Genomic DNA, 119,176 nt, shown 5'->3' with positions numbered 1-119,176 from the left:
TAAATAATTTTATATTTAATAAAAAATGTTAAGGGTCTCAAAGTAAGTAATTTATATTTTAAAAATTTAAATATAAAATGTTTCAGTTTAATGGGACTCATATTTTAAAAATATAAAGATTAAATTATTAATAAAAAAATTTTAGAGACTAATTTATTAAAAAAATAAGACATTAGAAATTAAATTGTTTTGAAATTAAAAATATAGATAAGGCATTTTAGTCATTTTGTTAAAATTAATAATAATTTAATGAAATTATTATGATATGGACTAAGTTATAAATTTTATTAAATTTTGAGATAAAATTACTTAATTTTGAGAAAATTATTAATTAATTTTTATATTTTAATAGAAATTAATTATTTAATTTTTTATTTTAAAAAAATATTATCTAATCTGCTTAATTTTAATATTGAGCTATTTAATTTCTCTCATTATCCACAATTTTCAACTCAACAACTCAATTTCTGCATTTTAAATAGGAAACTACTTCTCTTAATTAATTTAACTAACAAAAAAATTATTTTAAAATTTTACAAAATGAAAAAAATTAAACACTAAATATTATATTTTTTAAAATATAAGAATTAAGTAAGTAATTTCATTATAAAACAAAAATTAAATAGTAATTTTGCTTAAAATTTTTGATATTCAAAAACATATATATATTTCAAAATAGAGAAAAAAACATACAATCATTCTTTAAAACGAAATATAATTATATTTTTTATAAAAAAAAATATTTTGATATACATAAAAATAATATATTATATATTTACAAATATATTAAATAATGTATCTCAAAATAGAATGTATAAGAAATTATTAGTATTTATCCTTTTTAAAAGGATTAATTTGATTGTTGATAAGGTTTCAAAGCACTGAATACAAAATCTAAATAAAAATAAATAATTTTTAAAAATATATAATATTTAATTAAAAGTATATTGTCTCATTGTTTATACATCTAATTAATTTCAAACTCTAATCGCGTTTAACTCTTTATATAAGATTGGGACACTCGATGGGTTGAAAGAAAGAGACAAGTTATTAAAGGGCCAGATAAATAATTATATTTTACTATTAAGTCCTTAATTTCAAGTCAATTAGTCATACTTCGCAATATAGAGGGGAACTTAATTCAATTACGTATAAATTGAAGGTCCTTGCTGCAATAACTGGCAAAATTTTCAAACTTAATCTACTACGGTAATGCTTTTAAAGCCAGAAAAGTTACCACAAGATCGTACCGTAGACAACCACTCAAGGCCACGTGTACGGTGATTAGCACATATTCAACCCCGCATCTTTAAAATAAAAAAAATCAAAAACCGAGGATTAAAGATGAAAAATCAAACCCAAAGAGTCTCATTGGCTAAGCGACCTTTATATTCAAGTTTCGCGGCAACGCCCTTCTTTCTCTCTCTAAAGCCTCTCTCTCTAAAACTCGCTGCCTCCCAAACTTAAAAAGTAAATCATCTTTCTTTCTCCCTATGGTTTTTACCCTGGTCGCCTAGGCTCTAAATCGGTGAGTTTATGGTCGTGGATCTGTGAATTAGGGTTCTAAAGTGAAGTTTTTTTTATGCTTTTTTGCCTGGATTTTATAAAATACACTTGAACATTTTACTTAAAAATTGGCAGATTTTCTTTTCTTTGCTACTGTTTTGTTGTTTTCGGTGGGGTTTTTAAAGTGGGATTTTGAACTGGCGTTTGATTTATGGCTGTACCATTTTTTGTTTTTTTGTGGTGAAATTTGCAATTTGTTTGGGGGAGGGGTAATGTACGGTATTAAATTATGTTTTGAATTTTGCGTTTTTCTTAAAATTTTGAAGTTGTTTTTTATTGTTTTCGTCTCTTTTTTTTTTCACAGGTCTTTATAAAGCAGCTTTTGGAAGTTGTATTTTATTTAATTATTGGACTTGGGGGGTTTCTTGCTGGTGTCCTGGATTAAATTTCTTGTTGAAGATTTTGTTCTTTTCCCTCCTTGAAGTATTTGAGGTGTTTAACAGCAATGTTTTCAACTGGTTGCTTGTTTATAGCGCTTCATTTGGATTTATTGTACTAAATTTGAACGTGAGGCTTTGCATAATAAGATAATTTGGTTCACGTGGATAGGAAAGAATGCAATTGTGATAGTGCTTTATGCGCGTAGCATTAGTAAAATATTTTAAAAAATTCTTTTTTGGGTTTATTGCTCAGACGTACTTTTTAAGCACAGTTAAGGTGGGAAATATTTTCGATTGTTTGTATAATTTAGCAACGCTAAATTTGAGTTATGAAGGAAAAAAATTCAGAGAAATGCTAAACAAACTTATTGTTCTATTGTGAAAATAGGGTTTGGTAGGGGAGTTTCAGAGAAGTGCTTGTTCGGTGTGATGTGGATATTGGTACCTTTTTTTTTAAGAATTTCCATCTCTTCGTTACCATGATATGATGTGTCCTATGTAACAAATTTGGGGTAATTTATCTTGTTGTAATTTTGAGAATTTCAATCAATGTTAGAGACTATGAGCAATAGATTAAAAACCAAAAGCTGAACTTGTATAATCTAATAGTGTTTACATGGGTTAAATCTTGTGTATGGTGTTTCCTAAATTGTGTCCCCAATGTTGACATGAGTGTACTATAGTTTTCGCTTTGATGTTTGTCGATGTCAGTGTTAATTACTTTATGTGATTACTAACCCAATTATTGGATGTTTCAGAATAAGTCCTCAATGGCCCCAACAAGAAAAAAAAGTGTGAATAAGCGGTTTTTGAATGAAGTCTCACCTCATAAAGAAGTTAGGAATCCAAACAAAAATAAAGAAAGGGTGATAGGGGTGAGTCTTGAATTCATTTCCAAGAGCTTAATTTGCTGAGACTATGAGCTGTAGTTGTGTGTTTTAGGTTATCATTGATAATTTTTGTTCAATGTTGTGTTCATCAAATTTATTAATGGTTGACTAATTCTTCATGCTCTAGTTGTTGGCCCATCCATTTGTCTACGTAGTTACGTTAGACTTGGTTTCATCTTTTAACCTTACTGCTGTAGACGTGGTTTTGAAACAACTATTATAAATTTTAAACTTGACTTCTGATATATCTTTTGAAGGAAGACCAACTCATTGCCCCTTTTTTTGCACTATGCATATATTGGACATTTTAAATTTGTTTAAAAGTGATGTGGATTTATTAATGCAAATTTCCAGAAGAGGAGATTGTCTGATAAGTTAGGACCCCGATGGAGTGAGGAGGAGCTTCAGCAATTCTACAAAGCATATCGGGTCCATGGGGTGGAATGGAAGAAGGTATGCATTATTTGCCACTGTGAATTTGTGATTTAGTTTCCATTGTCTGACACTCTTAGTGCTGGTATATGTTAAACAAAATGAACTTATATAGCACTCCAATTTTGTTTTTGATTTTGATTTTAATTTTATTGTTTCTTGTTGATGTTCAGATTGCTGCTGAAGTCCCTAACAGATCTGTGGAAATGGTGAAGACCCTTTTTAAGATGAATAAGGTACCCTTTTTGCTTGGTGCTACCTTAGTTGGCAGCTAGAATTACAACTGATGCATCTTTATTTTCAGAACTATTTTTATGAACTTGATGATTGTGGGAGTGTTTAATTACCTTTATGAGCTGGATAACTGAAGCCACTTAACTTTAGTGGCCAACCCCCTTGTGGGATTTTGGTGTGGTTTTAGGTGTTATTGAAGTTCTCTACTAGTTGTAAAAATACTCCATTGGTTGTGTAGCAAGGGTTCAGTTGGCCTAGCACTAAGGCTGACATGAATTAAGCAGTTTCCAGAAAGTTGCACTGTGGTCTTAAAGCTCTCTCTCTCTTCTCTGCTACAAAATTGACAAGGAGAGAGAGAGAGAAGAGGTTGTGGGGGGGGGGGGGGGGGGGTGTGGTGGGGCGGGGAATGATAGCTTGCTCTAAAATTTGTCAGGGGAATTTCTGAATGCATGTCATTCAAAAATAGTAATGACTAATGAATAAAGGTAAAAAAATGGACATCCTGATAAAATCTGGGCTCTGCTTAAGTGGCAATGTGAGAGAAGTAATTTGGGATGACTTTGTCTCTGATACTGATTGGCCCCTGTTTGGTTCCATGTTATTGGTTTTGTAAACTGAAAAACATATGAATATGCTGGTTTTTTTGTAACTTGCTTGTATTTTGGTGTTAAGTATGGGTTATTGCATTGCTGATGAAATGTCAAGCTTTTTGTAAAGGTTGAGCTGTCTTTGTTTGACATTGTCAATTTTTGACATGGTTGTGATTTTCCAGGCATACTTATCCCTTCCTGAGGGAACAGCTTCTGTGGTTGGCCTTACAGCTATGATGACTGACCATTATTACTCCCATGTAAGATTGGATATAATTGCAATTTTCTGATTCTCTTTCTTTGGAGAGGGTGAAAGAGAGGAGGGAGAAGGGGGGTGGGTGGGGGGTGGTGTTGGGGTTTCTGGATGTGCCAAATACATGATTGTTATTCTAATACTGCCAAAAACTGGTTATCTTTCCCTAAAGTTATTTTATTCCTTTTCTTTCTTAAAGGAAAATTGAGCTTATTGTAGCCTTGCACGTTTGTAGACTGCAAATGGGTACTTAGAACAAAGCATCACAGCTTTGTTGTTAGTTTGCAGACTGCAGAGGGGGAGGGTGTCATAAATAGGGATTTAATCTCTTACTTGGTAGATTAGTTTGAACCATGAGTTTCTGCTTGTTATGTGCTAATGAGGATAATTTTACGGATCATTGAACCTATAGGAAGTGAGTGACAGCGAAGGAGAAAGCAATGATGTGCCAGGAATGTCTCGGAAACCTCAGAAAAGCAAGCAGGCAAAAATCCAACTTAGTGCATCAAAAGATCTCCAGCAGTCTCGCTCAATTGCATCAACTGATGGATACTTATCATTATTGAAGAAAGGACAATTTTATGGTAATAGGCGTGCTTACAGAGGACATTATTCTGGTTCTTTTCATTTTATGTTCCATATACTAATACGATGTTGGTTGTACTTGTGTTGTTTTCTCGATCCCTCTTGTGTTTGCTGTTCTAACACACACGTTTCCAGTGTTAGATGCCTATATCATTCCCATCTTCTTTCTCTCACTCTGTATACACACACACTCACCACCACTTTTCTTGAAATCAAATCTTCAAACAGTTTGATCTATTCATTGTCCAAATATTTTATCCTCGTTTGGAACTTATCCATGCATAAATGTAAATTTGGATAGGGCTATATTAGTAACTCATTAACTTTTTTAATAATAGGTTTGTGGGGAGAAATTTGTGAAGCACACGCATTGATTTGGGATGTTATCAAAGAGAAGTGAAAAAGTGTATAGAAGGCAATAAGATTTAACCAAAAGCTGAAAAAAAATGAAAGATATTGATTCCTGTGCTGGACTGGGGTCACACACAAGATTTATGACTTAGATGCTGTTCTGGGTCTAGAATTTCCTTTGTTTGGGAAAAAGATAGGTGGGGAAAGGAAATGGAGGGAGAGAAAGTGAGGGGAAAGAAATGGGAATTCTCTTCCCTTGTTTGGATGGATGAAAGAAGATAAGGAGGGAGAAAATATCGATAACATTTTTTTATTAATTTCAAATTACAATCATATCTATTACTGTTTAAAGTATAATATTTAAAATGGAGGATAATTAAGTAATTTTGATTACTCTCCCCATTTTCTCCCAAATTTTGTAGGTCCATCGTGATATATATATATATATATATTCCCCCTACACTCCTCTCTTCCAAACAAGAGAACATGGAAATTTTTTTCCCATTTTCTACTCCGCCTCTTTTCTCTGCTCCACTTTCACCCCTTTCCAAACATGGGGTAAAATTTACCATACAATTCAATGGTGCTTGTGCAAATTGACTTGCAAAGTTGATTCCTCATCCTTTTTTCCCCTTGTTGTAAGTTTCTCAGTCATGGACATTTGAATTGTATATAAAAAATTGCAGCTTGAATATTTCCTTAAATATATTAACTGAGTGAATAACAAATGCACTTTATAATCATTATAAAACCAAATAAAGTTTGAGTTTCAATGACAATGGTTCTCAACTTCATGTTAGGTGGCCAGCCTCGTGCAGTTGGGAAAAGGACACCTCGAATTGCTGTTTCATATCCGTATAAGAAAAATGACAGTGAAAATTATGTTTCACAGAAGAAGGGCCAGAAGTCAGAGAATGATGTTAATGATGATGGAGTACATGTTGCTGCACTGGCATTAGCCGAGGCATTACAAAAAGGAGGTTCTCCCCAAGTTTCTCCCACCCAATGTAGAAGGACAGAACATATTAAATCATCACCAGTTAGAAGCTGGGATATGATGGTATTTAAAATAAAATTTGTTTACTCTTCTATTTTTATCGTTGTTTCCTTTACTACCTTTTTGTAGCATCAGGCATGATAATTTACGTACATCTTATAGTTTCCACAGTCAAAGTCAAGTCATTCAAAACTTCAAGATGCTTTCATAGATGAAGAATTGATGGGAGATGGTATAAGCAGGGGAGCTGATAGTGGTGCTTATGCCAGGGATGCAAGCTCCTTGGTGGATATGGAAGGTGTAGGTACTGTAGAAGTTCATCCAAAGGGAAACAAGTTTTACAGAAAGAAAGTAAAAGTTGAAGAGAGAGGGAATTGTCAATCTGATGACGGTGGAGAAGCTTGTAGTGGTACTGAAGAAGGACCAAAAATAAATGCTCTAAAGGGGAAAACTGATATTGACGAGTCAAATGCAAAAACTGATGAGAGGTCTCCACAGGCCCGAAAGAAGATAAGTGGCAAACATTTCTCTGGAGGTAATTCTCTTTTGTCATTCTTGTTTGCAAGTTAAGCATAGATTTCCAAGGCATTCTTCTCTTCAGGTGCAAGGAGAAATTGTACCTGTCAATTATGTTGCATGGTCTCCCTCTAGATTACCCATTCATGCACTCAAATTCTTGATAATAGGATCATAAGTGTCATTTCCTTCTGAAATTGCAAACTCGAAATCTATTCTTTGTATTCTGAAGCAAAAATGGTGTTGTCTTTCCCTTTAAGAATTATAGTTTTTTAACTATAATTTTAAATTTATGCTTTATTAAATTTGTGAATCTGCAGTTTTCTAGTTATTATACCTTTCTGAGACTGAAGATTGGAAGGAGGGGTCTGATGCCGTGATTGAGCTAAATATACAAGGAATAACCTTATATTGAGAAAGAATTTTGGAAAATTGTTTTCTGTTTGCTGTGGTTTATTAATGCTTTATTGATAACAAGTGCTTAGAGACGTGAGGATGCTATTGTAAGTCTATCAATCAGAAGCTCCTTTTGGCTCTGTTTTTCCACTGTTTAGATTTTATTTTCTGTGAAACTGTATGAAAGTGAGTCCAGCCAAGATGGTTAAACTTTTTGTATTGTCAGCCTAGAAATTGAGATATTTGAGAGGTTCCAGATTTTGTGACTTAATATCTTATCAATATGGTAATGAATTGCTTTTCTTTTTCCTCTTATTTTTAGAGTGGACTTGATCAATTTCTCCTCTCCTCTTTGTGGCCACTCAATTGGATTTTATTACCAAACCATTAAAGCAAATGGTATCAACCAACTTAGCTAGTGAAATATTTCGGAGACCTTAGATTGAGTTCTGCTTCCACTGAGGTGAAGTGGTTATCTAGGGATAGTAGAGTACTAATTATCAATGTGTAGTCAGTAATTGGTCCAGAAATAGACAGCAAAAAAGTAACAGTTTTAACTAGTGAACTGACCAGCTCTATTATTATTATTATTATTATTATTATTATTATTATTATTATTATTATTATTATTATTATTATTATTATTATTATTATTATTATTATTATTATTATTATTATTATTATTATTATTATTATTATTATTATTATTATTATTATTATTATTATTATTATTATTATTATTATTATTATTATTATTATTATTATTATTATTATTATTATTATTATTATTATTATTATTATTATTATTATTATTATTATTATTATTATTATTATTATTATTATTATTATTATTATTATTATTATTATTATTATTATTATTATTATTATTATTATTATTATTATTATTATTATTATTATTATTATTATTATTATTATTATTATTATTATTATTATTATTATTATTATTATTATTATTATTATTATTATTATTATTATTATTATTATCTGGGTTCTTGTCCAGCTATTATAATTATTTTATCTTGCATATGTGTCAATTTTGTTATATTTATCTATTTTTTATAACACATTTCATTTGTTCACTCCACAGATGAATTCTCTGCTTTGGATGCTCTGCAAACTTTGGCTAACCTTTCTGTAATGGAATCTGGTGAGCTTAAATGCTTAGGCCCTAGGATTTTGTATGTATTCCTGTAAGAAGACAACAATTTTGGGGGTACAACGAAGTAATTGATTTGACATCACATCACTGCTCATAGACCATCTGGTTATTTACTTGATCATAATTCAATATTGGTTTGTGTGGAGTTGTTAATTTCTAAGAAAGCATAGTGGTGAAATAACATTTGCATCTGCCAGCAGTGATTTTTTTTCCCCCTAACATGGTAAAAATGCGTACTTTCCATGCATAGTGTCCATGTCCTGTTCATTAGCTTATTATCAATATTATTTTAGTTCATTCCCATGATTGAAGGAACTTTTGCTATGTCTCTTTCTTTTATGCACATGCAAGTGCTCATGGAACACATATGATGCTGTGGGTAATAAAGATAAAGAAGGGAAAAGAAATATTGAAAACCTGATTATATTCAGAAGCATCTGTTGCATACTATATATAGTTGAAATATTTTTTTGAAAAATATATGGATGAAATAGTGTTATTGCATGTTTGGTTAATGTTAATCATTTTCTGGCACTCTTTTTGGTCCCTTTTTTTTCAGTTTTTTTTTTCTTTTTGCACTTGTTTATTTTATTAGCCAATATTTTTTACAAGGATGGCTAGCAAAATTGGAGAAACTGAATATTGCTTGCCTTGCATAGAAGGCTGAAATCCAATTTGGCATCAACGTTTGCTTCATGCTGTAGAGTTTAGTTTGTTGTAGTTGTGGTTGTGGCAGTCTATCTGTGCTATACCTTTCCATGTGCTCTAATGATTTTTCTTCTTATCTTTCTCTCTTCTAATTTTTTTTTTTTTTTAATGTTTGGTCTAGAATCATCTGTCCAGTTGAATGAAGAAAGAATGGTACTTTCTGTGGATGACAAATTTAGCAAACCTGAAGCTATATCTACTAGCCACCATAGAGATAAACTCCTAGGGTACAGAGAAAAAGTGTTTCATCCAAGAAGTGAAGTTGAGGGTGCCTCAAGAAAATCCAAGCTGGGAAGAAACACAGCAACTAAGCCTGTCTCTAAACCAAAGCAAGGGCTTCAGTCCATCAACAACAATATTAATGCATTGAAAAGAAAACGCCATTCTTTGGTATCAAAGGTATTCACATGTCTCTCTCTTTTGTTAGTTTTTATCTTTATTGCTCAGTTAATTTTATGGAAAAGTGAGAATTTTTCATATTGCAGGTATCAAATGCTGAAGCACCCATAAACTTACATCTAAGTAAACCATTGGAGGCTGAGGTATGCCAATTGTTTATTGTTGTTATTACTTTTTTTAAGAAAACTTGCTACTTATCCCTTCAATGCCTCATTTTAGTAAATGCCTATGCTATTTAGTCCCCCTGAATAGATGTTACCATGGTATATTTTCTTTACAGATTGATAGAGTCTCGTTATTGTTTGCTCTCAGTTTGCAGGTGTATGTTCTTAAGTCTGCTATTGATCTATTCAGAAAAAGCTTAATCCTGATGGCTTTTAGTTTGATATTTGGTTTTCTTTGTCTGGCAACCAGAACCTAAACCCTTGTTGCATTTTCAGTACATGAATTAGCCAGTTCAAGTATTTAGCTTATATGACTAGCCTGGTTCAGTACTTGGCAAGACTTTCCACTTCCAATAAGGATTTTGGATTTGCTTTGTTGTTTAATCATGTGTGCTCAACACAGCTTATAGCCTGTCATGGTTTTGAAGAGAATTTAAATTTCTTGATTGAAAAATAAGAGTAGATCAAAGCTTTCTCATTTTCCACCATATCATCGTCCTATAAAAAATTAAATTCATTTGTGATTATTAGCATCTATCCTGTTTGGATTTGAAGCTAATTTCATATAAAAGCACTCTAGCTTCCTGAAGTAACAAATCAAACTGAAGCTTGTGAAATATGTTTGGTTTGTCTTGTGATCGCTAGTATGAATACTTGACTATTACTCCTATGCAAAGCAAAAGTTGCATCATCAATCTAGGAAACTCTCATTTACATGAATGCTTATTCAGCCAAAGTTGGTGCTTCTTTGTGTATGCTTTACATGCATGTGCATGAAGGGGTAAATATGTTTTTAGGTCTGAATGCATATATGAAATTGAACTGCTTTGTGATTAGATGGATGATTCTTTACTTTGGCAGTTGAATTGATGTTTTCTTTCCAATTTCCAATGCACTTTGTTTAGCCTGTGGATGAGGAGGAGATTATTTCTGCGCTTAAAGGAAAACGAACTTGTCTAGTTTCTGCTGTTTCAAAGCAATCGAAAGCAACTGGATTATCAGCGGGCTCTGTCAGCGGTGATCAGAAAAGCTCTGCTAGTGATGTGGCAATATCAACTGCTCAAGTTCCTGTGGCAAGTCAAGTTACCTTGCCAACCAGTAAAATAAGCAGGCGCAAGATGAGTCTAAAGCAATCATTTATCCATAAAGAGGGGCATTCTTCTGAGAACATCCTTAAAAATCAAGCAAATAGATATTCAATCTCCTTGCAAGATACAGCACCCTTTCTAAAGGTAAATCACTCTTGATATTCTGTTTTATTTCAGTTCTAATATGTGCATTTTCTGCTTCTTTTATTTTTTTTCTTTATTTATTTTAATTACAGGGAAAGTTTTCTTCTTGTCTCTCATCTCCGATGGTTCGTAGATGGTGTACATTTGAGTGGTTCTACAGTGCAATTGACTACCCTTGGTTTGCTAAAAGGGAGTTTGTGGAGTACTTAAATCATGTTGGACTTGGGCACATTCCAAGACTAACTCGTGTTGAATGGGGTGTCATAAGAAGGTATAAGAAATTTTCAGTTTATTTTAAGCATATTCATCAATGCATTTATGTTGTGGAGATTTTGGTAGGGGTGTGCAAACGGTCGGTTCGGTTCCGAACCGAACCGAACCGATAAAACCAAAAATCGAAAATCAAAAATTTTAAAAACCGAACCGAACCGATTGATAAGAGAAAACCGAACCGAATCAAACCGATAAATATCGGTTCGGTTCGGTTTTAAACCGATCAAACCGAAATTTATAAAATTTCATATTTTTAACATTAAATCTAAATAATAAAAACATAAAAACAAAAAAAATTAGAAATCAAAAATCAAAAATCTTAAGGTTCGGTTCGGTTTTCTTTGATTTCAGTTCGGTTCGATTTTTTTTATTTCCTATATATATTAATAATTTCGGTTCAGTTTTTTTGATTTTTTTATGAAAATAACCGAACCGAACCGATTAATCCGAAATTATCAAAATTATAAACAGAACCGAATCGATTAAATTTTAAAACCGAACCGATTGAACCGAATTAATCAGTTCGGTTCGGTTTTTCGGTTTAAACCGAAAACTGCACACCCCTAGATTTTGGAGATCATTCGTCAGGCAGCATCTTTGAATTGCATTTGCTTGTTAATGCAGTTCCCTGGGCAAACCTAGAAGATTCTCTGAACATTTTTTACATGAAGAAAGGGAGAAACTGAAGCAGTATAGGGATTCTGTGAGAAAACATTATACTGAACTTCGTACTGGTATCATGGATGGACTTCCAACTGATTTAGCAAGACCTTTATCAGTTGGACAGCGAGTAATTGCTGTGCATCCCAAAACAAGAGAACTTCACGATGGAAGTGTGCTCACAATTGATCATGACAGGTGCAGAGTTCAATTTGACTGTCCTGAGATGGGAGTGGAATTTGTCAAGGTAGTTGAATTCTTTACTATATGGTTATGCCAGCTTTTCTTTCTGATGCTTTTAGTGTCTATTTGGACAGTGCTTTCGGATTTTGCTATTTGTTATTTGCTTTGTTTTTTCTTTTCTGTTTGAACAATGTATAAGCAATTCATATTCCTTCAGTTCTTGTTGAAGTTACTTCTGCTATACTGGGTTATAAATTGGCCTCTTGCTCATAGTTAATTTTTTTTTTTTGTATGATTATAGAATATACATGCTTTGCTATTGCTTTGAATACTGAATATTAACTGTGCTTCGGCAACTAAGTCATCCTAGATTTTTAATAAGTGGATAACGACTGATTGCCAACTCCTTAAAAGAACGTGGGAGGTTAAATTAGCTTCTTTTTTTTTTGGTTTAAAATACTTGGGTTCTAGACTTTTTGCCAAATTAAGTCTTGTGGGCTGCAAAGACAGGTGGTTTAAGTCAATATCATGCAGTTGTTGTTTGTGGTCATTTTGGTCACGATTTCTGGTGTGGTGCCTTGCTACTTGCTGGGATCATTTCAAGTTTCATATATCTAAGTCAACTTAATATTTGGACCATATTTGAGTCAACTTAATATTTGGACCATAGTACATTGCTAGTTTACAATTTGGATGGAGCTACGTAATTGATCTGTAAAACTGTTTTCTTTTAGTTCCTATGATATGATATTAAACAATTAGCAAAATAAGGTTTTTCCTAGGATGATAATTAGCAGTGGATCTTTTATTGTAAGATTGCAATTTAAAGTTTCTCATTTAGAATATAATAATATTGTTTTTTGCTGAAATTACTTTGATGATTAAATTATTGGTTTGCTTATCATTGCTTTTCTAGATGATGGTTTTGTTTTTTCCTTGACCTTATTTTCTACTGGCGATCATATTCCCAATTATTCATGCAGATTGTAATTATGTTGCACTGCAGGCAAAATGGCTGTAGCCTTGGATTCAGAACACTTATTCTAGGATTAATCATCTCTTTCTTAATTTCTTTTTTTTTTCTTCCCGATTGTGACATTTGTGGTATGATTTGCAATCTCACCTTTGGAAATGACTTCAAATACTTCTTTACAGGATATAGACTGCATGCCTTTAAATCCATTCGATAACATGCCAGAAGCTCTTCGGAGAGGTCGATTCTCTGTTGCATCCAAGGAACTGCAAGTGAATGGGCATTCACATATTGGAGGGTTTACTTCACCAAGGCGTTTAGACAACTTACGGATTCCCATGAATACATTGGTAAAGCAGGTAAGAGTCAAAATAACTGAATCAAATGTTAGTTTGCTTTAATGTCTCCAAGTATGTAATCCTTTATGTGAGTTGAGCTACGTTTTATAACTTAAATACCCTTCTTCATGTTTTTATATCTCTTAATCATTCTGATTCCAAATTTCCATTACTTTTGCACAGGTGGATGCAAACCACCAACAATCAAAGGCAGCATCTATTGACATTGTTAGTGCACAACAAATAGCTAGTCAACCTTCTGTGGTGTCACAACTCGAAGTGAAGGAAGTTGATGTACAAGCTCTTTCTGAGTTGAATCATGCTCTTGATAAAAAGGTATTTGATGTAGTCTATACATAATCTGTCATGATTATAGTTAATACACCTTGATATATTCAGGTGGAACAATGCTAAGATTCAGATAATTGTAACATCAGTACTGGTATAATCTCATTTTCTAGAAGGGTTCTCTCAGACCATTTTGGTATGTGATTCCATTTTAACAATGCTTTCTAGTTTTGAGGCAATTTCCCCATCTCCAGACATTTTTCAGGTTGTCTCCATTATCATCTTTTGGTATTTGATAATTAACTACTTGTAAATTGATAGACTTTATTAGCCGTTTACTTGGAATTGGACATGGAAAATTTTTCACATTTGCTCTCTCTTGGTCACCTTATTGCCATGCTAGCATTTTTGACAAGTATTTGCCTTTTGTTGTCATGCTACATGATGAGCTTACGCACAAACAAAATCTTTCTCTGGAAAATGCATTTAGAGTTAGATTGTGACAATTTTCCCCTTAGGTAAGCTGGTTGATGGAGCTAAAAGATGCAAATACTTGCATCCTCGAAAACCAAATTAATGAAAAAACTCCTTTTGATCTTTTAAAATTCCAAGAAACACCTAGCTGCAGTACCTGTAGAGATAAAGGAATTTTGTGGCCAGGCATTTCTCTTCCATGAACTCGTACATGTGCTTTAATAATTGTGTTTTTGGCTCTTTCTTCAAATTTAGTTGTTTTGGCATTTGCCTCAACTGGGTTATTCTCTCTTGCAGGCCTCTTCTGCTTTAGTCAATTTGAGGCAACACAATACATGCCCAGGGAATACCCTGCCTCCTTGGCTGAAGCCCCCTGTCAATTCCAATTTCCTGGCTGGCCCGCCAAGTTCTCATGATATTTTTGTTTCTCAAGAATCTGGATCTAGTACCGTCATTGAAATCGTTGGAGGTTCCAGACACAAAGCACACACAATGATAGATGCTGCTGTTCAGGTAATTAGTTTCTATACACGTGTATGGCATTCCAAATGTCAGTGCACTAGCTGGGATCTTAAACGTGTTTTTCTCACATATATTTAATTCAATCAATGAACTGCCATTTGGCTAATGAGAACATACCATACCTGATCGGTGATTAGTAGCACGAGCGCCTGTGACAGTTCTTTCAGTGGCAATAGAGAATGCTTCCAGTTTTGCTTGTAGGATATTTCATTTCAAGTTTTTTAATGCTAGTTCAGTGTCCTGTATCTGCTGGTTGTTTTAATTGTTGTGGAAATTATTAATTTGCAGCCGCATTACATTGTTAACCGCAGCAACATACATCACTTGCTGATATAATGTCATTTCAGGCGATTTCATCAATGAAAGAAGGGGAAGATGCTTTCGTGAAGATTGGGGAGGCTTTAGATTCTATTGATAAAGGACAATTAGCATCAGAACCGAAGGCACAAGTAATCAGGTCTCCAGAGCATGTCAATGGCATTTTAAACGATCATGATCAGTTGATTTCCAGCACATTGGAGGCCCAAGTTAATGGTAATGCATCTGGGCCTAAATCCCAAAATAATGCTGACAAAATTGAAGCAGCAATCCCTGAAGAGCTTATAACATCATGTGTTGCTACTTTGCTCATGATACAGGTAACTCTGAGATTCTATATTTATCTTGTGTATTTCATATTCAAAAATTAGCCGTTAGCCCCACCTGCAAAAAAAAGAGAAAAAAAAAAAAGCTTCGAAGCTGAAGAAAAAATATTGGTTTGTGCTGAATATTATTTTCTCTTTATGTGCAGACATGTACCGAACGACAATATCCTCCAGCTGATGTGGCACAGATAATTGATTCTGCTGTCACTAGCTTGCATCCATACTGCCCTCAAAATCAGCCAATATATAGAGAGATACAAATGTGCATGGGAAGAATCAAGACCCAAATATTAGCTCTAATACCAACATAAAGCCAATGCCTTGTGCTTTCTCTATTATCAGCTTTTGTATATATGACATGATGGAGTCTTGGTTTCAGCTTTTGGTTCCCAGCTCCATACGCCTTCATCCTCTTCCTTCCTCCCTCTAATCCCTTAATTTTAGTTTTATTTTTCCTAATTGAAATGGGGAATCACCTAATTATGGTCCCTCATTGTAACTTTACCCCACCCTCTTCATCTTCAGTTGAATAAAATTTTGACATATTATGGCCACATTTTACTGTTTTATTAGCTTTTAATTTGATAAAATTGTTATTGAAGTTAATGCTCTAATGCTATTTTTTATATTTTAAGATGGATGTTTTTATTGTTATTTTATTAAAATCAAAGTAAATTTTAGTTTGATGATAGAAGTAATCATGGAATGCACTTTCCATGCAAGTTTCTTTTAATGAGAGGATTTTTAACTTCTTTCAAAATTATGAATAATAAAAATAAATAAATACTTTGATTAAATTCATCAAGAAATAAAAATTAATATAATGATCTTTATATGCTAAAGAATCCATTAAAACCTGCAACAGATATTTATATATTTTTAAATTCTCCCAAATTTTAAAAATTTTAGCGGCCCAGCACTTTGCTTAGGCTCGTGAACATGCCAACTCTCTTTTATTCTTTTTTACGAATATGAACAACTTTTTTAGGAATAGATTTATAGAAATTAATATAAAAGGGAAAACTTAATTTTAATTAACAAAAATTTTTAATATATATGACAAAGATGGTATTAATGAATGAGGCAATTCCTACATTTGTAATTTTAATTCTAACCCAAAAGATCAGGTTAGTTATCTATAAAAACTCCAAAGGCTGAGCACTGCATATACTGAAATTTTACTAAAATTTCAGTACATACCGTCGCAATTGCACAATGAAAGCAAATTCCACTGTACACAATTTGCAAAATCAGAGGAAGAGCGAAAATGAATCACAAATGAGCCATCTAAAGTGAGGCAAAACAATTACAAGAACAAATGCTGCAGCAGAAAAGATGGCAGAATCAGAAATAGAAAATGAACCATTTTAACGCATAGCCCACCAACAATAATGGAGTGCCACAGGCAGTTTACTGCACTTTTAAAGCCTCATTTTACAGCTGCTCCAGCAGGACAATTGAGCTAAAAATAAATGGGTTGTAAGGGGAAAATTTGAATACTCACAATTTACAAATTCTTTTTATGCTCTGAATATTCTAACCTAAAAAGTGGGCAGGGCTCAGACGCATGGGGTCCTTGCGATGGAAGAGACTTAACAAGAATAAAGTGAGCCTTCCTCAGTATGACCATAGCAGAAACTTCCATGCAGATCATGGCTAACATCCAAGCTAACCAAGCAGAAACCTGAACACGTCACTCAATGAGATGATCCCTTCTACTCGCTTGCTACCAGCCTCCACAATCAAAAGTCTCCTTACGCCTGAAAGCAACAAAGCAATTAATGAAAATTATACCTGAAAAGTAGTGCAACTCCATTAATTACAGTAAACAATACATAAAACAGTAAATCAGTATTAGAAGTACCAGGGTTTGCCAATCGCTCCATCACTTTGTGTAGAGGATCGGATCCTAAACACATCTGACATCTCTGTCCATTGTAGAATCCATATGGCGAATTTGCATCTTGTCCCAATTGCAATGCCTGGTAGTGTAGAATAGAGGAAGGCAGACCACTAGAGTGAGTTCTCTGCTATGCACACGTACTAAAAAAGAAATGCATTAATTCCTCATGTTACTTCCAATGTTATGAATATTCTCCTGACTTAATTCTACCTTCAGGCTCTGTGTAGATTGGTTGGAGCAACTACAAGAATGTCTACAATTGCATGATAATAAAGTCGTAAAAAAAAAAACAAAATTCAGAATATAACCTGATGAATACTGATTTCATCAAGATGAATTTGCGCGTAGGCTTTGTCTTTTGCCAAAGCAGTGATATCACTATCAAGAAAATAACATCAAGGTGTCACTAGCTTACTTGTACATCAATAAACATGTAGGAAAATAAAACAGAAACTTACCTTCGTGAGTAAATGTCCAGGAGTGAATCATTATCGTCCACAATTGGTATTGAACTGACTTCAGCTGCAATAAACCATATAATAGCATGATAAGCTAAAGAAAAATGTCTAAACACAGAAGCGAGCGAGCGAGAGAGAGAAGGAGAGAAAAGACTTCTCAAGTTCTGGTATTCTTTCTCGATTTGAATTACCCTGAACTAACAAAGATAAGGCATCACCAAGAGAAGCATTTGGTCGTAACATAGCAAATGGTGGTACATTTGATTCCCCAATTTTTGGAACCCAAGTACCTAAAGGAATTGTACAAATCGGTTGTTGAAGTACAGGCAAGGAACTAGCAGAGTGCCTAAAATGCCTGCATATACCTGGAATTTAGGTCCATATGTTAGTAAACATGTTATATACTCCCCAGCAGTAAACCAAGTAAGCTTACATTTTAGTATTCCTGACAGAGAAGCAAGATGTAGTAGCTGTGGAAATGAACCATCCCGTGAAGAAGAATGAATAATTGGAATTGTTGAAACTTTGTTTTGCAAAATTTTCAAAGCAACGTCTTTCAAAGAATCGTATGGACCAGCCTGCATATTATAAGAGTTGCTGATAATAATCTGGTCATATGACAACGCAAATACCAGGTAAGGACAAACTCCAAAAAAAGCCTGTCTCAAGCAATTCATTTGTCCCATTAGATCCACAAATACAATTACAAATGTATGCCAAAATGTCATACCCTACCATCTAAAATGAGCAGTTCAACACAAATGGCCAATAATTATCGAAACCAGCTATCTCATTTATGTCCTCAAAAACATACACTCTGAATGCTTATAAAGTTTTAAAATTCAGAACTAGGATAGAATTTTTAGAATTCTAGCAACCGCTTTTGCAAATATATTGGAAATAGTTATGTTGCAAAGATGATCACACGAATATGAGAACAATATACAGTCAAACTTCAAGCCTTTATCATGAGAGACGCAGAAAAAAAAATAAAGCACAGGTGACAGATTTGCTTCTTATCCAGATAATCTTGAAAAGGAATCTATGAAGCAACTTACATGGATGAGATGTCTAGAATATGCTCTCCTGTTGCCATCAATTCGCCTGTTAAGATGCAATTTTCCTTCTTTCCAAGCTGATATAGTATGTGTCTCCAATTCTTCCTCTGTCAAATTGGACCCATGATTTCCAAGCTGAAATTCATGGATTTTATAAATGTCAACGACCTCCAGAAACACAAACGGGGACATATACAATAAAACAGCTTGATATTCCTACATAATGCTAGCCACATATCATAGAAAGAGTCAAGGACATAAGTAGTGCAAGTTCAACAAGTGTATGCATGCAAACCTGGGGAGTAATTTATGTATAACCTTATGTAAGTAAATGCCATGTGGATGCCAGACGAGCTTTGGTAATCAAAGCATGAAAATAATGGAAAGAAAACTACTATTTGAACTTAAACCATTTTTACTTTCATCTTGAAAAACATAAACTGCATCATTTAAAAGTGTGGGGCTGTAAGACCACTGACCAAACCTTTAGAAGAATCTTTGCAAGTTTGGCCAGTATAAAGATGACTTTCTTCAGTGATTCTCCGTAGCAAATGAAAATATGGCATCTTATCCAAAAGAGAGATAAAACCAGAGAAGACAATAGGCCATATATGCATTGCAAACCTCAATAGAGTTGTAGTTTTGTCCTTTACTAACATATGCATCTCATAAATTTTCTTTCTTATATCAATAAATTCTTTTAAGAATATAATAAACTATAATTTTCCTTGAAAGTCATCATAGCATTTGTTAGCACTGCAAAGACTGGCAAAGTACACACCTCCCTCAGAATCAAGATAAAGTCCAACGCACTAAGAACTCCAACAAACTGGCCCTTTACAAAGTCCCAGAGAGGAGCTAGAGGGACACCCTGAAATTATTTTAAATCAGAAAATATGAAGATTTGAAGAGAGGATTAAACAAGGAAAGTCCAGTCTATATAAAATTCTGAGGCACTTAAGGCTGATTTCATGTGAACAAGAACATATGATTTTGCATCTTTTGAATTAATGTTCCATCTGCATAGAATGGGGATTAACCTGTTCATGAAGAATATGGAATGCTTGCTTGACTGGTAAATTAACATCCAAGGCAATAACCTATAACAATAACACAATGATAAAGATATGAGCACACCATAGCGAAGTACTTGAACCCAAATGTATGACTAGATAATTAGTTCAGAAGAAGGTAAAGCATTCAAACCTTGCCTGACTCGGGAAGCAGCTCATACACAGTATGCATGGACAAAAATGCAGAAATACGGTGACGAGAAACCTGTAAATCAGCCTCTGATATCCTTGAGATTGCTCCCTGATAAGCATCACCAGATATTTGACCAAATTTTATAGCAAAATAATATATAGAAAGAGGGAGAGACAGAGACAGATATATAGGGTGTTGGGTCGGTTTTTTTGGGGGCCTGTGGTGGGGAGAGAGAGAGAGAGAGAGAGAGAGACAATAATTATAATTGCAAAAGAACGCTTCACTCGTTTATCTCATAATTTTAAGATCCCAAAAGAACTCTGCAGCTTAATATCATTCCTTCCATAAAATTCACTGTTTTGACTTCCCCACTGTCCAGAGGTCAAGAATTTTTAATTAAAAATAAGTGTTCCTATGTCAATGCCTATCCCATCCCATTGCTCTTTTCCAAGAACTAAAAACTGACATCTTTAACCAACTGCTTTTGTCGCAATGGGATTTTGCGGTCGCCCGGACGATCACTCACCGAAGTGGGAAAGAGTGAGGAGTCGCCACCTTAATTTTGAGGGAAACTAAAGAAAACCATTTGAGAAGTTTAAATTAAAAATGAAACCACTTTAAAACAGAGATTCTAAGTTCGGGGTCCGTAAACGGGTGGGGAAGGTGTTAGGCACCCCACCTCGTCCCTTAATAAGGGTAAGTAGATTTAATTCTGCGTCCTTTACAAATTAGTTAGAAGGGCTTAGGCGGCAATGTTAATCCTTTTGGTAGAAGGAATGTTTGATTTTTCACTAAATTTGGATCACCCAGATACATAAGTAAATGAGACAACCTTAGTGAACGGGTGTGAGAATCGGATAAGAACTCTCCTCCGATCTTTTTTAAGTTGTTCATTAAAATTATGAGGGGAGACCGGATAAGAACCCTCCTCCGGTCTCTTTTAAGTTATTTATTTAAAGTTTTGAGGATGAGACCGGATAAGAACTCTCCTCCGATCTCTTTCAGATGTTTATTAAAATTTGAGGTGGAGACCGGATAAGAACTCTCCTCCGATCCTTATTTAATGTTTATTAAAATTTTGAAGGGAGACCGGATAAGAATCCTCCTCCGATCTCTTTTAAGTTATTTATTAAAATTTTGAGAGGAGACCGGATAAGAACCCTCCTCCGATCTCCTTTAGAGTTATTCGTTAATGTTTTGAGTTGAGACCGGATAAGAACTCTCTTCCGATCCCTACTTAATGTTTATCAAAATTTTGAAGGGAGACCGGATAAGAACCCTCCTCCGATCTCCTTTAAGAGTTGACTTAAAACTTTTAGGCAAGGATAGGATAAGGACTCTTCCGACCCCTTCTATTTTGATGAGACTCGGACAAAGACTTTTCCGACCTTTAAAAATTTAACCACAGCTACGGGTCTTAAGAACCTAAAACTAAGAATTCTGACCTTCAAAAATGCCGGGGATAAGGTTTATGGATATCCTGTGGCTGAACGGGGAACACTAGACTTGATTCACTGACCTTTTCATGTAGTCATTTTACCAATATCTATTAACATCCGATCTATTCTGTTATGTTTACTTTGGTTCTATTTATGACATCTTGCCGAATTGCTGTTTACGTCAGCCTAATAGTTCGGCTATCTTCCTGGCGTGTTATTCAGGTCCTCTTTTTAAAGGAGACCTCTAAGTTGCAGCTACCTACGTTTACCCAACCATTTACATACTACAAAGAGTTAGAAAACTGGTTTTCAGAAATGACGGAGATCAATAAAATGAACTGATCACTAAAAAAATGATTTGAGAGTGACTTTCTTTGGGATTGCTTGTGCAGAAATGGTCTAGACGTAAGAAGAACAAGGAAAATGCGGAAAATAAACGTAGACGCTTAATAAAACAGTAGCATGAACTCCTACAATAACACCTTTTGAGGTTCTCTAGTGCAAAATAATCCTTGAAGGAAGTTGCAGATGTATAAAGAACAAAGGAAGTGTGGAAAATAAACGTAAGCAACAGTATGAGCTCTTACCTGTGAGGAGCCAAATATATTGAAATAACTATGAGGTGGTAAATAGTGATGAAGATGGCGGATTGATCAGCCTGAGAGTTGATGTCTGTGAGGAGCCAAATGTGTTGAAATAACTATGAGATGGTAAATAGTGACGAAGATGGCGGATTGATCAGCCTGAGAGTTGATGTCAGATAATGAACAAACTGGAAATATGGAGTTCCAGTATTCAAAACCTTTTCCAAGAAAACACTCCTGAAAACTAGTTTCAAAAGTCTTTTAATCACTACAAAACAGCAGAGTAACAAACTGAATGAAGTTTCAGAGTTCCTCCACGATAATAGCAGCCTCTGGCTTATATTTTTTTGTCCCCCCCTTGAACAGTTTTTCATGCAGGTATTTATAGGAATCGGGTGCTCCCCATGAAGGGTCAAGATTCATTTTGAGGGAGATGGAGGGTCAGGATTTTGAAGTACATGATCGGATGTTCAGGAATTAAAGAGAATCAAAACGAATGGCTGAGATCACTTCTCAAAGTATTTGTCCTTTTCCTCTTTTAATCCGACGGTCTTGAATCCTCTTGTCCGGAACGATCTGAGGGCTGAGAGTGAAAAACGCTGGTATTGTCATCTTCTCTTTTGATCCAAGGGTTCCGGATTCATCCTTACAAGTGAGATCAACGGTGGAGATTGGGATGTACAGGACTGTCATGACACACCCTGGCACCTGTCAGCATTGCGGGCGATTCTTAGGCGTGCGGTGGAGATCTCGTCTGCCACGCTTTAACTACCTCGGCTCTGATTCTGACGACGGTTATTGGAATTTGTCTTATTCTTTTTGTCTTCCGATCCCTCCCCTAGCTCCTATTCCGATCTCTCATGCTGATCTCCTATCTCCCGATCCCTTTTATCCCTTGATCGATGCGGATTCGGTCCTATCATTAATTACATCTAGATTTTCAAGCGCCCGCCGCTTTTCCGCCGACATTAAATGCCCATTTTCCCCTATATATACCCCTGTTGATAGTGGCATTTCCTTCATTCGATTTTTCTCTCTTTCTCCTTGTTTCTTGGTTCTAGCTGTTCCGGGGAAAGTTCCGGCTACAACTGTGGTTTTGATCCTCTTCCGATGGAATTCCCTTTTCCTCGCCTGAAAATTTACGATCCCGGTGATTGGATGGTCCTAATTGACGATGGTGAGAGAACTGGATTTGACCGATCCGTATTGCGGGCTTCGGTTGTACCGATCTCGAGTTGCTCAACTGAGTTCATTCGGCTTCTCATCACATTGAGTGTTCCAACGATTCTCGATCCACATTGGGTGTTCGACAATGATGAAGCATCCGGTCGGCAATATCCTTGGGATCAGTTATAAACTGATCCTTGGAACACCTGGGAGTATCCTTGGAATTAGTTATAAACTGATCCATGGATCTCCTGGGAGTATCCTTGGGATCAGTTGTAAACCGATCCTTAGATCGCCAAAATGATGTAGTCTGTCAATGTAATCAGATCTCTAGAGATCACCCAAATGATGTAGTTAGTCCTTTATTGTAATCCGATCCCTAGAGATCGCCCAAATGATGTAATCCGATCTTTAATGTAATCCGATCCCTGGAGATTGCCCAAATGATGTAATCAGATCTTTTGGAAATAAAAATTTTATTTTGTCAATTATCATCTTATTATTATTGCATTGATTATTTTCCGATCTCTGAGGTGGTTATCCGATCTGGTTCTTTACTTGAATGACACTTGACTGATCCTTTATTCAAAATATTTAACTTATTATGCCGATCTCCAATTAACCGATCTTTGAACATTCGGACATTTGAGAGAAGTGTCAGAACAGCTGTCGAGTCTCACCAATCGATGCGCCGCCTAGAACCTCGCGAGCATTAAATGCTCGGACTAGTATAAATAGGGGAGGGTTAGCCAGTTGTTCTCTCATTTCATTTTCAGTCTCCTGCTCATAGCTTCGAAGTTCTCTCATTTTCTCCAGTTTCTCCGACGCCGATTAGACTCTGGTAAGGACTTTGATCTTCTTTTTTTGTTTAAGTTCTTTGTTTCTTTTGAAAATGAGCGGTGCCGAAGGTCAGAGAGCGGCGAGCCCTCCTTCCATTGAGTTCTCTTGGTCATCGTCTGATGAAGAAGAGGCAGTCGGGCCAAGCACGCAACCTGGACCCCTTAGGGTCTCTGCTCCAGGTCGGGGTCGGGTCGTACCATTAAGGCGTACGCGCCCTTCTTCAAGGAGAGAGACCCTTCCTATAGACGAGCTTCCATCGGTTCTTCGGGAATCCGACCGCAATCGCTTGTTCAAGAATACAACATTTGTCCCGATTCATATGAGCCGATCAAGTGCCATGGCGATCTTCGTGTCGATCATTCTTTTGAAGAGGATGACATGGTCATGGTGTACGAAGAAACGATTAAAGGCCGGTCTGAGGTTCCCTCTAGCCGATTTCTACAAGGAGGTCCTAAAATTTCACCGAATATCCATTGTTCAAATCCACCCCAACTCGTGGCGGATCTTGGTTGCTTTCCGAGATCTATGCCGAGCTAAGGGAATCGGACCTACACTAAAGTGTTCGCCAAGCCGCACTGGCTAACTCACCAAAGGACGATGACCATCGGTTCTTTCAGCGGCCTAATTGCGGGCTCTTTCCGACCGCCTCGTCTCTTAAGAACTGGAAGAATCGTTTCTTCATTGTGAGGAGCAAAGATCCGAGCCGCTTTGAGGATTTCCCACATTTGGTGATACAGGACCCTTGCTTCCAACCATATTACCCCGAGCGAAGAGGAAAGTTTGATAGTGATGGATCTCAAGAGTGAGGCTGCCACTAAAAGTATTCTTGTTTGGATTCGGATCGCCGAAGCCGCACCATTGGATCATTCAATCGCCATTGGCCAAGACCGCGAGCTCGCTCTCTAACCTCGGCATCGGTATTTTCTATACCTCGGATCTCGGGACCTTAGCGATCTCACTAACCTTTTCTTTGTGCGGTATGGCGGGTGGTGAGGGTTCAAGGAAGCGGAAGAAGGAGAGAGAGATCTCCGGAAGATAAAGGAGATAAAGCGTTGAACGACTCCAAACGCCGGCCACGAACACGGGAGATACAAAGTGATCCTCCCCAACCTTCGGTCCGCCGACCACCGGCTACCCGATCTCCTCCTAGATCGGAGGAGCAGCTCCGACTCTGCAGCTTGTTCCAAGCAGGAAGGGGGCCTTCTCAAGCTTCGGGAGGACCTCTTCTGGGCGCTCAATCGATCGATCGCTTGAGGAATAACCGATCTGTCAAGGAGAACTCGATTTCGCCAAAGTCACGGGTCTACCATCTTCTTTCAGAGGATCGGACAGCTATCCTGAATGGTCTCGACGACATATTGACTCGGACCATGAGCTTAAACGTGGAGTGTCTGGTGAACCAGACCCTGATCCGGGAGAGGAGTCAGCTCCTGGGTAAGGAGATCGGGAAGAAGAATCGGAGGTGGATTCCTCCGATCCCAACTCTCATCCGCCGGATTATATATCTCAAGTCGAGGGACGCAAAGCTCCATGAAGACCGGTTGGCGAGCAGAATCGTGCTTTGGATGAGAGGGACCGTGCTCTTAAGGAAGTCCAGGTGCTTCATGCCAACGAAGCCGCTCAGGTCGCTCAACTTATAGAGGAACTTGAGGCGAAGGATAAGGAGCTTAAGGAGAAAGATAAGGAGCTTAAGGAGAGGGATGAAGAGATGGTGACGGGAATAGCCGAGGCCTATGTGAAGGCTCACAAGGATCTCTTGGCCGCACTCCAGGAGCGTTACCCAGAAGAAGACTTTTCTTGGATGGCCGATGTGGCTCCTGAGGACAATGATGAAGACAGTGAGGATGAAGCCGAGGGTGAGAGGGAGAGAGGGAGTGATCCAAATGTAGATCAGGCTGGGGGTGATCCCCCAGCCGAATAACTTGTACAAATTATGACATGAAATGAAATGCCTTTTGTTCAATGAATGATTGTGATCGGAAAATTTTAAACCATTATTTGTCTGAGTATTTGATTGTATGAGCACAGCAAAACAAAAACTAAATGTGATTATTAATCTAAGTATGAGAGATCGGAAAGCACTTTGAACATGAGATCGGTAGGGAAGAAAAAAAAATCAGAACTTGACCGAAAATTTAACTCGAACACTTAAGATCGGAATCGAACCAAAACTTTAGCTCTTAAACTTTCGGAAAGGAGGTCGGCAATAAAACTGGTAGGAAAAGATCTAGTGCCCGTTCATTTTATTCATCAACAGAGATCAGGAATATACCCGACGAGTCCGGAAATTCGGCAACGGGTTTGAGGGATCGGTAAATGATTTGAGAGATCGGCTGAGTTTTAAGGGATGCTAGGACTTAGCATTGATTCAAATCTTTGTGAGGAGAGATCGGAAATGTGACCGCCTATCAAGGAGGGACCGGAAACGTGATTAGCTGTTCAAAGAAGAATTTTTATTGATTCTAGGGATCGACCAAAATATGGTGTCGACAGCTGCCCCTCTTTACATAATTTCAATTAAAGGAAAAATTTCCGTATAGGAATTATGTAAAGATTCCGACTCATATTTTGGACGATTACGTATTTAAAATTAGGGAACTAAAGCACACCTAAATTAATGACCTAGAGAATTAAAATCAACTTGGATCTAGAAACCAGAGGTTGATAACAGGAATGTAAATTGCATGACATTAAAATCAACTTGGATCAAGGAACCAGAGGTTGATAGCAGAAATGTAAATTGCATGAAATTAAAATCAACTTAGATCAAGGAACCAGAGGTTGATGGTGGAATTGCATGAAATTAAAATCAACTTGGATCAAGGAACCAGAGGTTGATGGTGGAATTGCATGAAATTAAAATCAACTTGGATCAAGGATCCAGAGGTCGATAACAGAAATGTAAATTGCATGAAATTAAAATCAACTTAGATCAAGGAACCAGAGGTTGATGGTGGAATTTAAATTGCAGGAAATTAAAATCAACTTGGATCAAGGAACCAGAGGTTGATAGCAGAAATTTAAATTGCAGGAAATTAAAATCAACTTGGATCAAGGATCCAGAGGTCGATGACAGAAATTTAAATTGCAGGAAATCAAAATCAACTTACAAGGCGAGTCTAACCCTGACACATGAAGTTCTTTCCCTGAAGAAGTGTACTTAACAAGATAACGAAGGCGGATGATTAATGGAGGAGGAGTTGCAAGACCTGACCTATGATCTCATTCTTTCGGATACCCCTTTTTCATTCCCGACTTTCTTCTTACTCTACGGAGAGCGCCCTTGCAGGTTTTCACTTTCTCTTCGTCCATTCGACCAGAAGCGCCCTTTCGGGTTTTCACCTCTAGAAGTTTTTTTTTTTTTTTTTTTTTTTTTGAAGGCTATTTCCTGCAAATCTCATAATAAAGTACGTGAGGTTATCAATTTTCAAATTCAAATCTTATGGCAAAAATTTTAACTAATTAATAGCGCATTAAACAAAGAGAAAGGATAGCATGGGGAAAATAACAACAGAAGGAGTGAAGTATAACTTTATTAGAAAGAATAGACTTTCAAAGGAGAGGAAAAGGTACAAAGATAGATCTCACATATTCCTTATGGTTAGTTTTGAAGTCTTTTAACTGCCATTATTTCAAGTTCTCTGAAGCTTCATGTCGCGACAGTTTCCTCTCCATCCGTGGTTTCATACCCTCTTCCTTATTTCTCCACTTTGGTTCTTGGGACGCCCTTTTGGGTTTTCACCCCAAGAAGTTTTTTTTTTTTTTTTTTTTTTTTTGGATGCCCTTTCGGGTTTTCACCCTTTCCCCTTTTTATGCATAGTATCTCTTGACAGTGTCGGCATTGACTGGTCTCGGGAATTCTTCACCGTCTATGTGGGTCAAGATCAAGGCTCCTCCGGAAAATGTCTTTTTAACCACATAGGGTCCCTCATAGGTTGGTGACCACTTGCCCCGGGTCGCTTTTTGGTTCAAAGACACTTTCTTGATACTAGGTCCCGGGTTGGAATTCACGTGTGCGTACATTTTTATCAAATGCCACGCCATTCTTCTCTCGTATAATTGTCCGTGACATGCTTTGTTAACCTTTTCTCATCCAAAGAAATTCAATGATCCAACCTTGATGGATCCATTCGACTCATCGATCCTCGATTCCTTCAAACTCCTTAGGGACGGGATTTCAACCTCAATAGGCAATACAGCTTCCATCCCGTAGACCAGTGAGTATGGAGTTGCCCCGGTCGAGGTTCTTACGGAAGTCCGGTATGCGTGAAGAGCGTAGGGAAGCATATCATGCCAATCCCTATATGTGACCGTCATTTTTCGGATTATTCTCTTGAGGTTTTTGTTTGCAGCTTCCACCGCTCCATTCATGCGGGACGGTATGGGGAGGAATTGAGGTGTCGATCTTGTATTGATCACATAATTCACGAATCTTGGACCATTCAAGTTCTTGGCATTATCGGTGACAATTTCATTCGAGACCATGCTTCAGATGATATTGCTTCGAAGAATTTGAGAAACGTGTTCTGCGTGATGTGAGCATAGGATGTCGCCGACCCACTTGGAGAAATAGTCGATGGCTACAAGGATGAATCTGCCCATTGGATGCCTTGGGATTGATGGGACCAATCACATCTATGCCCCACATTGCAAAAGGCCACGGTGAGACGAGATTGAGCGACTTGTGAGGTGGTACATTTATCGGATCTGCGTAATTCTGACACTTGTGGCACTTCCGGAAATACTCGATGCAATCCTTTTCCATTGTGATCCAAAAATACCCACGACGCATGATTTGCTTCGCCATCATGTGTCCATTGATGTGAGTGGCACAATTTCCCTCATGAGTTTCAAAAAGGATTTTCTTTGCTTCCTTTGCATCTACACATCTCAACAATTCTCCGTTGGGGCTCCTCTTGTATAGGGTTTCTCCTTTGGAAAGTACCCTAATGCTAACCTCCGAATCATCTTCTTTTCATTTTTGCTTGCCCCTGAAGGGAATTCTCTGGTTCTACAGTAGATCAGGATGTCATGATACCAAGGCTTTCCATCGGGCTCTTTTTCAATCATGAAGCAATAGGCTGGCTCATCCCTTACCTTAATCTTCAACGTCTGAAACGTCTGCCCTTCTTCGATTTGAGCCATAACAGCTAGAGTAGCTAAGGCATCAGCAAATTGATTCTTGTCTCTACTCAGGTGAGTGAAAGAGATTTCTTCGAATTTCTTGATCAACTCCAGTAAGTACTTCGGATATGGGATCTACTTGGGATCCTTAGTTTGCCATTCTCCCTTGACTTGATAGATTATCAGAGCCGAGTCTCCGTACACCTCCAACTTTCTGATTTTCATCTCTATAGCGGCATGTAGACCCATTACACAAGCTTCATACTCTGCGACATTGTTGGTACAGTCAAATCCCAACTTAGCAGCTATTGGGAAGTGCTTTCCTTCTGGGGATACTAGTACAGCTCCGATTCCATTTCCCGATAAATTGACTGCTCCATCAAAATACATCTCCCATACATCGGTTGGCTCATCTTCTTCGTGGTCTACTTCATTGATATGTTCATCAGGGAACTCAAAATCCAGAGCTTCATAATCCGGGATAGGGTTTTCTGCTAGAAGGTCAGCAATCACGCTACCTTTCACCGCTTTCCGGGTCATATAAACTATGTCATATTGGGAGAGTATAACCTGCCACTTGGCTATCCTCCACGCACGAACGGGCTTTCAAATACGTATTTGATAGGATCCATCACGGAGATAAGCCATGTCTTGTGATTCAACATGTAGTGCTTAAGGCGATTTGCCGTCAAGCTAACGCGACAAGTCTTTTCTAAGAAAGAATACCTCGACTCACAATCATTGAACTTCTTGCTCGTAATAAATGGCCCTCTCTTTTCGCCGGTATCATCATCTTTGTCCCAAAACACACCCCATAGAATTCGTTGGACCGCCAGTGCAGGATCAAAGGCACGCTGCCACAAAGGGACCAATCTCGTGGATTTGACAAATCGCTTGATTGTTTGAAAGCCTTTTGAATATCCGAACCCCATTGGGTAGGATTGTTCTTCCGAGTAATCAAAATAGGCTCACTTTGGCGGTGAGATTAGAAATAAACCTCGAAATGTAGTTGACTTTCCTAAAATGCGCACCTCTCTTCTGTTTTTGGGGACGGCATTTCTTGAATAGCTCGAACTTTGTGCAGGTCCACTTCTATTCCCTTCTCGCTTACTATGAATCCCAACAGTTTTCCCGATCTAGCTCCGAATATGCACTTAGCAGGGTTTAGCTTCAACTGGTATTTCCTGAGTCTTTCAAACACCCTCCTTATCACCTGAACGTGGCTCTCTTCTCCCCGGGATTTGATGATCATATCATCCACATATACCTCCACTTCTTTATGCATCATATCGTGGAATAATGTGACCATTGCGCGCTGGTAAGTAGCCCCGGCATTTTTCAACCCGAAAGGCATGACCCGATAGCAGAATACCCCCCATTGGGTGATAAAAGCAGTTTTATCCTTGTCTTCCTCGTCCATTGGGATCTGATTGTACCCTGATGCCCCATCAATACACGAACATCTGCCCAAACCCGCAGCATTGTCAACTAGCACATCAATATGGGGGAGAGGGAAGTCGTCTTTCAAGCTAACTTTATTAAGATCCCGGTAGTCAACGCACACCATGACTCTCCGTCTTTCTTCATCACCGGACGACGTTAGCCACCCATTGGGGATATTTGACCACTTCTAAGAACCCGGCGTCATACTGTTTCTTGACTTCGTCCCGAACCTTAAGCAGTGTGTCGGGATTCATTCTCCTTAGCTTTTGTTTTACCGGGATTGTCCCCGGGATCAAGGGAATTTTGTGCGTTGCTATCTGAGGGTCCAAACCCACCATATCATCATAGCTCCATGAGAATACGTCGAGAAATTCCTTAAGCAGATCGATCATATCTCCCAATTCGTCACTCTCCACTACCTTAAGTTCCCTTTTTACTTCTTCCGTGCCTAAGTTTATTGTGCGCGTTTCATCTTCACAAGGCACGAGGGAGGGTTCATCTTTTTCATTGCTTTCCTCTGTAAGGTCTTCCTCAGAATTACTTGAAGTAATGGCAGTTATGGGGATTTCAAAATTAACCAGAGGAATTTCTGAGTCTATTGGATTATTAGGTGTTAATTGATGAATGGTCCTGAATGAATAAAGAATAGAACATGTTATAAGGATGGAATTAAAAAGGAAAGAAAAAGAGTATTGGATTAAAAATGCGCTATTAATTCATTAATATTAATGCCATAAGAAAAGGTCCATTTACAGTATTACACTTGTCACCATGGACAAAGTGATCAAGTGTAGATAACCAGAGGTACTTTACTCGAGATTGAGTACAGGGATATCCTCCGTTGTCCAGTTGTCAAGCTCCTGCTCTTCAGCCATTGGCGAAACTAGGGCCTCATACAAGGAATCCAGTTGGATGACATCTATGGATGGATCATCAGGTGATTCTTACGTACTTGCGGATGTTGAATGACCGGTTTGGTGAAGATTTCCGTGATTCTCGGGACTACTTTCACCTTTCCCATCTTACGTCAAATCTACGATCGAAGCATTTTTCTCATCCAGAATCGCCCATCCGCGAGGGCATCCTCCTCATACCCCAAACCATAACGGCCTATCTTCTGAATGGCCGGTATAGGCTCGACAATCCCTTGTAATGTGGCGCCTAGGCCCTTACCTTCTTCATACCCGCTTCTTGACATTACTTTGGCCACCATAGCCATGGCCCCTCCTTCCCAGATCTTGTAACTCAAGGGCACGGAAAGAGCTTTCTGATTCCTCGGCGCTTCCACATAGGGAAGTAATTGCGGCTTGGTGACCGATAGCTTCTTCCCCCTCACCGTGATGATTTTGCCGTCCTTAATGTATTTGATCTTACGGTGCAAAGTCGGAAGGAACGAAGATTCGCAGAATGGATCCAAGGCCTCCCTAACGACATGGTGTAGGTGGCTCAATGTTCATCACTTGAAGCGTGATCTTTGAAAGTACATGCACCGACTGGATTGGCAAGTCAATGTCCCCAAAGACTTCTCTCCTTGTTCGTCAAAATCACTCACCACCATAGCACTTTGGCGTATGTCCGATTGGTCAGCGGCAATCTAGCCAAGGTAGCGCTAAGCGACATTGAGGGCTGATCCGTTATCGATGAGGACCTTGGCCACTATCTGACCTTTACATTTCACCGTTACATGCGAGCTTTATTATGCCCTAAGCTGCAGGTCTACCTCCTCTTCGTAAAAGGCTACGAGCCGATGCTGGATTTGTCCCACTAACTTCTCAAGCGCCGAGTAATGTCAGGGTTGACAAAGGCCTGATCCAGGATTCTCTGTAAGGCTTGTCGGTGCACTTCCGAACTCAAAATCAGCGATAACAGCGAAATCCGAGCGGGTGTCTTTCTCAACTGTTCCACCACGTCATACTCGCTCTGCTTCATTATTTGGAGCAACAGTTCTTCATCTTCTCTATGCTCAATGAGCTCTGCTTCCTCGCTTTCTCAACCTCCTCTTAGTGTTTCTTGATGACTCTCCCATCTTTACTTTCCCTTTTCTCTTTTCTCTTTCCTCGTTCCCGTAACACCTCCCACTTCGGGTTATAAACTCGACTTCTTGCTCAGGTGGAGAGGGTTTTATTGCAATAACAGGCTGGGGACTTGTTTGGGGAGTAATGCTGCTGGCAGGTCCAGCATAAGTCATCCTGAAGTGCTCGTGAGGAGCGAAACATGGCTTTGGTGGTGCCGGAGGTGAGGCAAGGCTAGGAGCGGATGTGCTGCTTGACGCTCCCTGAGTAAAAACTTAGAAATTATAATTCCAAGGGACAGCGTGAGTATTGGTGACAGGAAGTTGTGGCGGAGTCTGAATAACTGTTACTGGTGGTGAGGCTACTGGGGGTGAGAAGGTGATTCTGGGCTTGGAGGTAGAAGCAGTTTGGCTGAATCTTGTGGTGTTCACTTCCCCTTCCGTTTTTGACCTCTTCTGACATCTCAAAACCTTAAAAGACAATAAGTTCCGGACCTCTTGCCTGAACCCCTCACAATCTCGCAGCTCATGGTCAGCTGCCCCTCCATGGTAAGGACACCTCGCACTTTCCTCAGCTCCCGCTACCTGAGAGGAAAGATAACCTTCCCTCATTGCTATGGCAAAAATCTCCTCAAAGTATGGAACCAGCTCATCCACTTCTGGTGTTGATCCCTCTCCTTTAGACTCTATCATATTTACACCACTGCCCGCATTGTGGTTAGGCAGTGGGTTTGAGGTAACATTGGGGAGGGAACCATTTCCCTCGATTTTCAACCACCCGTTCCGGATTAGAGCGTGCACTCTCCCTCTGAGTGCCCCGCAGTTGTCAGTTGAATGCCCTTGTGCTCCTCCATGATACTCACAACGGGCTGTGGCATCATACCACCTGGAATATGGCGGCCGGATTGGGTCTAAAGGGACTGGTACGATTTGGTTTATACCGACAAGGTATCGGTATATTTCACTGAGAGGGAGGGGAAGGGGTGGATCAGGATTCCTTGGAGGTCTTGGGTTATTTTGTGGTGGCCGTGGTTGAGCTGGAGGAGGAGGTGGTCTTGGTTGGAAATTTGCAGGTGGGGCGTATTGTGGGCGTGGTTGTGAATAATTAGGGAAAGGGGGTGGGATGTTCGCGATAGTTGAGCTCTGAGAGGGAGGATATGGCCGGTAGTTATTTTGGGGAAATTGGGGGTAATTATTTGGACGGGTGACAGAGTGTACATCACCTTCCTTCTTCTTGCCAAAATTGGCGGGCTTCTTCACAGGGTTTTCAGCCAACTCCTGTAGTCTTCCTATTCTCAGATTAGCTTCAATTCTCTCACCGGCTTGGATGATATCTGAGAAGCTATTGGAGGTATTGCCAATCATTAGGTTGAAGTAGGGAGCCTTCAATGTTTCGATGAATAGGGAGCAAAGCTCATTGTCGGTCACTGGAGGATATACTTCTGCAGCCTTCTCCCTCCATCGTTGGGCATACTGCTTAAAACCTTCCCGGTCTTTCTGTACCAGGTTCTGGAGGTCCCTCCTTGTGGGTGCCGCATCACAATTGAATTTATATTGCTTCAGAAAGGTATCGGCTAAATCCTTCCAGGAGTGTAGCTTGCTCCTGTCCAATTGTATGCACCATCTCAGAGCTGCTCCGGAGAGGCTCTCGTGAAAGAAGTGAATGAGAAGTCTATCGTCTTCCGTTAAGGCAGACATTTTGGCAATGTAGGTTGCCAGGTGGATGCGGGGATCCGAGTTTCCGGTGTACTTGTCGAAATCCGGAACCTTGAATTTGGGTGGTACCACCACATCTGGCACCAATCTCAGTGACGACACATCGACTGAACCATACATGTTCAGCCCCTCTATTGCTCTCAGTCTTTCTTCTAGGGCAGATAGTTTCTCGTTATCTCTCGCCCTATGTTCTCCTTCCACCGCATGATACACTCCTCCAACCGGGAGCTGAGGGGTGGAGTAAACTGGAGGGATCGGGATTGAATGGTGAGGCTCGGCATTTGAGACGGCCGGGTAATAGGAAAAAGGTGGGTCATTATTTATGGTCACCGGATTGACAGTGATTGTCGGGTCCGGAATGGGAGACTGAAAGGTAAAAGAGGTTGAAGCTTTTTGAGGATCATTTGCTGTTGGGGTTGGATTAGGTAATGGTGTGCTAGGTTCAAGTAGGTTTGTTCGAGACATTTCCTTCATTAGTCTCATAATTTGTAAAGTGATCTTTCAACTCGGAGACCTGCCCCTGTAGGTTCTGTACTTGCTCCTGATTTTCCATTATCTTCCTTGTTCGAGATCTTGTTAAGTACACTCGCTTGGGTTGAACCGTGTGTTTGGTCAGACTTGCCTTGTTTGAATCAATATTGATTTCCTGTGAGGGATAAAAAGAAAATTTTAAATAAAATTTGAATTTTTGCAGAGAAACTAAAAGTCCTGGTCTGGACGAAGGATACAGTGGCATTTGAGAGCCAAGTCGAAATCTGTAAAAAGGATAATTGCCTCAGCTTTATCATGGCATCGTTCGATAGTCTGACCGTGAATGACGAGATTGAATGCGCATTTATGATACTTGCCCATATAGCGCATTTCAATTTTTCACATAACCCTAGCGAGGAAGTTCCTACGGGAGTCATACTATTCATTCACAAATTTTGCTAAACAATGGTTCAAAAATCACTTCATTAACTGAGTAATTTACACATTGTGTCTTTTACATTGGCCTTGGCTCTGGAAGGTTCTTTATAATAAGATGACATTTTCTGAGATACTCATATAACCTCTCTTCTTGCACAGCGAGGATCGAATGCTTTAGGCGTACTCGGATTCCGGTAATAATTCTTGTTTTCCTCGTGCTATTGTTCTCTCCAGCTGATCTACATTCTCTTTTAGTTCTTGATAGAGGGCAGCTTGTTTTTCTTTTTCTTTTCTCTCTTTAGCACACTCTTTCAAGATATCGTTGATGAGTAGTGCCTGTTCTTTTAATTCAAGCTTCTTCTTCTTGTTTTCCTGTTTATACTCTTCAACGAGCACCTCTTGGTACTTCATCCTTTCCTGAAGCTTACTATTCTGCCCTTTCATCTCTTTAACCTCAGCTTGGAGAGAGTCTCTTTCCTTTTCCCACTGTACCTCTTGCTCTTCGAACCCTATTCTTTCGGCCCTTGCCTCTTCCCTGAGCTTTCTTATCCTCCTCTTAATTTTCTGCTGTTGGTCCTTCAGCTGTTTTATTTGTTCCTGCAATTGTGAGTTCTCGGTATTTGCCTTTTGTAGCGAGTCAACCAGGCGATTATCAGTTTCCTCTAATAAGGCGTCTTGGCGAGGGTTGTCGTCCTTGAATTCTCTGATGAGAGTGTTCTCGGTCCTGTCAGTTCTCCATTTAAGATAATCGCCCGAGGCACTTGGGCCTTTGGGTGATTTCTCTATCAGAGTGATGCTTTCCCAGGACTTGCGAGCCATTTTCAACCCTTCTTCTTCCTTGAGCTCATGGTAGAAGTGACCTTGGTGGTATTCTTCAATGTTGATCACAGATTGTGTTGAGCCGAACAGCCTCATTACCAATGCCGGAGTGTAACTTGTGTGCGGTTATCCCAATCGAGGACACCGAATACCTCTGTCCGATCAAGAAGGGTTGACTTGGCGCCTGACTTCCTCCAACGTAACCATGGCTATTGAAACTCAAAATCCGTTCCATGCTTGTTTTTCATTCTTCGGGCTGATCACTAACCGGGTCATCTTCTCAATGGGAGGCTGGTCAAGGTACCAAGTCAATCCTTTTGTCTCCACAGGACACATGTGACTGATAGTCCAGAGGTATAACAACTGAGAGCAACACTTAATGGACCCTTTCCCCTGTTGTCTGCAGTAAGTTAGGGTTAACAAGGTTTCGGCAAGAATTGCTGGTATCGGATTGATCCCCTGTCTTTCTACTGTCCAAAATACCTCCTTTGCTTTGCAAGTGATGATCCTCAATGGCCCCGGGAACAGGATCAGACCATAGATTCCCAAGGCGAGTGCCATGGAAGCTTGATCCCACTGTTTCTCTTGGAGGTAATGATCTAACCGCTTTTCAAGGTACGTCCAATACCATCCATGCGTGTTCCCTTTGACTGTTTCTCTGGACTTCACTTCTTCTGGGGGAAAACCCAACATATGTGCCAACCGTTTCCAGGTCTGTCTATGCTCAAGGTGTAAGTAGATCCTGTTCTGCAAGGAGTATGGGATCCCCAGCAATGCCTGATATTCTTCCATAGTGGGGACCGTGTCAATATCATTGAAAGAGAATACTCCGTACTTAGGATTCCAAACCGACAACATGGCTTTTAATGCCGGGATTTGGACCTTGACTTGCATTAAGATTGCAATCCTTCCGTACTTCTCTTCAAAGCGTACCTTGACACAGTGGGAAGCAACCTCCATCTATTAGACATACCCTCGAGGTTGTTCATTTTGACCTCTATTTTGTCCAGATCTAGCGAAGGTAGCGAGCTAACAGGTGCCTCGGAAGCATCATTTTGCGAGGGTACCGGACTATGAACTGATTCGGACCAAAGTCTAGCATTCTGAGCCTTTTCTGCCGACTGACTCGAGGATGCCATGATAAAAAATGATGCCTATCCTTTTACAGACCCTCGGTTTGGTAACGCCTGCGGGAGAATTTGTTAGTAAGACAAATTAGGGTAATTTTGAATCATCTTGTTGTGAGTAACACGTACACATTTATCAAAGTAGGAAAATTTGTAGGCGTTTTGGTAGGATTCAAAATTACCCTGAAAGAAATAAACAAAAGGAAATTAAAGCAGAATAGGGTAAGAGTAAGTATGCCCCTTTTGTCCTATAGTAGGGAGACTCTAACAGGAGTAGCGCTACCTATCTGGATAGTTCTATCTTATGAGGCGGTTTACTACGGCTTTGACGGCTATCGTGACGGTTTAGCTCAGGATCTAATTTTTCTAATAGCCACAGGTTCCCAAATTGCCCCTACTGTAAACAGTAGAGCCCCATTCTACCCCCATGATATTGTCGGGAAAATTCCACGGGTATCACGGTAAATAGAACGAGTTTCAATTTGAGCAGAAGCCTTCACGGATACTAACGGGGTAAAACCCACGAATGCGCTACATGACTCCCTCCTACTTTCCTAAAAGGGTAAGAAAGCCCGGGTTAGGACCATAGTGTGTGAGGACATTGTGTGAGTGTTCAGTGTGTGAAGGGACACTTTTACCTCTTCCCAATTCAGGGGGATTTTATTTTTTCATTTTCCCTTTTTCCTTTTTTTTTCGAGCGAAGAGCACTGAGAGGGAATAAAACAGGCAAAACAAACAAAACGGTTAGCAGCAATAATAATCAACGTATAAAACATCGTCGAGTGAGCCCATCTAACTATAATTTGATCGGACAAAAATTAAGCCTACTTTTGGGCCTCTAGACTGGGGTTAGGTCCCCAAACTAGTCCCCAGTGGAGTCGCCAAGCTGTCGCAATAGATTTTGCGGTCGCCTGGACGATCACTCACCGAAGTGGGAAAAAGTGAGGAGTCGCCACCTTAGTTTTGAGGGAAACTAAGGAAAACCATTTGAGAAGTTAAATTAAAAATGAAACCACTTTAAAACAGAGATTCTAAGTTCGGGTCCAGTAAGCGGGTGGGGAAGGTGTTAGGCACCCCACCTCGTCCCTTAATAAGGGTAAGTAGATTTAATTCTGCGTCCTTTACAAATTAGTTAGAAGGGCTTAGGCGGCAATGTTAATCCTTTTGGTAGAAGGAATGTTTGATTTTTCACTAAATTTGGATCACCCAGATACATAAGTAAATGAGACAACCTTAGTGAACGGGTGTGAGAATCGGATAAGAACTCTCCTCAGATCTTTTTAAGTTGTTCATTAAAATTATGAGGGAGACAGGATAAGAACCCTCCTCGGTCTCTTTTAAGTTATTTATTTAAAGTTTTGAGGATGAGACCGGATAAGAACTCTCCTCCGATCTCTATCAGATGTTTATTAAAATTTGAGGTGGACACAGGATAAGAACTCTCCTCAGATCCTTATTTAATGTTTATTAAAATTTTGAAGGAGACCAGGATAAGAATCCTCCTCCGATCTCTTTTAAGTTATTTATTAAAATTTTGAGAGGAGACAGGATAAGAACCCTCCTCCGATCTCCTTTAGAGTTATTCGTTAATGTTTTGAGTTGAGACAGGATAAGAACTCTCTTAGATCCCTACTTAATGTTTATCAAAATTTTGAAGGAGACAGGATAAGAACCCTCCTCCGATCTCCTTTAAGAGTTGACTTAAAACTTTTAGGCAAGGATAGGATAAGGACTCTTACCCCTTCTATTTTGATGAGACTCGGACAAAAACTTTTCCGACCTTTAAAAATTTAACCACGACTACGAGTCTTAAGAACCTAAAACTAAGAATTCGACCTTCAAAAATCTTTGGGGATAAGGTTTACGGATACCACAATGGCTGAGCAGGAACACTAGACTTGATTCAGACCTTTTCATGTAGTCATTTTACCAATATCTATTAACGTCCGATCTATTACATTATGTTTACTTTGGTTCTATTTATGACATCTTGCCGAATTGCTGTTTCGTCGGCCTAATAGTTCGGCTATCTTCTGGCGTGTTATTGAGGTCCTCTTTTAAAGGAGACCTCTAAGTTGCGACTACCTCGTTTACCCAACCATTTACATACTACAAAGAGTTAGAAAACTGATTTTGAAATGACGGAGATCAATAAAATGAACTGATCACTAAAAAATGATTTGAGAGTGACTTTCTTTGGGATTGCTTGTGCGAGAAATGGTCTAGGCGTAAGAAGAACAAGGAAAATGCGGAAATAAGCGTAGGCGCTTAATAAAGCAGTAGCATGAACTCCTACAATAACACCTTTTGAGGTTCTCTAGTGCAAAATAATCCTTGAAGGAAGTTGCGGATATATAAAGAACAAAGGAAGTGTGGAAAATAAGCGTAAGCAACGATGAGCTCTTACTGTGAGGAGCCAAATATATTGAAATAACTATGAGGTGGTAAATAGTGATGAAGATGGCGGATTGATCGGCGAGAGTTGATGTCTGTGAGGAGCCAAATGTGTTGAAATAACTATGAGATGGTAAATAGTAGCGAAGATGGCGGATTGATCGGCTGAGAGTTGATGTCGGATAATGAACAAGCTGAAATATGGAGTTCGAGATTCAAAACCTTTTCCAAGAAAACACTCCTGAAAACTAGTTTCAAAAGTCTTTTAATCACTACAAAACACAGAGTAACAAAGCGAATGAAGTTTGAGTTCCTCCACGATAATAGCGACCTACGGCTTATATTTTTGTCCCCCTTGAGCAGTTTTTCATGCGGTATTTATAGGAATCGGTGCTCCCCATGAAGGGTCAAGATTCATTTTGAGGAGATGGAGGGTCGATTTTGAAGTACATGATCGGATGTTCAGAATTAAAGAGAATCAAAGCGAATGGTGAGATCACTTCTCAAAGTATTTGTCCTTTTCCTCTTTTAATCCGACGGTCTTGAATCCTCTTGTCGGAACGATCCGAGGTGAGAGTGAAAACGCCGTATCGTCATCTTCTCTTTTGATCCAAGGGTTCGGATTCATCCTTACAAGTGAGATCAACGGTGGAGATTGGGATGTCTGGTATGTCATGACACACCACGGCACTGTCGACGTGCGGCGATTCTTAGGCGTGCGGTGGAGATCTCGTGCCACGCTTTAACTACCTCGGCTCGATTCGGCGGCGGTTATTGGAATTTGTCTTATTCTTTTTGTCTTCCGATCCTCCTAGCTCCTATTCCGATCTCTCATGCTGATCTCCTATCTCCGATCCCTTTATCCCTTGATCGATCTGGATTCGGTCCAAGCATTAATTACATCTCGATTTTGAAGCGTCAAGCCGTTTTCTTCGACATTAAATGCCCATTTTCCCTATATATACCCTGTTGATAGTGGCATTTCCTTCATTCGATTTTCTCTCTTTCTCCTTGTTTCTTGGTTCTAGCCATTCGGGAAAGTTAGGCTACAAGTGGTTTTGATCCTCTTAGATGGAATTCCCTTTCTCGCTTGAAAATTTACGATCCGGTGATTGGATGGTCCTAATTGGCGATGGTGAGAGAACTGGATTTGACCGATCCGTGTGCTTCGGTTGTACCGATCTCGAGTTGCTCAAGCGAGTTCATTCGGCTTCTCATCACATTGAGTGTTCCGACAATGGTCGATCCACATTGGGTGTTCCGACAGCGGATGAAGCATCCGGTCGGCAATATCCTTGGGATCAGTTATAAACTGATCCTTGGAACACCTGGGAGTATCCTTGGAATTAGTTATAAACTGATCCATGGATCTCCTGGGAGTATCCTTGGGATCAGTTGTAAACCGATCCTTAGATCGCCAAAATGATGTAGTCTGTCAATGTAATCAGATCTCTAGAGATCACCCAAATGATGTAGTTAGTCCTTTATTGTAATCCGATCCCTAGAGATCGCTCAAATGATGTAATCCGATCTTTAATGTAATCCGATCCCTGGAGATTGCCCAAATGATGTAATCAGATCTTTTGAAAATAAAAATTTTATTTTGTCAATTATCATCTTATTATTATTGCATTGATTATTTTCCGATCTCTGAGGTGGTTATCCGATCTGGTTCTTTACTTGAATGACACTTGACTGATCCTTTATTCAAAATATTTAACTTATTATGCCGATCTCCAATTAACCGATCTTTGAACATTCGGACATTTGAGAGAAGTGTCAGAACAGCTGTCGAGTCTCACCAATCGATGCGCCGCCTAGAACCTCGCGAGCATTAAATGCTCGGACTAGTATAAATAGGGGAGGGTTCGCCAGTTGTTATCTAATTTCATTTTGATCTCTGCTCATAGCTTGAAGTTCTCTCTTTTTCTTGTGTTTCTCCGACGCCGATTAGACTCGTAAGGACTTTGATCTTCTTTTTTTGTTTAATTTCTTTGTTTATTTTGAATATGAGTGGTTCAGAAGGTAAGTGAGCGGCTAGACCTCCTTACATTGATTTCTCTTGGTCATCGTCTGATGAAGAAGAAGCGATCGAACCAAGCGCGCAACTGGACCCCTTAGGGTCTGCTCCAGTCGGGCCTGTCGTACCATTAAAGCGTCACGCGCCTTCTTCAAGGAGAGAGACCCTTCCTATAGACGAGCTTCCATCGGTTCTTCGGAATCCGATGCGCAATCGTTGTTCAAGAATACAACATTTGTCACGATTCATATGGTGATCAAGTGCCATGGCGATCTTCGTGTCGATCATTCTTTTGAAGAGGATGACATGGTCATGGTGTCTGAAGAAACGATTAAAGGCCGTCCGAGGTTCCTCTAGCCGATTTCTATAAGGAGGTCCTAAAATTTCACGAATATCCATTGTTCAAATCCACCCCAACTCGTGGCGGATCTTGGTTGCTTTCCGAGGTCTATGCCGAGCTAAGGGAATCGGACCTACGACTAAAGTGTTCGCCAAGCCGCAGGCTAACTCACCGAAAGGGCGATGACCATTGGTTCTTTGGTGAAGCCTAATTGCGGGCTCTTTTCCGATCGCCTCGTCTCTTAAGAACTGGAAGAATCGTTTCTTCATTGTGAGGAGCAAAGATCCGAGCCGCTTTGAGGATTTCCCATGGTGGTGGTACCAGGGGACCCTTGCTTAGAACCATATTACCACGAGCGAAGAGGAAAGTTTGATAGTGATGGATCGAAGAGTGAGGCTGCCACTAAAAGTATTCTTGTTTGGATTCGGTGATCGCCGAGCTTGCACCATTGGTGTTCAATCGCTCTTTGGCCAAGACCGCGAGCTTCCGCTCTCTAACCTCGGCATCGGTATTTTCTATACCTCGATCTCGGGACCTTAGCGATCTCACTAACCTTTTCTTTGTGCGGTATGGCGGGTGGTGAGGTTCAAGGAAATGGAAGAAGGAGAGAGAGATCTCGGAAGATAAAGGAGATAAAGCGTTGAACGACTCCAAGCGCCTGGCCACGAACACGGGAGATACAAAGTGATCCTCCCCAACCTTCGGTCCGACCACTGAAGCTACCCGATCTCCTCCTAGATCGGAGGAGCGACCTCCGACTCTTGCGATTGTTCCAAGCGGGAAGGGGGCCTTCTCAAGCTTCAGGAGGACCTCTTCTCGGGCGCTCAAGTCTTGATCATTGCTTGAGGAATAACCGGATCATCAAGGAGAACTCGATTTCGCCAAAGTCACGGGTCTACCATCTTCTTTCGGAGGATCGGGACAAGCTATCCCGAATGGTCTCGACGACATATTGACTCGGACCATGAGCTTAAGCGTGGAGTGTGCGTGAACCGGACCATGATCGGAGAGGATTCGGCGCACAGGTAAGGAGATCGGGAAGAAGAATCGGGAGGTGGATTCCTCCGATCCCAACTCTCATCCGCTCGGATTATATATCTCAAGTCGAGGGACGGGCAAAGCTCCATGAAGACCGGTTGGCGAGCAGAATCGTGCTTTGGATGAGAGGGACCGTGCTCTTAAGGAAGTCCAGTGCTTCATGCCAACGGAAGCCAGTCGCTCAACTTATAGAGGAACTTGAGGCGAAGGATAAGGAGCTTAAGGAGAAAGATAAGGAGCTTAAGGAGAGGGATGAAGAGATGGTGGCGGAATAGCCGAGGCCTATGTGAAGGCTCACAAGGATCTCTTGGCCGCACTCCGGAGCGTTACCCGAAGAAGACTTTTCTTGGATGGCCGATGTGGCTCCCGAGGACAATGATGAAGGCAGTGAGGATGGCCGAGGGTGAGAGGGAGAGAGGAGTGATCCAAATGTAGATCAGTGAGGTGATCCCCACCGAATAACTTGTACAAATTATGACATGAAATGAAATGCCTTTTGTTCAATGAATGATTGTGATCGGAAAATTTTAAACCATTATTTATGCGAGTATTTGATTGTATGAGCACAAAGAAACAAAAACTAAATGTGATTATTAATCTAAGTATGAGAGATCGGAAAGCACTTTGAACATGAGATCGGTAGGGAAGAAATCTTTGAAGAACTTGACTGAAAATTTAACTCGAACACTTAAGATCGGAATCGAACCAAAACTTTAGCTCTTAAACTTTCGGAAAGGAGGTCGGCAATAAAATTGGTAGGAAAAGATCTAGTGCCCGTTCATTTTATTCATCAACAGAGATCAGGAATATACCCGAAGATTACGGAAATTCTGAAACGGGTTTGAGGGATCGGTAAATGATTTGAGAGATCGGCTGAGTTTTAAGGGATGCTAGGACTTAGCATTGATTCAAATCTCTGTGAGGAGAGATCGGAAATGTGACCGCCTATCAAGGAGGGACCGGAAACGTGATTAGCTGTTCAAAGAAGAATTTTTATTGATTCTAGGGATCGACCAAAATATGGTGTCGACAGCTTTGACAAAACATTTTTTTTCTATCACATCTCTGATTCTCTATTATCTTGCTTCTGCACCCCACTCTCTCCTCTCCCCCACCCCCCCCCCGCTCTCCCTCCTTTCTTTTTCCTATTTGAATATTCATATTCCTCCAATAAATATTCATATTCCTCCAATAAAATCTAATGACACGACAGTTTGGCAGGCATGGCTTGTCTACAGTGAACCATGCATATATCAAGAATGAACAATTTACTGAAAATAATGGACTAAAGTCATTTATGCTTATACATAAACTGGGAAAGTACAATGGATAACAGATCCAAAAAGAAGTGATTACTTAATCCTTGTTACAGACATGAGAAATAAGCAGTACTTGAAAAATGATTATGAACACTCTGAAATCAAGATGATGAGACAATGGGACTTCATGACTGGCTAAAAGTTCAATTAGACTCTTACCGGACGTGAAAAGGCATCATCCAGCTCCATATTAGATCCAGATGTCTCAAGATCAAGAACTGGAGTATTCATATAAGGTTGACTAGGTAAGAAAACTGTATTTACTACCCCATAATTCCCACTTACAGAGGGCTGGTGTTCATCATGCCGCCATTCTCCGTCAACAAAAAACTTGTACTACATTTAAATGGACAAAAAAAAAAATGAATATCAGTAGCAACGTCCAAAATTAACATCTCTTTGTTGCATTAAACATCAATAAGCACTCAATAAGGAAATAAAAAAGACAAACATATCGAAATGTAATGCTTTTAACATTCAGTGATTCAGTCCCTAACAATCACCAACAATGTATTAAAAGGAAAATCCCATAAAAGTTACCCAAAGTCCAATATTTTATAGCTGTCCCAACATAATTTAGGTCTGCAACAAATTGGAACAATTAGAAACAAAAAAAAAAAAAAAATACATATATATATATATCTTATTTTTAAGGCCAATGTTGGGTAATACTAATAACCATATAAATAATAGCCATACACAACCACGTGCTAATTTGTATGCATTGATAACCTGGATTTAAACAAACTTTGCTTACTGATATTAGAGAGCCCCTATGACTGCTGATGGAATGCATGAAGGCTTTACGGTACAAAAGGTAGCTTATACAGGGAACCAATTTGAGAACCCCTGAGTCCTAAATCATTTAATTCCTTTGTGTAATCTTATCTCTTTGTTGATCGGTCCAAGGAAGAGGACTAAGTTGCACAATGAGTAGCCTTCTCCAAAGCTAGACACAATATTTTCTTTATTCTTTTTTCCTTTTTTTTTTTCCCCAATTGGACATGGGGGTCTAATTTTGTCTCTTAACACTTTATGTGCAAGAATGTATTGGATATAACTATTAAGAAGTAGCATTTCACATTCTGTCCATGTTTGCTCCTTGATAATCATTGGCGTTAACTGCTATACTACATATAGACATAACATTCATATCAAAAATTCCAGGACGCCAATTATACAATGAAAATATTTCAAATAACACATGCTATGACATTAAATATACTCAAGTCTCATAGCTCTTAAAAATGCCTTGACAAGCTGAGTTATGAGAATAATATCAAGCATTGCAGTCAGCCAACCTGGTGGTGTCCTGGTGTTAAGCTGCAAATAACTTGGAAAACAGTCGGGCATCCCTCCATTGGTGACATAGATATGTGTTCAGTCCAACTGTTCAGATAATAATTCCATTCAAAACCGCCATCAATCATCCAATACACACAATTAAATATCACTAAACTAGAAAAGCCCATTTATGCGTTCACTATTAGTAAGAAATCAAGTCAAAAATCTGAATTTGGTCAATCTAGTAACTCACCCAGTGAAAGAGCCACTGAGAAAGACACTCCTCCCTCCGTACGGCCACACAAAGCGCATAGGAACCACTACAGTATCTTCATGGCCGGTAGCTGTACTAGAACCAAACATCGCCCTCCCAAAAACAGTTTATGTATATATATGTGCGACAATCAATACCAATCCACAAAATGCCAAGTATGCAAAATCCCTCAACTTGCCAAAAACAAAGCCTTCAAATCAACTGATTGTTATTATTTGCATTTCTCAACCTCTTCAACAATAATAATTAGGAAAATAATAAAACAATTAATAGGGATCCTCCACAGTCTAGCAGAGGACCCCTTACTGCTTACACATGTAGAGTCACCAAATCAAAGCCAAAACCCTAAAATTTATAAAATCCAAATCCTTAGAAATCTCCTTCTCCGCATTCAACCAAAACTCACTGAATTTGAGCCCCAAACTGAAGAATTCCCTACATGCAACACCAACCAAACACAAATCCCAGCAATCTCAGCTTCTTATGATCAGCAATTCAAACCCAAAAGTCAACAAATCAAACAACCATGAAAACCCCACCACAAATCCACTAGAGCCTCAATTGAAGCTTTTGATCCGGTCCAAAAAAACAAAACTTTAGAGGTGAATCGAATCTGGGAACCCAAAACAATGAACACTGGGCACAGAATTGAGTGAGAAAAGAGTGGGTTTAGTGGTAATTTAGAGGGACAATGGGAATGATAGAGAAAGAAAAACCGTAATTGTTATAGGGCAGGATTAAAGAGAAATTGGCATTGTGGTGTTGGATCTCAAAAGAGATTCTTTGTGGGTTTTTTATTTTTCTTTTTTCTTTTCTTAAGCGATGAGAATCTGACGAATTAACAACAGAAACTGAAACAGAACACAAACCACCAAAAACCAAAAAATAAATTTATTTAAATTAAAAAAAAAAATAGCGTGCAAAAGAAAACAAGGGAAATTAATGATCTCGGTAAAGCCCAGGAAGAAAGGTTAATCCATACAAGATATTTTGTTAATTAATTATTAATAAAATAAAATATATTTTAATTTTAATAAAATAATGATATGATCCATCTTTTTATTTATTTATTTTTTTTAGGTCAATGATTTCTAAAATTTAATAATTAAAATTTTTATGTTAATTTAATTAGTAAAAAATATTTATCTATTTTAATTTAAATGAATTATTTTTTAATTATTTTTGTTATCTTTTTTCAATGACATTTTTTAAAATAAATTTTAAGATATATAAGATTTAACTAGTAAATTTTAATTAAGTGAAATAATTTCTATAATGATTAGAGTTTAAATTTAAATATAATATATATTTTAAAAAGAAATCACTCTCTTAAGTTTTAATAATTAATTAAATAAATGATAAAATTAATATTATTCCATATTAATCTGAAATATTTGAGGTATTTCAATAATTTTTTTTTTTAAATTAATTTTTAAGTAGAGTTAAATTCGATTTATTTTATTTATAATTTAGAATTTAAGAAATAATTTATATAAAATTAATAGAGAAAAAAAAACTTAGGAATTAATTATTTATTCTTAAATTTGAATTTATAAAATATAAAAATTATTTATTATCATGAAATTTAAATATTCAATTAATTGAGTATTTAAAAACTAATTTTTAATTTTTTTAGTAAATCACAGTACTAATTTTTCATTTTTCATTTTTTATATGTAATGTTTGCTAAATATAATTTTTAAATTAACTTTTGAAATTAATAATCAATAAATTCAAAATTCAAAACATTTATTTTCATCTTAACATTCAGTAACTAAAACCATATAACTTATCTGTATACTCAAATTTAAATCCCCATTTCCTCAATTATCTATTGAAAAAATATTTATTGTGAATCAATAAGTGTGAAAAGTCTTCAATATCCTTCATCATTTAAAGTGTGTATATTTTCATAAGAAAATCAATTAAAGAGTAATAATCATTGATCATTAATGATCAATAACTTAACATGCACTAAACTCATTAAACAGCTTGATAAGTTTAAAAAGAAAGCATAAAGAAGATTTTATTTGGTGATTTAAGGGAATCTCTACCATATAGTTGGCTCTATTTGTAGTGAAAGGGCAAAATTTAAAAAAGTGTTGTCTAAAAGAGTTTTTCAAGTGATTAGGTCCGGTGGTTAGAAGGCAAGAATAGACCTTTCCATTAGTCCATGAATCCCAGATTCCAATCTAATGATTAGACCCTTCAATCTTTGTTTAGCAATGTCTATTATATAATCATTAATTGAAAGCTACTTCACCTTATTATGTTTCTGAGTGGAAAAGCCATTTTAATCTATGCCCACTTGCCACACTTTTCCTTTTCTTTGTTATTTTTTAACAAAATTTTCTTGTTGGGTTGAATTGAAGAGAAATTTCCTATACTAACTTGAAATTCTTATCCTAATGAAATTAATTAATTATTAATAAAGAATGAATGGGTATGAGTAATAATTTAATAGAAAATGGTTCTATATACACCATCTCACTTGCACATGAATAAAAAGCTTGTAATTGCTGCTCCTTCACGGGCCATGGCCCTGTTCAAGAATTATGTGGTCCATGAGCTCGTCTAACCTTTCATTTTCCTCAATATATTTCTTGAAACAGATCACCAATAATTGCTCGTTTGGGTCATCAGCATCTGTATTCATTGCCTTCTTTCCAGTCAAAAGCAACAAGAGAAGTACATCAAAACTATAAACATCAATCTTCTCATTAAACTTACCTTCTGATCCAATTCTGATAGTCAAAATATGATGGTCAATTTATGCCAGCAACTGGCAATAGCTTTTTATTATTATTACTTAATTGTATTGAATTTCCTCAAAAAAAATTATATTAAATGTTCTTTTTCTATCCACGAGGCAGCTTCTTCCAAGTTTCACTTGCAAACCACCTGGTCGGACCGAATTAACCGTGACTTGAACCACTGGCCTGTCCAATCTGGCTTAAAACTGGTTTTCTTCGTCATGTCATCTGAAAAATGAGCTCTGCTTACAGGGGTGTCGAATCCATGACTTTAGAGAACAAAAATATGAGTGTTTTTGCACTTAACTTATACGCTTAGGAATAACGATCAAAAATACCCATCTCTGCATGTTCAAAAACTAGAATAGGAACTTGGGATCAAGATGATACCCATGTCTTCCACTTACATCATCAAGATTTATTAGAGATAATGATTAATTAATTAAGACAAGTGGACTGACCTTTTCCTTGTTCTTTTCCTATCTCATCAGGCAGCTTCCAATGAAGATTAGATTCATTAAAAAAAAAATGATTAATCATAAGAGTTGGGGTTATTGGCAAGTCTGAAATGCTTGCATTTTAAACAATCCTGAGGTCTAATTTGACACTATTTGTCAAAATTATTGAAAAGTTTGAAAGCTTGTCCATATAGATACATATATATAATCTAGTCTACGAGTCCAAATAAGACACAATGTTTAATCAACAAGATTCATACATTTGACCACTGCTGATATAGTTAAATAAAGAAAATAAGTAATCTTGATGATCAACAAGAAGAAATTAGGGATTGATAAATCTGTCTAAGTTGTTTGCCAACATCAGTGATTTCTGGCCTATTTTCACTTCTTTTGCAAATGCACTGAAGGGCAAGCCTTGCATAAGCTTTGAGTTGCTGCTCTTTCCCAGACCATGTCCCCTCTTCAATAATTATAGGGTCCATAAGCTTGTCTAACCTTTCATTTTCTTCCATACATTTCTCGAAAAACTCCACCAAACGCAAATTTAGGTGGTCATAATCCAATCGATTGTACGGACCTTTTCCAGTCAAAAGCACTAGCAGAAGTACACCAAAACCAAAGACATCAGCCTTCTCATTAAACTTACCTTCTGAAAGATATTCAGGATCTAGATATCCAAATGTCCCCGTCAAATTTTCAGTCACTATGTGGGTTTTACCTTCTGGAATTGATATGGATAACGAAAAATCACTCAATTTGGCCCTGTAGTCTTCATCCAGCAGGATTTTTCTGGATTTGATATCTCTATGAACAATAGGCCTTGGGAATGCAGTGTGAAGATAAGCAATCACATTAGCTACATCAACTGCAATCTTCAACCTATTCTTCCATGATAAAGGTCGCAAATCGGCTCTTTGTTCATCTTTAAAAATGTAATGATCAAGAATTCCCATCTCTGCATGTTCAAAAACTAGAATAGGAATTGGGGACTCTAAGCAGCAACCTAACAGTTTGAGAACATTTTTATGTACACTCATTTGTGATGCAAACACTATATCACTGATAGAGTTCTCCAAGAAATTTTCATCATTTTCATACTTTTTCACGATTACTGGGCGATCTTGTATAAAACCCTTATACATTTTGTACATTTCTTCTTCAAAAAACATTTGATTTGGATCATAGCTATTTGTTGCATTGTTAAGCTCTTGGATAGAAAAGGAACGGATAGGATTACCTCTGCCATTATTAATGGCAATCGCCTTTTCTAATAACATTCCTCCATTTCTCATTACTGCTTTTTCACTCTCAATCTCATCCTTGTTGCCTCCGAAGCATCTCATCATCTTGCCTTGCCTGTCCATATGAACTAAACATGCTGACTTCCAACATGTATATGTGAGTGTGTTCACATGCTATAAAGTGGGATCATGCATCAGCTATAACACTTGCTCATTCAATCAAATCATCTAATTAAAGTTCAAGTCTGTAACTGCCTTTGATTTGGTCCACATTATCAAGAAACAATCATTTAAATAAACTTCAAAAAAATTAACCATAAAATTGAACCCAGGTCTAAATGGAAAATCTGTGATTTTAACACTAATTAAAGTTGATAACTTGATAAAATTAAACAGAAAGTTGATGTCCATGAATAAAAAATCAATTGAACAAAGCATGTAAATACCAGAATTAATTGAGGTTGACAAAAACCTAATTTCAGCCAAATCTTTTCTAATCCTTGAGAGAAGCAGAGTGTAGTTTTTGATATGTATAAATCAAAAACTTTATTTATTTTTAATCGATTCAAAAAAAAAATTAACATAGCAAGCAAAACTAAAACCTGATCAAATAGACCAACCTAAAGACCCAATCTATGACTTGAATGAAATTTTAAGTGAAAAAAAACCAGAAAAACCTCACAGATGAGACATAAAAATATCAGTTACAAAGCATAACCCAGCTGCTGTCAAAACAAGTCCCCATGAAAAACCTGGCAAACTAACAAAATATAAGTAAAGTGAAACCAAAAATCAGCACCCAGCAGGTCCAACACCCAGAAGCAGAGTGTGAAGTTGCCCAGCTAAGAGATTCAAATGGAATTAACAAGATTTTTAGTAAAAACTAAAGGTGAAAATTCAATTAAACATGCTTCCTGTACCAAAACTAGATACGTCTAAGCATAACTGAGAGAACGTACCTGCTGTGTGCAGCCAAATTAGATCTTTTCAGAGAACCAGCAGAAAGAGAGAAAAGATATGCGATTATACCTCCTATTCTGATGATAAGAATGATTGTTAATTTGTTAGACTTTAGAGATAATGATTAATTAATTAATTAATTAATTGATTACGACAATTGATGAATCATATGATCAGGCAGCTTCCAATGAGGATTAGATTTATTAAAATGATTGATGATTCATAGAAGTTGGCGTTTTTGGCATTAATTAATCAAGAGGTTAATTTGACAGCAACAAATAGTTCTGTTGATCAATATATAGAACCTTATTTTTGTCAATTTTTTATTCCACAGAGGTCTAAAGAAATAAATAATAATTGATGGAATGCAATATGGAAGTTAATTTTCTTTCTCACAATACAATTGATAAATAATAAAATGATTAAATGATGAGACTTAATTAAAAACCTCTTCACTCTCCACACCTTTAAAAAGTCATTTTTTTTTAATAATAAAAAAAATAGAAACAACCATCAAGAATCATATATTTTGGCGCTACTATATAGATACAAAACCCTATTCTTGATGATTACAAGTAGAAATTAAGGACTGATAAATCTATCTTAATTTGTTTGCCTACATCAGTGATTTCTGGCCTATTCTCCTTCACTTTTTCATTTTTTTCAAGTAATCAAAATATCAGAGGCAGAAATCAATTTGCTTTAGTTCGATGGTATATTGAGACCAGGGCTATAAAGCATAGAATTTAAGTTTTAATAAGAGCTAAATGAACAAAAGAAAGTTTTATATTTTTGTGGCTTAAATTTTGAATATGTTTATTATGTACTCGAATTGTGACCCGACCCAAAAGTTTTTGCGTTTTAATCTGATTAGATATAAAGAGATTTGCGATGGTAGCGAGTCGGCCCGAACTGAAGCCTACCGTTGATCTCCTTGAAGTGCAGGACAATGCCATGGTATAGACCAGTATAAATATATCTTTGAGTTGAATCTTTTTTCTATATTATGTAACTGTGCGATTTATGTATGTGCTTTAGATTTACGTGCTGATTATAACAGTTGAGTTAGAGCAACATCGCAAGTCTTGCTACTCCCCACCAAGGTCACGAATGCATTTGAAGTGAAAGTCTTGCAAAAGCTTGTATTTGCTGCTCCTTCACAGGCCATGGCCCCTCTTCAAGAATTATGTGGTCCATGAGCTCGTCTAATCTTTCATTTTCCTCAATATATTTCTTGAAACAGATCGCCAATAATTGATCGTTTGGATCGTCAGCATATGTATTCAGCGCCTTTTTTTTCCAGTCAAAAGCAACAAGACAAGTACATCAAAAATATAAACATCAATCTTCTCATTAAACTTACCTTCTGATCGAATTCTGATGGTCAAAGTACGATTGTCCATTTATGCCAGCAACTAGCAATAGCTTCTTATTATTATTAATTAATTGTATTGAATTTCCTCAAAAAAAAAATGTTAAATATTCGTTTTCTATCTCATCAGGCAGCTTCCAATGAAGATTAGATTCATTTAAAAAAAAAAAAAGAATAATCATCAGAGTTGGGGTTATTGGCAAGTCTGAATTGCTTGCATTTTAAACAATCCTGAGGGCTAATTTGACACCATTTGTCAAAATTATTGAAAAGTTTGAAAGCCTGTCCATATAAATACATATATATAATCTAGTCTACAAGTCCATATAAGGGACAATATTTAATAATCAACAAGAGTCATACATTTGACCACTGCTGGTATAGTTGAATAAAGAAAATAACTAGTCTTGACGATCACATGTAGAAACTAGGGATTGATAAACCTGTCTGAGTTGTTTGCCCACATCAGTTATTTCTGGCCTTTCCTCAACTGGGTTGAAAATGCATTGAAAGGCAAGCCTTGCATAAGCTTTGAGTTGCTGCTCTTTCCCAGACCATGTCCCTTCTTCAACAATTATAGGGTCTATAAGCGTGACTAGCCTTTCGTTTTCTTCCATACATTTCATGAAAAAATCCACCAAATGCAAATCTAGATGGCCATAATCCAATCGATTGGACGGTCTTTTTCCAGTCAAAAGCACTAACATTAGTACACCAAAACTAAAAACATCAATCTTCTCACTTAACTTGCCTTCTAAAAGATATTCAGGACCTATATATCCAAATGTCCCCATCACAAGTTCCGTCTCTATGTGGGTTTTACCTTCTGGAATTGATATGGAAAATGAAAAATCACTCAATTTGGCCCTGTACTGTTCATCCAGCAGGATATGTCTGGATTTGATATCTTGTCGCAAGGTATTTTGCGGTCGCTTGGACGAATACTCACCGAAGTGGGAAAGAGTGAGGAGTCGCCACTTTAATTTTGAGGGAAATTAAAGGAAACCATTTGTGAAAATAAATTAGAATGAAACCACTTCGAAAACAGAGATTCTAAGTTCGGGGTCCGTATACGGGCGGGGAAGATGTTAGGCACCCCGCCTCGTCCCTCTACGATGGCAAGCAGATTTAACATTATGCTCTTTATAAATTAAAATCGATAGTTAGGGAGGGGTTGGGTTAGGATAAAGATATTAATCCCTTTGATAAAAGGGAATATTTAATTTTTCACTAGTTTTCGGGTTACCCAGATACATAAGTAAATGAGACGACCTTAGTGAATTGATGTTGCGTAGCGGTTTTCGTTTATGGGATTACTTTGCGTATTTATTAAAATTTGATTTGAGAATCGGATAAGAACTCTCCTCTTATCTCTGTATATTCATTAAAATTTGATTTGAGAATCGGATAAGAACTCTCCTCCGATCTCTGTATATTCATTAAAATTTGATTTGAGACTCGGATAAGAACTCTCCTCCGATCTCTTTATATTTATTAAAATTTGATTTAAGAATCAGATAAGAACTCTTCTCCGATCTCTGTATATTTGATTACAATTGGCATTGAGAATCGAATAAGAACTCTCCTCTGATCTCTTTTAAATATTTATTAAAATTTTTGATTGAGAATCGAATAAGAACTCTCCTCCGATCTCTTTTAAATATTTATTAAAATTTTTGATTGAGAATCAGATAAAAACTCTCCTCCGATCTCTTTTTGTTTGAATGAGAGCCGGGTAAGGACTTTTCCGACCTCTTAAAATTTGATTACAGTTACATATCATAAGAACCTAAGACTAAGGGTTCTGGCATCCAAAAACGCCGGGGACCCGAACAAGGCTTTCTCTTATCCCATTGGTACCTTATAGCTAAGGAAAGGATGCAAGACTGAATTTTACCGATCTCCTATGTGATCACCTTATCAGTACCTTTCGACATGCAATATTCGATCTCTTTTGTTTGCTAGTCTGGGATTCGACCTTACTTCGATCCCCCACTATGTCCAGTTATCTTCTGAGCTAGTCTAATGGTTCGACTTCATAATTCTCCTCTGATTTATTATCCAAACATTTATTATTTTGAAGAAACTTTCGTGTTAAGATACAGCTATCAACATTTCACCAAACTACCTATACGTTACTCGGGACCAAAACACCCACGTTTGAAGGTAATAAAGGCTAAGAAAAAGGTAAATGACATGTGCGGATGAACAAAAAAGAAACTCAGGAGGATAACCACCTTCGTGGGGTTTTTAACATAACATAAACTTGACGAAAATTACGAGTATGAAAACAAAGAAAATAAATATAAAAAAAATGAGCACTTGGTAAAGCAACGGTTCAAACACTTACCTGTAGAGAGTTGGATCTATCAAACTAACTATGGAGTCACAAATATAGTAGAGCTGCGTGCCAATAATCTGGGGACTAATGCTTGCCTTGTAATGAAGAGCGCCAAGTTAAAATGCAGTCGAACCAAAATGAAAATAGCCGGGCTTGAATGGGATTGAGCTTGTAAAATAAGATTGGATATAAAGATGATGAAAGCAGAACTGAAACTAAGAGAGGGTATCGCGGAGCAATGAACAAACTGAAAATAAAGGGTTTCAATGTCCAACACTCCTTCAAAGAAAATACTTTAGAAAACTGGTTTCTGAAGTTTTTTCTATTTTGAAAGCTTAAAAATAGCAGAGTAGTAAAGCTAAGTCAATTTTCAGAGCCTTTCCACTATAATCACCACCCTTTTTGTGTTCTCCCTCCCTTTTTCTACAGTTTTCATGCAGGTATTTATAGGAAATGGGTGCTCCCAATGAAGGGACAAGATTTTTTTTGAGGGAGATGGAAGGTTTGGATTTTAAAGGACATGATCTGATGTTTGAGAATTAAAGAGAATCAAAATGAACGGCTGAGATCCTTTTCAGAATATTTGTCCTTTCTCTTTTCTAATCTTACGGCTCAAAATTTTCTTGTCAAGGGAGATCCAAGGGCTGGGAATAAAAAGCTCCGATCTTATCGTCTTCTCTTTGATCCAAGGGCTCTAGGTTTGTCCTTACAAGTAAGATCAACGGTGAAGATTGGGATGTACAGGACTGTCATGACATACTTTGGCTCCTGTCAGCAATGTGAGCGATTATGCAAATGAGGCATGCGGTGGAGATCTCGTTTGCAACGCTTTAACTACCTCGACTCTGATTATTGGAAGTTGTCTTATTCTCTCTTTGCTTTCCGATCTCCCATCCCTTCTGACCTTTCTAATACGATCTTTTTCCGATCCCTCATACCGAGCCCCCTCTCCCGATCTCTCCCATTCCAGAGTCTTCTCCTTTATCCGGGCTGGTTCAGTCAAAGCATTTATTCCTTCGGTTTCCGAGGCGTTCGCTTCGTTTTCTGCTAGCAATAAATGCTCAGACCTTCTCTATATATACCTTCAATGAGAAACCCTTCCGCATTTGATTTTCTCCTCTTTCTTTCTCACTTTTCCTGTTCTAGCCGCTCCGGCAACAATCCTGGCCATGATAGCTGCTTTTGATCTTTTTCCGGCTGTTCACCTTGTTTATCGACTGAAAATTTATGACTCCGGTGATCAGGAAATCACTATGGCCACCTCTGATGACAGTGAGAGAACCGGACTAATTTACCGACCCAGATAGAAAATATTGATTGTGTTGACCTCGAATCGGTCGACTGATGTAATCGGCGAATAGATTTCGGGCGAGAAGACTGCTAATTTCCCTCCTATTATTGGTGACTGTCCTTCGAAGTTCATTTGGCTTCTCACCACATTGGGTGTCCTGACAGCTGTTCGGTTCTGAGCGATAACATTGACGATGAACTCTCTTATCCTCATGAGAGTCATAGTCCCCCCATCTGAGCTGTACATCTATCCGATGTCGATGGCCGGTTTCCTGATCAAACACATCTTTTGATTCAGCCACGAGACTAGGCTTTGACATAGGCCTTTACTAGATAGGATGTACTGCCGATCTCTAGAGATCGCCTAAATGATGTAATCTGACCTCTAATGGAATCCGATCTCTAGAGATCGCCCAAATGATGTAATCTGACCTTTTGGAAATGAAATTTTATTTTGACAATTATCATTTTATTATTATTACATTGATTATTTTTTCGATCTCTAGTGTGTTTATCCGATCCGATTCCCAACTGAACAGCCCTTAACCGATCTGCAATTCTAAACATCCGCCTTAATTCGCTGATCTTTAACTAGCCGATCTTCCCTTATTTAATCATGGAGTTTCTGGAATATTCGTGCGACGTGTCAGAAAAGCTAGCGAATCCCGCTAACCGATGCGCCGCTTGGGACTCTGTGAGCATTAAATGCTCAGACGGGTATAAATAGGGGATGGGTCAGCTAGCTGCTCCCTTATGTCATTTTCAGCATCTCGCGAGCGATTCCGAAATTCTCTCATTTTTTTCAAGTCCTTCCGACACCGATCACACTCCGGTAAGGGTTTTGATCTTTCTTTTAGTTAAATTTTCTCTTTTCCTTGAAAATGAGCAGCGCCGAGGGTCAGAGAGAGGCGAGCCCCCCTTCAATTCACGTCTCGTGGTCGTCAGATGAAGTTGAAGTGGTCGGACCAAGCGGGCAATCTGAACTTCCGATGACCTCCGTTTCAACCCGTGGTCAAGCGGCACCCTCAAGACGAACGCATTCTTCAGGGAGAGAAAACCTTCCCATGGATGAGATGCCGTCAATCCTTCAAGAAACCGATCTGCAGTCGTTTACCCAAGAATACAACCTTCGGACTGACTCATACGAACTCATCAGATGCCATGGCGATCTTCGAGCCGATCATTTCTTTGAAGAAAATGATATGATCATGATATACGAAGAACAATTAAAAGTCGGGCTGCGGTTTCCTCTCGATGACTTCTTCAAGGAAGTTCTGAAATTCCACCAAGTATGTGTAGCTCAAGTACATCCGAACTCGTGGCGGATCCTAGTAGCCTTCAGAGGCCTCTGCCGAGCTAAGGTACTCAGTCCAACAGCGAAGGTGTTCACCGAGCTACATAGGCTAACTCGTCGAAAGGACGACGAGTATTGGTTCTTTCAGGCGAAGCCGCATTGCGGGCTTTTTACCGATCTACCTTCCTCACTGAAGAACTGGAAGAATCGCTTCTTTATTCTGAGGAGCAAGATTCTGAACAGTTTTGAGGGTTTCCCACGTAGCTGGCTGCATCTGGGCCCCTAGCTTCCGAAGCGCATCACCCTGAATAGGGAAGAGGGCATTATGGTAATGGAGCTAAAAGATCAGGCGGCCACTCAGAAGTTCTCCTGTTTAGATGCGGTAACGGCTGAACTGCATCATTGGACAATGCAGCTGATTACCGGCGAAGAACGTGGGCTTCAGCTCTCTGACCTCAGCCTCGGTACTTTCTATATCTCTGATCTCTGGGCCTTAGCGAACTCACTGACTTTTTCTTTGTGCAGGCATGATGAGCGGCGAGGCTTCCAAGGAGAGCCGAAAGCGGAAGAGAGAGGTCTCCAGAAAAGTGTGGGAAATGAAACGCCCCGAAGCTTCTTAGACGCCCAGGCACGATCCAGGGGAGATGCAGGGAGGCTCGTCCCGACCCTCGGGGCCACCGATCCCCGAAATAGAAGTGATCCGGTCTCCTCCTCGACAGGAAGAAATGCCACCTCCAACGGTTGCTTCGGGTGCGGAAGGGGGTCCTTCCCAACCTCCTACAAGGACCCTTTCCGCGACGCTCAAGTCTTGATTCACTCGCTTGAGAAGAACCGAACTGTTCGAGAGAATCCGGGTTTGGCTAAGATTTTGGGGGCCTCCATCTGCCTTCAGGAGGATCGGAATAGGCTGACCCCGAACAGTCTGAACGATATCCTGACCCAGACTATGAGCCTGAGCGTGGAGAGTTTGGTGAACCAACATATCATCGGGGAGAAGGCTCATCATTTGAGGCAGGAGATCCAGAAGGTGGGTCAGGAAGCGGCTTCAGCCCCAGCCCAACTTTCATCTGCCCAAAATTACATAGCTGAAATCGAGGGGCGGATGAAGTTCTATGAAGATAAACTGGCCGAGCAGGCTCATGTTCTTGAAGAGGCTCGGCGCTCAGGCTGCGATGTCTTCGCCTCATCAAGAACTTAGAACTAAAGAAGAAGAGGCAGTGGCGAGGGAGGTCGGTGCTTATGTGAACGCGCATGGGGATCTTTTGGCCGAGCTCAAGAAGCGTTATCCCGAGGAGGATTTTTCCTGGATGGTGGATCTGGCTCCCCAAGACGAAGAGGATAGCGAGGAGGAGGCCGAGGGAGATAGAGAGGGTGAACAAAATGTAGAACAGGCTGGGGGTGATCCTCCAACCGAATGACTTGTATTTTTTACTTTGAAATGAAATGAAGTTCCCTCTTTTATTCCATGTCTTGATGAGATCGGAAAGTATCTAAATTGTACAAGCGCCTAACTGTTTGAACCAATTAGAACATCAAACTTAAAAGTGACTATTAATCTAAGTATAAGAGGTCGGAAAAACATTGTAAACATGAGATCGGAAGAGAAAAAACATCGAACGGAACTTAAGATTATTGAAATTGGAAACCTGACTTGAACAATTAAGATCGTAAGCATCATTAAACCGAATTGAAACCTTAACTTTATCAAACAATTATCCACAAAATCTTAAAGAGAGATCGGAAATAAGACTGGGTGGCACAAAGACCTGATGTTGGTTTGGTTTCGCTTGACGAGAGATCGGAAATGTGATTGATTGGCCAGGAGACTTGATAATTGGTTTGAGAGTATGGTAAGGATGGAGACTTGGTACTAGTTTGATTTCTTATAAAGAGAGATCGGAAATGTGATTAGCTGGCAAAGAGATTGGGCGTTGATTTGATCCCTATGAAGAGAGATCGGAAATGAATTGAACGACATGGAGGTTTGGTGCTGGGGATCGATTTCAAAGTTTATTGATTTCAAGGATCGGCCAAAATATGGTGTCGACAGCTGCCCCTCTTTACATAATTTCCATTGAAGGGAAAAGTTTTCCCGTATAGGAATTATGTAAAGATTCAGACCCATATTTAGGACGATTAAAACTTTGAAACTCAAAATTAAAGTTAGGAAACTAAAACCCACTTAGGCCAGTGACCCAGAGGTTGGTAACAGGAATTTAAATGTTGGAAAATTAAAATCAACTTAGATCAAGGAACCAGAGGTTGATAACAGAAATTTAAATGCGAGAAAATTAAAATCAACTTGGATCAAGGAACCAGAGGTTGATAATAGAAATTTAAATGCGAGAAATCAACTTAGATCAAGGAACCAGAGGTTGATAACAAAAATTTAAGTGTGAGAAATTACAAATCAACTCAGATCAAGGAACCAGAGGTTGATAACAGAAATTTAAATGCTGAAAAATTAAAATCAACTTGGATCAAGGAACCAGAGGTTGATAACAAAAATTTAAGTGCGAGAAATTACAAATCAACTTAGATCAAGGAACCAGAGGTTGATAACAAAAATTTAAGTGCGAGAAATTACAAATCAACTTAGATCAAGGAACCAGAGGTTGATAATAGAAATTTAAATGCTGAAAAATTAAAATCAACTTGGATAAAGGAACCAGAGGTTGATAACATAAATTTAAATGCTGAAAAATTAAAATCAACTTGGACCAAGGAACCAGAGGTTGATAACAGAAATTTAAATGCTGGAAAATTAAAATCAACTTGGACCAAGGAACCAGAGGTTGATAACAGAAATTTAAATGCTGGAAAATTAAAATCAACTTGGACCAAGGAACCAGAGGTTGATAACAGAAATTTAAATGCTGGAAATTAAAATCAACTTGGATTAAGGAACCAGAGGTTGATAACAGAAAATTAAATGCTGGAAATTAAAATCAACTTGGATCAAGGAACCAGAGGTTGATAACAGAAAATTTAAATGCTGGAAATTAAAATCAACTTGGATCAAGGAACCAGAGGTTGATAACAGAAAATTTAAATGCTGGAAAATTAAAATCAACTTGGATCAAGGAACCAGAGGTTGATAACAGAAAATTTAAATGCTGGAAATTAAAATCAACTTGGATCAAGGAACCAGAGGTTGATAACAGAAAATTTAAATGCTGGAAAATCAAAATCAACTTAGATCAAGGAACCAGAGGTTGATAACAGAATTTTAAATGCTGAAAAATTAAAATCAACTTAGATCAAGGAACCAGAGTTTGATAACAGAAAATTTAAATGCTGAAAAATAAAATCAACTTAGATCAAGGAACCAGAGGTTGATAACAGAAAATTTAAATGCTGAAAAATTAAAATCAACTTAGATTAAGGAACCAAAGGTTGATAACAGAAATTTAAATGCTGGAAAATTAAAATCAACTTGGATCAAGGAACCAGAGGTTGATAACAGAAAATTTAAATGTTGGAAATTAAAATCAACTTGGATCAAGGAACCAGAGGTTGATAACATAAAATTTAAATGCTGAAAAATTAAAATCAACTTGGATCAAGGAACCAGAGGTTGATAACAGAAATTTTAAATGCTGGAAAATTAAAATCAACTTAGATCAAGGAACCAGAGGTTGATAACAGAAATTTAAATGCTGAAAAATTAAAATCAACTTGGATCAAGGAATCAGAGGTTGATAACAGAAAATTTAAATGCTGGAAATTAAAATCAACTTAGATCAAGGAACTAGAGGTTGATAACAGAAATTTAAATGCTGGAAAGTTAAAATCAACTTAGATCAAGGTACCAGAAGTTGATAACAAAAATTTAAATGCTGGAAAATTAAAATCAACTTGGATCAAGGAACCAGAGGTTGATAACAAAAATTTAAATGCTGGAAATTAAAATGCTTACAAAGTAAGCCTAACCTGACGCGAGAAGTTCCTCCGCAATAAAGTGTACTTAACAGGATCCCGAGGGTCAACGATTAATGGAGGACGAGTTACAAGACTTGACCTACAACTTCCTTTTCCTTACTCACTTCCCCGGATGCCCCTTTTCTGTTCTCGACTTTCTTCTTATTTTGCAAAAAGTGCCATTGCGGGTTTTCACTTTTCCTTCCGCCCATTCGACTAGAAGCGCCCTTCCGGATTTTCACCCCTAGTTTTTTTTTTTTTTTTTTTTTTTTTTTTTACCGAGCATTCCCTGCAAGTTTCTTAGCAAAGTACACGAGGTTATCAATAATCCAAATCCTAATCTTATAACCAAATTTTAACAAATTAATAGCGCACAGAAAACAGCATTAGAGTGTGAGTATATGAGAAAGATAAAGCAAAAGATGAATTAAAATGCAAATGTGTGAAGAAAATAGATCAAAGTGAAAGGATGACTTTATTATGGCTTTATTATGGTTGAGAAATAAAGGTACAGTTTCAAAGAAAAAATAAAGGGTACAAGGATAGATCTCACAGATTTCTTGTAGTTAGCTTTGAAGTCTCTTAACTGCTATTATTTCAAGTACTCCATTGATGAAGACTCATGCCATTATGGTTTATTTCCTTTTCTTGGTCCCCTATTCTCTTCCTTATTTCTCCATTTTCTGGTTCTAAGGGCGCCCTTTCGGGTTTTCACCCCTAATTTGTCTTTTTCTTTTTCTCTCTCTCTTTTTTTTTTTTTACTCGCTCTTGCGGGGCGCCCTTTCGGGTTTTCACCCTTCACTCATTTTATAGAAAGCGCCCTTCCGGGTTTTCGCCTTCTTTCACACATTTTGTTAGGAGCGCCCTTTCGGGTTTTTACCCTTACCCCCTTTTTTTTTTTTTTTAGGCATAGTACCTTTTGACGGTGTCGGCATTCACGGGTCTTGGTAATTCTTCACCGTCCATGTGGGTCAAGATCAAGGCCCCACCAGAAAATGCCCTTTTAACCATGTAGGGTCCCTCATAAGTTGGTGACCATTTACCCCGAGCATCATTTTGATTCGGAAGCACCTTCTTCAGGACTAGGTCCCCGGGTTGAAATTCGCGTGGGCGAACGCCTTTGTTAAATGCCCTAGCCATTCTTCTCTGGTATAACTGCCCATGACATGCTGCCGCTAGCCTTTTCTCATCTAGCAAATTCAATTGGTCCAACCTTGACTGGATCCATTCCGACTCATCAATTCCTGATTCCTTCAAAATTCTTAGGGAAGGAATTTCCACTTCAATAGGTAGTACAGCTTCCATCCCGTAAACCAGTGAGTATGGAGTTGCCCCAGTTGATGTCCTTACGGAGGTCCGATATGCATGTAGGGCGTAGGGAAGCATATCATGCCAATCTCTATAGGTGACTGTCTTTTTTTGGATTATTCTCTTGAGATTTTTGTTTGCGGCTTTCACCGCTCCATTCATCTAGGGACGGTATGGTGAGGAATTAAGATGTCGAATCTTATATTGATCACTTAATCTCTGAATCTTCGGACCATTCAAATTCTTGGCGTTGTCAGTGACGATTTCACTGGGGAGGCTATGTCGGCAAATGATATTATTTCTGAGGAACTTGAGAAATATGTTCTGTGTGATATGGGCATATGACGTCGCTTCGACCCATTTAGAAAAATAGTCAATAGCTACCAAGATAAATCTATGCCCATTGGAGGCCTTGGGGTTGATGGGGCCAATTACATCGATGCCCCACATTTGAAAAGGCCAAGGTGATACGAGATTGAACAATTGGTGAGGCGGAACATTTATTGGATCTGCGTAGATCTAACATTTGTGACACTTTCGAAAGTACTCAATACAATCCTTCTCCATAGTGGTCCAAAAGTACCCCCGTCTCAAGATTTGCTTAGCCATCATATGTCCATTAGCATGAGTAGCACAATTCCCCTCATGTATTTCGAAAAGGATCCTCTTTGCTTCTTTTGTATCCACGCATCTCAACAATTCGCCATTGGAGCTCCTTTTGTATAAGATTTCGCCACTGGGGAAGTATCTCAAAGCTAATCTCTGGATCATTCTTCTTTCATTTCTGCTTGCCCCTGGAGGGAATTCTCTGGTTTTGATGTAGACCTGGATGTCATGATACCAAGGTTTACCATCAGTTTCTTCCTCGATCATGAAGCAGTACGCCGGCTCATTCCTTGCTTTGATCTGCAATTCCTGAGTCGTCTGCCCTTCTTCTATTTGAGCCATGATAGCCAGGGTGGCTAAGGCATCCGCGAATTGATTTTTGTCCCGACTGAAGTGAGTGAAAGAAATTTCTTCAAATTTCTTGATCAATTCCAGTAGGTACTTCTGATATGGGATTAACTTCGGATCCTTGGTTTGCCATTCTCCCTTGACTTGATAAATGATCAAGGCTGAATCTCCATATACCTCCACCTTCCTGACTTTCATTTCAATGGCAGCCTATAAACCCATCACACAGGCTTCGTATTCTGCGACATTGTTGGTACATTCAAACCTTAACTTGATGGCTATTGGGAAGTGTCTTCCATCCGGGGATACTAACACAGCTCCGATTCCATTACCGGACAAATTGACAGCTCCGTCAAAATATATCTCCCATACATCAGTTGGTTCTCTCTCCCTGTTCTCCACTTCGTTAACATGCTTATCAGGGAATTCAAAATCCAAGGCTTCATAATCTTGGATAGGGTTTTCTGCTAAAAGATCAGCGATTACGCTATCCTTTACTGCCTTCCGGGTCATGTAAACAATGTCATATTGAGAGAGTATGACCTGCCATTTGGCTATCCTTCCCGGCACAAATGGGCTTTCGAATACATACTTAATAGGATCCATCCTAGAGATGAGCCATGTCTTATGATTCAACATGTAGTGTTTAAGCCGATTTGCTATCCAGGCTAACACACAGCAAGTTTTCTCTAGGAAAGAGTACTTTGACTCACAATCATTAAACTTCTTGCTCAGGTAATAAATGGCCCTCTCCTTTCGGCCGGTATCGTCATGCTGCCCCAAAACACATCCCATTGAGCTTTGTTGGACTGCCATGTACAGAATCAGCGGCCTTCCTGCCACCGTGGAACAATTCTTGAGTGGGTTTGCCAGTCGCTTGATTTTCTCAAAAGCCTCTTGACAAACTGAATCCCATTGAGTGGTGTTGTTCTTTCAGAGTAGTCTAAAATTGGCTCGGCTTTTGCAGTGAGGTTGGAAATAAATCTCGAGATGTAGTTCAACTTTACCAGGAAACTGCGCACCTCCTTTTCTGTTTTTGGGGATGGCATTTCTTGAATAGCTCGAACTTTGTCTGGATCTACTTCTATTCTCTTCTCACTCACTATGAATCCCAACAACTTCCCAGATCTAGCTCCGAACACGCATTTGGCAGGGTTTAGTTTCAGCTGATACTTCCTGAGTCTTTCGAATACTTTCCTTAGCACCTGCACATGGCTTTCTCCTTCCCTCGACTTGATGATCATATCGTCCACGTACACCTCTACTTCTTTGTGCATCATATCATGGAATAACGTGACCATAGCGCGTTGGTAGGTAGCGTCAGCATTCTTTAATCCAAAAGGCATGACCCGATAACAAAATACCCCCCATTGAGTGATGAAAGTAGTTTTCTCCTTGTCTTCCTCATCCATTGGGATTTGATTGTACCCAGATGCCCCATCGATACACGAACATCTGCCCAATCCTGCAGCATTATCTACTAACACATCTATGTGTGGGAGAGGGAAATCCTCTTTCAAGCTTGCTTTATTAAGATCCCTGTAATCAACACACACCCTGACTCTCCCGTCCTTTTTCATTACTGGGACAACGTTAGCTATCCATTGGGGATATTTGACTACTTCCAGAAACCCAGCATCATACTGCTTTTTGACTTCATCCCTAACTTTGAGTAGCGTGTCAGGGTTCATTCTTCTTAGCTTCTGCTTTACTGGGATCGTCCCGGGAATTAGGGGAATTTTGTGCGTCACTATGTGAGGGTCTAAGCTGGTCATATCGTCATAGCTCCATGAAAATACGTCCAGGAATTCTTTGAGCAAACTGACCATATCTTCTAATTCTCCACTCTCCACAACTTTAAGTTTCCTTTTTATTTCTTCTGTGCCTAAATTCACGGTGTGCGTTTCGTCCCATGAGGCACTAGGAAGGTTCATCTCTTTCATCCCTTTCTTCTACGAGTTCTCCTCGTAATCGCTTGAAGTAATGGCGATTATGGGGATTTCAAAATTAACGAGGAATTTCGAGTCTATTGAATTATTAGGTGTTAATTGATGAATGGTCCTGAAGAAACGAAAGCGGAACATATGATAAGAATGGATTTCAAAAGGAAAGGAAAAGAGAATAAAATGCGCTATTAATTCATTAATATTCATATCATAAGAAAAGGGTCCATTTATAGTATTACACTTGTCATCATGGACAAAATGATCAAGTGTAGATAACCAAAGGTACTTTACTCGAAATTGAGTACAGGAATGTCCTCTGCTGTCCAGTTGTCTAGTTCTTGCCCTTCAGCTATTGGTGAGATCAAGGCTTCATACAAGGAATTGAGATAGATGACATCAACAGATGGTTCGTCGGGCGATTCTTCAGCTTCTACTAGATTTTCATAACCCGCTTGGTGAAGACATCTGTGATTCTCGGGACTACCTTCACTTTCCCGACTTTCTGATCAAACCTTTGATCCTAAAGCATATTTCTCATCCAGAATCGTCCATCTGTGAGAGCATCTTCCTCATAACCCAAGCCGTAACGGCCAACCTTCTGGATGGCTGGTATTGGTTCGACAATCCCCTGTAATGTGGCGCCTAATCCATTGCCCTTTTCATAACCACTCTTTAGCATCACCTTTGCTACCATAGCCGTAGCCCCTTCATCCCTCAGGATAGTTTCTTGCAACTCTAGAGCCTGGAAAGAGCTCTCCAATGATTCCTCAGCTGCTTCCACATAAGGAAGTGATTGCGGCTTGGTAACCAGCATGGCTTCCTCCCCCTTCACAGTGATGATCCTGCCGTCCATGATGTATTTAATCTTCTGATGCAAGGTTGAAGGTACGACATTTGCTGAATGGATCCAAGGCCTCCCTAGCAACATGGTGTATGCAGGTTCAATGTTCATCACTTCGAACGTGACGTTGAAAGTGCATGCGCCAATTTGGAGTGGCAAGTTAATGTCTCCCAGTGCCTCCCTTCTTGTACTGTCAAAAACCCTTACCACCATAGCACTTTGACGTATGTTTGACCGGTCGACCGGTAGCCTAGCCAAGGTGGCATTGGGTAAGACGTTGAGCGCAGATCCATTGTCAATGAGGACCTTGGCAACTATGTAGCCTTTACATTTTACTGTCACATGCAGAGCTTTGGTGTGCTTTAAGCCTGCCGGGTCTATCTCTTTTTCTGAAAAGGTGACATAGCTGGATGCCTGAATTTGTCCCACTATCTTCTCGAATTGCCCCGGTGTGATGTTGGGGTTAACGAAGGCCTTACCCAGGATCTTCTGCAAGGCTTGGCGATGCACTTTTGAGCTCAAAATCAGTGACAGTAGTGAAATTCGAGCAGGCGTCTTTCTTAACTGTTCAACAATGTCGTATTCACTTTGCTTCATTATTTGAAGCAACAGCTCCTCCTCTTCGCTCGATCCAGTAGGTTCTCCTTTCTCCGTTTTTTCAACCTCCTCTTCCGTATTCTCTTGTGGCTCTCCCATTTTTACATTCCCTTTCTTCTTTTCTTTCTCTTCACCCCCGTAGCATCTCCCACTTCGGGTTATAAATTCAACCTCTTGCTCAAGTGGGGATGATTTTGTGGTAGTGACGGGTTGGGGGTTTGATTGGGGAGTAGCACCACCAGAAGGTCCAGTGTAAGTCATCTTGAAGTGCTCATGAGGAGCGAAGCATGGTTTAGGAGGTGCTAAGGGTGAGGCAAGGCTAGGAGCAGGTGTACCGCTCGATGCTCCTTGGGTGAAGACTTGGAAATCATAATTCCAGGGCACAGCACGAGTGTTTGTGACTGGGAGCTGGGGCGAGGTTCGGATGATTGTTACTGGTGGTGATGATGCTGGAGCGGAGAAGGTCATTCTGTGTTTAGAGGTGGAGGCATTTTGGCCAAATCGGGCTGTATTTATTCCCCCCTCCATTTTCGACTTTGCTTGGCATCTTAAGACCTTAAGGGACAGTAAGTTCTGGACCTCTTGTTTGAACTCCTCACAATTTTGTAGCTCGTGGTTGGCTGCTCCTCCGTGATAGGGGCATCCCACATTATCTTCAGGCGCTGGTGTCTGAGGGTAGAGGTAACCTTCCCTCACTGCAATTGTAAAGATTTCCTCAAAGTAAGGAATCAGTTGATCTATCTTCAAGGTTGACCCTTCTCCTTCTGAATCTATCATATTCACGCCACTACCCATACCATTATTGGGCAATGGGTTTGAGGTGACATTGGGAAGGGAGCCATTCCCTTCGATTTTCAACCACCCATTTCTGATTAAAGCATGCACCCTCCCCCTGAGTGCCCCGCAATTATCGGTCGAGTGCCCCTACACCCCTCTATGATACTCACACCGGGCACTGGCGTCATACCACCTGGGGTATGGTGGCTAAATTGGGTCAATGGGAATCGACACTATTTGATTTATACCAACAAGGTATCGGTATATTTCGCTAAGTGGAAGGGAAAGAGGTGGATCAGGATTTCTTTGTGGTCTTGGGTTATTTTGAGATGGTCTGGGTTGAGTAGGTTGAGGAGGTGGTATGGGCTGGTAGTTTATCGGTGGTGGATACTGTGGGCGTGGATGAGGGTAATTTGGAAAAGGGGGTGGAACATTGGCAATTGTTGGGCCATGAGGAGGAGGATATGGCCGGTAGTTGTTCTGAGGAAATGGGGAGTGGTTGTTCTGTCGGGTGATGGAATGCACGTTACCCTCTTTCTTTTTGCCAAAGCTGGCATTTTTCTTTGCAGGATTCTCAGTCGCCTCCTGCAATCGTCCTAACCGGAGATTAGCTTCAATCCTCTCCCCAGCTTGAATGATATCCGAGAAGCTATTGGAAGTGTTCCCAATCATCAGATTGAAATAAGGAGCCTTCAACGTCTCAATGAACAAAGAGCACAGTTCATTGTCAATCACTGGAGGATACACTTCTGCCGCTTTCTCTCTCCACCTCTGGGCATATTCTTTGAAGCTTTCCCTGTCTCTCTGCACCAGGTTTTGGAGGTCTCTCCTTGTGGGGGCAATGTCGCAATTGAACTTATATTGTTTCAAGAAAGCGTCGGCCAAATCTTTCCAGAAGCACAATTTGCTCCTGTCCAACTGAATACACCATCTCAGGGCTGCCCCGGAGAGACTCTCGTGGAAGAAGTGAACCAGGAGTATATCGTCTTCTGTCAGGGCAGACATTTTGGCAATATAAGTGGCCAGGTGAATGCGAGGATCTGAATTCCCAGTATATTTGTCGAAGTCCGGGACCTTGAACTTGGGCGGCACTACAACATCTGGCACCAATCTCAGTGATCCCACATTAACTGAACCATACATATTCAGTCCCTCTATCGCTCTTAACCTCTCTTCTAGAGCAGATAGCTTCTCGTTTTCTCTTGTCTTATTTTCTCCTCCTACTGCATGAGATATTCCCCCAGTTGGGAAATGAGGGGCATAATGAACCGGAGGGATCAGGATTGAAGGGTGTGGCTCGGCATTTGGGATAGCCGGGTAATAGGAGAAAGGTGGGTCATTATTCAGGGGGTTTGGATTGACAGTAATTGTCGGATCCGAGATAGGTGGCTGGAAGGTAAAAGAGGTTGAAGCATGATGAGAATCAACCGTTGTAGGAGGTGGGGGAGGTAATGGTAAGTTAGGCTCTGAGGCAGGCTTATTTTGGGACATCTCCCTCATTAGTCTCATGAGCTCTGAGACCTGGTCTTTCAACTCAGACACTTGTCCTTGTAGGTTCTGGACTTGTTCCTGATATTCCATTATCTTCTTTGTTCGCGATCTTGTTAAGTACACTCGCTTTGGTTGAACTGCTTATTTAGTTAGACTTGCTTTGTTTGAAGCAATGTTGATTTTCTGTAGGGAGTAAAAAAGTTTTTAATGAATTTCGAATTTTGTAAAAAAATTAAAGGTCCTGGTTTGGACAAAGGATACAGTGGCATCTGAGAGCCAAAAATGAAATCTGCAGAAGAATAATTGCAATAATTTTATCATGGCATCGTTCGATAGTCTGACGGTGAATGACTGGATTGAATGCGCCTCTATGGTATCTGTCCATATGGTGCATCCAACTTTTCGCATAACCCTAGCGAGGGGGTTCCTACGGGAGTCATACTATTCATTCACAATTTTGCTAAACAATGGCCCAAAGTTATTCCATTAATCGAATAATTCATATATGGCATTCGTTACATTGGCCTAGGCTCAGGAAGGTTCTTTATAATGTAATGACATTTCCTGAGATATTCATAAAGCCTTTCTTCTTGTCTAGCGGGGTTGAATATTTTCAGGGCATATTCGGATTCAGGTAAGAGTTCTTGTTTCCCCTGTGCTATCATTCTTTCCAGCTGGTCAACATTTTCTTTTAGCTCTTGATAGAGAGTGGCTTGTCTTTCTTTTTCCTTCCTTTCTTTTAGTTAAATTTTCTCTTTTCCTTGAAAATGAGCGGCGCCGAGGGTCAGAGAGTGGCGAGCCCCCCTTCTGTTCACGTCTCGTGGTCGTCAGATGAAGTTGAAGTGGTCGGACCAAGCGGGCAATCTGAACTTCCGATGACCTCTGTTTTAGCCCGTGGTCAAGCGGCACCCTCAAGACGAACGCATTCTTCAGGGAGAGAACCTTCCCGTGGATGAGATGCCGTCAATCCTTCAAGAAACCGATCTGCAGTCGTTTACCCAAGAATACAACCTTCGGACAGACTCATACGAACTCATCAGATGCCATGGCGATCTCCGAGCCTATCATTTCTTCAAAGAAAATGATATGATCATGATATACGAAGAACAATTAAAAGCCGGGCTGCGGTTTCCTCTCGATGACTTCTTCAAGGAAGTTCTGAAATTGCACCAAGTATGTGTAGCCCAAGTACATCCGAACTTGTGGCGGATCCTAGTAGCCTTCAGAGGCCTCTGCCGAGATAAGGGACTCAGTCTAACAGCGAAGGTGTTCGCCGAGCTACATAGGCTAACTTGTCGAAAGGACGACAAGTATTGGTTCTTTCAGGCGAAGCCGCATTGCGGGCTTTTTACCGATCTGCCTTCCTCACCGAAGAACTGGAAGAATCGCTTCTTTATTCTGAGGAGCAAGATTCCGAACGGTTTTGAGGGTTTCCCACGTAGCTAGCTGCATCTGGGCCCCTCACTTCCGAAGAGCATCACCCTGAATAGGGAAAAGGGCATAATGGTAATGGAGCTAAAAGATCAAGCGGCCACTTAGAAGTTCTCCTGTTTAGATGCGGTGACGGCCGAACTGCATCATTGGACAATGCAGCTGATTACCGGCGAAGAACGCGGGCTTCAGCTCTCTGACCTCGGCCTCGATACTTTCTATATCTCTGATTTTTGGGCCTTAGCGAACTCACTGACTTTTTCTTTGTGCAGGCATGGCGAGCGGCGAGGCTTCCAAGGAGAGCCGAAAGTGGAAGAGAGAGGTCTCCAGAAAAGTGCGGGAGATGAAACGCGCCGAGGCTTCTCAGACGCCCAGGCATGATCCAGGGGAGATGCAGGGAGGCTCGTCCCGACCCTCGGGGCCACTGATCCCCGAAATAGAAGTGATCCGGTCTCCTCCTTGACAGGAAGAACCGCTACCTCCAACGGTTGCTTCGGGTGCGGAAGGGGGTCCTTCCCAACCTCCTACACGGACCCTTTCCCGCGGCGCTCAAGTCTTGATTCACTCACTTGAGAAGAACCGAACTGTTGAAGAGAATCCGGGTTTGGCTAAGGTTTTAGGGGCCTCCATCTGCCTTCAGGAGGATTGAAATAGGCTGACCCCGAACAGTCTCGATGATATCCTGAACCAGACTATGAGCCTGAGCATGGAGAGTTTGGTGAACCAATATATCATCCGGGAGAAAGCTCATCATTTGAGGCAGGAGATCCAGAAGGTGGGTCAGGAAGCGGCTTCAACCCGAGCCCAACTTTCATCCGCCCAAAATTACATAGCTGAAATCGAGGGGCAGATGAAGTTCTATGAAGATAAACTGGCCAAGCAGGCTCATGTTCTTAAAGAGGCTCGGGCGCTCCGAGCTGCTGATGTCGCTCGCCTCACTAAAGAACTTAGAACTAAAGAAAAAGAGGCAGTGGCGAGGGAGGCCGGTGCTTATGTGAACACCCATGGGGATCTTTTGGCCAAGCTCAAGAAGCGTTATCCCGAAGAGGACTTTTCCTGGATGGTGGACCTGGCTCCCCAAGACGAAGAGGATAGTGAGGAGGAGGCCGAGGGAGATAGAGAGGGTGAACAAAATGTAGAACAGGCTAGGGGTGATCCTCCAGCCGAATGACTTGTATTTTTTACTTTGAAATGAAATGAAGTTCCCTCTTTTGTTCCATGTCTTGATGAGATCGGAAAGTATCTAAATTATACAAGCGCCTAACTGTTTGAACCAATTAGAACATCAAACTTAAAAGTGACTATTAATCTATGTATAAGAAGTCGGAAAAACATTGTAAACATGAGATCGGAAGAGAACAAACATCGAACGGAAATTAAGATTATTGAAATTGGAAACCTGACTTGAACAATTAAGATCGTAAGCATCATTAAACCGGATTGAAACCTTAACTTTATCAAACAATTATCCACAAAATCTTAAAGAGAGATCGAAAATAACACTGGGTGGCACGAAGACCTGATGTTGGTTTGGTTTCGCTTGACGAGAGATCGGAAATGTGATTGACTGGCCAAGAGACTTGATAATTGGTTTGAGAGATCAGTAAGGATGGAGACTTGGTACTGTTTTGATTTCTTATAAAGAGATATCGGAAATGTGATTAGCTGGCAAAGAGACTGGGCGTTGGTTTGATCCCTATGAAGAGAGATCGGAAATGAATTGAATGACATGGAGGCTTGGTGCTGGGGATCGATTTCAAAGTTTATTGATTTCGGGGATCGGCCAAAATATGGTGTCGACATATCTCTATGAACAATAGGCCTTGGGAATGCAGTGTGAAGATAATCAGTCACATTAGCCACATCAACTGCAATCTTCAACCTATTCTTCCATGAAAAAGGTCGCAAATCGGCTCTATGTTCATCCTTTAAAATTTAATGATCTAGAATTCCCATCTCTGCATGTTCATAAACTAGAATAGGAACTGGGGACTCTAAGCAGCAACCTAAGAGTTTGAGAACATTTTTATGCGCACTCATTTGTGATGCAAACACTATATCACTGATAGAGAACTCCAAGTAATCTTCATTATTTTCATACTTTTTCACGATTACCGGGCGGTCTTGCAGAAAACCCTTATAAATTTTGTATATTCCATACGTTAAAAACATTTGAGTTGGATCATAGTTATTTGTTGCATTGTTAAGCTCTTGGATAGAAAATGAACGGATAGGATTACCTCTGCCATTATTAATGGCAATCGACTTTTCTAATAACATTGCTCCATTTCTCATGACTGATGTCTCTCTCTCAATCTCATCCTTGTTGCCTCTAAAGCATCTCATCATCTTGCCTTGCCAGTCTATATAAACTAAACATGCTGACTTCTAACATGTATTAAAGTGGAATCATACATCAGGTACATATATAACACTTCCTTTTTCAATCAAATCATCTGTTAAAGATTTAAGCCTGTAACTGCTTTTAATTTGGTCCTCATTATCAAGAAACTATCATTTAAAATTTAAAATTTAAAATTTGGGATTTGAGAGCATAAACATCAACAAATGAACTATAAATTTGAACCCAGATCAAAATGGAAAATTGTGATTGTAACACTAATTAAAGTTGATAAGTTGATTTGATAAAATTAAACAGAAAGCTGATGTCCATGAATAAGAAAATTCAATTGAACAAATTAAAGAATGCAAAAACCAGAATCAGTTGAGGGCGACAAGGAAAAAGTAGCTGCAGCTTGAACCTAATTAATTTCTCCCAAATCTTTTCCAATCCTTGAGAGAGACAGAGTAGCAGAATGTTGTTACCCAGCTAAGAGATTCAAATGGAAAATTAACAAGATTATTTTTTCCCCTTCCTCTCTATTGTCTGTGTGAAGATGAAATAATAATTTTGATTGCTTGTTGATATACTTAACAGGTCAATGATGATCGTCAATGCCTTATCCTTGAAGTAGTCATGAAGATGGACCCCTCAGAATTTCAATGGATATTTGTATGCAGGAAAATTATAAAATATTTTCGATAAAAATTGTGAACTCAATATTTTATTTATTTTAATTAATTAATAATAATTTTAAAAAATATATTTTATTAAATGATCTGTTTATTTAATTTTATGTATATATTATTTTTGAAATTAAATATATATCTGTAATCTGAACAACACAGTTCAATAATAACTCTTATTCCATTTTATACCTAATAGAACTCTTGAAATATATACACCCTAATAATCTCTTTCTGCTAAACTTTACTCTCAAAGTATGTTTATCACCTCCTTTTATATCAAATACTCTCGACAGTTATTTTCATCATCTTTTATATATATATATATATATATATATATATATATATATATATATATATATATATATATATATATATATATATAAATTTACGATTTATAACCTGATGTGCGCAGAGAATCCCTAAATTTTTACTTCTCTATTAATCCCTAAATTTTTACTTCTTTATTCATCACCTTCGATTTTGTTTTCAAGGTAAAAATTCTCATTCTTTGTTTAATAATTGGTGAATCTGATTTTATTTTCTTTTCTTGATCTGTTACAATTACTCTAGAAATTTATTTTTTTTCTTTGAATATTGGTATTAAATTGGGTTGATCATGATTATTGTTAGACAATAGTTGATTTTTTAAAATATATATATATATATATATATATATATATATATATATTAAAGTTATTTTATTTTATTATTATTTGATATTTTTCTTTTATATTTTGGGTGTGCAGGAGATTCGAATATTCAATATGTCAGTTGAAATTATCTCTCTTCCATTGAAAATAACTATTGTCTTGGAGGTTCCAGGTGAGTGGTAATTATAGTACATGGCATCGTTTTAGTTCCTTTTAAAATTTCTTAGCATTAAATTTATTACTAAATGAAATTTTAAATTGATATTTTAATAATTATTTTACATGTGATTTTCTAGAATTTTATTTTATTATTGAATTTTATTTCGATTTTGATTAAATAATTAATTTTATCAATTATCTCTACATTAGAGCCATTAGAATTCCGAAAACAGGCCTTTAATGTCTTTATATTGATTGATATCTGAATATAAAATTTATCGATATGTTACACTGAATTTATTTGAGATTGATTTGATCTTATTGACTCTGTGAAATGATTGAAATAAACTGTTAGAATTGCACTATCAGTTATTATTTGCTATCCGAAATTTTTCATGGATTTTGATTGATTTGTACAATTTGATTTTTTATTTTGAATTGGTACATGTGCCTAGTATCTGTATCTGCTATCTGGCTCCACCGTGTGGACTATCACGGTATTAGGTTGCATTGTTGAGTCATGCATCATTGCACTTTATGGTTTGCATTAGTATCATATGCATTGATATTTGTGAAGGAGGAGGAAGGTATCTAATATATGGTAGCGCGCTTACCATCTGGCCTTTGGTGATGTGGGGTATCATCACCCTGGTGTACTGTACCATAAAATTTATTTGACCGATTTTTATATATTTTATTTAATTATTTTACTAATGATTTTGATAGCATGAGCATGATTTTATTGAATGAAAAATTTATTACGAAATTAATCAAATGTCTGCCTGTTCCTGTTTTGTTGTGTACTGTAATTATCATTCACTGAGCATTAGCTCAAACAATATTTTCTCTATTTGTTATCTGTTTCAGATCAGTAGAATTTTGTAGTTGATCCAAATATTCAGTCCATTTTTTGGAGAGGGATAATATTTGATTTGTTCTCATGGTATGCTCGAATTCATATTTCCTCGGGCTAATATTTAGTTTATTGAGCAGTTTAAGTTTTCATTTGAAATCTGTAGAGACTTCGCAGTTTACTTATAGATATTTATGATGTTTATTCAATATTTTGTTTATTTGGATTTTATTTATTTATTTTTTTGGATTAGTAAGTGACAATATATTTATTCAAGATACTCTGATAAGGTTTGTATGATTTAAGAATACTTAAATTATGCACTGGTCAAGACAAAAAATTTTGGATCGTGACAAAGTTGGTATCAGAGCCGCTCGCGTGTCCTCTTGGGCGACGGTGGGACAAACCTCAGCGAGGACGCTGAGTCTCGAAAGGGGGGGAGAAAGGTCCCTTAGGCAAATCCCACATTGGCAAAGCACGGAGATGGTCTTGGGTTCAAAAAGTAATGATATATAAAATGGGGAAACTAATCACTAAAGGCGTCTTTTAGTGGAATAACCTGGAGAATTGGAAGAACTCTAGAGTTAAGCGTACTCGCTTGAGAGAAATCCTAAGATGAGTAACCTCCTGGAAAGTTCTCCATTCCACCTATGGGACAAAACCGTGAGGCTTATAGCCAAAGCGGACAATTCCTCTAGTGGTTGTAGCCCGACCATTACAATTGATATCAGAGCCCGGTTGAGGTCTAGTAAACTTGCGGAGCATAGGATCCTTAACGTCTTTTCAGTTTATCATTATTTTAGATATCTGTGTCTTTCGTACTTTTTCACCAGTCTTAATTTGGCTCACATTTTCAGATTTAATGCTTGTTTATTAAAATGAATAGGTGCCTGAGTCTGTTAGACGTAAGAGTAGAACTAGGGCCATGGGTCTTAATAGTGCAAACCTTGATCCAACAGGAGAGGTACCACCTCAAACTATTAATCAGACATTTGAACAGACGCCTATGACTAAGACTGGGGCACAACCATTCCAATTAGCTACTGCAGCTCAAGCACCTAGAGCTGGTCAGGTTACTGTGGCATATCTGGCAGTGGGATTGCATGCAGTGAATTATACTGTTAATACTATAACTGAGTACCTTACAACTCAACCACAGCAACCAGTGATTGGCCTTATTTCAGCACTAGCTCAGGATAGGGCTCGATTCCTTGACTCTACAGACTTTCTCAAGCTAAAACCAAAGGAGTTCACTGGAGAGGATGCATTAGTTGATCCCTTAGATTTTGTAGATGACATGGAGAGATGTTATGACACAATGGGTTGCAGTAGTGCTAGGATGGTGATGTTGGCAGGAAATCTGCTTAAGGGAGTTACTCGTGAGTGGTATCTCTCTAAGAAGAATGGGCAACTCGAAGGTTCCATCCTTTGGCCTGAGTTTCACTCTCTCTTCTTAGAGCGATTTCTCCCTCCTAGTGTTCAAGAGGCTAAGGCTTTGGAGTTTGAAACCTTGAAGCAAGGCAACATGACAATTACAGAGTATGAGATGAAGTTTACCAAATTATCTCGCTTTGGTAAACGCTTGATTCCAAATGAGGAGAAGAAGGCTCGCAAGTTTGAAAGGGGCTTACGAGACAAGCTAATTAATCATTTAGCTCCTATATGACTACCTAAATATGAGGAGATGGTTGATCAGGCTAGATAGATGGAGATGTATGATGATGAACATTGGGCTCGTGAGTAGCATAAGCAGTTTAAGAAAGATGGTCAGGCTAATCAGTTTAATAGAGGACAGAGTTATCAGGGTAATAAGCAGGATTCTCAGTCTACAGTTGGTAATAGGGCACATCAATATGGAGTTGGTCAGGGACGTGAGTAGAGGACTCATGCAGGGAATGCTCGGTATAGTCAGATTAGCACTGGGCTTGTTTCCACTCCTTGTCAGCATTGTGGTAAGCCACATAAGGGCACTTGTCATTGGGTCACTGGAGCATGCTTTGGTTATGGACAGCTAGGACACCGGACTGTCCTACTAGTGGGACAACTCAGGGTGCTGGTCAAGCAGTACATTATACTCCCTCTCAGGTTCAGCCAGTTTCACAGTATAGTGGTAGAAGTCAGGGTTTTGGTGGTCGTGGTCAGGGTGGTAGAGGTTCTGGTGGTAGAGGATCTGTTCAAACTCAGGGACAGACATCTGGTGGTAGAGGTCAAGCCAAGGTTTTTGCTTTGACTCAGCAGGATGCTCAGGCATCTAATGCAGTAGTGATAGGTACACTTTCTATTTGTTCATTTGATGCTAGAGTACTGTTTAATCCCAGTTCCACTCATTCCTTTATTTCTCCATACTTTTCCATGAGATAAAGTACACCACCTACTTTGTTAGAGCATCCTTTATCTGTATCAACACCTATAGGGAATGCAATAGACACTGATATGGTGTATAGGGGATGTATAGTTCACATTGGAGATAGGGAATTAGTTGCAGATCTTGTTTCTTTGGATATGGTTGAGTTTAATGTGATTTTAGGCATGGATTAGTTAGCCACTTATCATGTTTCATTGGATTATCATAATGAAGTTGTACTCTTTAAAATTCCTGGGGAGGCAGAATTTCAATTTCAGAGAGATCGCAGTATAGCCTCTAGTAATCTTATCTCAGTAGTGAGTGCTAGCCGATTATTGCGAAAGAGGTGTAAGGGGTAGCTAGCTTATGTTAGAGACGTTCAGGTAGAAGGTGCAAGTTTGGAGAATGTTACAGTGGTTAAGGAGTTTCCTAATGTATTTCCAAAAGATTTTTCAAGTTTACCCCCGGAGAGAGAGGTAGAGTTTGGTATAGACTTAGTTCCTAGAACTGAGCCCATATCTATGCCACGTTATCGTATAGCACCCGCAGAACTTAAGGAGTTGAAGGAGCAGCTACAGGACCTATTAAATAAGGGGTTTATTCGCCCTAGTGTTTCTCCATGAGGTGCTCCTGTGTTATTTGTATAAAAGAAGGATGGGTCTTTGAGAATGTGCATTGATTATAGGCAATTGAATAAGGTGACCGTGTGTAATAAGTGTCCTCTTCCACGCATAGATGACCTATTTGACCAACTTTAAGGTGCAAAGTATTTTTCCAAGATTTATCTTCGATCTGGGTATTATCAATTGAGGGTTAAGAAAGAAGACATACCCAAGACTGCCTTTAGGACTAGGTATGGATAATATGAATTTCTTGTAATGTCTTTTGGTCTTATCAATGCTCCAACCGCTTTTATGGATCTCATGAATAGAGTTTTCAAGCCTTTCTTAGATCAATTTATTATAGTGTTCATCGATGACATTCTAGTGTATTTAAAGAGTAAAGAGGAGCATGAGCAGCATTTGAGAATTGTCCTTCAGACCTCACGGGAATATAAGCTATATGCCAAGTTCTCAAAATGTGAGTTCTGGTTAGATAGTGTGGCTTTCCTAGGCCATACAATGTCTAAGGATGGGGTGTGTGTTGATAAGAAGAAAGTTGAGGCAGTGCTTCATTGGCCTAGACCCACAACTATGTAAAAGATTCATAATTTCTTAGGTTTAGTAGGGTATTATAGACAGTTTGTTCAAGACTTCTCTCATATTGCAGCACCTTTAACTAAGTTGACACAGAAGAATGTGAAATTTCAGTGGTCTGAGGCTTATGAAAAAAGCTTTCAGGAGCTTAAAACTCATTTAACTACAGTACTAGTGTTAGCCTTTTTGTCTAGATCAGGGGGTTATGCAGTGTATTATGATGCTTCTAGGATTGGCTTAGGATGTGTTTTGATGCAGCATGGACGGGTTATTGCATATGCTTCTCGTCAGTTGAAAAGGCACGAGCAGAATTATCCAGCTCATGATTTGGAAATGGTAGCAGCAATTTTTGCTTTGAAAATCTGGAGGCACTATCTGTATGGTGAGACTTGTGAGATCTTCACTGATCATGAAAGTCTCAAATACATCTTTGACCAACATAATCTTAATCTTAGGCAAAGGAGATGGGTAGAATTGCTAAAGGATTATGATTGCACCATATAGTATCACCCTGAAAAAACTAATGTGGTGGCTAATGCCCTAAGTAGGAAGTCTTCTGGTAGTTTAGCTCACATATCTACCAAGAGAAGGCCTCTGATTTATGAATTTCATGAGTTGCTAGATCAAGGAGTAGAGTTTGAAATCGTATCTGGATCATTCGTGGCACATTCTTCGAGTTAGGCCTGTCTTGATTGATCGAATTAAGGCTGCTTAGAAGATGGATTCTCAGTTGTGTGAGATTATAGATAGTATTCATCAAGGCCAAGCTCAAGGTTCATGTTAAATGATGATGGAGTTCTTCGTTATGGCACTAGACTTTGTGTCCCCAATGTTGATGAGTTGAGAAGAGAAATCATGTAGGAGGCACACCATTCTGCTTACACAGTACACCCAGGTTCAACTAAGATGTACCATAATTTAAGGAAGCATTATTGGTGGGGTGGCATGAAGATGAATGTTGCAGACTTTGTTGCTAAATGTTTGACTTATCAATAGGTTAAGGCAAAATATCAAAGACTATCTTGGTTACTTCAATCGTTGCCTATTCCTGAGTGGAAGTGGGAGCACATTGCCATGGACTTTATTGTGGGTTTACCTAGTACACGAGGTGGTTACAATGCAATCTAGGTGATAGTGGACAGCTTGATAAAATCTACTTATTTTCTTTCTGTGAAGACTACATATGACTTTGCTAAACTTGCACATTTGTATATAGACAAGATTATTAGTCTTAATGGTGTTCCAGTTTCCATGGTCTCTAATCGTGGTACTCAGTTTACTTCTTGATTTTGGAAGAAATTCCAAGAAGCTTTAGAAACACAGGTAGACTTTAGTACTACTTTTCACCCTCAGACAGATGGACAGTCAGAAAGGACTATATAGACATTGGAGGACATGCTTCGTGCATGTGTTATGGATTTTGGTGGCTATTGGGATCATCATTTACCTTTAGTGGAGTTTACTTATAATAATAGTTATCAGGCAAGTATAAAAATGGCTCCATACGAGGCATTATATGGTCGAAGGTGTAGGTCATCAATTTGTTGGGATGAAGTTGGAGAAAGAAGGCTTACTAAACCAGAGTTGATACAGTTAACTTCAGAGAAGGTTCGGTTGATTCGTAATAAACTTTTGACTGCTCAGAGTCGACAGAGAAGTTATGCTGACCCTAAGCGTAAAGATGTAGAGTTTATGGTTGGTGATCATGTATTTTTGAGAGTTTCTCTTATTAAAGGAATCATGAGGTTTGGGAAGAAAGGGAAGGTTAGCCCTCGTTTTGTTGGTCCATTTGAAATTTTGGAGAGAATTGGAGCAGTTGCTTACCGTTTAGCCCTTCCATCTAGTTTTGCGCATGTACATCCAGTTTTCCATATTTCTATGCTTAGGAAGTATGTACCAGATCCATCTCATATTTTGCAACCTCAGACCATACAATTTAGGGATGATATGTTGTATGAGGAGCAACCAGTAAAGATTTTAGATCTACAAATTAGGAAATCCGATCTAAGGAAGTGGCTTTGGTCAAAGTCTTGTGGCATAATCACTCAAGTAGTGAGGCCACATGGGAGGCAGAATCTGAAATGCTAGCCAAATCTCCTCATTTATTTGATTCTTCATGTTAGAATTTTATCTGTTTAAATTCGGGGAACGAATTTCTTTTAAAGGGGGAAGTATGTGAAAAATCAATATTTTATCTATTTATTTACCTATTTATTTTAATTAGCTAACAATAATCTAAAAAAAAAAGAATATTTTATTGGATGGTTGCTTATTTAATTTTTATATATATATTATTTTTAAAATTAAATATATATCTGTAATCTGAACAATCCAGTTCAATAATAACTCTTATCCCATTCTACACCTAATGAAACTCTTGAAATATATATACCCTAATAATCTCTTTCTGCTAAACTTTGCTCTCAAAGCCTATTTATTACCTCATTTTATACCAAATACTCTCAACAAGTATTTTCATCATCTTTTATTTATTGTTGTATATATATATATATCTCATTTTACACCTAATGAAACTTTTGAAATATATATACCCTAATAATCTCTTTCTGCCAAACTTTACTCTCAAAGCCTGTTTATTACCTCCTTTTATACCAAATACTCTCAACATGTATTTTCATCATCTTTTATTTATTGTTATATATATATATATATATATATAAGATTTCCTCCTTTACCGATACTTGTAATATATATATATATACTAAAGTTATTTTATTTTATTATTATTTAATATTTTTCTTTTATATTTTGGGTGTGTAGGAGATTTGAATATTCAATCTGTCAATTAAAATTGTCTCTCTTCCATTGAAAATAACTATTGTCTTGGAGGTTTCAGGTGAATAGTAATTATAGTACATGGCACCATTTTAGTTCCTTTTAAAATTTCTTAGCATTAAATTTGTTGCTAAATGAAATTTTAAATAAATATTTTAACAATTATTTTACATTTGATTTTCTAGAGTTTTATTTTATTATTGAATTTTATTCCGATTTTAATTAAATAATTAATTTTATCAATTATTTTTGCATTAGAGCCATTAGAATTCCGAGAACAGGCCTTTAATGTATTTATATTGATTGATATCTGAATATAAAATTTATCGATGTGTTACACTGAATTTAATTGAGATTGATTTGATCTTGTTGACTCTCTGAAATTATTGAAATAAATTGTTGGAATTGCATTATCAGTTATTATTTTCTATCTGAAATTTTTCTTAGATTTTGATTGATTTTTACAATTTGATTTTCTGTTTTTAATTGGTACTTATGCCCAGTATCTGTATTCCTTCTTTTATACCAAATACTCTCAACATGTATTTTCATCATCTTTTATTTATTGTTGTTTATATATATATATATATATATATATATATATATATATATATATATATATATATATATATATATATATATATATATATATATATATATATATATATTAAAGTTATTTTATTTTATTATTATTTAATATTTTTCTTTTATATTTTGGGTATGTAGGAGATTTGAATATTCAATCTGTCAATTAAAATTGTCTCTCCTCCATTGAAAATAACTATTGTCTTGGAGGTTTCAGGTGCATAGTAATTATAGTACATGGCACCATTTTAGTTCCTTTTAAAATTTTTTAGCATTAAATTTGTTGCTAAATGAAATTTTAAATCAATATTTTAAAAATTATTTTACATGTGATTTTCTAGAGTTTTATTTTATTATTGAATTTTATTCCGATTTTGATTAAATAATTAATTTTATCAATTATTTCTGCATTAGAGCCATTAGAATTTCGGGAACAGGCCTTTAATGTCTTTATATTGATTGATATCTGAATATAAAATTTATCGATGTGTTACACTGAATTTATTTGAGATTGATTTAATCTTATTGACTCTTGAAATTATTGAAATAAATTGTTGGAATTGCATTATCAATTATTATATGCTATCTGAAATTTTTCGTGGATTTTGATTGATTTGTACAATTTGATTTTATGTTTTGAATTGGTACCTGTGCCCAGTATCTGTATTTGTTATCAGGCCCCACTGTGTGGACTATCACGGTATTAAGTTGCATGTTGAGTTATGCATCATTGCACTTTATGGTTTGCATTAGTATCATATGCATTGAAATCTGTGAAGGAGGAGGAAGTTATCTAATATCTGGTAGCACGCTTACTATCTAACCTTTGGTGATGTGGGGTATCATCATCCTGGTGTACTATAACATAAAATTTGTTTGAATAATTTTTATATATTTTATGTAATTATTTTACTAATGATTTTGATAGCATGAGCATGATTTTATTGGATAGAAAATTTATTACGAAATTAATCAAGCGTCTGTCTGTTCCTATTCCGTTGTGTACTGTAATTATCATTCATTGAGCATTAGCTCAAACCACATTTTCTCTGTCTGTTATCTGTTTCAAATCAGTAGAATTATGCAGCTAATCCAAATATTTAGTCCATTTTCTGGAGAGGGACAATCTTTGATTTGTTCTCATGGTATGCCCAAATTCATGTTTCCTCGAGTTAATAATTAATTTAGTTTATTGAACAGTTTAAGTTTTTATTTGAAATCTGTTGAGACTCCGCAGTTTACTTATGGGATATTTATGATGTTTATTCAATATTTTGTTTATTTGGATTTTATTTTATTTTTTTGAGATTAGTAAGTGACAATATATTTATTCAAGATACTCTAATAAGGCTTGCATGATTTAAGAATACTTAAATTATGCATCGGTCAAGACACAAAATTTTGGATCGTTACAAAAATAAAAGTACAAAAGAGTGAATCCTAAGTGATTATAAAAGATGGTGCCCAGTGCACTTAATCTATTTTTGTGTTGTTGATTTTTTTTTTAAAATTTTAATTTTGTGGAAGAGTAGTTTCCTTTTGCCACAAAAGTAAAATTTATTAACTAGCTAATATCATTAAAATTATGTTTAATTTTTTCTGACTATAGAATGAAATAACCGAAATTAAAAGTTTTTTTTATTTTTTAATATAATAAAAAATAATTAATGATTATATTCAAGTTTAATTAATTGTCAATTTATTTTTTCTTTTTTTTTTTAATATTTATAGTTAAGATATAGTTGGACTAATTTTGACACACTTAAATTAAATTTTTTCGCCAACAATTTAAATACTAACATCCACCACATCAACTAACATAATCTATATATATATATATATATATATATAAAAGAAAGTTTACCTAAGACTTAAATTGTATAATCAAGTTTCTAATAGGTAAATTACAATTTAATATTGGAAGTTTAACAAAATTTATAATTTAGTTCCTATATTTTTAAAATTAAGTAATTTATTTCATGAAATTTGAAAAACTTACAAATTAATCCCTTTATCCAATTGACAGTTAATTTATAAGTAAAAATGATAAAAATACCTTTAACTCTATATATTTTTTAACTCACAAGTTCGCCATCCATGTGAGTTTCACCTTCTGGATTTGATATGGATAATGAAAAAGCACTTGATTTAGCCCTGTAGTCGTCATCCAGCAGGATTTTTCTGGATTTGATATCGTCATCCTGCAGGATTTTTCTGGATTTGATATCTCTATGAACAATAGGCCTTGGGAATGCAGCGTGAAGATAAGCAATCACATTAGCCACATCAACTGCAATCTTCAACCTATTTTTCCATGATATAGGTTGAAAATTTGCTCTATCTCTATCCTTAATAATGCAATGATCAAGAGTTCCCTTCCCAGCATCTTCATAAACAAGAATAGGAATCGGGGACTCTAAGCAACATCCCAACAGTTTGAGAACATTTTTATGCACACTCATTTGTGATGAGAATACAATATCACTGATAGAGTTCTTCAGGTATGGTTCATGATTTTTATACTGTTTCATAATTACTGGGCGGTCGTGAAGCAAACCCTTGTACAATCTGTAGATTCCGTCTTCAGAAAACATTTGATTTTGATCATAGTTATTTGTTGCATTGCTAAGTTCTTGGACAAAAAAGGAACGGATAGGATTACCTCTGCCATTATTAATGGAAATCGACTTTCTAATAACATTCTTCCATTTCTCATTACTGCTGTCTCTCTCTCAATCTGATCCTTGTTGCCTCTGAAGCATCTCATCATCTTGCCTGTACATATAATCTGAACATGCTGACTTCAAGCAATTATATGTGTGTGTGTTCAGCCATAACATCAACAAGTTAGCCAAAAAAAAGAAAAAGAGAGAGAATTAGTTGAGGGTGATAAAGAAGAAGTACCTGCAGCTTGCACCTAATTTCAGCCAAATCTTTTCTAATCCTTGAGAGAGATAGGAGAAGCAGAGTGTAGTTGCCCAGCTAAGAGATTCAAATGGAGGATTAACAAGATTTTTATTAAAAACTAAAGGTGAAAATTCAATTATACATACACCCTGTACCAAAACTAGATATATTACAACACAGAAGAGGCACGTGCAGCTTGCAGCCAAATAAGATCTCCACAATGAATCGGCTCAAAGAGAGAAAAGAGATGCGATTATAGCCTTATTGGCAAGTATGCATGATCTCGAGGGTTATTTTAACACCATTTGTCAAAATTATTGAAAATTTTGATTTCTTGTCTATACAGACACATATATATAAGTCCAAATAAAAGACATTGTTTAATTTGGTTTTACTTTATTCTTTTTCTTGCAATATAGTTTTTTTTTTCTAATTAAGGTTTTGATAAAAATATTAGTAAATAGCAAGTACTTGTTAAACATGGATTTCACTATATGAAAGAAGAAAACAATAAATTACAATAAAGAAATTAAAATCATTTCTAATTTTATATATCATGTAAAATCAAAATAAAGTTTAATTTGCACCCTCATTTGCTAATAAAGGTTGTCTAGTTGGTCTTTTCAAATGAGCGGAGAGATCTCAAGTTTCAATTTCTCTATTTACCTATTATGAAATAATTCATTTTTATATTGAAAAATAGATATGATTAATGTCTGTTATATAACTCATCAATTATTATTCGATCTATTATATCTCTATTAAATCTAAAAAAAAAAAATTATTGATTATATATATATATAAAGCAGAAAGGTATTCTTAAATGAATAGCACGTGACACTTTCCTTAAAAAACTTACTACGTGTCACTTTCAATTAATAACACTCTTTTACACTAATTATTATTTATTTTTTCTTTTAATTATTATTATTATTTATAATATTATCTTAATATTTATGATTTAATTTATTATTTTGTTTAAAATTTGATTTTTAAAATAAAGATATTTTTATGATTAAATGTAATATTTAAAAATTATTTATATTATTTTTTATAAATTCATTTATGTAAAAATATTATTTACCACATGTCACCCTCTATAATAATAATAATAATAATAATAATAATAGTTTAAAATAAGCAATAATTTAAAATATGGTGATGATAATGACAACAACAACAATAATAAGAAGAAGAAAAAGTCACTAATTGCCATTAATTTAAAGAAAATTGATCATTAATTTATGATCTCATAATTAACTATTATATAATTTAATCAATTTTAAATTATTTCTTATTTTTAATAAATATTTTATTTTATTATTATATTTTCTATTATTTTTATTATGAAATTTTTATTGAAAATTTTGAAAGACAAAAATGTAGTCAACATAACAGATTATAAAAATAAAATATAGAGATTTGACTTATTGATAATTAGTATGTATTATTTTTTATGTTAATAATTTAATATTCTTTTTATTTCAGTTTCCTAATATTAATTAATGTTTGTTATTATTATCATTATGGTCAACTTATGGCCATTGAATTGAACTGGCCAAGGAAACATTTACTCTTATAAAAATTGAATTTAAATATTTTTTCTATTTAATTAAAAGTAAAATTTTATTTAAATGGTTTCTATTTGTTTGTTTATATATAGTATGTTATATGAAATATTTGGTACATATCAACCACGATTTTCTTACTAAGTATTTTTATTTTACCTAAATGCTCTCAAATTTTTTATTTATTTATTCTATTTTTTATTATTTCTTTCAAAAGTGATTAGTTATTATTCTCAAAATTTATTTATTTAAAGATATTTAATTAATATTTATTAAATTACTATTTTTTTATAAATTTCTTATTTAATATTTTTTAATTTTTTAATATTTTTTTCATTATAATTATATATCGAATGCAATTATAACTAATGTTTTAATTATTCATATTTTATTATCATTAATTTTTAAGAGAATTATTTTTAAATTTTAATTAAATATCTAAATTTTTATGTATAAATTACCTCTTAACTATATTTTTATATAGAAGCAGAATTTCAAAAATAGATTGCAAATATGATTATATAAAAAATTTAGCTAAAAAAATGATTAAAAAAATTAAAATTATAATATTAAAGTTATGAGATCTGTCATTTAAAAAATAATATATATTTTTAACATTTATTATATTAATAAAAAAATGATGATATTTTAAAATTTTAATTTTTATGAAATGTATTTATCTTATATCATAAATTTATGTAAAACGATAACTATTTTTGTGAAAATTTATTTTATAAAAAATATATCAGATTGATAAAAAAATTTACATTTTATAAAAATTTAAAGATATAGTATTTTTAAAAAATAATATAATAAAATATTATTTTTAATTTATAATAATTTCATGTATTTTCATTATTATTAAAATTAAATAATTCAATTCATTATTAGTAATTCAATATATTTTCTTTATTATATTAATAATAAAAACTATTATATTTATATATTTTTTAAATAATATTATTTTTTATTAATCTAATATATTTTTTATATAATTAAAAAAAATAAATATCAATTTACATAAATTATGATATAAAATATAAAAATTTCATAAAATTTGATTTATTTTTTAAATAATATAATTTTACTAGAAGTAATCATGAAAACTACTATTGATATATGTATAGAATGAATTAAATATGTATTTTAATTAATTACATAATAAATTAATTAAAATTTTATATTATAATAGATAAAAATATATTCAAATTAAATTAAATAAGAGAAAATTTTAAATAAAAATTAATTTAATAGTAAACATTTATCTTATTTATAATGTAATTAAAATTGACACGTGACATCCTCTTTTACAGTATTGTCAAATAACTAAAATATGATATTCTATATAAGGTAGAAAGGTATTCCCAAGAGTTTAATATGTGATATTTTCTTTTATAGTATTGCTATGTAGTTAATATGTGACATTTTCCTTCTCTTTGCGCTTGGGTCATTTAGATTAGATATGGGACTATCTCTTATATACGGGACATGTCATACTCATTTTACTCTTTAATAAATTTATATTTGTGGCTAAAAAATCATTGTTGTTTAATAATTACGGATATTAACGTGTAAATTTAAAAGTGGTAGTTGTGATAATAAGGTTAAATCTGCGCATAGTCGTAAACAAAAATGAAATTGAAAATTCAATCGGTAAAAATTAAATATAATTAGAATAATTTTTTAAGTTATATATAAAACAAGAAAATATTTGTAGAGCTATTAATTTAATAGTTACCTAATGAATAGGCATTATTATAAGATAACTTTTAATATATTAACATTTATTAATTATATATATTAATATCTATATTACATATAGATCAATTGTAATTATTTTTATTATGAGATATTTATTAAAAAATTGGAGAGATAAAAATAATAAAAATAGAATTTAAAATAATTAATTAAAAATTTAAATATTACAATATTTTTATATATTAAAATAAAAAAATTTAAAATTATTAATAGTCATGTGTATTAGCACATATATTAAGTGCACCAGGCCCAAAAAAATTGGAAAATGAAATGAATTACATTATGTTCCTTAAATAAATTATTATTTAGTCCTTAAAATTATACAAAAACAATAAGTAAGTCCTTGTATTTTTTAAAAAATACATTTTAAAAAAAATTGTTGTTGAAATATTGAATGTTAGTTAGATTTATTGATTTTGATTTTCAATTTGAGGTGAGATTGAGAGAGATAAAAAATAAATTGACAGTATTTTACACTTGAATTATAATTTAATTTATTTTTTTTAATCATTATTGTGGTTTTTAGGGAGGAAGGGATAGATGAAGGGGTAAGGAAGAAAGATTAGAAAGCATAGAGAGAGAAGTAGCAATTTGTATCTTTTTATAAACTTTGAGAAGCAAATTGTAAAGTGTCAAAAATATCGTTTTAGTCCTTTCCCAGTGCGCATATGCCAGAAGTTAGAGAAAATAGGCTAATTTCAGGATTTAATTTACTCAACTTTTATGTTTTGTAATTAATTAAACCTTTTAATTTATCCAACCTTTATGTTTTATTTAATTAAATCTTACTGTCAAAACGAGGAATAAATTGACATTTTATCCATATAAAATCTAAAAAAAATATTACTTTTATTGTTGTTTATTTTTATTTATTCCATAGATGTCTAAAGAGTTGAATAATAATGGTGAATTGCATAATCGAAGTTGATTTTTTTTATTATATAATTAATAAATCTTAAAATGATTAAATGGAGAGAATCGAATTAAAAGCATACACTTTAAAAAGTTATTTTACATTAATAATAAATAATAGAAAATTAGAAACAACATCTCATTTGACTGCTACTGATATAATTGCATAAAAAAAAATAAAAAGCTAATCTTGATGATCAACAAGAAGAAATTAGGGATTGATAAATCTGTCTAAGTTGTTTGCCAACTTCAGTGATTTCTGGCCTATTTTCACTTCTTTCGCACATGCACTGAAGGGCAAGCCTTGCATAAGCTTTGAGTTGCTGCTCTTTCCCAGACCATGTCCCCTCTTCAATAATTATAGGGTCCATAAGCTTGTCTAACTTTTCATTTTCTTCCATACATTTTTCGAAAATCTCCACAAAAGGCAAATCTAGGTGGCCATAATCCAATGGCTCGAACGTTCTTTTTCCAGTCAAAAGCTCTAACATTAGTACACCAAAACTAAAAACATCAAGCTGCTCACTAAACTTGCCTTCAAAAAAATATTCAGGAGCTACATATCCACGTGTCCCTATCAAAGGTTCCGTCACTATGTGGGTTTTACCTTCCGGAATTGATATGGATGATGAAAAATCACTCAATTTGGCCCTGTAGTCTTCATCCAGCAGGATATTTCTGGGGTTGATACCTCTATGAACAATAGGCCTTGGGAATGCAGTGTGAAGATAAGCAATCACATTAGCCACATCAACTGCAATCTTCAACCTATTCTTCCATGATAAAGGTCGCAAATCTTCAACATATTTAAAAATGTAATGATCAAGAATTCCCATCTCCGCATGTTCAAAAACTAGAATAGGAATTGGGGACTCCAAGCAGCAACCTAAGAGTTTGAGAACATTTTTATGCGCACTCATTTGTGATGCAAACACTATCTCATTGATAGATCCCTCCAATAAAATTTCATTATTGTCATACTTTTTCACGATTACCGGGCGGTCTTGCAGAAAACGCTTATACATTTCGTATATTCCGTCCCTTACAATTACAAACCTTTGATTTGGATCATAGTTATTTATTGCATTGTTAATCTCTTGGATAGAAAATGAACGGATAGGATTACCTCTGCCATTATTAATGGCTATCGACTTTTCTAACAACATTCCTCCATTTCTCATTAATGCTCTCTCTCTCTCAATCTCATCCTTGTTGCCTCTAAAGCATCTCATCATCTTGCCTTGCCTGTCCATATAAACTAAACATGCTGACTTCTAACATGTATTAAAGTGGGATCATACATCAGCTATATATAACATTTCCTTTTTCAATCAAATCATCAGTTAAAGATTTAAGTCTGTAACTGCTTTTAATTTGGTCCTCATTATCAAGAAACTATATTTAAAATTTAAAATTTGGGATTTGAGAGCATAAACATCAACAAATGAACTATATATTTTGACCCCAGATCAAAATGGAAAATTGTGATTGTAACACTAATTAAAGTCGATAAGTTGATTTGATAAAATTAAACAGAAAGCTGATGTCCATGAATAAAAAAATTCAATTGAACAAATTAAAGAATGCAAAAACCAGAATCAGTTGAGGGTGACAAGGAAGAAATACCTGCAGCTTGCACCTAATTAATTTCTCCCAAATCTTTTCTAATCCTTGAGAGAGACAGAGAGCAGCAGAATGTTGTTGCCCAGCTAAGAGATTCAAATGGAGAATTAACAAGATTATTTTTTCCCCTTCCTCTCTCTTGTCTGTGTGAAGATGAAATAATAATTTTGATTGCTTATTCATATACTTAACAAGTCAATGATGATCGTCAATGCCTTATCCTCCAAGTAGTCATGAAGATGGACCCCTCAGAAATTTCAATGAATATTTGCATGTATTGAAAACTATTCATATACTTTACAAGTCAATGATGATCGTCAATGCCTTATCCTCCAAGTAGTCATGAAGATGGACCCCTCAGAAATTTCAATGAATATTTGCATGTATTGAAAAATTTTTTTAGTGGAAGATTTTTTTATTTTTTTTTAAGAAATCAAAAATTCATTGATTAAAATCTAAATAACATGTATTGAAAAATTTAAGAAAAATTCTAAAATAATTTTTGAAAATTTTTAACATAAAAATAATTAATTTTAAGAAGAATAATATATTTATTATACTATTTAAATACAAAGTTTAAATAATCAAAGGATTAAACTGTAAGTTTTGTCAAATCTCGATGACTAAATTAATTGGTTTGGAAATATAGGGACTAAATTGTAAGGTTCACCAACTTTAGAAACTAAATTGCAATTTACCAAATTCAAATTGAGTGTTTAATAAATTTTTTTTTAATTTTGATTTAATTGTTTAAAATTAAAAGATTTAAATAAAATAAGCAATAAATTTGTTTGGATTTAAGTTGATAACTTGATTAGATAAGATTAAACAGAAAGTAGATGTCCATGAATAAAAAATATTCAAAAGAACAAAAGCATGCAAAAACTAGAGGCAGTTGAGGGTGAGAAAGAAGAAATACCTGCTGTTTGAACCTAATTTCTCCCAAATTTTGAGAGAGACAGAGAGCAGCAGAGTGTAGTGTAGTTGCTCAGAAGAGATTCAAATGGAGAATTAATTCCTGTCTCTTGTCTGTGTGAAGATGAAATAATAATTTTGACTGCTTAATTATTCATATACCTTACAAGTCAATGATGATCGTCAATATCTCATCCTCTGAGTAGAAATTGAATTAGTTTGAAATTGAAAGTTAATTGTTATTATTGTAAATACTAATAGAGAAGAAGATTGTATTAGGAAAATCCTTTACCATTTGTAAAGGATACTTATGAAACCTCTGATATTCTTACATAGTAAATGTTGTTTCTGGATGTCCTTCCATGATTTGCTTTTTGTCTTCCTGATTGCTTCTTCAAACATCATCTTCCGAAATTTTTTTAAATATGTTTCTTTTGATTCTTGAATTTTATAACCAACAGAATAAATACCATAATTGAAGTGCATTCACAGATATTTAAATTCTTGATGAAAATTTCATCAAGCTTCTAGATTTTCCAAGATTTTCTTGCCAACCAAACAGAAGGCAAGAGCAAAAACAAACGTTTTCCCATAAATATATACTTTAGTAAGATACACCTCTCAATTAGTTTTACTTATATTTTAAATGATTTTATTATTAGAATAATTGCCTTGGCAGCAAATTGATGAAAATTTTCTCTTCTGGTTGCAAAGAATACCATCCCTTCCTATTTGAGGCCACCAAGATGAGAGTTACTGTTAGTGTATCAAATCATTCATCTTTAGTTTGCATTACAAGATTTTATATATTTTAGGCTTATCGTAGCGTGTTTTCTCCTATTTAATCCAAGTTAAAATTTATTTTATCTTTGCTTCTCTTATCTTATGCCTTCAATGGAATGAACATTTCAGTAAATAAATAAATTCAACAAATAGCATGCTAGCAAAATGTAGGGCAAACCAGAATTTAAATTTAACCTACACCATTGTATCAGTAGCTCGTTTAGTTATTACAAACCATATGTACTTGCACTAATACATAAACTACCAGAACCATATTCCACACAAGGCCTGCAGCAAAAAGATGCTCTGCAATAAAAACCCTTTTAAGTGCAAAAATCAATGGTCTGTTGCCGTGGCCACAGAAGCACTGCTACCTATATCAAGGCTTAAGCTAGCATACTTCGACAGAAGTTCCTGCAGCAAATAATTGAGCTGATTTAGAAGTAAAGAAAAAAGATTGAACTAGTTAAGAACAAAAATTAAAATTAACAGTCACAAACATTGCGAACTACAATATGGAAAGTCATCATTATGAAAAGCCTAAATCGATGGTTGAAGAAGACCTGATCAACAGCTGCTACCCCATTAGCCTTTTGCTTCTGAGCCCATCTCTTGGCATTTCGTTCCAGCAATATATATTTCATAACCTGCAACGTATGCAAAACAGAGTAATTTTTGGGAATCCAAGTCCCACATCAGGAATGAACAAAAAATTAAAGGGTGAATATAAGTAGTTGGGTTGCAAGATTGAATTGACTAGTCATTTTGATGTATAAAACAACTTAATTACTTATATAAACTCATCTTAAAATCAATTAATATGTAATTTGACCGGTACACTCACTAAATTTAAGAGTAATTGATTTGATCAATATCAAAATATCTTCCATTTTGACATGATCTAAATTTGATTTTATATTTGTATACATTTGCATGATACCAAACTTCTGCGCTACCAGTCCATGATATGTTATAGCTCGGCAAGAATATTAAGCTTTACCTGGGGCAACTACACCACAAGTGTAAATATTCAATGCAAAGGTTGTAATTTTATTAAATTTTTAAAGGGAAAAGCATGATCATCAGAAATGGTCTGCACAAAATATTCTGGAAGTAAAGAAGGGTATACATTAATAATAACTAAGCTTAATACCAAATTAATTGAGGTCGGCTATATGATTCGTAATGAGTCAATAAATAACACAACATTGCAAGTTTTACTTGAATGTGACAAACTCTGTAGGAGAATTTGCCCAAAATGCTAGCCAAAACCTTATTGGACTGGAGTAGCACTATTGGTACAAACTAGCCCACATATATATGGTCCTCCTATCAGTCTACCAGACAAAAACCAATTAGAGTAAGTATCCACAAGTTCCTACAAGGCTTTGATATCAAGTCATAAATGACTTGATAAAAATACCCCTAAAAGCAAGGCTCTAGGAGGAGAAAGCCCAATACCTTATTTAATTGCATCTATCTCTCCATTTAAGCCATGTGGAACCATAGGATACTTAGAAATCATCTAGGGCATTTCATATAGAAATAGAACATAGTCCTTCGAGAACATTCTGAGAAAGAGAACAAGACAATTTGCATGAAAAAAACTACCTCTAGTAATTTTGTTTTTGTTGTCTTGCAAGGATAAACTTCTGCTCTGGCTTCCTCCTGAACTAAGCACCAATCAACCTGAGGGATAGAAAGAAAATAACTCATTTGTTGTACAAATTACAATTCAAACTTCAACAAGCTACCAAAGGTCAAGCAATAGTGACCTTGCGCAGGTAGGAAGTCAATGAATCGCGCCAAAACCACCACTCCATGGACAACTCAGAGTAGTAAGCTGCAGTTTCTGCCAGCATTATCTGCTCAAATTTTTCATAATAATTTGTGGTTCCTTTGCCTCCTAATCCTATAAATAAACAAAGCACAGCATTGAGCAGATTTCGATCAATATCCTTCCCCTCACGATCTTCAATAATCTGTGCACAATGTCACATGCTCCAATTACCACCAACTTAATCAAATGCAATAATCAAACAAAAAAAGAACACCAACACTAAGCAAATGGCAACAGACCAAGCTTATCGCAGCTTCCTGAATTTTTCCATATAGCCTCTCGCAAACCTGAAAATCATAGTTGAATTGAGCATTTTAGACAATATAAAAAGTAAAAGAGCACAAAAGGAAATACAAAAAAGTGATCTACTTCAAGACCATGGATGTTGCTAACCTGATTGCCATAGTAATGTTTTGGGGCATCAGCAAGTAATAGAAGTCCTTTCCTTGGAGCATAGGAACGATCCAAGAATTCAAAGAACTTATATATAGAGTCTGCAAAGGCCTTAAACTCTGACCAAGATTGTGTTACTTCTTTCAGCAGCGCTACCCCATGTTTGCCCAACAATCTTGGAATTACCTAAGCGCAAAATGGTTAATTATCAATGCACATGATAAGATAAGACACCAATTAAACGAAACTATGCGCTTATAAATTTGAGATTGGCTCAATTGAAACATTTGAGTCGGTTTATGATAACAGGAAGGGTGAAAGACTCAAAAAGCTAAACCATTTTCCATAAAGTAAAATTCATTTGAACCAAAATTCCAACAAAAAAGAGAAATGTAGATTGAATCACACAACTCTAACCTTTTCCATAATTCTCTCTTCTAGATAGCTCACATATTTCTCATAAATATGCTCTGAGTAGTTACGCTTCTGGGTGCACAGCTTGTAAACACAACTACCACAAACGTTAAGGATACTCGATTACCCACTAATACCCACATCACTACCATCTCCCACTCTACTTTAAAACTGAAAAAGCACAGAAATTATGGAATTTTAGCCCAAAAAATAAAATGCATTTCATATTCAGGATACTCGTATATCAGCATATTTTCTGCGGTAGTAAATGGAGTGACACACTGGGCATCATAGATCAACTTCTTCCTTGCAATGGCATCTTCTATTTTCTTCAACCCTTCTTCCAACGTCAAGGGAGTATTCATCTCGCTTTTCATCTGAACCCAAAAGACGATTACCCTGAACAATCAAGTTAAACTCTTCAAATTAAAGAAAAGAATTGGGAAAGATACAACCAGATAGTACCTGATAAGCAGGGCAGAGATAATTACAACTTGGGAAGAGGGAAAGCAAACGAAAGGAGGATAACGAGAAGGGAATGAAGAGAAATGAGGAGTTTCACACGTATATAAAGGCGAAACAAACTTGCAGAAGAAGGGGAAGAGCTTGTTTGCCAAGTTTAGTGACGCTTTGCTCTGTCATGCGGACAGTTACAGTTTAGAATCTACTTCTTTGAAAAGCAGGATTTTGCACTTTTATTGGATAGATGAAAAATAATGGGGAATGAAGAGGAAAATGATTTTATTTTTTATTTCTTTGAAAGATAAAAAATATATATATATATAAAGAGAAAAAAAATTGGGAGGAAAATATATTCTTAAATATTATGGTTACTTTTTAAAATTTGAAGAGTAAAATTGTAATTTTATTACACATAAAATAATTTTTAAATATTTTTTTTTTCATATTTAATTATGCAAAAAAGTTATCATTATTATAAATTTTTATTTTTTCTTTCTTTTAAATATTATTGAAAATTTAATTTTTTAAAAGTTATTTAATTATAAAATTATTATATCATATTAAATTCAAATTTAAATTTTAATTTTTAATATTTTTACACTTATTTAACATCAAATAAATCTTTTAATATATCCTAAAATTAATATAAAAAAAATTAAAATAATTTCTAATTAATATATTTAAAATAATATTTTTATAAATAATAATTGACATGATAATATTAAACAAACTCATAATTAGTTTCCCTCTTAGGAGCAAGCCACAACTTTCATTGAAAGCTATGTTTTGGGCTTTGAAAATAGGCCTTTCAGTTCCTTGACTTTTCATGGGCCTTTTTCGAATTCTTAAAAATATTTTCTGCACTTTAAAAAAAGTATTTTGCCGTTAATTAAATAAAAAGACCAATATGCCCTTTACTAATATTAGAAGTGCAGAAAGTCCATAAATGGAAGAAGCCAAGCCTCTCTTGCGCGCATCCATCGGTCTCTGTCTCTTTCTCTATATGTCGAACCTCAACCGGTCCATTGTCAAGTCCACTCACTCTCTTTTAACTAAGTTTAGCTGGGCATCGATTGAATAAGTTTTTAGCTAGCTTAAGAAGATTTGTTAGGGTGGCTTAATCCAGGTCAGTTTATGTTGATGATTTTGCTTTTACTTTTACATTCTTTATGAAATTGGGTATAAATTCAAGGCTGTTGATAGTGTAATTATATGTTTATTGGTTTACATCGGTTTTTTTCTTTTGATTTTAGTATCAGGTTTGCTATTGACGTTGATCTCAAATCTGCTGTTGCATTTCAGTATTAGGAGTAGTGTTTGAAGTTGGTGCAGTGGTAGAAGTCCTTCATCGTCAAGAATGTCGTAGCTGCTGCCATTGTGTTGAAGGTAATTTAATATTCAATTAAATGTTACTGATGAGCATATTGTGGGTTCCATTTGTGATTGACATTTTGAGAGCTTGCATGCAATTTTTTTTCTTTAAACTTTCAAACCTTTTTTTTCTCCCGACGACATTGAGGGGCAGTTTTGGTATTAAAAAAATTACTTACATTGAACTGTACAAATGGGTGAGTTTTAAAAATACAGGGGTTAAAGTGTAGATTTTAGTAAACCTTAGGGATGAAATTGCAAAAGTGAGGATTGAGGGAAATATTCCCCGTTCTATCTAAAAAGTTCGAATTTTTAGCGCATTGATTCGCCAATTCTTGAAGGCGGCTGAGTTAGGGTTACGGAGTCAGTAATGGCCGATTTTCAGACCTCGACTCACAAAGCCAAATGGATCTTCACCTCTCAACAGCTGGTAAGTGATATTTCTTACTTGTTTTCCTAATAAACTCTACCAGTCAATTGTAATTTTGCTTTTTGGTTCCCGCGAAAATGAAACAAATAACAGAAAACGCATTAAAAATGGGCACATCAAGGTGGGTTAAAAAGTAGTGGTTTAATTGAGCTCAATTTAAATGGAGTTAATTTTACAATAAGCAAAACAACTGAACCAAATAGTTTGATCTTAGTCCCATTTTAGTTGGGTATTCATCTACGGCTTTCAAAATATTCTATTATTATTATTTTTTTTGTGAATTTGATTTTAGCTTATCAGATGCTTTAGTTTCATAAATGTGTTTCATTTTCTTTCTTTTAATTATAGTGATCGGATTTAAGTTTCAATACAGGTTGAGAAGCACAAAGTTACTAATCAAAGAGCCAAGCAAATGCTGGAGAAGGTATGTTGCAGCCTTGGTTCCCTCTTTTACTCATTCTAATGACAATAATATTTAGTGTTTTTTACCTTTCAATTTTCATATTTTGAAGTATGGAACAACAAGAATGGAAGTAGATGTTGATGGATCACTGTCATACCCTGAACCTCAAGTTAACGCAGCAGACAATGGTAGATGTTTTTTTTCCCTTTTTATTTATTATTTCACTCTTTAATTTTCCTTTAGATTACGATTATGGGTTTTTTGATATGATCCCTTAATCTGATTTTTTAAAAATTATTCTGATGGTATCATCTTTTTCAATATCAGCTGATAAGCATTCTCGTCCAAAATCGCTCAGTGTTGAAGAAGAACAATTTATGCGAGTATACTATGAATATAAACTTCGAGAAGTGTGCAGTGCCTTTTACTTTCCTCATAAAATTCAGGCAAGTCATTCTTTTTGCGAAGTAACCAGGATGATGATAGTTGCCATGAAACGAGAATAGATATGTAAATAAATGGCTTAGTGGATTTTACTGACATTATTGGAATTTCATGCACTGCAGGCAACAGCACTCATATACTTCAAGAGGTTTTATCTTCAATGGTCGGTCATGGAACATGATCCAAAACATGTAATGTATGATTTGTTGAGATCTCATTTTATATGCATGCACATAAAAGTTGGTCAATGCCTATCAGAGTTGGTAGAAATCATTAGGCACTATATGTTCTTATTATCGTAAATCACACTTGCATAATGTTCGTGGGGTTTGTTTGATAATGTATTAATAACTTGAAATTACTTCTTTGCATCCACAGGTTAACCTGTATATATGCAGCTTGTAAGATCGAAGAAAATCATGTATCAGCAGAGGAGCTTGGTAAGGGGATTTCACAGGATCATCAAATGATTCTCAATTATGAGATGATAGTGCTCCAGGCATGGATATGGCTCTTACATTTACTGCTATCCCATCTTGATTTTTCTTCACTTCATATTATATTAAATATACTCTTTATTATGCAGAGCTTGGAATTTGATCTTATTGTCTATGCTCCATATCGTTCAGTTGAAGGTTTTATCAATGATATGGAGGTAACTGAATTTGGTTAATTATATTTTGTTGTGATTCCTCCAGCTCTTGCAAAAGAGTTCTACCTTTTATTCTTTTTCTTATTCACATTGACAATTTTTTGTTTGGTTTGATTGTAAGCTCTCTTTTCCTTGAATTCTTGTTGCAATTATTGACATTTAGCTTTGGCTCAACAGGAATTCTGTCATGCAACGGATGACCAAATTCAAATGCTGAAGGTAATTTCCCTTGTATTCTTATGATTAGATTTTATGTTTGAGTACTATTTTCGTTTGATCATTTTAGTTCATTTACCCTTAAAATTGAATATTGAAAAAAGTTCCCTAAATGTTTGAACACATTGATAGAAATGAATTTCTATAAATGGTTGTCAATGATGCTTCTCTTGTTTATTGGAATGTGCAACAGTTCTATCTATTCTTATGGGCTTAAATCATAGTTAGTAGATTCACTCACCTCCCTGGGTGCCACTATCTGGGTTGCACATTCCAACTCACGGCACATTTGCGTCCCAAACCGCCACGGATGCAATTTGGAAATAGGGGTTCAGAAGAATAAGAAGAGCTTGTTTTTTGGAAATACAAACACTACTAATTTCTAATTATATTTTTTGGATAATTTAAAATAGTAATAATAAAAGGACTTTAAAAATTAGAAAAACAAAAAATGAATTGTGCCTTATAAATATAATTCACATACAGAACAAATATGATTTGCCTACCGCAAGCCAAATTGGTGTATTAACAAAGCCTACCCCAGTGTATCCTATATTTAGTTAAGTGGCGTACCATGCACCAAATACCCATACCACGATCCGAGGGTACTGCATTCCTGGTAACTATGTCTAGCTTTCCTTTCTGCCATTGATTGTTGGATTTGATCTGAATCAATATTTTATAGGATTTGCAAGCAACTGCAACAGCGGAGGTTGACAAAATCATGTTTACTGATGCACCACTGCTTTTTCCTCCTGGGCAGGTATTCTTTATAGAAACTTGTTATTGATATTGAATATAATAATCTCTTTCCATCTTGGGCAAGTGAAATTTCTATTAAAAGCAAAGAAGATAAAGCATAGAAATAAGCAACCAGGATCAAAAGCTTAAGCCAGAAGCACCATTCTTGATCCAACATAACAAGTGGAGTCATTCTGAACATAAGCAGTGGTGAATTGCTTAATTATAATGGAAGATCTTTTTGCAAGTAGCAAATAACTTCAATGAGTGAAGCTTCATATTTTGAGAAAGCTTCCTATGTAATATTTAGTTCATCTTTTAATTGCTTTCTATGTTACACTCACTGTTTCACATTTTTTTCCGGGGCATTGCCCCAAATTTATTTGAGGAAAGATTGTGTCACACCATATACAGAATTGAATGGTTGATTACATGTAGCTTGACTTAAGCTATTTTGTCCTACCATGTAATAGCATCGTCACGTTTGACATTACTTTTTATTCAATTTGGTGCAGTCAGCTTTGGCTGCTTTAGAAAGAATATCACTCTGTGGTAATTGACTGGTTGATTTGTTGTGGCTTGGCTTAAGATGGTTTGTCCTTTCATGCAATGGCGTCATCTTATTTGACTTGACTGATTCATCAATTTGATGCAGTTGGCATTGGCTGCTTTGCGAATTGCAAATGAGATGCACCAGGTTCTTGATTTTGAGAGGTTAGGACAGTGATGGTTATTTTTCTGCTACATTGCTCCCTCCTATTCTCCCCCACACCATGTGTGTTTTAGCAACATTTGCATTGCAGTTATGGACTTATTGGTTAGATTGGGATTTATTTGAAGCTCAACTCTTGTTTTTGGCCAAAAAATTGACAGGGAATGGAAATTTATTTAGCACTTGCTTACTTCTTTGCAGATACCTCAGGAACATTCTTTCTCGTCAGAATTCTGTGCACACGATTTCAGATCTCATTGGATCTCTAGATGCCATAGATTCTTGGGTATAAATCTATCAATTTAGTCTCAGTTTGAATTTCAGGCAAATCTCCTTTTTATATCCTCTCTGACAGACTGATGGTACAGATTATAGACTTAGTGATTCTAATTCAATTTTAGGGAAATATGATTCTCCTCCCGTTGCATCTGCTAATTTTATCCGCTTTTGACTTTTTTCTGGTTTTGCATACAGGTAAAGAAGTACAAGTTCCCTACAGAAAAGGACATGAAGCACATAAACCGGAAGCTGAAGTCTTGCTGGGGTCATGGCTCCCATGACGAGTACTTTTCCATATACTTGCTTATATCGGTAGTTTAGTGCCTGCCTCTGTTATTTTTTTACATTGTCGATTTATTGCTTGGCAACAGTAAGAAACGGGAGAAGAAATCAAAACACAAGTCCCATAAGAGTTCAAATGAAATGCAAAATGGCCCATCCCTTGCATAATTGTAAGTTCTGCCTTGTATGTTGGAGTTTTCTCTTTTCTTAAAATGAACCGAGTTGTTTTAGCACCAAAGGCTTTGTTTGGCTGCCATATTGTTGCTAGATAGCTGTATGAGGAAACTTCATTCACTCCCTTAGGCAATCCTCTTGTAAAATAATTTCTTACAGAAGTACAGGAGGGTCCTTTATGTCACAATTTGCATATCTTGACTGGTGGTTGGACCATCTTAGAGGGGGTTGAACTTTTGGTTTTATTGACTTTGATTGTTATGTGATTTCAGATACATGGACGGACCTTCAGTCTTTTGCTGGTAAATTTGCATCTGGGTTGGGAGAGGAATTATGCCAGTGAAAATGAAATTTTGATGTATTAGATGGCCTTGAATACAAAGCCATGATTTTCAATGGATCTTCTAAATGTTTTAGCAAGGAAAATCTGTGTTTTTTACTTCCAAGAAATACAAGATGCATGATCCCAGAATTCTTAGCTTGCAGTTCTGTAAAATTGTAGAGATTGAAGTTCATTTCAAGTTAAAAGGACAATTTTGCACTAGGAATGATCTGAGTAAAATTTTCTCTGTTGTCATCTGCATGCTACTGCCTGTGAAGAAAAAGGTAGCAATGTTTTCTTCAAGTCTTTTACTGGATTAAGTCATTATGAGAAAAATGGACAAAAAGCATGTTTAACACTAATTCCCCCTGTGTGTAGCATATATATATATATATATATACATACACACATATCTCCTTCTCTGTATGGCTTGTGTGTGATCCACAAATTGTAAAGCTGTTCATTTTCTTACAATGGTAGCCAGCAACATGAAGCACTTTTGCTGACTATTAAGATTGATTTATATCTTCTTACATTGGCTAATACGTAATCCACTTGTTCCTGCTTTTAGCAATTTTGTTCTGCTTAGTAACAAGATTGCAACTCAATAAGGCGTTATTTATTGTAGTGCAAAATTTTAAATTTAATTCCAATACTCTACAAGTGGAGAACCTTTAGTCCAATATGTGATGGAGCTAAGCTAAGTATCTCTGTGTGGAAGTGTGGATGTTAAGAGGTAAAATAATTGAATTTAGAGTAGATCTCCTGGACAGAAAGACGTTGCCTTCCTGATTACTTTTCTCAGGATTTGGTCTAGTTTGGTTGAAAATGGTTCCTTTTAAGCCTTGTTCATGTCATGTACGACAGGATGTTTTCCACTGGACAACATCGTTTTGCACCAGACGTCCTCTTCTATGTAGCATGAGGCAAACAAGTTGGATCGGACAGATTCGGATTAGATTTTTGCAACAATTTAATTTAATTTTATTATTTTTTTATATTTATAAATAAAACAATTTAATTATTTTAACTTTAAAAAATTTATTTTGAAAGAAATAAAAATTACATGAAAAGCAATATAATTATGTGAAATTCATTTAAATTTTTTTATTGCAAATAATTTTTCAAAGAAGTGATTGAGTTTTGCATTTTGAGTTATTTTGAATTTTTACTTTTTCAAAAAAATTTTTAATGTAATTTTTTTTAAAATTTAAATGAATCAATTTTAAATTAATCATCATGTTGACTTTTGAATTTGTAATTCATTCAAGATATATATTTTGTGCGAGTTCAAATAAATTAAAGGTCGTTAGTAAATCTGTGATCCCATTGATCATCTGGCCTTGCTGTCAGGATTTGAAATCATTACGGGCTTTTTCATTTTCAAGTTACAGCCCAATTTCAATTGAAACGGCGTCGGTGCTCTCTCTTTGGTATTTAAATTTTATCATTGGATTCTCTATGCCCCTCTGGCCCTCCGTGACCGAAAATTCAAAATCCAGGTAAATTCTCACCTCAATTATTATCAAGAGCGGCCATTCTGTATACAACAAGCTCATGTCTTTTCTGTTCAAGTATTCCTCCTTAATCAGCCAAACCATGAATTGGCATTTTTCCTTGACTAAAATCTTTCTTTGGTTCCCAAGAACGTCTCTTTGCTTCCCTTTTGAGGCCTGATTTTTCTAGTTTTCTTTATGGTGGAGATAACCACCATAGTGAAAGTTAGTGAAAGTTAAAGGCATTCTAAATATTGTCAGGGCATTTAAATATTTGTTTAGTTGAATTTGGTTTTGAGTCTTGTATTATCAGTATTCAGTAATGCACATTAGGAGAGCGATTTGATAGCTTTTGCAAAGTGAATAGTGAAAATTGTAGAGCTTTTACCTGTTCGTTTGGAAAGGATACTATGTGAGTCTGCTGGAAGGATGTAAAAAAGAAGAGAATTAGGAGTTATTTTTGGTGTAAGAGGAAAGTATCATTTCTCAAAGGTGTGATTTCTTTCCCATCCAGATAGGCCATGTTGTGAAGAATTAAGAGCTACACGTAAATTCAAAATTTACATCAATGCTGCCATCAGAACAGGTATTCTTTCTTAATCTTCTTGTTTTATTATCTTTATGTGCTTCCTGCCAGATAAACGTCATATTCATGATATTAAGTTACAGGTTATATTTCAGATTTATCATGTTTCCATAATTTATATTTGTAGAAGTAACTCTTAATATTTGGATTTGGAATTTAGCACTTTAAAATTTGTTCTTAATGCATTGATCATGGAATTTTATAAAGTTTAATATCAGAATGACAGCCAGAAGTCCATGAAAATTTTGATGTTCATGTCCTTCATTGTTTTGGATCAAGTATATCATAGCTAGCCAATGATCAAATGCACAGAAGCACATTGGCGAGATGCCTGGGGTTTTGTTGTGTTTTTCTTTAATTCAGTTTCTTTGTTGTTGTTTCTTGTTTGGTTTGCACTCCTTTTGCCAGATTTTTTCACTTAGCATGATTCCTTCTAGGTTGATTTTTGCGAGGAGACCTATTGGTTGGGTATAAATTGAGTATCTCATGCTAAATTTTTCCTGACATTTGATTAATAAATATTTTGTTTATAAAACAAAATCTAGTTCCAAGGTTAAAGCAAAAATCGATAGATTTCTGATGTCACTGTAAGCATAAAGACAAGTAAATTTGCACTGAACTTCCAAGGTCTTTTATGTTTTGTTTTATAAAATGACATTTTAATTTTGTTTGCAGCAACCAACCTTCCTGCATTGTGCCAATAAAGTAGAGATATATTTTCCCCAGGAGTTGCTGTGGATATTTGACTCGCTTAGATCATTTGGGTAAACTTGATACTGGTTGTATGAATATAACGTCTTGTACTCGCGAAATTAAAATTGATTATTGGGTGGAACCTGATATTGATGATGGTTGGGGATATGTACAACTATTGTTAATCAAATTACTTGATTTTATGGTTAATTGCTTTTCAATGGTTAATTTGCATGGCTTAATTTGCTTACCTTATTGAAATAGTGTTGAATGTGAAACATGAGAATGGAATTTCATTTATAGATCCAGTACCAGAATTACCAAAACAAGAGTAGGTGAGGACAAATTGATGATATGAATATTTTAGAAGTTTTAGAAAGGTAATCTTGAACTCGAAAGACCCATTTCTTGATGCTAAAGACTGCTTCAGCAGCACATTTTTATGGCAAATTAATACAAAGAATTGATTTGATTGACTTGCGTTTTAATATATCCTACTGACTTAACTTTTCTGGCCACATATATTAACATTATATTCTAGATTGATTAACCAGTAACACATAATACTGCAATGTGGTGTAGACCACAAGGCATTTTAGGTAGTGACTTAGTGCGGCTTTTGAAACATCTGTGAGGGAATCTTAGTGCTGCACACGCCGCATCAAAAGAGACAATTGAGCCTCACTCATCACCCCACCCCCCACCCATCATATTCTGTTACACAACCCTGAGAAATAACTTATAGACTTGCTGTTGAAGGGTTTCATGACAATTTTTGTTTCATCATGAGCAGGATAGCTATCAAATGCTAGCATTATCAAGCTATTTTGCTGCTAGCTGTTTGCACACGAAACATAAGAAGGATATAGGCTTGGTGTCATCCATTGTTGCAAGAACTTTGGCATGCCCATGCCATGCATGAAGTGAAACAACATCTATTTAATTTTTCAATTCTGCCAGAATTAGCACCTTTTACTTGGATAAACTAAGTTCTTGGGACCATTATTATGGTTTTAAGGTCAAAAAGCGCTTTAGCTAGATCAATGCAGCTCTTGAGATGTGTCTGATGCAACTAAGCTGCTGCATTTCAACAGAAAACCCATGATCCTCTTCCCACTGTCCTGTAAAATTGGTGCATCAATTGAGGTGCAATGCAGGTTTTCTTTAAATAAATCAGAGTCTCTGTTGCCGATGTGTGAGCAGACGGTCACCCACAGGCAATGCAGGATACATGAAGGTTATGAAGCTCGATGCCACAATTCCATGGTCGGAGCTCATGTAAGCAGCACGCAGAAATGATTCTATGTAAAGAAACCCATCACTTTATAGCATTGCTGCTGCATTTATACAGTACTTAATCTTGAAGTTTGCAGGTCATCACTTTCATCTTTATCAAGAAAACCATCAATGTTATGCCTCATTGTTAATCATTCAGCTTTTGTCTCTCATAGTGTCTCGTATTGTTGTGTAAAACTTCACTCATTTTTGTTGGGGAACAATTTTAGTGGGACTTTACTTACATCTCCTTTTGTATAATTTGTAAAACTCCGATTCCATTTTCTGTGGAGACTGAAGATAGTTGAGAAGTGGTCCAGCCCAAAGAGGCACAGAAGCACTTGGTTGTGTGTTGATTGTTGAGACCCTAATCTTATTTGCTAGGGTTTTAGCAATCGCCCACCCTTTATTGGAGATTACCCAATCCATTTGCAAATTATGTAGTTAAAAAATTGCATGCTGGAGATTTTAACTGGATTTTCACCACAAATCATGTTATGTAAAGCCTCAATGTTGCGGTCCCCTATTCTAGGGTTATGTAAAAACCCTAAACCTAGTACATTCACGTGTAGTATTCAAGAATCAAGAAGTGTTGCAGTAAAAGTTCAACCTCATTTTGGAACAAAATGACCGAGAGAAGGTGGTTATTAATCATTCACATCACATGATGTTGATGGAAAATTATATAATTGAAAATAATTAATTTGATTAAACTTGTGATCTGATATCTTCTTTTTCCGTCTTCTTCCAGAGACTGAGGGAGAGAAAGAAAGAGGCAGGGAGGAACAGTTGCAGAGCATAGATCTGAACTACTGTGGGCTACTACTCTTTGATTCTTGAACTAGTGTAAACTATTAAATAAATTAACATGGACATGTCCAGACTAAATCCCAGTTTGATAGACCACCTCAAAACACTCAATTTAGGATATGAAATGCTAAATGAAAAAACTTGGAACGACTAAACAATCCGACACAATCAACCAGAAGAATCGAAAAGCAGTAAAGTCCATAACTCAAAGCAGCAATACCTCCGAACACAAACATGGACAATAGAGCTGTAGACACACATAGCTCAAAACAAAGAGATCCTTGACCTATGCCAAAGCTGCAAGAGGCAATCATCAGCTGGTAAAACCACCATCCCGAAGAACAGCAGCAATAACCTTGATTATAAACATAAATTCCACTCTAGACCAATTTTATTTATAGTTGATTAGAAAATTCAAATTTACCAATAATTATCTGAACAGTCATAATCAAGACATGACCAGTGACTGGAAAATCTCAAGTCTTGAACAGCCACAGCAATAGTGTGTTACCCCTCACCCACACCCAGACCATATTTGAGAGAGAGAGAGAGAGAGACAGAGAGGGAGAGCTGCTAAGGGAAAAAGAAACAAGAAACATTCTTTGGCTCAACTTCTTGATAGTTTCTACATGAGAAATGTGTTAAATTAATATTTGACATCATAAGATTATATTTAAGCATCTTAACTCCAAAAATAGGGTAGCTTTTCCTGGATTCATTTTATTAATTAAATTTTTGCTCATATTTATTTATATAGGGTTAGCTAAACTCTGATACATTTGGGTAACTTTTCCTTTACAAATCTATGAACAGAAAATGAAAGATGAGAGCATAACTAAGTAATTTTCTTCTTCTTCGTCGACAAAACTATGAGCTAAAACAAACCACAAGGACTGGTAGATGCCAAAAAAGGATTAAAGTTACCTCAGAGTAGTAACCCATATTTGATATTAGTAGACTACAATCTTTTCATAAGTCATCACTACAACTTCTCAAGAAATTGGGGTGTTTATTATACTGGAGCTTAGTCGTTTAAACCTCGGAATTCCATATTCTTGCCGTTTCTTCTTCCTCTCTCCATCTTGTTCTTCTCCTTCGTCTCTCCATCTTAAAAGAGAATTCCAATTTCAGTATTACTCATATATAATCAATATCGCTTTTTAAGAGAGCTGCTGTTACCCTTCTCAAGAATCCTAAACTCTGATGGAGTAGGAGTACTCTCAGTTTGCAGCTGTTGCACTTGGGTACCTTTAAAGTTGAACTCTTCTTCATCTTTTTCTTGAGAGGAAGCAGTAGCTTTGTTTTGGTTAGCTCTCTCTCTTTCAGCCTCTCTATATTTATGTAAATACCTTATTATAGCCTCAGAGTAGTTATCAAACCCTAGAGAACTCAGAGCCCAACAGATGTCATCTCCATTCACTGTCTTGCGATTCTCCTTGTGACACTTGTCTGACGCCTCACCAGTTACAAAACTTATAAATTCTGTGGCACATTCTTGCATTGTTTGTTTTGCTTCTTTGGAAATCTTGGCAGTTGGTGGTAGGATTTGCTTCATAATCCTACCCACATTGGCAATTGGCAACAATCGATCTTGTTCATCTTCCATTTAATTTACTGCTAGCTGATGATCGATATATATGATGATCTTCTCTAACTCGGACAATATATATTGCTCTTCACTCTTATATTAAGTCGGTACATCATGACTATGATGACTATGCATGTATGAGCCAACATATATACATGCACCCAATTTGCAAATATGTTATATGTACATATAGCGCATGCACCCAATACCGTATGTGATAACACTATAATGATTTCACCTGTTGATATGCATACATATATGTATATATGCGTAGTGCATCACAAATAAAATTAACATTAAAAAGTACATTACGATTTTCAATGACAAGCTATTAATGAAATTTTTTTGTTTTCTAATAAATAAAAATAGATAAAATGTTAATAAAATTTTAGCTGGATTAATTTATGGTAAATTTTTTCTGCTTAATCTCTTTAATAATTTTTTTTTTATAAAAAAAATATACATTTTAATTTTAAAAGAAACTAATTTGTGAAATTGAGGGATTCTATGTAGTCAAAATATTATACATAACGTAACTATTCCATCAAAAATTTTCCTTGTAGTTCCAAATAACCAATATGTAGAATAAAAACAAGTGACTGCCCTCGAGTGCAAAGGGAGAAGGGAATTTGACTACAAGATCTGCCCGTCGAGCAGGGATGAAAGTCAATCTCAGTGATCCGACAATGCCAAGTGAAAGGGCTGTTATTCAACAGATAAAAGCTATAATTAATTGTTCACCTTCCATCCAATTAATCCTCTATTTTTTCATTTTAAATTTTGAGAGAATAGTTGAGTCTCCCCTCAATAAATCCTGCCAAAGGAAAGAAGAAAAAATAACTACAAATTTGATTATATTGATCCTCTAAATATAGTACTTAAATTAAGTTTACTGACATGCTAGCCACAAGTGAATTTGATATCATCAGTGTGGTTTCTATAAATGACAACAATTGTCAAAATGGAAAAAGAAAAAGAGATTTGAATTGCTGGAGAAGACCCATATTGGTCAAGCTTCTTTATACATTAAGCGAATATCAATCAATTTTGAAGCAAATTAAAGTAAGGCTACTTTGCAATTGCATGTTCACTTGCTGAAATTGAGGGTATAGGTTGCAGAGAAAACCTAATCTCCTAGCCAGCAAATCATGAAGTTCCCAACCTCAAAGGGTCTTTCATGGTCCCCCCCACAGACCATTTCCCTTTATCTTAAAATCCATCAAATTTATAACTATTCTTTTAGCTTAATAATGAAAATAACACTTATAATATTCTTTCTATTGCTCAAAGTGAGTGGACTACATTCAAACACGTTTGCATGTATTGGGATTAATTTAAGTAATAATCAACTATATTATTTTTAAATATTAGTGTGATTACCTCAAAAACTTAGGTTAATTTAGGTTTGTCTCTCTATTTGGCGGCAAAGCATTTGTATCTATCATGACTTTAAATCTCTTTTGTTGGTCAAGTTCTGAAAACCCTAAAAGAAAGGGTTTAGATAAGATTCTACCAAGATCTCCATTATTAGTTCCTAAGCTAGTCAATTAAAGCCTCTAAACTATGCATTGATTGGTTGGAATTCATTTGAATTTTAAAGGCTAACTCAATGGTGAATCAATGAGGACATTTCAATAGCTAGTGCTAATCAGAAGTAGCCTGATTAGTTTTTTTTCACTTTTAAGGTGCAGGGAGTAGAAGTATCTTAAATTCAAGTCTCCACATCTACTTATTTTAATACTATTCACCTAATGTCTACTTCTCAATTTACAGCCTACCAATTATTATTCAACTCATTGTACCTTTTTTGAATAAAAAAAATTATTGATACAATATTCTGTCAATAAAATTGGATTATACCTAATTGATCCATTCCAAAGTTTACAATGCGAGAAGTTCCAAACATTAATAAGATTTACCTAACATCTCTTGTTTATAATTGGATGAATATATCCTTAATCTTCTATATTATGAGATAAGTACTTTATTAATAATATATTCTCATTGCTCATTAACTCATTAAAAAAAAGTACTTAATTACCAACTACATGATTCTTTTTTCTTCAAAATCAAACCTCATGTCCCCATTAAAGTCCATTTTGTTGGTAAAGAATTTTATAGGACTACACTATGAAAGAATATATATATATATATATATATATATAATCTTTTATATTAATTATGGCTTTCTTTTCTTAATAATCAAACACCATGTGGTCATTTAAGTGAATTTTGTTAGCAAAGAATTTTGTAGGCCTTGGGGAATCATGATTTTTTTTTTTCAATTAAGGCCACTAATAAAGAAGAATAATGATCAATAAGTAAAAATATAATCCATAAAGTGTTTGCAATTGTGCTTTTATAATAAATTAATTAGGAATGTGGTTAATTATATAAATTAACTAAGTGGTGGGGTTCCTTTAAAAAAAAAACCAAGCGGTGGAGGTCATAATCCAAAATTTTGGTACAAACTCAAGTAAACTATAGTACGGATAACCAACAACCGTCCATCTCGGCTTACTTTGACATAATTTTATTTCTATATATATATATATTCTCATAGTTTGATGTGATCTTTAGCACTAGTAGTATAAAGCCTTATATGCCATTTAAAAGAATGAATTTAGATATGTTTTGCTATTCTTATATAAATATATTAATTAAAAAATAATTTAAAATTTAATTTAATATATATTTAATCATAAAAATTACAAAATAATTAATTTTTTTTATAAAATAATATTTTTTTATCCTTCCAATCTCAAAATCATATGGGTAAATTTTTAAATCTAACTCTGTAATCAGACCAAAAGGAATGTGGATGAGAGGGATTAGCCACGAAAATTTTTTTTTTCATAATTTTTGTATAAAAGAATTAAATGAGTGAGAATTCAAACTTGATACTTGTTAGATGAATGATATACTTTTAACCATTGAACTAAGGTAAGTTAGACAATTTTTTCATAATTTGGCCATCCAAACATGTTGCTTTTCTTCTGGAAAAAAAAAAAAATTATGCTAACATTTAAACAATCTCCATTTCTCTAATTTATTCCTCATTGGGTGTTTTTGAGTTCAATAGTTTAACTTGGCAAAACAAAGTATGCATTAGCTGATTTGAAAGGCCATTAAACTGAATCTCCTAATATTAAGTCATTTTGCAATGCAAAATTTGCAGAAATGATCTCCAAACAGGTTCCACTTCTTGTGAAAGAAACGTTTTTTAGTTTGTTAAATAATGCCTTTTTAATATTCCATGAGGTTTGTTTAATGTTTATAGTTAATATAAACATGTTGGCTTGTGTGCTGGTTTGTGCACTTAAATATTATATATAAAGCTGCGCAAAGCTTCTTTTAGTGGGCATCTAGGGTTTGCAACTTTATTAGGGTTTATTACCATAATTAATTCACTAAAGAAATGAATAAAGAGGCTAATTATGGGCATACCATCCACATAATTAACTATATATATCCTCCAAAAAAAGAAAAGAAAAAATAACCCTAGATACTTGGAAGTCTTTTTAGGACTTAGAATAAGAAGGCGTTTTTCTTTTTAATTGGCCGCCAACTTTTTTAATATTCTATTTTCTTCCTTCTTTTACCTAATTAATTATAATTAATCAAATGGGCATCTGATCTTGTCAACTTCCAGCAACTTCCTCCTGGCTAGGTTATATAATTCTAAAGCTTGAAATGGTCTGATTTGACTTGGTTCAATAGCAAAAGACATAAAAGTAATGGTGTCTCCACTCTCTCAACTCCCTAAAAAAAAATTCTAAATTTGAAATATATAAACCTTTTACATTTTTTCCCCAAACCAAGGCTCATGTGGCCTAATTCGTATATGGAATCGATATTCGACTCACGTTGATGGATTGATTGAAACAATCAGGAACTCGGTGGTTTCAACTTTTAATTCCTGGGCTTCATGATTTTATATAGTAGGCTAACATAAAATCAAGCAACTTTTGGACTCAAAACTTGTGTTAAAAGCCATTGGCCCATCAAAGTAATTTGGTCACAGTTAGTCTATGGAACTCGAGTCCCAGTTCTTGTATCATTTTCTGTTGCAAGATGAAGATGGTTTCTGCTTTCCATCTCAGTTTGGCCACCAGTTTTATGGATTGCCTTAAATGGCAAGTTGAGGAAGAAGTTTGCAATCGGAACATTTCACAGCCGAATCCCATCTCATGGCTATATAAAATCATATGAGGTTCTTAAGAAAGAAAACAAGTTACTATGTGTGTTTAAAGTCCTGTTTGGGATTGAGGTTGGAAGGTTAAAAAAACACTTCTTGATTTTTTTTCTCATATAATTATTATGGCTAATAGTCTACTATAGTTAAGGAGATATTTATCAATAGCAGCTCTAACACCAATGTCAAACACACCTTAAAACTGGCTTTCAACTACTCAATCAAACAGGCAAGCAAGAACAAATTTCTTATTGGTTTTTTCTTAAGCTTCCTAAAAGCCAAGTCTAGCATAAAAGACTCTTGGCGTTGCTTATATCAGTCAAATGAAAAACCAAACTGAATCAGCTGCTCAGCATAACATTTGCCCGAAAAATTGTCAGCATTTCCAATGTAATAGATATAATCAGTTTGCAAACATGTATATAAACAACTTTGGATTGACAAAATACTACAAGTTAAAAGAAAAAAAAATGAAAGAAACACAGTCTACTAGATCAGATAGCTCTTGGAGGTTTTTCTAATACTGCAGAAAGATAGACCTCATCCTTTGATTTGGGAGAAATAGCCCACTTGTGTTTCTTGTATCTGAATTGAAGAAACATGTACATATAATCATCCAGATCCTTCCTATTACAAAAGAATCTGTCAATCCATAACAATCCTCCAGGCCTTAATATCCGATCCCAGTCGAAGAGGATGAAATCCATCAACATCAAGTCAATCCAGCCATCCATAAGCCCATTGGTATGAATCAAGTCCATGGTGTTGTCGAAGAATGGAAGCCGCTGATTCAATGTCACATACAAAGGAATTAGACCTCTAAGGGCAATCATCTCACTGAATGGAGCCCCAAGGCTTAGTGCAGTGGAGATAATAGTAACATTACTTTCTCTCATCCTTGCAGCAAAAGTCCCTGTTCCCACACCGAAATCCAGACCGGTCCGAATCTCTCCAGGCTTGATTGCTAGAACATCTGTGATTAAAAAATCCATAGGAAGTGAGCTATTAGTAACCCACTTCAGCCTTTCCTTCTCCATCTCAAAACAACCTGTGCACTTTGAATAACCCCTCTTGTGATTCTTGCTAGATAAGCACTGAAAATTCCTGCACTGATAATTGCTCCACCTCACATTTCTATAATCTGGCAATTTCCACAAGGACTCGTTAATGGGGTATGGCCTCTGGTACACCTTGGAGGCCCTAGTTAGGCATCGTCTCTGGGGCAAGGGATCACATCCACTAACCAGAAGCTTCTGAGCTAGGTTCCAGTCGTCTTTACAATAAGATCCTACATCATAATCCATGTATTCTTCCAATTCTTTCTTCGTTAAAACACAAGCATGCCCTATTGTGTTATATATCCTCTCCGTTCCATATATATTAATCTTCCCAATTCTGTTTTCTTTTGGGGTTATGTACTTGCGAATCTCCTCTACAATAAAAGTGTTGATCAAAGGCTCCTCCTTGATTGTTGAATTTGCAATCCTAGGCAGCCGAATCTGCCTAAGCGAAAGGTGAGCACTATGGAGAGGCCTAATCACCTCCTGCTCCAAAAACCTTTTATGCTCCAATCTTGTGATGCTAGTTTTATCCAACTGATCTTTGAACTTCTCCAATTCTTGCACAGAGCGTTCCAGCTTTTCTTGTAACTCTTCCATCTTGTCAAGTACTTCACCGATTCGATCTCTCAATGCTCTTACATCAAACACCTCACGAACATCATCCACACCATAAAAATGGTGGCAGATTTCTTCATTGTGAAGGAAAAACCCAGCCTTGTAGAATTTGTAGAGACTTGCCAAGCTGACAATAATAACTAGGCCTCCCAATATGATTTGAAGCCAACCCATTAGTCTCATCAATTTGCATTTTGGGAAGCAGAACCTTCCCATCCTTAATCAAATAGGACCTGAAAACAACGATATTTTCCTGTTTAAACGTCACTTCTTCCTCCTCTCTTCGAATTTCAGCCTAATTAGAGCTAAAATTCATAAAGATTACAAAAAATAAGCCAAATCTTTGTAATCAAAATTCAAAATACTGTACACAGCCTCACAGTTCACGGCAGAAAACAGATAATATACTCTGTTGGGATGCTTAGAAACCGCATGAAACACAAGCAAAACAGAGTTTTCCCATGTCTTTAATGCAGTTGATGATTACTCGCAAAATCTTCACTTAAACTGAGTTTTTTTCTACAGATTTTTTTACTTGCTTAGAACAGCTAGTAATTTTCTAAACAGATTAAGAATAACTGATAAACATGGCATTTAAATTTAACTTCATTCATCATCATACTTCATTTCCAAGAAACCAAAAAGAGGAGAGAAAAATTCAAATACAAGAGCACAAAATAATCAAAATATAAGACATACCCAGATAAAAAGTTGCAGAAATGAGATTGAAAACCTCACTGAATCTCTCTTCCTTTGTGGATTTGTATATATTTCTCAAGAATCTTAGACTCTCTCTTCTCTCAGTGAAGTCTCAACAAGAAAACTTGATTAGCATTTCCAAGCTGAGCTTAAGAACATATCTATAGGTACCTTGGATTGTTCATTGAATTGAGGAACTTTAGAGCTGGAAAATCTTGAAACTTACTTCAGCATGATTAAGAATAAAAAAATATAGAGATTATTAATATAGAAATGCACGAATCTCGTTGTGAATTCTGGGGAAGATCAATCTCTTCATGGATTAATAATATACACATGCATAAGCTAAATTATAGTACTTGTTTAGCTGAATTATAACATTTGTTTTGTATTAAATCAGTAGTTTTTTAATTAAAAAAATCTGTGAATTATCATAATTTAAATACCCTGTAATAAATTTTTTAAGCAGTAAATGTTTTAATTTTTAAGAATAATTTTTTATTATTTAACTAAAATAATAATGATTTACAATTATTTTTTATATTTATAAAATTGATTGTAAGGAATTATTTTATTTTTCAATATAATTATATAATTTAATTGGTTGACTTTTAGAAGGTGCGACGCTGGGATTTGGTTTACCGCGGCACCGTCAGCTAGAACTGCGGCGTCTTGGTCATTGGCTGTCAGCTTAGACGCAGGAGTGCTAGCCACAGTAGAAACGTTACATGAAAATTTTTAAAAGTTTTTACTATACTTGTAATTTGATTTAAATTACATAATTAAAATTATAAATTCTACTATTAAAATTTGAAACCTTTAATCATTACATGTTGATTTTTTTTTTTTTTAAAAAAAAAAACTTTGGAGTGGAGAAAGAAGCCGATGCAATTCAAGAAAAAAGCCAATTGAATTTTTTTTCTTAAATTATTATATATTTATATATTTATTTAAATTAATTTCTCATAAATTTAAATATTAAATTCTCTTTTTTAATGAAAAATTATATTTATAAATAAATTATGAATTTTATCTTCTTTAATTTAAGATTAAATTATTTTTATATGAGTATTAAGTACATTATTTTTAAATGCATTAAATATATTATATAATTTATTTATATATTAATCCAAAAATTTTTTTTTTCTAAATTCGCTACTGAGTGGAGAGGAGTTTCCTATCTAGGAGAGTTTATAGATCAATGAATATTTATAATAGAGCTTATATATTGCTCACTCATAAGCAACTCTAATATCAGTAATTGAAATTCAAATTTGAGATACAGTATATCCAGAATTAAATCTTTGCTCACTAAACCCATTTTTGTGATCAATTTTTAATAATTATTTAATTATAATTTTTAAACTAAATATGCCCTTAAAGTTTTGAATTTTTAAATTGATTATTAAATTTTTAAAATTTAAAACAATTAAAAATTTTATGTTATGAATTAAATGATCTAAACTTTTTCTTTTATTTTGCTTCCACTAATATATAAAATTTAAAATCTCACAAATTTTTTTATATAATTTCACAATCACTAAATTAAACTCAAAATGTGAATTACTCAACTAAAGAAAGAAGAATTGAGAAGGATTATGTTCTAAATTTATTTATAAATGATTATTCATTATTACATTAAAAAAGAATAATACCACAAATCCATTTATAATCAACTCAAGTTTTGCCTCTTAAAGAATTTCGCAAGTGTCGAAATATTTTATACGTTTCTTTCCCCTTCTGCATAAATTTCTTAAGTACACAACACTTGAACATTTTCCACCTCCTCTCGAGCCCTCTTATCTCTCCATATTGCAATAGGACTTCGCTTTGCTTATTCTTTCTATAACCCCCCTGAATTGTCTCTGCAAACACCCCTGAAACTGAAGCTGCCTTAAACAAGGTAACTTCTTTTTCCCATCTTTATCTTTGTTTGAATCTTTGGTACTCCGTTCTTTTGTTATATATTATGGTTTTGGTGTTTCTTTCTTTTTTATTACTTCATAGTTTAATAGTAGATGTGAATTAGAGCATAACATGAAAACCCGTTTGCCCAGGCTGGGGATTTCACGTTGGATTTCATACTTCAGGTCTTCCATGGAGGTTAGTGATCAGTCAATCTATATTCAATGTTGCTTTCTTTCATAAACTTCTTCTTTTTAATGCGGTGTATATTTGTCTGCTGTTCTTTTTTATTTATATGGTTGTCTTGTATTGAAACAAGTTAATTGTTTGTGGGATCACATTAATCTTTTGTAAAGACTTTAACTTATCAATGCTTGGTTTTAACATTATTAGTTCGGTTGCTTGCGTGCTGTACTTTATTCTTTATAAATTATAATGGTATACTGCTTGCGTGGTTTCATTGGATCTTTAATTTCTATTTTCTCTAGTGTTTTTGCTGATTCTTTTTGTTTTGGACATGGTTATTTGTGTTGAGTCTTTGATGAAAATGCATCTGCAGCTTGTTAATTTGATCTGGGTTGGTGTCCTCGAACCTCTAGGACTTGTCAATGTTTAACATATTTGGTGTATGGGTTTTGTTGGCTGAACAAGTATGCTAATGTCTGTTTTGGATGCTTGAGTAAATTGATCGAGCATGCCTAGCCCTGTGAGAGAAGAGAATGACCATTATGCTTCTTTCTAACAATTTTGTTTACTGATTTTTTTGGGTGATGACTGTTGTTTTTTTACAATATGAGTGGCTAATGATTTATTAATCCTCTAATTTGCCTGGAAAGTAGTAATTTCCTATTAGGTTTTCATTCATAATGTTGGATTTTCTGGTTAATTAAGAATCTGTATTCCTTTTGATATTTACCTATTTATTTATGCTTGATTTCTCAAGGACTTCCCTTCTATTTTTCTGAATTGTACTAGTTCAAACATAAAATCTGGAGATAAAAATTATGATGTTTCTGATGGTTTGTTATGCTTGAAAGAAATTTGTAGCCCATACGATATGAGCTTATTTTCTGTGCCTACAGATTTGCATGCAGACTCACTCTGTTTAAATGTTTGTCTTGGCATTGTTGTATATGCATCCTCTAATACTCTCAGCAACTCTTGCATTTCATCTCTGTGTTTCATTGCATGATACACACACACACACACACATTAATTTCCAAAACAAGGAATTTTTCCATCTTTGTACATGAGACTCTTCTCTATGAAATTTAACATGATTTTTGACAAATTGTTTCATTCCAATTCCTTGATGCTTGAATGCTACTACTTAAACCATGCAATATAAAAGCAGGCACAGTTAAAATCCAGTTTTTTCATTAGGCAGTGGCTTAATTCTATCATCATTAATGGTAGGTTAAGCAAATAATCTCCTTTGAATGGTTCAAATTTTTCCTTACAGACAATGACCAATTTATAGATGCCATCCTGTTAAACACCAACTGCTAGCCCTCAACAAATGCTTTAAAAATGTGATAAACTTTCTGCTTGCAGAGCAAGGGCAATGAAATTTCATAAAATCAAAACCTTGCAGAGCATCTCTATGGACTGAGGTGCTGGGGTGTCCTTTTTAGCCTAAACAGAGTTCCCCAGATTGGAAAGCCACTAATGCTTGGTGGTCAACATTTGAGACAAATGGATGACTGATTTTATATGACACATTATCTCATCTTTAAAGATTGGGAAATAAAATGCATGGAACATCCCATTTATGTAGTCTGTTTGTTTGCATATTGGTCATAAATTTTGGATTTGTGTGCTCAAGTCACAAGACATCTGGTGAAAATACACCTGACCGCATGTTTTATCCATTATATGGTATCCTTTCCTAACTGTCATTTTGAGTTTATTATTCTCATGATTCTTATTGTATACAGGTGTTTCAGATAGAGCCAATTGCCATGAATAATGATGGCAATTCTATTGAAGAATCATCTTTTCAGCAGTTAATTCCTCCAAGCTCTCCTGAGATAAGTGGCATATCTGGAGATCCACAAGTGAATCCCCGAGTTGGCAATGAGTATCAGGCAGAAATTCCTCCCATGATATCAGAATCTCACCATTTTCAGCTTTCACTGGACCCTTTTGATTCAAAAGTCACAGTTGATGGTTCTCATTCCTTTCTAATAGGTTTACCTATCCCAATTACTTGGATTCATGACACAACAAATGACAGAAATGAAGGGTGCACAATGAGCAATCCTGATGATTCAATCCAAGGGACATGGTCAAGCAAATCAAGAACGACTGGAAAGAATAATATTCTGGAGAAGAAAGGTTCAAAACAAAATGCAGAACCA

General features: G+C 36.2%; 9 protein-coding genes, 1 long non-coding RNA gene and 2 pseudogenes across 24 annotated transcripts in view; 4 read left to right on the top strand and 8 right to left on the bottom strand.

Annotated features, from left to right (window-relative positions):
* Window positions 1-1,371: 1,371 nt before the first annotated feature.
* On the top strand, window positions 1,372-15,834 carry LOC110659911 (protein ALWAYS EARLY 2). Of its 5 annotated transcripts, none has more exons than XM_058142719.1 (20): window positions 1,376-1,528; window positions 1,871-1,998; window positions 2,705-2,821; window positions 3,191-3,289; window positions 3,442-3,504; window positions 4,275-4,352; window positions 4,758-4,929; window positions 6,082-6,341; window positions 6,441-6,813; window positions 8,299-8,358; window positions 9,200-9,477; window positions 9,564-9,620; window positions 10,547-10,873; window positions 10,966-11,144; window positions 11,771-12,053; window positions 13,145-13,321; window positions 13,484-13,636; window positions 14,360-14,575; window positions 14,932-15,222; window positions 15,375-15,834. In XM_058142719.1, exons 3-20 carry the CDS (start codon window positions 2,717-2,719, stop codon window positions 15,537-15,539), a joined length of 3,336 nt encoding a protein of 1,111 aa, XP_057998702.1. In that variant the 5' UTR covers window positions 1,376-1,528; window positions 1,871-1,998; window positions 2,705-2,716; the 3' UTR covers window positions 15,540-15,834. The 5 variants fall into 5 exon arrangements, with proteins under 5 accessions (XP_057998701.1, XP_057998702.1, XP_057998703.1 ...); XM_058142717.1 differs by lacking the exon at window positions 1,871-1,998 and adding an exon at window positions 2,335-2,387 and having other exon boundaries at window positions 1,403-1,528; window positions 6,450-6,813; XM_058142716.1 differs by lacking the exon at window positions 1,871-1,998 and adding an exon at window positions 2,335-2,387 and having other exon boundaries at window positions 1,405-1,528.
* A 745-nt stretch (window positions 15,835-16,579) lies between these two features.
* On the bottom strand, window positions 16,580-46,577 carry LOC110659906 (sucrose nonfermenting 4-like protein). Of its 2 annotated transcripts, none has more exons than XM_058142751.1 (13): window positions 45,681-46,577; window positions 45,445-45,532; window positions 44,429-44,479; window positions 19,854-19,961; window positions 19,688-19,747; window positions 19,429-19,518; window positions 18,648-18,782; window positions 18,023-18,167; window positions 17,781-17,954; window positions 17,590-17,653; window positions 17,440-17,509; window positions 17,093-17,210; window positions 16,580-16,988 (listed from the first exon to the last, which is right to left on the bottom strand). In XM_058142751.1, exons 1-13 carry the CDS (start codon window positions 45,788-45,790, stop codon window positions 16,897-16,899), a joined length of 1,305 nt encoding a protein of 434 aa, XP_057998734.1. In that variant the 5' UTR covers window positions 45,791-46,577; the 3' UTR covers window positions 16,580-16,896. The 2 variants fall into 2 exon arrangements, with proteins under 2 accessions (XP_057998734.1, XP_021673681.1); XM_021817989.2 differs by having other exon boundaries at window positions 44,303-44,479; window positions 45,681-46,576.
* Window positions 46,578-49,216: 2,639 nt separating this feature from the next.
* On the bottom strand, window positions 49,217-51,216 carry LOC131177669 (serine/threonine-protein kinase ZRK1-like). Of its 2 annotated transcripts, none has more exons than XM_058142759.1 (2): window positions 51,116-51,216; window positions 49,217-50,271 (listed from the first exon to the last, which is right to left on the bottom strand). In XM_058142759.1, exon 2 carries the CDS (start codon window positions 50,259-50,261, stop codon window positions 49,224-49,226), a length of 1,038 nt encoding a protein of 345 aa, XP_057998742.1. In that variant the 5' UTR covers window positions 50,262-50,271; window positions 51,116-51,216; the 3' UTR covers window positions 49,217-49,223. The 2 variants fall into 2 exon arrangements, with proteins under 2 accessions (XP_057998742.1, XP_057998741.1); XM_058142758.1 differs by having other exon boundaries at window positions 49,217-50,284; window positions 51,116-51,191.
* A 1,673-nt stretch (window positions 51,217-52,889) lies between these two features.
* Window positions 52,890-73,074, bottom strand: LOC131177670 (serine/threonine-protein kinase ZRK1-like; annotated as a pseudogene).
* Window positions 73,075-84,367: 11,293 nt separating this feature from the next.
* Window positions 84,368-85,062, bottom strand: LOC131177688 (serine/threonine-protein kinase ZRK1-like; annotated as a pseudogene).
* A 4,424-nt stretch (window positions 85,063-89,486) lies between these two features.
* Window positions 89,487-91,298, bottom strand: LOC131169022 (serine/threonine-protein kinase ZRK1-like). Of its 4 annotated transcripts, none has more exons than XM_058142753.1 (2): window positions 91,064-91,298; window positions 89,487-90,708 (listed from the first exon to the last, which is right to left on the bottom strand). In XM_058142753.1, the coding sequence occupies exons 1-2, from the start codon at window positions 91,241-91,243 to the stop codon at window positions 89,635-89,637; spliced, it is 1,254 nt and encodes a 417-aa protein (XP_057998736.1). In that variant the 5' UTR covers window positions 91,244-91,298; the 3' UTR covers window positions 89,487-89,634. The 4 variants fall into 4 exon arrangements, with proteins under 4 accessions (XP_057998736.1, XP_021673639.2, XP_021673648.2 ...); XM_021817947.2 differs by having other exon boundaries at window positions 89,487-90,711; window positions 91,064-91,292; XM_021817956.2 differs by having other exon boundaries at window positions 89,487-90,695; window positions 91,064-91,203.
* Window positions 91,299-92,916: 1,618 nt separating this feature from the next.
* Window positions 92,917-96,017, bottom strand: LOC131177671 (cullin-1-like). Of its 4 annotated transcripts, none has more exons than XM_058142769.1 (9): window positions 95,897-96,017; window positions 95,643-95,804; window positions 95,409-95,502; window positions 94,992-95,177; window positions 94,838-94,885; window positions 94,534-94,740; window positions 94,370-94,447; window positions 93,322-93,405; window positions 92,917-93,172 (listed from the first exon to the last, which is right to left on the bottom strand). In XM_058142769.1, the coding sequence occupies exons 2-9, from the start codon at window positions 95,780-95,782 to the stop codon at window positions 93,095-93,097; spliced, it is 915 nt and encodes a 304-aa protein (XP_057998752.1). In that variant the 5' UTR covers window positions 95,783-95,804; window positions 95,897-96,017; the 3' UTR covers window positions 92,917-93,094. The 4 variants fall into 4 exon arrangements, with proteins under 4 accessions (XP_057998752.1, XP_057998750.1, XP_057998749.1 ...); XM_058142767.1 differs by having other exon boundaries at window positions 95,643-95,782; window positions 95,871-96,011; XM_058142766.1 differs by having other exon boundaries at window positions 95,871-96,008.
* An 833-nt stretch (window positions 96,018-96,850) lies between these two features.
* LOC110666086 (cyclin-H1-1-like) lies at window positions 96,851-102,255 on the top strand. 3 transcript variants are annotated; one of them, XM_058142764.1, is made up of 16 exons: window positions 96,851-96,993; window positions 97,170-97,253; window positions 97,555-97,668; window positions 98,042-98,092; window positions 98,181-98,259; window positions 98,399-98,517; window positions 98,638-98,711; window positions 98,894-99,014; window positions 99,102-99,170; window positions 99,345-99,386; window positions 100,069-100,146; window positions 100,780-100,838; window positions 101,038-101,122; window positions 101,311-101,399; window positions 101,487-101,567; window positions 101,844-102,255. In XM_058142764.1, exons 3-15 carry the CDS (start codon window positions 97,609-97,611, stop codon window positions 101,563-101,565), a joined length of 1,005 nt encoding a protein of 334 aa, XP_057998747.1. In that variant the 5' UTR covers window positions 96,851-96,993; window positions 97,170-97,253; window positions 97,555-97,608; the 3' UTR covers window positions 101,566-101,567; window positions 101,844-102,255. The 3 variants fall into 3 exon arrangements, with proteins under 3 accessions (XP_057998747.1, XP_057998748.1, XP_057998746.1); XM_058142765.1 differs by lacking the exon at window positions 96,851-96,993 and having other exon boundaries at window positions 97,148-97,253; window positions 98,031-98,092; XM_058142763.1 differs by lacking the exon at window positions 96,851-96,993 and having other exon boundaries at window positions 97,157-97,253.
* Window positions 102,256-103,289: 1,034 nt separating this feature from the next.
* On the top strand, window positions 103,290-106,283 carry LOC131177674 (uncharacterized). The gene is made up of 2 exons (XR_009147037.1): window positions 103,290-103,975; window positions 105,462-106,283. It is a non-coding gene; the product is annotated as an uncharacterized LOC131177674 (long non-coding RNA).
* A 1,382-nt stretch (window positions 106,284-107,665) lies between these two features.
* LOC131177672 (nuclear transcription factor Y subunit B-4-like) lies at window positions 107,666-108,458 on the bottom strand. Its single transcript, XM_058142770.1, has one exon. It carries the CDS (start codon window positions 108,357-108,359, stop codon window positions 107,901-107,903), a length of 459 nt encoding a protein of 152 aa, XP_057998753.1. The 5' UTR covers window positions 108,360-108,458; the 3' UTR covers window positions 107,666-107,900.
* A 4,449-nt stretch (window positions 108,459-112,907) lies between these two features.
* Window positions 112,908-115,237, bottom strand: LOC131177668 (probable methyltransferase At1g29790). The gene is made up of 2 exons (XM_058142752.1): window positions 114,912-115,237; window positions 112,908-114,445 (listed from the first exon to the last, which is right to left on the bottom strand). Exon 2 carries the CDS (start codon window positions 114,426-114,428, stop codon window positions 113,031-113,033), a length of 1,398 nt encoding a protein of 465 aa, XP_057998735.1. The 5' UTR covers window positions 114,429-114,445; window positions 114,912-115,237; the 3' UTR covers window positions 112,908-113,030.
* A 1,711-nt stretch (window positions 115,238-116,948) lies between these two features.
* Window positions 116,949-119,176, top strand: part of LOC131177687 (uncharacterized) — a 3,586-nt gene continuing 1,358 nt past the window's right edge. The window contains exons 1-2 of the mRNA XM_058142793.1: window positions 116,949-117,014; window positions 118,754-119,176. The exon at window positions 118,754-119,176 is cut by the window's right edge and continues 423 nt beyond it. Coding sequence (XP_057998776.1) covers window positions 116,949-117,014; window positions 118,754-119,176 — 489 coding nt within the window. The remainder of the gene's footprint in view (window positions 117,015-118,753) is intronic.

This window comes from Hevea brasiliensis, unplaced genomic scaffold (genome assembly GCF_030052815.1).
Source record: "Hevea brasiliensis isolate MT/VB/25A 57/8 unplaced genomic scaffold, ASM3005281v1 Scaf7, whole genome shotgun sequence".
In the NCBI taxonomy this organism is placed as follows: domain Eukaryota; kingdom Viridiplantae; phylum Streptophyta; class Magnoliopsida; order Malpighiales; family Euphorbiaceae; genus Hevea; species Hevea brasiliensis.
This window is presented reverse-complemented; position numbering and strand designations above follow the sequence as displayed.

Excerpts from the sequence above, each read along its gene's own strand:
- LOC110659911 (XM_058142716.1), top strand. Across the intron at positions 12,054-13,144 it reads TGGGAGTGGAATTTGTCAAG|GATATAGACTGCATGCCTTT; the intron begins GTAGTTGAATTC and ends ACTTCTTTACAG. Across the intron at positions 13,637-14,359 it reads ATCATGCTCTTGATAAAAAG|GCCTCTTCTGCTTTAGTCAA; the intron begins GTATTTGATGTA and ends TCTCTCTTGCAG.
- LOC110659906 (XM_021817989.2), bottom strand. The coding sequence starts at position 45,790 with ATGTTTGGTTCTAGTACAGCTACCGGCCATGAAGATACTGTAGTGGTT. Across the intron at positions 18,783-19,428 it reads TTATCTTGATTCTGAGGGAG|CTTGGAAATCATGGGTCCAA; the intron begins GTGTGTACTTTG and ends CATGAATTTCAG. Across the intron at positions 16,989-17,092 it reads GGAGCGATTGGCAAACCCTG|GCGTAAGGAGACTTTTGATT; the intron begins GTACTTCTAATA and ends TGTTGCTTTCAG.
- LOC131177669 (XM_058142758.1), bottom strand. The coding sequence starts at position 50,279 with ATGGACAGGCAAGGCAAGATGATGAGATGCTTCGGAGGCAACAAGGAT.
- LOC131169022 (XM_021817947.2), bottom strand. The coding sequence starts at position 91,243 with ATGAATAAGCAATCAAAATTATTATTTCATCTTCACACAGACAAGAGA. Across the intron at positions 90,712-91,063 it reads TAATTAGGTGCAAGCTGCAG|AAGTCAGCATGTTTAGTTTA; the intron begins GTATTTCTTCCT and ends AATACATGTTAG.
- LOC131177671 (XM_058142769.1), bottom strand. The coding sequence starts at position 95,782 with ATGAAAAGCGAGATGAATACTCCCTTGACGTTGGAAGAAGGGTTGAAG. Across the intron at positions 94,741-94,837 it reads AGGAAGCTGCGATAAGCTTG|ATTATTGAAGATCGTGAGGG; the intron begins GTCTGTTGCCAT and ends CATTGTGCACAG. Across the intron at positions 93,406-94,369 it reads CAAAAACAAAATTACTAGAG|GTTATGAAATATATATTGCT; the intron begins GTAGTTTTTTTC and ends CATACGTTGCAG.
- LOC110666086 (XM_058142764.1), top strand. The coding sequence starts at position 97,609 with ATGGCCGATTTTCAGACCTCGACTCACAAAGCCAAATGGATCTTCACC. Across the intron at positions 100,147-100,779 it reads TGCTTTTTCCTCCTGGGCAG|TTGGCATTGGCTGCTTTGCG; the intron begins GTATTCTTTATA and ends AATTTGATGCAG. Across the intron at positions 100,839-101,037 it reads CAGGTTCTTGATTTTGAGAG|ATACCTCAGGAACATTCTTT; the intron begins GTTAGGACAGTG and ends ACTTCTTTGCAG.
- LOC131177672 (XM_058142770.1), bottom strand. The coding sequence starts at position 108,359 with ATGGAAGATGAACAAGATCGATTGTTGCCAATTGCCAATGTGGGTAGG.
- LOC131177668 (XM_058142752.1), bottom strand. The coding sequence starts at position 114,428 with ATGGGAAGGTTCTGCTTCCCAAAATGCAAATTGATGAGACTAATGGGT.